Raw genomic sequence first — 115,109 nt, forward strand, 5'->3', positions numbered from 1 at the left:
TTTCAAGCAATTGGGAGCAGAGGTCTGCCGTGTTGGCTGCAGCAGTGCTTTCCAGCATGCCATCACAGGGTGAGGATGGGTGAGGTCCCGGGCTGGCACCAGTAGAGTCTCTGCTCTGCACAGGGGCTGGAATAGCAGAACTTGCTCCAACCTGGCAGCAAAGAGCTCACGGCTGCAGAGGGTAGGCAGCTTAACCATGCCAAAGGAGGGTTCAGACCATCCCATGACTGGTAGAATTTGCTTCTAGCACTTTAGCACGCAGGATTGCTGGGAAGACCTTAGGCCAATGGCAAAACAAAGCCCCGGGGGGCTGAGATAAGGAGAGGGATGGAGTCAAGGAGCGGTGTCATGGAAACAGTCTGGCAGCCGCCGCTGCTGCTGCGCTCGTAACCCGGTCGGGGCTCCTGCCTTCTTGACTGGAAAGCGAGAACGGGATGGAAGGGGGCTGGAAACGACGCAGGGAATTTGCAATAGAGCTTCTCCCGAAGCTCCTGATTAACCTCTGCCCCAGGCATAACAAAGGGGTAATCACGAGGTGGGGAGCTGCAGCAGAGAGGGGCAGGCACAACTAAGCCAGCTGCCATCAGAGAAATTGGCTGAACTACCACAAGGTGAACCAGTGGGTCAGAGAGGGGGTGGGTGGCTGGGGATTGGAGACCCTCTCTTCAGGGGATGGCTACAGGGCAGGAGCAAGGGCAGGCACAGAGAAGGGCTGGAAGCAAGTGTACTCTGCAGTTCAGAGCAGCTTCAACCAGCTTGCAGAGACACAGGAGGTCTGAAACCAAGAAAATCAGCTCAGCTTTTTTCTGCAGAAAGGGTTAACTTCTGCTTCACCAAACACAGCTGCCTCACCTGCTCAGGCTACAGGATGGTCTGTGGTAGCATAGTGACTTGGAGAACCAAGAAACTGAAACTTGCCCTCCTCTTGTGATGCCATGTACTTTACCAGGTCCTGCTGCCATACAGGAAACATCCAACTAACCCAAACCCATTTACAGCACAGCCACACAGATTGCTGTGCTAATGCACAAAGGACCACATACACCCACTCTCTTCATCTAAGCTTTGCCCACTTACCCAGGCTTAAAATAGTAACAGGTGGAACTGATCTTCTAGAAAAATCCAACTGTTGGAATAAACCCCACTGTTTCTGAAAACTTGTAAGCAGGAAATGAAAATACCATACAGAGCGCTATTGCCTTAATGCCATCTGGGGTTTGCCAGGTCTGTGCTTTATCACAGAGCAAGAAAAAACACCCCACTTCCATTTGAGGAAAACTTACTTGCCTTAAGTTGTTTTCCAGGTTCATTTGCACTCAGCATAGGGCTGTTTTGACTTGATCATTAAAAGTGGTGACACATGATCAGACATAATCATTAACTTATCTCCATTCTTATGCCCTATATGGTATGTGATTTGCAGCATGCCATGGATGAAAGTCCATAGCTTGAACTGCTCCATGCAACAGTTCCTTAACCAAAGTAGCTGTGTCTTTACACCCTGGGCCCAGCACAACGCAAGGCCTGGGTCCTTGCATTTCACCCCAGGCAGACTATGGGATGATCTGATGAAATAAGAGCCTCAGCACCCAGCTTCCTCAGCCCAAGGAAGCAGCACTCTAAGGTTTAAACCATTGTCATAGAGGTACAGGCACCTTGTTGAAGCCACCAGGAACACCTACAAAGGCAAACTTTTCCAGCAATTTTTACTTTTGCTTGTACTTTCAGTCTGCAGAAAGAATACAAGCACTCTAACATAGCTTTGTGTATATTTTTTACTCAAGCTCACTGGCAGACACGTTCAGAAGACTAGCAGCAATTTCTTTTCAAACAGCAATTAAAAAAGAAAATGTGCTGCAAAGGCAGGAAAGATCAGGAGTTTGCCAGCCGAAGAGAATAGATAAATGACAGGGCTCAGTTCAGGCCCTCATGCAAGGACAGAGCTGACTCTAGGTATTTTCACTCTCCAGTTGCTTGTGCTTACACTGTGTTAGGGTTCTACCAGTCACACATAAACCAACCAACATACTCAAACCTACCTAAGGCAGACGCTGACACCTGTAAGAAAGTGTGTGATACAACAGCAACAGGAAAAGGACACTGGGTGTAATCTCTGCTCCTAGGGATATCTGTTCTTTGTTACACTCCTTGCAAGAATATTTCCGTGATAAAAAATTTAAAAATTAGGCTAATCCATTTGCACTGGCATGGAAAAAAATAAAAGCAAGCAGCAACTCTGCTGAGGTCAGTGTCTGTGCCATTTTTATCATGGCGAGTAGTCCACACCAGGACACCAACAAGGCACTGCTTGCACTACACCTGCCTCTGACTTTCAGGATCCTCTCTTTCAACAGCATACCTCTCCCACAAGCACATACTCCCACACTCAACAGTTGTGTGTTTACCTCCATTAGAGTATGAACAACAGAATTAGAGCATCAGTGCTCTGGATGGGAATGAGGGGTGTGTATAGGCTGTATCCACTTCAGATACAAAGTTTCTGCTTGAAAACAGTTTTTCATAAGCACTTGTCCTGTTTAAGATCTCACTACCATTCACATACAGACTCTCACTTCATTGAGAAAGGTTAAAGTGTTTGCCTTTTATTCAGAAGACTTGTTCTGTTTCCAGTGATATTTTCCCATGTCCTTCAAACCAAAGAGCCCCTAGTTTCATAACAGCACTATCAGTCTACTATAAAAAAAAGCAAACAAATCAAAACCAGGTAAGTTCCATGATGTGATATAGCATAAAGAAACAAATACAGCTAATATGTCAGAGAAATGAACATTCACATGAAGTTATGTATGTTGCTATAAAACTTGTAGTATGCAGTTAAAAGATCAGTAAGCTTACCAGGTCTGCTAGGTGTTTCAACCAAGTCTACTTAGGCTGTAACTACATTGTCATGCAGGTTTCAGGCATGACTTTGCACTCAGAACCTAGCTACCTCTATTAGCCACACATGTAACATGGTGGCCTTTCACACAGCTTTCCCTACAGCCAGCAGCATCTATGCAACTGTCTCAAGCAGTACTTGCAAAGCTGTGAAGCTGCAGCCTATCACTGTTTCCTCCCTATGAATATGGGATTAGAGGATTCATCTGCATACACCTGGTTAAAAAAAAACACAAACAAAACCAGTCAGTTGTGTACTATATAACACCATAAGTAACATGGAATCTTAGATTTTAGAAAAATATTTTAATTGTCAGTTCACAAGTAAAAACTATCACTACTACAAAACAACTGGTATACAACTAGAATATCTAGCTTGGAAAGAAATTTGTTCTTATTGCTGTTGCATGTAGTTTTCAGGAGCTGTGTCTGCATGAAGGTATGAGTGGGTTTCCCACTTGTCACAGTAGCTTGTAAGGGTACTCTTAGGAAGATAAATTTTCCTATTTAATCCTCACACAGTTTTCATGTTTAGGCTGTCCTGGCTTTTTTCAGACATGCATAATTGACACCTGACACTACGCATCAAAGTGTCACCCAACTTGAATTATTTCATATATCAAATTTCACTTGCAGCCTTTATCTGAAGAACCTTCACTCCAAAAAGAATGAACTCCAGCACCGACACCATCTTAACTACTTGAAAATCCTATAACTGTGTTCTGACAGCTATCAGATATTAACTCATTCATTTCATTTTGTTTTGTTTCTTCCTTATTCTCATGGTTGGGGTGCTGTTTTTGATTTGCAGCTTTTTTAGATCTTCTGAGAAAGAATTTTGTCAGTAAGTAACATAACTCAGCCACATTTAAAAGAATACAAATGCTGGACACAGCAATCATGAAAATAGTAAACACTGTCTTTTCAGTAGGTCGGGAAACAAAGCAGTCTACTGTGTTGGGGCAAGGCCAAGCATTACACTTCATTAAGCGAGGCATTCGGAACCCATCATACATGAAATAAAACGCATACATGAAGACTGCTTCAAAGACCAGTCTGAAGAAGATGCTGCTGGTGTATGTCCACCACAAGGAGCCCTCAATATGAAACCTCTGTTTTCTGATTTCTTCCATGTCCTTGTATTCACATTTCTGGTCTCCTTTTCTGAACTGCCTCTTCTTCTCGTGCCTCCTGTAAGCTACATGCATGGCCACTAGCAATGCAGGTGTGGAAACAAAGATCAGCTGCAGGGCCCAGAGTCTGATGTGAGAGATGGGGAAAAAGTGATCATAGCAAACATTCTTACAACCAGGTTGCAGAGTGTTGCAGACAAAGTCATCTTGTTCATCTCCCCAGACTTTCTCTGCAGCCACAACGAGGATCATGATACGGAAGATGAACAGGACTGTGAGCCAGATCTTGCCGATGCTGGTGGAGTGCTTGTTCACACCTCCTAAAATGGTATGCAGAGCTCCCCAATCCATTGTCTCCTTTTAACTGTCTAACCTAGAAGGCAAACAAAACTAGGATTAATCAAGACAGCAAACATATCATCAAACACATGGTATAAAACAAAGGCAATATCCTGTAATTGCTGCCTTTCCACTGGCTCTGGCAACATTTTGTTGATGCAGAGTCATAAATAATAATCCAATCACATAACAATCAGTAATATTTAACTGATTACACACATGGTATCACATTCATTCAACTTCTAGGTGTATTTGCCAACTGAAAAGAGCTATTAGCCACAGCTAGAATTCCTATTAAGCCAAGCTGGCCTGTCCTTAGCTTTAGAATGTAAACAATCTTTTCAGGAGTACATTCTAGCAATAAAAACAGACCTCGAGGAACTGCTGCTGATGCTCTGCAGCTTCTGTGAACAGGTCTGAAAAACCTGCATTCATAGATTAAAAAGTGACTGTAGGGCTCTGTGTCATTAGTTGAAGCAAATTCCACAGTATCTTGAAGCAATGAAGGTGAAGTCTTGGTCATTATCCATCTCATCTCAAATTGGATGTTTAAAATTAGTGCTTAAAGATTCATTTCAAAACTGCATTTCTCTCCACTAACTGCAAAGAGCCTAGGATAGCTAAACAAAGACTCCTTCAGTGTCAATGTCTGTCAGGTGATTTCTCCCTCCCTTCCCCACCCCCCAATAACACAGACTGCATTACTCCTACAACAGTGGAGGTATTTCAGAAGCTGTGAGACTGAAGTCAACATCTGAAGAGCCCAGACAAGCCAGCAGTAGTTCAGAGACTTTTCAACAGAAGAATGTAGTTTCCAGTAGGTGAGTTTCAAAGTACTATTGACTGTAATGAATTAAAAGATTTCATCTTTGTCTCCCACATAGCACACCACAATTATCTGTGTTTGCTCAGTTTCCACAAACAACTACTTTCCACAGAGAGCATTTAGGGGCATTTCAGCCCATTTCCCCCTACCTCTCCACTTTAAATGGATTTACAGAAAGTTGGTTTGCAAGCCACTCTGAACTCTAGAAACCAGCATTTCTTGTGCTCATCAGTCAGGACCCTCTAAAAGCACTCAACAGCTCTCACTGCTGTGAAATTCCTCAGAAGGTTTTTATTTCTCAGCGTTCACCTTTCTTTGGCCTTTACAGCACATGGCATCACTAAACAGAATCACATTTTCACGGTGAAGGTAGAAAACTGAAAACTAGCTGAGATAGTAACCAACCTTTGCCCCTTCTTGCAGTACTCCCTTGGCCTTTCAGGCTTGTTTTCATGCTGGTGGAAAGTCATATGACTTCTGTGACACTCCAGAGTGATATAATGACTGACAGATATCAGCAAAGTCTCGCTATCTTGTCCCTGAAGGGTAGCACCATTAAGATTGTAAGGCCATACTCAGGCAGCCTAAATTCCAATCCAAATACACTGGCCCCAGTGTTTCCTACTAGCAGGCTTTAAACAGCTCTCAATGCAATTTAGAGGATCCAAGGAAGCCAATTCAGAGACTGCTCAACTGTCCACCTCTCTCCAGTAAACAGACACAGTGACCCAAGCAGAATTTAAATTAACTCAGTAGGGCCCTTCACACTGGTAAGCCATCAGTGCCTATCACTCCAGCTAAACATTGTTTGGGCTGTCTGTACTGATTTACTCCTAATTTATTCAAAGGCTAGGATGTTGACTTATGATCACAGGTTAGCTTTCTTCAAGATACTTGCTTTTAAGACCTTTTTACTAGCAAGTAAAATATTAACTGTCTTGATGACCAAAAAAAAGAAAGCAGGATAGCTACTTCCCTTTAATAGGTGGTAACCTTAATGCACCTGGACATGAAAATAAACCCTTCCAAGCCTCAGCACAGATCTGTTCTACTACCTATTTCAACAATCAAAGGATCACAGAAGTATATGGCTGTTACAGTAAGAGTTAAAACCAATCAAAGATAATCATGCTCCACTGAAAACTTATGAGGGAAATAGTTCTATGCAATCACACAAAGAGACACTTAAGTAGGTGTTTTGGATTTGGTTTTTGGAGTTTATTGGTTTAGGGTGAAGGTGTGGGGGGGTTTGTTTTGGTTTTAGATTTTTTTTTTTGCACTAGTAGGCTAGAGAGCAGCAAGAGAACTACAACTTAACTATTTCTGTAGTTCTCCAGTGTCCAGTTTTGAGCTGTGCTGCCACGACTAGACTGCCTTCTGCTTTAAAACCAGCTCCTGTAAGCCTATCTTAAACCACAATGACAGGGCAGAGCATACATACAGTGAAAATCCCTGTAATTCACAACATTGATGACAATTATCACTGAGCTCCTATGTTTACGAGTACAGCTCGTTAACAGACACTTTTGTCACTGTTAGACTGTTATACTGAGAAATCATTAGTCAATGGTTAAATCCACAGCTTCAAACCACAACTCCAATACAACAAAGATAAAACCAACAGAAGATACATTACTTTCACATACACACTGCACTACCTGCTGCTCTAAGATATTACCAAGAAAAAGTAGTCATTAGCAAACACTATAATATTTGCTTATGCTATAGGAACATCAAGGAGTTCCATTCAAGAGGTCCACAGAATGCTAACTTATGCATAAATTAAAAGTAAGATTATACCCTTCCCTCTATAGCTATGAATTGGATACCAATTTACTTATTCTACTAAACAGAAGTGTGTTTGAGGGTGTTCACCTCCACTTCCATGAGAATGTATGGTGTACCAGAAGTCACCAGTTTGGTGTGGCACTCCATTTTCAGCAGTGCCTCCAAATACTGATAACAAGACCAACTATCTGCCAAGCCTGAAGACACTTTATGGCATGTGGGAATGCGTTAACCAGAACGCACTGGTCCTAGCGTCCTTCTCCAGCCCCCCAGGCTGGGGGCAAAGATAATTCTGCTGCCTAAGAATGGCAGATCTAATGCAGAACCTTTTCCCCAGAAAAGCTTTAGAACCTCCAACCTGTATCAGACCCAGTATCATTACCAAAATTTTGTGGCCCAGCTTCACACAAGGACTACTACTGTATGGTGAGGTCCAGCATGCATTCAAAGGCCCTGCTTATACAACCTTCCCTTCAGGTCTTGATACAAGCACAAGAGCAGGCTGCCCAGAGAGGTGGTGGAGTATCCACCTCTGGAGACATTCAAAACATGCCTTGATGGGTTCCTGTGTGACCTGCCCTAGGTGAACCTACCTTGGCAGGGGGTTGGAATCAATCTCCAGAGGCCCCTTCCGACCCCTACCATTCTGTGATTCTGTGAGGTGTCTTACAGCTGCATATGCTGTTTCATACCAAGTTTGAGGAACACATAGATCTGGATTTCAGCAGTTTTGTATCAGCATACCTTCACCCAGGTAACCTGGGGTCTACTTTATGGCTTAGCAATTAAGTGTTTGCTGTTTTGCTTACACAGAGATTCCTATTGCTGAGTACAGTACTGCAAGAACAGCAGCACTGCCAGGACCAAACCAAGGAATCCTCTAATAAATACAAATTAAAGTCTTCCAAAGACAGCATCCTTTTATTTCACTAAGAAAGGCTGGTAGGCAGGCTACAGCAATTGCTAACTCTCTCAAACTTCCTACATAATTGTCAGCCTTCCCCATGCCTCAGTTTTAATATCTGAACATTAAACTGGGGATAACAAAATCCCACCATCTCACAGGGCTCTTATGAAACGCTTCACTACAATTAAAGGCCTCAGAGTCATACTTTGTTATCAGTGGCCCCAGACAGATAAGTAACAGTTCAAAGGTGGAAGTACAGAATTTGATTTCTATCATCCAGGGTGTTCCTGCTACCTGAAAAGGAACATACCTCCCCCTACATTGCTATAGTTTTAATGTAAAGTTCAAACTGAAAGAAGATGAAGCTTTGAACTCAGACTTCGGCAACCAAAAACCTTTTAACTTCACTACCATAGGGAGCTTCCAGCTATTTTAATTTTAAAGCCATATATTAAAAACATCAAGGAACATGCAACTGGAACACTCTGAAATACTAACAACTCCTTTCCTAATAAGTTGAATAAAGATCGAAAGAGTAGTCTAACAATCACAAAAACCTGTGCAATTCTCTCTAGTACCTCTTAAACTTTTTTTCTGAACACCTATCTCCTGATCAGAATGGAAACTGGAGAACAGAAGAGCCATGACAGAAGGATTACAGTATATCTGATTTGACAAGAGCAGGCAAAGACTAATCAGAAACAGGAAACCTCTGACAGTTGCAGGTCCAAACACTGCAAGCATTGTACTTTTCTTCTACTCCAGTTTATGAAAACAGAAGGCATTCTTTGCTCTAATTAAATCCAATGTTAAATCCAGATACAGCCTCTAACGCAACAGATCAGGACCCAATATGCATGCAGTTAAATGTTAAAAAAGTATGCCAGCTGAAAATACACAGCATTGAGGGTTAACTTCTACCCCACCATGACCATCCCACATTCATGCCCCTACCAGAGTTTAAAGTATTTTTTTCAGGCACGCTTGGAAATATACAATGGAGGTTTATCATCCTTCAGAACATCTCTGCACAAAATTCACTCCACTTTTGGAAAGCAGGAAATGAGAAATGCTAGTCACACTTGAAGGCGTAACAAGACAGCACAAGTCCTGGTGTCAGCCATTTCCCCCCATAAACCTTTCCTTCGAAATATGCTTAAAATTTCTTATTGAAAGTCAGTCAAATTCCCAGGGGCTCTCTCTTCACTGATGCAAATGTCTTATTTCCCATACTTTTAATTTTTTTCCCTTTTACACACCGTGTCCTGCTCCCAGTCATGATAACAGCAACTTTTTAGTTATGACATTTTTATATTTTGTGGGGTTTTTTTTAAGCCTGTTATTTAATTTACTATTCACTTTCCCCAAGCTTATGCAAAGTCTACATCCCCTCTGCAAATCTGCCCACTCCCACTTCAATATAACATTTCCTACAAAACTGGTAAGTCACTGTGCCTTTCACAGACAGAACTTGTGCCCTTTTGAAAATGGTAAGTAAATTTATAAACAACAATTTTATACTGCAGCAAAGCTTTTCCTCAAGTGTGTATTTTGTTCACATTTCTTTCATGAAATGCTAGATGAGCAACTTTGCCCTTTAAAAAAATATATCTATTACAGGAAGAAACATTTGTATGAGATAAGGAATAGAACTAGTTTTCAACTTTCTTTTATCAAGTAACTGGAGAGGTGTTTCTCTTTTTCCACATTCCTCCTGTTTTGACAGCACATTTTCTCTCCTCATATATCACCACTTCCAAGTTTTTCCTTACACAAACTGGTGTTTAGCCATGCACAGTTCTCCTATCAGATAACTTATCAGTCATCATTAAATAACAATTAAAAGCAGTGAGGAAAAGAACAAGGAAAAATGTCAAAAGAAGAAATTAAGATTTCACCCACACTCCTGTTGGGTGCGGTTTCTGATTTCATTGGAACTGTTTACATGAAAACCAGAAAGGAATAACTTGTTAAGCATCCTCTTTACTCACAGGTACCAACTGAGCTTATGCAATGACTGCTGTTAAAAACTTGTACTTATATCTGAAAATGCAATTTTTCCAGCAACTGAGATAGTCTGCTATACCTTTTTCACTATACAATTACTTTTTGATTACACTTTGCACAAATGAAATCAGATTGCCCAAGTAACTTGAATTTTACTTGAAGGGATGCAGAACAGCAACACAGTCCAAGGCTCAAGCTTCAGAAACTGTCTGTCAGGACAGAATTAAATCCTCCACAGAGATATTTTAATTCATAGCTTGTAATTACTCAATTTTTAAGCTCCTTCTACCAGTTATGAGACCATTCTGAGAACCAAAATCCTCAGAAATACTGACATGTGCAGTGTAGGTGCAACCTCATGGCTCTGCAAACACATTGAACACCTCACCTGGAAGATCGAAAGTTTTGGGTTCAAAGAGACTTTTAAGAATCATACAGTCCAAAACATCTTGCACAGAGTAGGGTCATCTTTAACTAGGCAAGGTTGCTCAGAGATCTATTCCATGTGACCCTCCAGGCAACCTGTTCCCAGTGCTTCACTACCCACCCTCACTGTAAAAAACATATTCCTTGTATCTAGCATAAATCTCCTCTCTTTTAGTTCAAAGCCCTTACCCCTTGTCCTCTCACAACAGGTCCCTGCTAAAGAGACTGTCCCCAGCTTTCCTATAAGCTCTCTAAGTAGTGGAAGTCTGCCATAGGTCTCCCCAGAGCCTTCTCTTCTCCCAGCTGCACAACCCCAATGCTCTCAGCCCTGTCCTCATAGGAGAGACATTCCAGCCCACTTCATCATTTTTGTGGCCTTCCTCTGGACCCACTTGAGCGGATCCATGTCTTTCCTGTGCAGAGAACTCCAGAGCTGGACACAGCACTTCAGGTAGGGTCTCACCAGAATCACCTCCCTTGACCTTCTGGCCACACACTGCGACGTCTACCTGACACAAGGAGGTGCTTCCTCCTTTGAGGCTGGGGCTAGGCCCATCACTGCCATGTCCTCTCAGCCAAATATGACACAACCACATGCACATCCTTCCACCTGCTACCTTTCTCATGGGGCTCTTCAATGTATCTTGCAAGCGGGGTTTCCAGGCTGAACAGTGGAGAGCAAGAGATACTAGAAAACAGAGCTTCTTTTAAAAAGTCAAGGACAAAAATACATTTTATTCTGCTCTCAATACAGTACACAAACGTACATTTTGGTAATCCCAAATAGAATTCAAGCCCAAACTCTCATAGCATTTTACAGACCACAGCCAGTAAAATCTCATTAGTGAACAAAACCTGGGTTTAAAAGAGCATTCTTAAGACAAAAGGTTACTTCCTTCTCGCAACCCCTTGCCTGTTCTTACTGTATTTCCAGGCTACACAGCGAAAAGTAATGGGGCACAAGACAAAAATTAGTTGTACTAGGGAAAACATAAAAAAGAAGAAAAAAAAAAGAAAAAGAAGAAAAAGAAAAAGGAAAAATTCTTCAACACTAGAGATTCTAAAAGTAACACCCCATCCATGAATGCCCAATGAAAGGAAAAACAGCCATGCCCAGCACACTGCTGTCAGCTAAGCAAGTGCTCCTGCCCTTACTCCAACACATCCCTCAACGTTTTGTTTATGGGCTCAAGTACTCACTCCTATGCAATCTTATTCCAGCCCTGATAGTCTGAAATACATTTACTTCTGACTCAGAGCTCTAATTTTCTATTCCCTCTGTAATTCTGTGGAATGTTTCCAGTGTCTGATCAGATGCTCACAGGACATGTCAGTTTTACTGATGCAAGCTGTTTACCTTCGTGCAGTTCTCTTAACATCTGTAGGCGTGTCGCAAATTACCTGTAATTGCGGAAGCCCTTTTTTGCTTGCTGCTTTTAGCTGGTTGGGTACTTCACATAACGTGGTTACAAGGAGCTGTTGAGAGAATACCAATTTTAAAAAGCGATGTTGCTAGGTGTTAAACGTACGATTAACAGCGGCGAGAGCATTCTCAATTTAAACTGGTCGTGGGGTTCAAGCACTCTCCCTCACGCTTAAGCTCAGGAAACGAAACCTGGAGCTCCCAGGCCGAGCTGGGGTAAATCCCGTCAGGCACAGGGAGCAGCGCACACAACCACCCCTCCACCGGCGCCGGCCCGCTTCCGAGGGTGGCCCCGACTCCGTCCCTGCGGCGAGCAGTGCCGCCAGAGCTCCCGACTGCGGGGCAGAGGGCCCCGGGCCCGCGTTAGGGCTCAACAAGTGCAGCGGCAGCAGCACGCAGGGACGGCGGGCCCGGTCAGCCCCACATCGCCCCTTCCGCCGCCACCGGGCCCTCACCTCACGGCCAAGCGCGCGGGAACGGCCTCCCCTACCGCCAACCCAGCCCGGCCCAGCTCCATCCGATCCCGTTGGAGGCTCGTCCCCTCCTATCGCACCCCTCACCTGCCTCAGTAGTGCCCACAACCTTAGCGCCACTAGGAGCTCTCGGGCACCGCGGGCGGGCAGCGAGGACTTATGTGAGCCTAGCGATGCCTGAGGAGCGACCGGTCCCAGCCTCACCACCCCAGAGCTTTAAGGTCCTTCCCCGTTCACCTGCCGCCGCTTTTAACCCGCCCCTCGCCCGCCTCCGCCCGCACTCGGCTCCTCCGGCCGGCCGCCCGCGGAGGCGGTGGGGAGCCTGGGGCGGGGTTAGGTGGCCGTCCCCGCTGCTGTGCCCCTGGGAGGAGGGTTGTATGGGGAACACGGCTTTGAACGTGCGGGGGAAACAGCCCAAATAACGGGCGGAACGACTGGACTAAGCATAGAAGAACGGGCAGGAGGGATTGTGTTCTTCCCGGGGGCGGCGGGAGGTGGCCGCGTCGCGAACGCTTCCCGCCGCCCAGGGACTGGTTTGAGGATGCAGCGGGGGAGACCAAGAGAGGAAGGAAATAAAGAGAACAGCAGATATATGATTGGCTTGGGTTGGTTTTATGGGTTTTGGAATTTTGTTCTTGTTGTTTGCTTGCTTACTTTTGCGTGTGTGTGGGTATTCAGAGGATTTTTTTTTTTTTTTGTAAGATAATAGGGTCGTATTTCCATCTTGTTAAGTCTAGGTATTCAGAAAGGCCTTGGGACAGAAAAAAACACGGCCTTTTCTCCTCGAAATCGTTGAAGAATTACTGGCCAGACACAGAAGGAAGAGCCAGTAGTTTCTGGCTTTTTGAGGTTTGTTTTCAAGTGCGATTGAAATGCTAAAGCAGTGCCCTGCAAACTTGCAGGCTTTCACGGAGCTGCAGATATTTGTCAGTGCAAAGACCTGTTTTGGAAAGTTTTCTGTTTCTAAGGAATACAGTTGCTGGGGAAACAATTTACTTCGGGTTCAAAAATCCCTGCCCAAAATGGCATTCTCCGTCTTGCACACATGCACATCAAATAAATGGTTTCTAATCCTCTGAACTAAATTTCGAAGAAATTTACAGCACAACTACGACAGTCCATTAGCCCAGGCTTTGGGTGAAAAATGCACGTGCATGTGCTTTTTTGGAGTATAAGTGTTCAAATTATAAAAAATTGCCAGCTAAATTCTTCTGCCCTTTATTTCCAGTTCTTTGGATTAAAATAATCACAGGAAAAACCTTTGGCAAAAGTCAGTGGCTTAATTGATCTCATGCTCAGGAAGAAGAGGTAGAAATTTCTAGCACAAACAACTCAGTCTTGTATTCAAAAGATTGATACTTGGTTTAAACATTAGCTTTTCTCTCTGTGGTGCACGTCTTTCTCCACCACCCCTTCTTACCATTGAATGTAGATTCATGCAACCTACATGTTAGGAACATGGGAAAATTCATGTTGGAAGGGATCTCAGGAGACCTTTAACCCAACCTGCTGATCAAAGCAGGATCAGCGCTTATCTCAGACCACTAAATAGTTACACCCCATCCATGGAGGACCTAGCACTTGTTGCAGCTGGAGTCAGTTCACTGCAGCAACTGTAGGATCAGGCCCAGGGTACATGATGCTAGCTCAGGTATACTGAGCTAGTCAAGCAGTGAATACCTGCGAGTGCTACTTCTCTGAGCTGGTAGCATCAGCATGCTCTGGTTATAAATGATGAAGCAAGGGACGCTAGATGCAAAGAATGAGGTATGTGTAAGTGCTAGAAATTTAAGGAACAGAAAAAGTGTTTTCTAGTTTCAGTCACAAGATTTTAATTATGGGTAAAAAAAATGAAATATGTTTACTGATTGACTACCTAGTAATCAGAGCTAAATTGTATTTATTCCTTTACAGATGAGGAATGTTCTGTGTATTATTTAGCTAGCATAGCAGTACTGTTTGATAAACTTGTGAAATAAACACATGTCAGTTGATTACTTTTGAATGATAGCCCCTCATCATGTAATAGCTGCAACTGTGCACTAGAATGTGCAGGAATATATTTTGTTTGTTGACATAATTTTTAAATAAAAAGGGAGAAGAAAGGATCAGATAAACATCAGATAAACATCTCTTAATGACATAGAAACAAAGAGGAAAACTAAAGTTACAGGGTTCAGAAATTTTGTCACTAGGTGCCTCACATAGTGCAGGTTCAAAAGAAACATCTTGGTAAACACTTTTTTTTTTGCAAGTAAATATAGTTGTCACAACATAATATTGAGGACTAAGAGTAGCTTTAGATATAAAGCCTAACTAGGATAAGGCCAATCTCTTCGGAGTTATGTGTTGTCATCTGTAAGGTCATAATCCCAGGCAAGATGACTTATCCTGTAAGAACACTTAAATCTTGAGCACCCTTTTAAAATACTTCTATAGATCAAGTTTTCCTTTTGACCAGTCTAATCAAACCAGAGTCTGAGATGACTAGAATTTTTGACTGAAATTTTAATCTCATTTTCATGTATTTCATTAGACTGGAGATCTGTTCAAAACAAATTCTACATCTCAATCTTCTTATTATTCAAAGGGATAAAAAAAAAAAAAAGGGCAAAAAAACCCCAAACCAACAAAGCACCAGGAAGTTTCTTTTCAATTTTTCTGTGGCAGACTGCTGCTCAAACATTGTGATGAAGAATGGAAGCAGGAAGTTTTCTTCCTGAAAATTTCTGGTTCCCTTCCAAACCTTCATATTTCTAATTAGAGTCTTGGCACCTTTCTGGCTATTAAGCAGTTCAAAGGGGGACCAAGAAAGTTAAATCCAGTCTCTGACTGTAAAGCTGTTATGCAGGTGTGTCTCAAAGAGTGCTCTCCTGTGACATGTTTGTTAGGGGACAACAGGTGTGATAACTGATATTACATATTAAGTCTCAGATCAAGCCTCGTCCTTCTTGTATGCTGCTCAGGAAGCTGCTCTTCTTCAGCTTTTATTTTCAGTTTAATTTACTACAAGGATTAATTTACTACAGGGATTAATTCCCCTACAGGGATTGCGTTGGCCCTGATTTATACACTCCTGGCAAATCTCAGGACCTCAGCTAGCCAGAAATGGCACCCAAAGAGTCACTTCCTTTTCAGTATAATTACTTTAATGATGATGTGTAGTATCAGAAAGGTTGCCCATGTAGTATCATTGTTTATTAACCATTACAACTCCTCAAGGATTTGTATTAGTGTGACAAGCAATACTTTTCCTCATCTGCGAAGGTCTTACAGGTGCTCTTGCAGAACAATTAGGATTCCACTTTCCTTGAATAATGGAACAGATGTCTGTCTCCCTTAACATTTGACCTCAATGAGACCTTCCCTTTTGTTATTTTCAGTTAATTGATATTCATTAAATATCCCAAGAGAAACATACTGAGTACTTTCCTGCTAAGGTAACTTGGAGGTGTCAATGATGCTCCCTCCTTGTGGAGATAGAAGATGGAATAGGACAGAACCAAAACCAAACATCCCCAACACCAAATGATATGGGGGACCAACAAAAGGTAGTGAAAATGGTTCCTAGCACTGCCAGTACGCGAGCAGCTTGACTCACATTCATGTAATTTACACTTTTTCCCTCAAAATAGACATGGGCAGATGTTTTAGTACATAGCCATGTACTTGTAGAACACCACTGGAAAGTGTACCACTCCTGCGTGCTAGGTCAACTAAATCATCGCCAGGCACCCATCAAAGCCTCTCAGTTAGTTTCTAAAACTGACAGCTCTGGATATCCAGCATCAGCTTGATTTGAAAGGCTGGGCTTTCTCCATCCTTAGGCAGCCCACTAATTTCTGCAACACTATTGCTAATTCGGAAACTGACAGTTTCCATCTCCACACCCCTTTAGTTTATTACAAATATTCCATCAGACCAGCTGCAGTTTGCTGTGTCCTTTGCTCTGGGCAAAGGGGGACAAGAAAGGCTGTCAGCAGCAATGCACAGTTGCTGTTGTGATGTTTCTCCTGGAGCCTGCAGCTTGCTGCAAGTCCCTCATTCTGGTGGCACCTAGCCCAGGCTCCAGAGGAACCCATGGAGGCTTCCAGCTGATTTAATTGGTTTGTTGTTCCCTGGTTTGATGTAATAAGTTTATTGTTTCTCAGTTCAACTTAATTGAGTTGTTGTTACCTGATTTAACTGACTGATTGCTGCCTGGCTGTATTTAATTAATTACTACCTGACTTGCTGAATAGGCAACCTCCTGCTGCTGACTACCAGAACGGCTCATGTCTCACAACCCATGGTGTCTGCCTTACCTCTTCCCCTATACCAACCTGCTCTTTTCCTGTAGCTCTACCCGCACCCAAGGAGCTTCTCTCTCACTCATCTGCTACTTGTCCTCTCCCTTTTCCTCTGCTTTCCCCTGTTTTTAGCCCTGGACCTGTCTCTAACTTTCTTCCCAGACTTCTCCCCACTGTGTCCCACAGTAACCCTGCTGCAATACCACTAAAGCTGCTCCTGAGCTCCCACAAATGCTTTTGCTTTTCACTTGCTTCATGTATCCCAGACCACCCTTCCTATAAGTGGGAATTTTTAATCCTATTCTGCCTGGCAATCCTACACTTGTCCAGTGCTCTCCTTTTATCTTCATTTCCACTACTATCTTGTACCCAGTTTTCTCTTCTGCAAAATCCTGGCCCCTTGTCCACATGTTACCTAGCATCATCTAGGCTCTTGGCTATTATTTCCTCCATCCCTGCCTGAGATCCATTCCCCTCCTTTGAGATTTCTGCGTCCACTCTAAGAATATCTTCTCTGGTTGTTCCTTATCTCGTACTCTAGCCTTTTGCTTTCACCTAAAATGTTCCAGTGATGGTTCAGATTTCTCACTGACCTTCCACTCTCTAGTTATCACTTCATTCCCCTATCTCCCCAGATCTCCTTGGCTTATCCCTCTGCATGTCCCTTTGTCTCCATTCAGCAGAAAAATGAAGGTGAGTTATACTTTGCTCATCTTCACTCTCTGTATTTACCCATTTTAGCTTTTTCTTGTGTTGTCAGTTGCCTTGGAAAAGAGTCCAGGAAGGATTGCTTGTCTCTCTGATGTAATCCCTATCACGCAGTAGCCAGCTGAAAGCTGGCTTCTGTATTCCTGAGAACAGACTCAGGGTGTGCTGCCCTTCCTGCCTCTAGTGCTCTCTCTCTCTTTTTTTTTTTTTTCACTAACACAAATATGTTTTCTTGAAGGGAAGATCTCATTGTCTACAAAGACACTTCTTTCTTCCCCACCAGCCTTTACTTATCCTACAATGTTTGACTGATAGTCTTCAGTTTCACTTGCAGTGAATTAAGCTATGTGTTGCTTTTCATGCATGTAAAAGTAATTGTATTCCTAGGGCATTTTTGTTCAGACCTTCCTGGTTTTCATATGCCAGATTTCATTGAATTAAAATACCTAAGAATCTTGGAATATGCTTTGGGAGAGCTGAGACTTTGAATTTTTTAAAAGCATCTACATAAGTTTTCTTAAAAAAAAAAAAAAAGAAAAGAAAAAGAAAAAAGTGTTTCCTTCAACTACAAATGCCTGGCGTGGTAGGCAGGGTGGGGTAACACAACTTCTGTGTATCCTAGTTAATGCAAGACAGTCATATTCCCACTCCTCAAACATCCGTCCTCTCCCCTATATCACAGATTTGCAGATTGGTAGGGGTTGCAAAGGTGATCTGAAGATCACCTAGTCCAATCTCCATGCTAAAGCATCTTTGCAGTTCCTCCTAATTGTTGGCTTCGGCACATTTGCTGATTTACAAAGGCCACCTGACTTCACAGATGCTTGCAATTCCTTTCACACTACCACTATATGGAGGTATGACTTTCAGCCCTGTTCTCATGAAAGTTGATGCCAAACCTCTCATTAAATGTTATGAGAACAGGACTGGGTCACAGACTCTTCATTCTATTCTCTGTGATGGTAATGAAAATAATGTTACAATTAACTCTAGGACTGGCAGGTTTCAGACTCGACATCTTCCACATTTGGTAAGACATCTTTCTGAGAGTGGTTCAATTCACTGAGCTGATATATGCAAAATAAGGATGCTTGAGGATTTTTGTAGTGTGGAGCACATGCTTTAAAAGAGAGAAATAGGGATTGCCCTTCTATGTATTTGCCTTCCCTTTGTATTTGCAAAGCCCTCCTGTGGCAGGAATAATATCTGTGTAGATGTTTAACTTAAAGTATTTATGGCCTTTTACCTTTATTTGTGTGAAGTAGTTTCTCCTTCTCTAAAATGTTAATGACAATGTAAAGTTGTTCCCTTTGTCAGTCCCACCTTGCACTTCAGAGACTTCTGCTGTTAGTGAAACCACTGCTATCAAGCACTTTGCACTTCCTTCATTGCAAATTAAGCTAAACCTGTGCAAAGTACTCCACTGCAGGGTTATCAGAGGTTTTCATTGGTATCATCACATTGATGTAATTATCGTGGCGTCAGTATGATCTAACAAAGGCAAAGATAGAGATAAAAAAACCCAGAGTTTTACAAGACAACTTATGCAAATCAGAAAGAAACTGAAAATCCCAGGTAGCCATTTTGATAGGTCACAGGCAGGGAAGAGTTGTTGCCTGCTGCATGATGACATGGTTCCTCCCTTTCATAAGGGTGGTGCATAGCTCAGAGAGGTCGCTCTGTTACCTGGAATGGCTGTGCCACCTTCCACAATGTGCAGCCACAGCCTGGAGCATGGGCTGGAGCATAGAGTGCTGCTTCCCTGCACAGTGCCTTGTGAGATACTTACCATGGTGAGGTCATGAAAAGCAGTACTGGTTACACACTGGGAGGTAGCTAGGGTTTTTTCTCCCCACATATGGAAATCTAAAGGCTTTTCTCCCTTCTTCTCTTTACAACTTGTAGTTTGCTTTCCTCTCTGTTCCATATTACAGAGCTGTGGTGAAAGACAAGATCTTTCTCTGAACTGCCCTGATGGGAGTCAGGATCACTGGGTGAGGTGTAGCTTCACCCCATGTTTCCAGAGCTGTAGGAGTTTCCCTAAAGCTAAGCAGCAGCAGCAACAGCAGGTTTTGCCATCACCTTCACTTTCCATCACAGCATCCTCCTGCCTTTCCTTGGTAATATCCATGCCAGAAGATTTTTATAAAGACAGGACACCTACTACCATGCCAACTTTTTGCTGACATTAGTAGAGCAATCTGAAAGGCCAAATCCTACACACATTACCTTAGATATACATTCTAACAAAAAGCTCCATTCCTCCCATGCATATTACCAATACCATCTGTGAATGTCACCAGTACATTCAAGAGGTGAAAATTTTCCATCCAAAGCATGCTGATAATTATCTTCTTTGACTCTGGGCAGGAGTGGTTGAACACCCCTAATTTGGAAAGTATTGTTAGATTCTTCTGAAAGTAGACTGGCTTCCATGGAGCATGAAGGGCCTCACTGGGGACATCTCTTAGGGGCAACACTTCAGGGAGTTCTCTGTAGGACACAGAAAATTAAATTAGCTTGATCTTATATTCCTTACACACATAACCCAATAGAGAATCATAGAATCAGTCAGAGTTGGAAGGGACCACAAGGATCATCTAGTTCCAACCCCCCTGCCATGGGCAGGGACACCTCACACTAGATCAGGCTGGCCAGAGCCTCATCCAGCCTGGCCTTAAACACCTCCAGGGATGGGGCCTCAACCACCTCCCTGGACAACCCATTCCAGGCTCTCACCACTCTCATGGGGAAGAACTTCTTCCTCACGTCCAGTCTGAATCTCCCCACTTCCAGCTTTATTCCATTCCCCCTAGTCCTATCACTACCTGATAGCCTAAAAAGTCCCTCCCCAGCTTTCTTGTAGACCCCCTTCAGATACTGAAAAGCCACAAGAAGGTCACCTCGGAGCCTTCTCTTCTCCAGACTGAACAGCCCCAATTCTTTCAGTCTGTCCTCATAGGAGAGGTGCTCCAGCCCTCTGATCATCCTGGTGGCCCTTCTCTGGACATGTTCCAGCATGTCCATATCCCTCTTGGAATAGGGGCTCCAGAACTGGACGCAGTACTCCAGGTGGGGTCTCACCAGGGTGGAGCAGAGGAGGAGAATCACCTCCCTTGACCTGCTGGCCACACTTCTCTTGATGCAGCCCAGGATCTGGTTGGCTTTCTGGGCTGCAAGTGCACATTGACAGCTCATGTTGAGCTTCTTGTCCACCAGCACCCCCAAGTCCCTCTCCTCAGGGCTGTTTTCCAGCCAGTCACTGCCCAGCCTGGATTTGTGCTTGGGATTGTCTCGACCCAGATGCAGGACCTTGCACTTGGTCTTGTTGAACCTCATGAGGTTGGCTTGTGCCCACCTCTCCAGCCTGTCAAGATCTCTCTGGGTAGCATCCCTTCCCTCCAGACAAGAGCAGTCTCCATCTGGAAGAGCTGAGAGAATGCTGATGGATAGATGTAAGGATGGAGTTTAGGCAAATGAGTTTAACCCTTTGCATCTGCTCCTATTTGACAACCAGTAAGATACACGGATTTGGGAAAGAATACGGAGAGTCTGTTTTCTTTACTGGCTCATTCAGGCAGAGTAAATGTGTATAACCCTCTAAGCAGCTACTTCACAGTCACAGCATCCAGGCAGACCATTTTGTCTTCCTCAGAAGATTTGCTCATTTTTTCTACTCCAATGTTATTTACGATTAAATGTTTACCATGCTTTATGCAGCTGTTCAGAGAACAATGAACTGCAGGACGGAGGCTCTATAAATTAACCCTTATATATGAGCTGATAAAGGTCTGTAGAATTTAGCCTTAGAGACACAATGTATGTGGGAGCTTATAGAGTACAAAGAAAGAGCCTCAATGAATTAGCTGCAAAGTTTGCAAATGACTTAGCTACTTCAAATGCTCTTCTCTCTTCCTCCATGGTTTTATACAGAAACTGCATAATTACCTAGTGTTTCTGCTTCCATCTATGCTTTGTACTTTTCTATATGTTTCATCCATGAACAGCCATGCTTTCTATTAGCAAAAAAAGATGGTTATGGTTAGAATGTATTTGTGGGCCTTTGACTTTGCCCCATTAGTTGGTAACTGCAGCTACATTTTCACTTTGTAAGTGGTCATATCTAAGAATTGTCATCATTTGGCTTCCTATTGTGTCACAACTAACTTCAGTCTTCAGAGCTCCAAGTGAGCATTTTCTCCGATTCCTCTGATTCCCTGAGGCTGTGAGGGATGTTTTCATATGCCCAAAAAATCATTCAGAGACCATTTGGATAAGCAGGTATTCACCTACTTATGTGTTTGCAGAATCAAGCCCTAGATCAGTAAATGGCATTGGTTTCAAGCCCATGTGATAGAAATGTGCGAAGTCACTGAATACTTTGTATGCCAAATATTTAACATCTTTGGCCAGAGTAGCAAAATGAGTCCCTGCTGGTGCAGAATGTGAACCTCAGCAGCAATTCATAATTTTCCTCATGACTTAAAGAAAACGTTCCCTGTTAATTTGTTGCCTATTCCCAGACTTCCAGGATGAAAAAGAAGCAGGCTCTCATGGAGCTTCCCAGCTCTCCCTGGACAGCTGGGCCTGGCTTCCTACACTGTCTCTATCTTAAGGACTGCTGGGCTTCCAAAACACAGTAAGGGCTTTTGCTTTACTACCTAGTAAAAAAAAAAAAAAATTATATTACATTCTTCCCTAACCTTCCTTGCACCTTACCAACGAAATGAGAGAGCAGGTAAGAGCCTTTGAAGGAAGTGTTTGGTTTAACCATGGTAAGGCCCATCTGACTGAGGCTACAGTGGGTCTCATGGCTCTTATCCCCCCCAAGTCCTCTTTTTCTCCTCTCACATGTCTTGCTGCTTCTTGCTCCTTGTGTCACTGCTTTTTACATTTTAGGCCAAGAACTTTTGCCTGTCCTCACAAGCATTTCAATTATTTAAGCAGCTCAGCAAGCAGTGGCAAAATAATAATGGATTGCCATGAGTTACTCCAAATGGATTGTGACTTTGAATTAATGATCTGCAACAGCCAAGTGCAAAATCTGGCTGTGTCTGATACTGGATTTGAACAAAAAACATTCCCAACATGTGCTTAAAGAAGCATCTCAAAAGCAAAATGCTTTAAGAAAACATTCCTTATTTAAGCTGAGTAAACTGAACTCTGCAACACAGGTATAGGCTTAGCAGAAAGCTAGCAGCATTTCAGGAGAGGTCCCAGCTGACTGGAGATTGGCAAATGTTATGCCTATCTACAAGAAGGGCTGGAAGGAGGATCCAGAGAGCTATAGACCTGTCAGCATGACGTCAGTGCCAGGAAGGTAATGGAGCAGATCATCTTGAGTGCCATTATGCAGCATGTACAGGGCAACCAGGTGATCTGGCCCAGCCAGCATAGGTTCATGAAGGACACATCCTGCACGACAAACCTGATCTCCTTGTACAGTGAGGTGACCCATTTAGTGGGTGAGGGAAAGGCTGTGGATGTTGTTTACCTGGACTTTAGTAAAGCCTTTGACACTGTCTCCCACAACATCCTGTTGGAGAAACTGGCTGCCCATAGCTTGGATGGGTGATTACTTCACAGGGTTAAAAACTGGATATGTGGCTGGGTCCAAAGAGTGGTGGTGAATGGAGATAAATCCAGTTGGCAGCCAGACACCAGTGGTGTTCCCCAGGGCTCAGTATTGAGGCCAGTTCTCTTTGATGTCTTTATCAATGATCTGAATGAGGGAACTGAGTGCACCCTCAGTTAGTTTGCAGATGACACTAAATTGGGTAGCAGTGTTGATCTGCTTGGGGGTAGGAAGGCTTTGCAAAGGGATCTAGAGAGGCTGGATTGATGGGCCGAGGTCAGTTGTATGAGGTTTAACAAGCCAAGTGCCAGGTCCTGCACTTGGGTCACAGCAACCTCATGTTACAGGCTTGGGGAAGGTTTTCTGGGAAGATGTCTAGCAGAAAAGGACCTGAGGGTGCTTGCAGTGTGTTCATGTGGCCCAAAGGGCCAACAGCATCCTGGCTTGTATCAGAAACAGTGTGGTCAGCAGGAGTAGGGAAGTGATCGTGCCCCTGTACTCAGCATTGGTGAGGCCACACCTCACTGCAAGAAGGAGATTGAGGGGCTGGAATGTGTCCAGAGAAGGGCAACAAAGCTGGTAAAGGGTCTGGAGAACAAGTCTTACGAGGAGTGTCTCAGGGAACTGGGATTGCTTTGTCTGGAGGAGAGGAGACTGAGGGGTGACCTTATTGCTCTCCACAACTACCTGAAAGGAGGTTGTAGTGAGGTGGGTGTTGGTCTCTTTTCCCTAGTATCAAGTGATAGGACAAGAGGAAACGGCCTCAAGCTGTACCTTGGGGACGTTTAAATTGGGTATTAGGAAAAAATCCTTTACTGGAAGAATGGTCAGACATCAGAACAGGCTGCCCATGGAGGTGGTGGAGTCACCATCCCTGGAGGTGTTCAAAAAATGTGTGGACATGGCAATTCAGGCCATGGTTTAATGGCCATGGTGGTGTTACGTTGACATTTAGACTCAATGATCTTAGAAGTCTTTTCCAACAGAAACAATTCTATTATTCTATGGTTTTCTAGCTCAAACACCGTTGTCCCCAGACCCAACACTTGCCCAGATTTAGAAAGACTTAAAGGACACAGATGGAGTGACTAATGAAGATCTTGACAGATCTTTCCTCTTCCTCTTAGGAGAGAATGACTAAGTTGGGCTGCCAGGCCCTGCAGGAAGAGAAAGGAGGAAGGGATTTTCCTGGTTGTCATCTCTCTGCAATGTTCCTCAGTCCCCACCAATCAAAGTCACCAAGATAATCTCTCCTCCAGTGTCAGGATCCCCAGATGCATGGGTATGGTAGTTAAGCCAGTCTTGTCAGATAGTCGCAGTTAAAATCATAGCCTGTCTTTAACTTGGTCTGGTACAACTCATACTTCATGGCCTGTATGAGTTCCTCCCTGAAGAGGTAAGAAATATACCCTTCACCCCATAGCAGGTTATTACAGAAATCCCATGTGGTGTCCACCATGCCCCAAAGCTACCATCCCAGAGAGGGTGCTGGTGACTATTAGTGTATTTCTGGCCTGTCCACTGAGCCCATTAGTAATATTTACAACTTTTTGTTCAGTCAACACTACTGATTTTCGGTGGCCTCTCATCTAATGCCTGCTCAGTAAAATGGGATGGTCTCTGCTTAGCCAGTGTCTCCCATCAGACCCTGCAGTCAGGGTTATGTCTGGGCACTGGCCACCCCATCAAAAACCATCCCAAGCCACAGCTGCTCCTAACTAACCACACACCAAGATGTCAACATGTTACCCCTGTCCCACTGCCCAGCCACACCTCTCCTCTATTCTCCATCTGTACGGCCAAGCAGACATCAGCTGAGTGGGCAGAGGTTGAGCAATGCAGGACAATCATACCCTCTTCTTTTCCTGGTTTGACATGATGATGTTATTTTCAGGAGCAGCAGGGAGACCTGTGAAGGACTTGTGGCTTGTGAAACACACAATTTCCAATTTTTTGTACTGCTTTACATATATGTCTGTGTGGTAATCTGCAGTGTGGGGATTACAGAGCTGACTCTTGTTGTGGGAAGCCTTTTTGTCTCATAACACTTGAAGGTCCCCATTGAGTCAGCACTAGATTATGTTTAGGTTACAGGGGAGCCTCTTCCTTCGTCACCCAGCAAACTTGTTTGCCTCCCAAGAAAAGATTCTTAACATTTGTTCCAATCTTCAGCTCAGTGATGAATTTATCCCACCAGTCATCTCCTTTGTAGTATGCACTGGTTAACAGCTCTGCAGTTCTGGCACTCAGCAGTTTGTATGGTTGGAGATAGCAGAACGTGGCCACATTCTCTTGTGGTTCCAAACCTTTAGCCTCCTGGGTGTCCTCCCAGCATGGGATCTTCCTGCCTTGCTGTGCAAAGAAATGAGTTCACCCTTTGGAAACCACCTCAGGGTTTTCTTTCTCTCACCATGTGCAGTAGAACTGTTTTCACAGAATCACAGAGCCACAGAATAGTAGAGGTTGGGAGGGACCTCCAGAGATCTTGTAGCCCAGTGTCTCTGCTGATGCAGGTTCACCTAGATCAGCTTGCACAGGAAAGCATCCAGGCAGGTTTTGAAAGTCCCTAAGAAGGAGACTCTACAACTTCTGTGGACAGCCTGCTCCAGTGCTCTGTCACCCTCAAAGAAAAGAAGTTGTTTCCTTAAGTTCAGGTGAAACCTCCTGTGTTCTAGTTTATACCCACTGCCCTGTTTCCTTCCACCATGTTCAGGATCTCACGTGGGTGCAGGAAAGAAAAGATTTGCTGCTCAGCCATGAAACCAGATTTGCTTTGGTTGTAGGTTTTTCTCACCCAGTAAAAACAGAGCCAGGAAATTTGTTTTGGACTATGGAGTTCAACTTCTCCATACAAGATTTTTCAGCCACTCATCTCAGCTAGAATTGGAGAGATGGGTGGGAGGAGACATTATCACCTGAATAGGGCCACCAGAATGTCCCTGACATAAGATACATGAAAAGACCATACAAAAGCCAAGTGGAAGGCAGACACAAAGACATGCTGCCCTATAGTGTTGTCATCTGTGTGGTCCTTTACCAGGGTAGAAAGAATAGAAATAAGGGAAGGGCAGATATGAAATTGGTTTGGCAGCCATCACCAGCTTAACCAAAATGGACACTTAATAATGTGTAGAAGAAGTGACTCAGGGTTTGATATTTTCTTTTAATTTAGGATCAATGCATGTATAAATCACAAGGCACATTTGCAGGAGGAGTACTCATAGAAAATCATTTATATTTGGTGTCAAGATAAAAATCGCACTACAGAACGGTCTTAAATGCAAGTTTAATAAAATAATTCAAATGCAGAAATGAGAACAGGAAGTTGATCAGTGTGTAAAGGATGACTCGCATGAGTTGCCTTAAATTTAACAAATTTAATTTAACTGTGTTGAAAACCTAAAGCACCTAGAAAATAGAGAAGATAAATCCCATGACAGTAGTTGTTTTCAACTAGGGCAGCTGAAGGCTTCAGCTCTTCAGAAACCAGTGGTCTCCTGCACAGAAAGAACATGTAAACAATCCCCACTGGGAATTCTGGAAGGCAGGATCTGTCCATGTTTACACACCTCCCTGCTTTGATGTTTCCTAGGTCTCCTTGCAGAAGACGGAGCTGCTCAAAGCAAGCTCTTCAATGGGCTGTTTCGCAGTACCACAGGACTGACGTATTACCCCGAGGTGCTCAGGACTTGAGAGGGAAGCCAGTGTGCCTAGGAAGCCTTTTAATTCTTCACAACCATAAACATTGCTGTTTCACTTCCAGCATCCTCCTTCCCTCAGGGAAAACCGCTACTTGTTTTTCTTTTACCATTGGATGTGAGATCAGGACTGTTATTGCTGGTGCTCTTTTCACATGGATGCATTTTTCTAAGTTTACTGGATTCCAGTCAAGTCTGATTTTTTTAATGGAAAACCTGAGACTTTTCTCTTAAAGTCTCCTGCATTTTATGTGAGCAGATGTCTCTCTATTCCAGCACATTTTCCATCATCAGGGCCTTGAGACTCCTTCTTTACCTGGTACTTTGTACACAACTCTTCCCTTTCTTCAACTGTAAAATAAGTGCACCAGAAAGAAAGTAAAAGTCACTGCCTACCTGTAAAACAAAATGATACAGTAAATTAGCAAAAGCAGAGAACAAGGCCAAGGTAAATAACTGCTCTTTCCCTGCCTTTGTGAGAGATGAGGCCCATCCATAAAGTGAGCATCCCAAATGGAAGCAGAAAGGAGAGCTGTGAGGCACAGATGTGCAGAGGGTTTCAGTTTGTCCAGGTGCTTCTGTGATGTTTCCCAGCATGGCCCATACCCTCCCAGGACCAGTCTTACCCAACTGCCTGAGACCCAGGCTGCTGTTACCACTTGAGGGTGTCAGGGAGTGCCTTCTCCAAGGATGCAGAACTACAGCTTACACAGGTAATTGCTGGGTCAGTGACAGGACTGAAATCTGTTCTGAAGCCTGTGCAGTCTCTGCACAATGCCACAAGCTGAGCAGGGGTAGAAAGTATTTTCTTATCATACTGATTCACAAACTGGAGTCTTGCTCTGCCAAATGGTGCCCAAGACCTACCTTTCTATTTCTGCTATTCCCTCAGGGAGCCTAATCTATTTTCCTTTTATTCCAATTTTTAAAATATTTGTCCTGAAACCAGCCTTCTGAAGTGGATTTGATCCAAATAAAGCCCAAACTCTAAGCCATCAAGATTTCACCCATCTTGGAGGGTTCTTAGGCTCTTCCTGTGCTAAGTAAGCACTGTGCTTCTGAGGCCATCTCATCAACCTATAGTACTGAAAGCTCATGCAGAAGACGGAATCAGACCAGCTCATGTTTTGCATCCCTCCATGGCTTTGTCATGACATATACTGTTGACACCATTGTTGTGTAGTCTCCCAACCCTTTTTGTGAAATTACACATCTGCTTGGCTTGCCTGCTCAGTTTCCCTGCCTAACCCCAAAGAACAAGCGTTCCTGGGGCTTCTGCACAGGGGATCCTACGGCATAAGGCAGGAGTGTTCAGATGAAAATCTTTACATAAATCTACTTAAATCTCACCTTGATTTAACCCCTTCCTCCTTTTCAAAGCCAGGGTAATGCTTTCACCTTGACATTGTCTGTCTAGAGGCTGGTGGTGCAGCTGTGTATGTACCTACTTGCTTTCAAACTGCTTCAGAGCAAAACGCTCACAGTTCTGTTTCACAGATCTTGGCCTGCAGATCCCAGTCTCTAAGGATAAAAAAACCTATTAGAGAGGACCCTGATCCCTGTGGGCCTGGTAGAAAACATGCAGTAATTGAAAGAATAATAACACATGTCAGGTGTACACAAGCTAAGGATGTTGCAAAGGAACTTAATGAAGAAACAAATCCTAACAAGTACAGGATACTAATACATATATTACTTATCGCTTAAGGGTGAAATTGGTGCTGCCTAACATACTTTCCCAAGTCTGCAATGGATGGCCTTTGCAACACAGTTAACAGACACTTTTCAGCACTTTCCGTGTCCACAGAAGATGTCTTAACTATAACCTGTGCCACATCGGGTATTCACAAGGCAATAACATGATTTCAGGAATCTCTTTTAGTGTTGTAAAGGAGATCCCTGATGAGAACCCTTCATGCTCTCCCTCTCTGAAGGGTCCAGACTGCCATTACTACTGTGTTGAGCAGGGAGGAAGAGGAGGCAATGTTCATTAAGCCCTTCATTAAATGCTGAGATGGCAGTAACAAGTCAGGGTGTGTCCAGAAGAGCCAGATGAGCACCTTTGGCTCAGCAGAAATCCTATTTGAATCCCACTGGGCTGTGGACAGTACCAGCAGCAACAACACTGAGCTTTGGTGCAACTTCCCATTTCTGGAGCTTGGAGAAGCCCATGGTGATTAACCAGCAAAATCTGCCCTCTGGGGAGCAGAAATTTCCATTTTAGAGGTAAGGAATGCTGGGAGCATGGAGAAGGCATTCTGAGTGCCCTATCATCAAGCAACTGTTCAGCACAGGACCAGGTGGCTGGATTGTGACTTTCAGACCTGCCTCCTGAGGTTATCTTCTCTACAGCACCATCCAGACTTTGTCACTCTTTCTTTTTCTTTGTTCCCTAACCAGAAAAAAAATGTGGTTATGAATTCTGTTACTGTCCTACCCTGAGCTGTGTGGTTGCAGAAGATTGCAGTTTATCCCATCTGGCTGACAGGTACAACCTAACACCTCTGGAAAATCAGGCATGGAAAAGCAACGCTGCAGGACGCAGATGGGACCATCCAGTGGGGAGATGGTCCATAAGGGAGGCAAGGCAGCCTCTAGGAGCAGCTTTTCTCACAGCAGCATGCTCACACATGCAGATATGACAATAGATGGTGAAGGTCTACTAAACATTGTTTATAGCACCTTCTCCCCTAGCTCTCACCAGGATATCAGGTGGATGGATGATGTCATCAGCCATCCACAAAAAGTTTGGTAGGTGGTCACTAAGCAGCTCTGCTCAAAGCCTTGGTCACCAGAATAGCCAAATTGTTGGTTTCTCATACAAAGATGAAAGGGTCCTGAGGAAAAAGTGTTCCTTGGCCTAATGGGCTCCTTCTGCAGGTGAATGGTCTTTGGGGCTGGTCACCTGCATACAGGTTGTGTGGTAAAGCACAACTCAACAATCTGTACCCAGATCCCAGCCATTCCCTGTGGATCATAGCCAAGACAACACCCTATAAGAGGAAACTCTGGGAAAGAATTAGTGGATGTTTTCTGAATAACGGTAAAAATGTAAAAATTTTATATGAAATTGGACATCCAACATCCCTGGTTCATCACAATCCCAGTTCCCTTTTGATGTCCTCACCAACAACCTCCTTCAGCATTAGAAGAAGCTAAACATGTGAGAGAGGAAAGAAACAACTATCTTAAAAATCAGACTACCCAAAAAACCGGAAGGCGAATAACATATTGCATGAGATAAATCTTCACAACAGAACTGTCAATGTGCAAAAGAGAAATCGATTCATTTTCTCCCAAGTATCAGTGCATATTTCAAATAGTGATGAGTTTCCATTTTTAATTGTTTTCTTTCTTTCTTCTCAATTTTCCCCCCTCTAAATTTAGTGTTGGTAAATATTTCTTCTTGTTGCTTAGATAACCATATCTGATTGCAGAGGCTTGAAGCATAACCAGTGATGCAAGACTACCTGAGGGATACTGGAGTGCGCACGCCACAGGGGTGTGGACATAAACCCGTGAAATATGCCAGCAGTATGACCAGAGTTGTTTTACCTGTAAGTTAGGTCAAGATAAGAACTTGCTTACCAGCTCCACAGGGATTAGACCAAAATGAATCCCTTGTGGTTGTTAAAAAGCCACCAGGACTGGTGGCTTGAGATGGGGCATAGCCTACAGGTTGGCAGACCAGGAGGGGGCTGAGTCCCCCACCATTGTCTTCTGGTACAAAACCTGCCAGCAGCCACCCATCCTGATGGTGTTGCCCTAGCTGAAAGGGCAGGAGGAGAGGGTCAGCTCTACCAGCAAGGATGAAGGCTTTTGCGGCTGGCACCACTGCAGCAGGTCCTCCTGCATCTAACTCATGGACACCTCTGCTTTTGCCTGTCAGGCTTCAAAGTAAGTCAATCAAAGTACAGGGTTCTTGATGGGCACTGGAATGGCATGCAGTGGCAGGCAGGGGGTACAGTGGATGCCAAGCCAGTACCAGCCTGCTGTTCAGGAGGTTTACATAAAGGCAGCTGAACACGTCTGTTCAGAGCACAGGCAGTGAGGCATGGGAAGAGTGATGACTAATGGCCCCAGACTGGCCTGGTTAGTGCCAGGGTGGCTTTGCTACATGCTAGGGCCCTGCAGCACCAATGCATGGGAGAGAAGAGCCACTTCTTGCTGGAGCAGAGGGCAGGGTGAGAAAAGCCTCCTCCCCCTCAGAGATGCCGAGTGGGAGTCTCCCTTCCCCTTCACACATGGGGAGGGTTTAAGTTTTGCATAGGAAAGAAATAACTAAAAAATACCAGTGCAGCATGAGAACTGGCACTTCTTGCTCAGCACCTTCATACAGAACCATATCAAAATTTCTTACCAATGTCAAGCAAAGGCCATGCAATGCTGTTCATGTGTTTGTGGGGGGGTTACAAGGGTTGGCTGATGATACATCCTCTCTTTGAAGAGCAAGGGCTGCTTGAGTCACCTGGAATCATGAAAACCTCTGCAAACAACACAGGCAATCAGAAGATGTCAAATCAAAACCAGCCCCCAGAGTACATTTGTCATCCTGCAGATTGTGGTTAGAATAAAAAAAAAGTAATTTTAAAGTAGGCAGCTGCACTAATGAAAAGGACTAATTAAAAAACTGCAATAAAACTAAAAACAACTAATAAAAAAATGTTATTTGCAATAGCAATACCAGAGAGGTGCCGAGGTGTGTGCACCTGCTTTCTGATCTCACAGCTCCTCCAGCGCAGCTTGGGCAGGGTCCATCCTGCCCCACACACAGCTGGAACAAGGACAGACACTGCTGGGGAGCATCCTTCAGTGGATAGCTTGTAGGTTTCAGAGGCTCAGACATTAAAGGGAGCTCCCAGTGAAATGCTCAGCCATAAACATGTTGCTTTTAACACTTAAAGCTATCTAAACGCTTGATTCCTCTCTTCACCTCTACCTTTGGCTCTGTACCTCTGGCATTGATGCAGCTGTCAGTAAAATGACATTGTGTGTGTAAGCTTTCCTTGCTATTAGTTGGGACAGGAATCCCAGCTTTCTGCACATAGGTGTGTGCTCACTCCACAAACCCCTACTATTTCACGTCTCCTCCATCAGAAGTACAACATCATGAGACGACCCTTTGTTTCTCTTCAGCCTTTTGGACCCATTTCTAATGCTGAAATTCTTCATGGTGAGGCCACTGCTTCGGCCATGTAGAAGAGTGGCAACAAGCATCTGCTGCTGGCAGTGTCACAGACAAGTGCAGGGCTCATCTGCCAGGAAAGGGAAAGGGAACTTTGCTCCAAATGGGGCAGTGTTTGTGCAACAGCAGTGGATACACGCAGTGAGGGAAGAATTTTTCCTGCAAGTGTGGGGCCAAGGCCTTGGTTGTAGCTTGTAGCTGGTGGGGAGCACACAGCTCCTGCTGGGAAGGGACTGGGAGTGGAGGGTGACTCACAGCCCAGCCCAGGCTTCCCTCCATGCTGGCCTCAAGTGCCGGTCAGCAGATTTCAGGGAGGAGGAGGACAAAGCCACTCATCACCCACTCCCTGCCCTCCACCCATTTGCTCTCTACTCATCTATACAGGGTTGAAAATAAGTGTGCAAGAGCAAGGGCAATAGGTGCAGGCAGCCTGGGTGGGAGGTCCATGTGCAACAGAGTTTGGCTAGGATCACCACTGAGTCTGGTGTAGGTTGCCCTGGTATGGCAGCAAATCAGTCTGAGAAGAACTAGAAGACAAGTGTTATCTTCACTCTTTGAACACAGAAATGAGTGTCTATTTGGTGTGATTTAATATGCACCAAGAGCTTTCAAATAATTCACTGGAGTGCTGGGTTTTTGTCTGAATATGGTGCTTGCAGGCTCAGACAAAGTGAGGAGCATTCAAGAGCACAAGAGTTAGGACAAATGTAGACTAAGGGATTCAAAAGGAAAAACTGGGGAACTTGGCTCATTTAGTCCAAGAAAAGAATATTAGGAAAAATTAAAACCTCCTTGAGGAGTTGATTGTTTATATCTGCAGAGATAAAGACATGAAAAAATCACTTTTCCCTCTGCAACAAAGGCTGTTTTGACTGGCTGCTAGGGAATATTTCCAAGATCTACAACGTGTGGAGTGTGGGAAGAGGATCAGAATCTCTGTCCAGAGAGTTTTTTCAGGAATCCTTAGACAAAACTTCCCATGACGTTTCTCTATACTGAGGGTGCTTGCTGACTGGGGTCCAGCAGGGCTCCCTCTCAGGCAGGGAGTGCCTCAGGACAGAGCAGGGACTGCCTCAGGACAGAGAACAGACCCAGCAATCCTACTGGGCCCCTTTCTGATTAAATTTTCATCACCTGAAACATGGCATTAAGTATTCTTGGCAAGAGTCATAACTTGGCTTGAACAAGCACCTGATAAGATCCATAAAGCTAAATGTGGTTCACTGCTCTATAAGAAAGTGTTGAACACCAAGTATGCCCCATTTTCTATGATCTAAAGCATGTTAATTCTCAAAGTGCAATTCATAACACATCTGGAGCCAACTATTTCCATCTACTTATAGACAATTCAAAATGAGATACTGTTATAATTTTGCTGAGTCAGACAGAGATAATTCCCCCCAGGAAACAGTTTAAGTCTGTAAAAATTAGAAGGGCAGCATAGGTTGCTAAGCAATAATGATTTGCAAAACATAAATACTTTTATAAAAGAAGTGATTAATTCAGGACATTCTTCCCTATCACCTCCATGATCTTTTCAGTTGTAGCCCATTATGTACCTTTATCTCACAGTATACTCTCTTTATTTGTCTTACAGCCAATTCTTTTCATCTGTGGGGCTTTTTCAAACTTACATCTCTAATTTTTCCCAGTCTTCTGCCTGCTGCAGCCATCTTCACACCCATGGACCCATCACACACAAAACTGGACACATTCACATTTTGACACCAAAGAAAGGTTCAGAGAATGGTTCCATGCTTGCCCCTGTACTCAACACTGGTGAGGCAGCACCTCAAATACTGTGCAGTTTTGGGCCCCTCACTACAAGAAGGACATTTAGTTGTTGGAGTGTGTACAGAGAAGGGCAACAAAGCTGGTGAAGGGTCTGGAAAAAAATTCTTATGAGGAGTGTCTTGATGATCTGGGTTTGTCTAGTCTGGAGGAGAGGAGGCTGAGGGGAGACCTCATGGCTCTCCACAACCACCTGAAAGGAGGTTGTAGTGAAGTGGGTGTTTGTCACTTCTCCCTGGTATTAACTGATAGAATAAGAGGAAATGGCTTCAAGTTGCACCAGGAGAGGTTAAGATTTGATATTAGGAAAATATTCTTTACTGAAAGATTGGTGAAGCATTGGAATAGGCTACCCAGGAAAGCAGTTGAGACCCCATCTCTGGATTCATTCAAGATCAGACTCAGTGTGGCCCTGGGCATCCTATTCTAGCTGGAGGAGTCCCTGCTCACTGCAGAGGGGTTAGACAAGATGATCCTTAAGGGTCCTTTCCAACCCAATGCAATCTGTGAATCTGTGGTGGAGTACCCGTCCCTAGAGGTGTTCAAAACACATGTAGATATGGCATTTTGGAATATGGTTTGAGGGGCATGGTGGTGCTAAGTTGACAGCTGGACTCAATGATCTTAGATGTCTTTTCCAACAGAAACAATTCTATGATCCTATGTAGCAGTGTTTGTTCAACATGGGTGGCTGAGCCACATCTCCATTTGCCTTAATCCATGGAGGAGTTAGTGGTGCAGAGTTCAGTCCTGCAAACATGGCGTCTACCTGTTTATTAACTCCTGCTGCTGCATGGCATCATTTCTGCTGTGCTTTAGATGAAGCTCTTGGAGATGAGAGGCTGTAAATCCAAGCTGCCAAAAATGGTGTTTGTGGAGTGATGGAGAGCGTTGTCACTAATTGAAATTGAATTACTCTTTATACTGTGTTACTGTGCTGACCAAGGAACAGCCTTCAGATCTTACACAGGGATACCTCTCCTAGACCCAGAATGACAAATCTGGGCTTATGAAAATGGGAAAAAACCACAGGAGCTCCACAATTCTCTCTACCATTAGTACTGGACCTCAAGCAGAGGCCTAAAGGTTTGCCAATTCTTGGAAAAACTGCAATCACACCGTATATATATATATATACATATATACACACACACACATAATGTATATGTAGTAATTTGAATGTCTATATGATTTATATGATTTATTACTTTCCCTGTAAGGTGCTGCATCCTGAAGCAGATGCTTCCTGCAAGGAATGAGTTCAACCAGCCCATGGCATCCCCAGCTCCCTGCTTGGTTGTTAAGTATGACCTGCACTACCTTGCTCACTGCTTTTTGCCTTTAAACTGATGTGAATCAGCTATTTTTATCAAGGTTTTCTATTTTTATCAAGGTTTCTATTTTTATTAAGGTTTTCTTCAGCCCTGACTCTCACCATATCCCTTAGAAAGCACTGAGGTGACCCTCCTCAAATTCAGGAAAGTGCAGTGAAATCTGCCAGTTTGTACCTCTTTGCACTCTACCTGGTTTGGGAGATCTTTTATGATGCTTCAGTGGCTTTCTCCCACCACCTGTACAGCCGTACCCTGCTCTAGAGCAGCTTCCCTCTTCTTTTCCCTCATCTGTCACAGCCTCAGTGTTGACATCGATTCCTCCAGACAAGCTCCCTGGTTATTTCAACATGCCAGTGCTTATTTTAAGATGGGCTGTACAGTTTGGTCCTTCATCCTTCCACACTCACTGCACCTTCACAGCATTTGATCGCTTATGACTGATGTCATTGGTCCACGCGCCTGTGTCTTGGCTTTATTTCCCATTTCCTTCATGGCTTCCCGTTTCTAAAAGCTGTGAGTATGCTCTGTTGGTGATTTCTTCATTACTTTGTGCAATGGTGATGTCTCAGCTGCCCTGGCTTATTCATTCTTTTCCGGGGATTATTTTATTGCATTGCTTGCATAGCTTTACCTTCTTTGCTTACACCTTTCTGCAAAGCCCACTACCATCTTATCTTGGATTGCTTCTTTGAATAGTTATCCTGTGGTTTATAGTGAACATTTTTTTCTTAAAATCACCTGAAATGCTCCCAATATATCTTTTTGGAAACCACTTTCTCCAAGCTAGCCTTTATTGCGATCAAGTGTCACCCCACCTTTTTCTTGGTGTTCCTCTTGGTCTCTTTGTTAGACACACTAATTGTTGGTTGTGTGAGCATTGGGTGTATGCTTACATTAAGCATTAGGCAATACTCTATATTTTAATTGTTTTTCATTTGCATGCTTATAGAGATGAAGGGTTTCTGACTTGTACTAAATGTACCTGCATCATGTCCAAAAGATGTGTATCTAACCTTCCCTAAAAGAACTCAGAGACCTTTGCAGCCACTCTAAAGAGCTTGTTCTGTTGCTTAACTTACACTTAGGAAGACTTTAAAAAGCAAATCTAATCTGTGGACCAAACTCTTTTGATGACTGTATTTTCACCTAGGATGAACTCTTGTGAAAACTTAAAAAATACTTTTTGATCTACTCCATAATCACTGAGCTGAAGAGTGTAGATAAGCATGGTCTCCATGCCCACAGAAAGGAACAAAGATGAGGACCAAGTGGACCGTTCAAATAATTGTCAGCCAAAACCATGGGCATGAAAAGGAGGAGAAGTACAAGCAGCAGGTGATAAATCTGCTTGGTTTACTGCTTTTTCAGGGTGACAGGGGTTTCCCCCTAGTCAGGCTTTTCTAACTTGTTATGCTCAGGGTTGAGGCCATGGTTTGAGCAAAAAAACTCTGCTGAGGCGTCACCCTCAGATCAGGCTCTTGTGCAGCCCTTGCCATCTCCAACCCACTTTTCCTGGGAGGGTAGATGATGTGGATGGCCACCAGCCTCCACAGACAGCTGTACCAAGGGGGGAAAATGGGAATGCAAAGATGTAGCTGAGCAGTTATGGGGTAGCTGATAAATTAAGAACAGTGTAAGGAACCCCTAAGGCAGGCATGGGTTAAAGAAATTGAAAAAGCTGGAGTAGTAGGGTAGGAACTGTATAAGACCATAGAGGCAAAAAAAGGCCTGCTAGGAGAAGGCACAATGTGTATGAACAAAGGGCAGAAAGAGACAATGAGAGTGGGCCTGGACCTTTACCCATCTTCCTGGGCAGTGGGGGAGGATACTGACATGGGCCTGTGGATGGCTCAGCATAGCTTCCCTCTGTCCCAGGCTGCACTTGGGATGTTATTCAGCCCCATGCTATTCACTGTGCCACCTATTAGATTATTGTCAAAGCTGAAAATGTGCTGTCATAAAATTCTCCCTAATAAATCTGCCTTAATTAAGTCAGCTTGCAATTTAGTTGTGGAGGTTATACTTTCTCCACCCAGGTACTGTTGTTTTCCTAGGTATGTGAGCTGAGGATTTTAACCAAGGACAGAGTTTGTGACTGTAGGTGGTTCCATATCCAGAGACACTGGAACAGGTTGCCCAGGGAGGTTGTAGATACCCCCTCCCCGGAGATGTTCAAGACCAGGTTTGGACTGGACCTTGATCAACCTGGTCTAGTGGGAGGTCTGCCTGTATGTGGTGGGGGGGTTGGAACTAGATGGTCTTTAAGGTCCCTTCCAACCTAAGCCATTCTGTGAATCTGTGAAAAGCAGAAGTATGTATTAAGCATTTCATAATTTCCCCTCAAAAGGAATAAGAAAGAAGACCAGGTGTCATGGATTTGCTAAAAATAGTTTTCACTGGGGGAAACTGTATGATTTACCACAAAAACCATGCAAAAATACTAGTTCAAGTAACAAAAAGAATAAGGACTCCCTGGGAAAAGCATTTTTGGAAGGAAGGTATTTGTTGAATAGTCCTGAAAAAACAGAAAAAATTTATTTCATGGCTGGTGAATATAAAGAAAGATCACAAAGTGAGAACTGGAGAGAACAGAGGCTCAGAGAAGCTGCACCAGTAAGAGTGACAAAAGCAAGGGCAGCATGCAGCATCTACCACATGTGCTGCCTGTGATACAGTCTCTGCTGCTCAGGGAGGATGTAAAGAGTTGAAAAGGCAACCAACAGGAGCTGGGATGGTGGAAAGGATACCCTGGGAGCCTAAAAAGAGGACCATGCTTGCCACTAGGGCCCTGCTTCTGCTGCCCTTCTAGATCCAAATGTGAAAACCCAGTGGTATATAAAAAAGTTTTCTGAAAATAATTTTGTTTTAAGGCTCACAGAGTAGCTGATCACCAATGATCTCGCAGGCACCGAGCTGACAGATAAATACTGAGTCAGACAAAAACCAGGGAGCAGTTTCATCTTGGAACATATAATGAGATTAAATCGGAGAAGGCAAACATCACTGTCAACAGAAGGGATTAGGAAAAGGCTGCATTTGGATCTCCACCACCAGCAGTTCTTGGCACTCTCCTGGGAGCAATGTGAGTCAGAGGAGCTGCTGCCGGTGGGCAGCTGGGCTGTGCCTGAGCAACTGCAGTGTGCTGCTAGGGAATAAACAGCACAGGCCCTTGAGAGAACCAACCTTGAGATGTCAGCAGGATCCAGAAGGCCAGAAGCTGGTGTTTGGACCCCATCTACTGAGCGGGAAAAAAAAATTGTCACCACAAACTGCATTTGCCTGTAGTGGGAAGTTGGTACAACATCTGGAAAGCAATTAATCCTCACATACAGCTCTGAAATCAAAGATGATCCTCTCAGCAGCTGAGAGACATCAATAATAAAGAAATGAGTCATCAGAAGAGATTAATGTAGAATGGTAAATGGTGAATGGTCAATTCAAAGGAAGTTTTTTTTTAAAAATGAAGAGATATAACACAGGACAATACATAATCATATGGCTACAAGAGCTTGGAAATCATGAAAAGGATCATATATTTTAAAAAGGGATGGAAAATACAAGGTCTTCCTTCCCTCAGAGAGACTTCTTGAGGAATGTAACCCCCCCAAAAAAAAAATATCTTTGAGAAGCAACCAAAGTAATACAATTCCAATACTGTCATTGAAAGCGATACTGAAAAATTAAAGACAGCTATACTCTTAATGGTAAACAAAGCAGTCTTCCCATGGTAGCGGAGCTTCAATTCCATTCTTGTCTTTTTGCTTTCCTACTATAAACAAGGTTGATCACAAATTGTCTCTCAACCCCACTTTAATTAGGCAGATTCCAAATTATCTCTGTTGTTTATGCTTTATTACCCATTAATAATGACCATGGTTATATTCAAGCCCTTCTTGTAGGCTCTAGCATGCAACGGTGATTATCTCTGCCTCTTAATACAGGTTCCTGAGCCTTTGATATGACCACCTGAAGAAAGTCCTACAACTACATATATCTTGGCAAAAAAGCTACATGGCTACATGCTGCTGAATAAATATTTGTGTTATGGCAAGTTCTCAAACTTTCCTCACACTGAGGTAATGCTATCAGATGGCTGGCAGCTGGCAGGAACCTGCATTAGGGAAAATTAGAAAAGCTGCAGCAGGGATCATGGAACAGAGTGCCTGGACCAGCGTAGCACTAAGGCAGGTGGACCTCCCTTAGCTTTTGCAGGTAAACTGTCTTGGAAGGAAGAAATTGATTTTACAGGTGAATAGTCCAAGCTTGTTAGCCTAGAAGAAAAATGAATGAGGACGAGCTGATGAGTTGTTAACATCCTTTTCTAGATATTTAACAAGCCATGGCTGTTCTGCTTATGAGCTGGGCAGAATGGTCTGTGTAAACAGAATCACAGAATCAGAGAATCTACTAGGTTGGAAAAGAACTTCGAGATCATCAAGTCCAACCTATCACCCAACACCACCTAATCAACTAAACCATGGCACTAAGTGCCTCATCTAATCTTTTTTTTTAACACTTCCAGGGACAGTGACTCCACCACCTCCCTGGACAGCCCATTCCAATGGCCAATCACTTTTCCTGTGAAAAATTTCTTCCTAGCATCCAGCCTAAACTTCCCCTGGCACAGCTTGGGGAAACAAAACTCCCTTGCTACAGAATCAGGGCAGCAAGCCAGGATGCCAGCACAGACTGTCCTGGCCTAAGAAATGGAACAAACCCCAGGATTGTAGGTAAGGCTACCCACATTGCTACTTACTGACCTGCACCAGCACGGCAAGGAGCTGGGTGTCAAAGAAAAGGTCTTCTGTGGACATTCAAGAAATTAATTAGCAGGTTACAGGAGAGACGGCAGCTGGAAATTGCACTTTCTTTTGCTCTGAATACCCATGGGGACAGGATTGCTAACGGGGTAGACATGGCAGCAATTGCCTGAGGCTACAGTCAGCAACTGCTGCCTGGACAGTTGTCATGGGAAGTTTTATGGCAGTAAGTGAGATGAGTTAATTGGGCAGCGCTCTCCCAAGGCATCACTCTGCAGTGGAGTCTGGACTGTACTTTTTATAGGAAGATCTTTGCAACCAAAAGCTGTAGTCAGAGACAGTAAACACTGTTTCTGTAGTGTAACAGGGCAATACTAATAAGTTTTATTGATGATTAAGTATGATTGCCTTAATCCCTGTCTAATGATTTTCCTTATAATAAACTATTCATGTATTAAAATCAGATTAAAACAAAAACTCAGGTTATTACTTAAGGAAGTATGTTTTTGTTTGTAGTAACATGAATAATACCTGCACTGTGTTAAAAAATACGTAATTTTTCTCTGCTGTCATATTCATTTTTGTTTTGTAAATAGCAGACTAAAGAAGTATGATGATGTCTCTTTCAGCAACTGAAACTATATTTAGACTTAAAAAATCCACCAGACTTCTGTAATTACCCTTTGCTAGTGTTCTGGTTTGAGTCAGAAAAAGTTCTATTCAGTGATTTTACTTTTCAGCACAGCCTCTTCTAAGTAACTGCACTTTCTGAAATTAGCAGCCTGTTTTTGCAAACAGTGACTGCTCCTAGTAGTGACAAGGCTGCGTATTTCTGGTTAGTATCAAGGATTGGGATGCAGACTAAGGTCACTGCTAAATCTTGTGTACTATGTTAGGGGTGTGGAAGGCTGCACCTGCAGGAAGGAGCAGACAGGACAGATGAACCCAGATTGAGCAAAGAGCTATTCCATCTTGTATACATCATGTTTGGTATAAGGCTGAGGGATCATGAGGGTCAGGCTTTCTTCTTCAATGGACAGCATCAGAGGACACTATCCATTGTGCCTTTGACACCAAACCTAGGATGTGTTCCTGAATCCAGTTCCAGAATCCAGCTCCTGAATCTGATTCTTCTCTGCAGCTGAGTGCAGTCTCTTACTTCCTCAATGCCTGTCACATCATCACTGATGTGGTTGACATCATGGAAGTTGGGTTTGGTATTAGCTTTGTATATATTTTATTATTGTTGTCATTAAAGTAGGTGGGGGGCTTTGCATTTTGCTTTGGTTTGAGTTTTTTTGCTTGTTCTGATGTGGGTTTGTAATGTTTTGAGTTTTTGCCCCAGTTTGTCAGACTCTTATGCCCTTTCTTTCCTCCTTTGGGAAGGGAGAGGGGATTATAAAAACTGTCTGTCACTCATTTAGTGGCTGGCTCAGCCCTAACCCACGACAGCTATGCATTGATACAGATTTTGATAGGAGGAGATTATGTTTACAATTAATTTTTCTCTCCCTCCCTCCCCCCCCCCAAAAAAAAAAAAACCACCCAAAAGCAAATGCAATAAATATTTCTGGTTTAATGAACTACACAATATGACTTCATGCTACTCCATAAGCCTCTGTATGATACAGATCAGGCACAGGCACTGCCTGCTGGGTTAAATTGCTTGCTTACACAATTTGCTATTCCCACTACTCCATATGTTTGAAATGGCACAGTTACATCTTTCCATTACTGCAAGAGTTTGAAATGACACTGCTGACTAATATCGGAAAATCTGTTTTTATGGTTGCAAGGTGCTGTGGAATGTGGAAAGCTGTGCACTTGTTGGTCTGCCACCTTTGTGTTATGGCAGTAATTCCCATAATTTGTTTTTAGCAGCACAGAAATACTTTCTGTACTACTGCTAAGAACTCAGCAGACTGATTGCACCCCATGAAGTCTTTTAAAGTGGAGTTTAAAAAGAAAACACAACCTCAAGAGCAGCACAGCTGGGAGTAAACTTGACCAGTAGCTTTGTTACACAAGAGCTGCTGCTGCATGCAGGAGTGATGCACACGTTATGAACACATCTGTGCTAAATGGGGGTTGGAGTGGCTGGAAAGCAGCCAGACAGAAAGGGACCTGGGGGTACTGATTGACAGCCGGCTGAATGTGAGCCAGCAGTGTGCCCAGGAGGCCAAGGCAGCCAATGGCATCCTGGCCTGCATCAAGAATAGTGTGGCCAGCAGGAGCAGCGAAGTCATTGTGCTCCTGTACTCAGCTCTGGTTAGGCTGCACCTTGAGTACTGTGTCCAGTTCTGGGCCCCTCAATTTAAGAAGGACATTGAGATACTTGCATGTGTCCAGAGAAGGGTAACGAGGCTGGGGAGAGGCCTCAAACACAAACCCTACAAGGAGAGGCTGAAGGAGCTGGGATTGTTTAGCCTGGAGAAGAGGAGGCTCAGGGGAGACCTCATTGCTGTCTACAGCTACGTGAAGGGAGGTTGTAGCCAGGAGGGGGTTGGTCTCTTCTCCCAGGCAACCAGCACCAGAACAAGAGGACACAGTCTCAAGCTGTGCCAGGGGAAGTTTAGGCTCGAGGTGAGGAGAAAGTTCTTCACAGAGAGAGTTGTTAGACGTTGGAATGTGCTGCCCAGGGAGGTGGTGGAATCACCATCCCTGGAGGTGTTCAAGAGTGGATTGGACGTGGCACTTGGTGACATGGTTTAGTAGTCATGAGGTCTTGGGTGACAGGTTGGACTTTAATGATCCTTGAGGTCTTTTCCAACCTTATTGATTCTGTGATTGATACATGGAAATTGCCAACATGTTCGCTGAGGCAGCTGCTGGAGTGAAGAACGAGGCAGTGGTAAGCCATTTCCACTAGTAGTGCCAGGCTTAATTTACATATAAATGATTGTTGGGCAAGATAAGAGGAAAAAAAAAAAATCCTCTTTTAGAAGAACCAGTTACATCAAATTCCCAGAAACTCCAGAGAGACAGTCATCACTTTCTCCCTGGGCTGCTGAAAAATACCTCCATTGTATTCAATAGGAGTATTATCTGTTAAAGCTGGCCAAGAACAGGCAACCATGACTTCACATGGAAAGTAGGTACTGTTAACATACTGGAAAAATTAGTGGAAGACCTGAAGTTAAAATTCAAATACATCAGGAATGCAAAGGAAGGGCTTCACAGTGTCTTAAATTACAGAGGCTTTTTAATGTTTTCTCTTGGAAAACATCTCCGTTGGTTGTGTCAACACAGAGGTGTTGGACCCTTATGGAGCTGTTCAACAATACATTAATGATATAAAAGCAGTCATCATCTAGGCTTCAGCTAAACAAATCAAATATCCAATTTAAGGCAATATTGCAGCTCTGTTTTATAGAATTCTTTAAGAAGGTAAGATCAGCTTCTGCACAAAGCTTTCCTATATCCCCATGCAAGTATGGACCCTTGATCTTTCCATATCAGACTACATTTTGCTCATACATAAAGGAAAACAAGTTTCTGGATGATTCTGCATCTTATACATTTCCATCTCCTGCAAATACAAGTCTGACATCTGAGTGGCTGGAAGAAGTCTTCACACTCAGGTTCAAGAAGGAATCTCATGCATGCTAAGTGCCATTTTATTCCAAGTGTCCCTCCATTTCAGTGTTTGGTGAAGGCTTGCTGTAAGGAATAAAAATCATCAGAAACAGAGAGGGGAAGATTGTGACAGGCTAGTCAAGTGGGCAAGAAGGAAGTTTAATGAGGCCCAGTGTAGGGTCTTGCAGCTGGGAACACTTAACCCGGGAGTGCAGCTCAGACTGGGAGCCACCTGGCTTGAGAGGGAGAGGGGGGTCTTGGTGTACAGAAGGCTCAACATGAGTGAACAGTGTGCTGTGGTGGCAAAGAAAGCCACCATGATGCTGAGTTGCATCAATAAGAGCATCACAAGCAGAGATAAAGACATCATTCTCCCACTCTACTCAGCACTGGTCAGGCTGCACCTTGAGTACTGTGTACAGTTTTGGTCCCTGATGTACAAGAATGATGTGGACAAGCTGGAAAGGGTCCAGAGAAGGGCCACAAGAATGATCACAGGACTGGAAGAGCTGTCTTATGAAAGGAGGCTGAGAGAACTGGATTTGTTCAGCCTTGAAAAGAGAAGGCTTAGGGGAGACCTCATAACTATGTACAAGTACATAAAGGGCAGCTATCAAGAGGAGGGAGACTCCCTTTTTACAGAGTCACATGGCAAAGACAAGATACTACTGGGGAGATTTGGACTGGATGCCAGATTTTTTTTTTCACCATTTGAACTACTAGACACTGGAATAAACTCCGAAGGGAGGTGGTGGATTCCCCTACATTAGACAGTTTCAAGGCCAAGCTTGACAGGGTGCTAGGCCATCTCATTTAAACTATATTCTTACCCTGAAAGGTTGGATTAGATGATCCTTGAGGTCCCTTCCAACCTGGTATTTTATGAATCTACGAATTTATAAATCTGTGAAAATGCTGAGGGATGTGCAACCCTGTGGAGCATTTCTTTGAATATACGTTGAGAAAATACATCACACTGTTCCGTAGCAAACTAGAAAACAAAGTGGTTTGATGTGCTTTGAAAGTCCACTGAATTTTGTGAAAACAGTGCCCTTACCAACAGCTCTCCTTGAAATTTGCTCTGCTGCCATAGGTGTGGTGCAGGCTTTTCCTTGCAAACAGGAGGACATTGGACCAATTTTTGATGAGCTATACACAAAAAACTGCTAGTCCATCCACAGCATTTGTTCATTACTTCACTTGCAGCTGGATGCAGTTGGAAACATCCTCAGAGCTTTTCACAACCATATATCAGCATGCAAAAACTGGAGCTACACAGGACATTCTGTGGGTGAAACATTCAAAGTTGCCCTCTTTTGCTTCAAAAGGCCACTCTAGCATCTTTTTCCCCCAATTTCTATGAAACTACTGATATGACAGCATCTGGATATTTAAATTGTTAGTTTCTTTTCTAACCTCTCCTTTATAAAAGAAGCGAGAGGTCTGTGTAGCCATGGCTCTGTACCTTGTAACATGACACACAGCAGCAGTGGATGTGGGCACTCATTCTTCCCACTGGATAGTTTCATATGAACACAGCAGTGAGGAATCAGCTATTTGCTACTGGTGTGCCCCCAGCACATGCTGTAAGTAACATTTAAGCCTTCATGAGTATTAAGATATTAATATACGTATGAAGCTAAATCTTTCAGTTTGAATATTGCTTTGGTATGAGTAAATATACATATTTAAATGAACATACCACACTCCTGTCCCTCTGCTACTCCTTATTACAAAAATCAGTATTTATCATTATTCATGTATGAATATTAGCTCACATTTGATGGTCAAATGACTCTTCCAGATCAAAGTTGTTCAATAAAAGAAAAAACTCAGAGGGGAGAAGGTGGTTCTACCTGAAAAATGAACCAGAAGAAATGCCAGTCAATGGATAACTCTCTCTGTGTAACCTGCTGAAGGGAGGAATTTCTTTCTGTTCCTGAAATCAGAACAGAATGGAAAGAAATCCTTGGCTTTTGGCTTGATATGAAGTCTTAACAAATTAAATGTGAATCTTCCCCTGGGGTCAATTTTTGTCTTTCCATTCACTGTGACTGGTTTGCAATAGCATGCACACATGTACATGCACACAGAGAGGAAAATTGGAAGGCATGGGGCAAGAGGAGGGCTGTCCTGCCAGCATGACTGCAGCTTGGAGGAACAGGAGCTGAAGAGCAGGCAGCTACAGCAAACCTATTAATTTACGCTTGTTTAACTAGATACAAGTTAATTTGTGAAATATTCCCTTTAGGCCTCATAGGCTGCTGAAAGCCAAAGATCATTTGTTTTTCCTCCTGACACACTTAATTACTAGGTTCACATCTGCTGGGCTCCCCATGGATGACTCCCATCCTCTGTATCTCCATCTCTGTGGGGATATCATAGTTACATGTTCTCAAAGACCTTTTTGTAACTCCATAGTATGGCAATGAAATCCTGACCTGTAACTACATAGGCACTGGCAGCATATCTCACCTTTCTTTTGAGAAACTGTGGCAGTTTAGGCTGGGTGCCCCCTGCCACTGCTACATAAATTACACCTCTGGTGTCCTGGGTGCTCACCCAATAGGGGTGGACACAGGAAACGGCGTATTTCTACCCATAAATCCTGCACCCTATAAGGCCATCGGCAGAGTCATTCTCTTCCTCTTTCTTCCCTCTCTGCTCCCCTGGGAGATGTCCTCTCTTATCGGGTAATGCCAGGGGGGGTATCTCAGGCCTCTTAGGCCTGTCTAGGCCTAATGCCAGGAGGAGAATGGAGGGGGGGGGCAGTCTCAGACCTGGCCAGCCTGAGACTTGCCTAGCAGTGGGAGGGGGAAGAAAGAGCCCTGGGGTTTGGGTAGACCCTCAGGTGGGGAGAAGGGAAGGATTGGGAAGTCTCCGGGTACTATGTAAGGGACTGTGTATGCTTTAGGATGTTCTTTGCCACTATGCTGTGTAGTTTTTCTGTAGTTTCACCAATTGCTTTTCCATTAAAACTTTCCATCACTCTCCAATCCGTTTGTGTGTGTCGTTCTTTTGTCCCTTTCGGGGCAAGAGATGTTCTGGCTGGCCTCAAACCAGCACAGAAACTGAGACTGACAATGACATCATTTTACCTCAGAATGATTTTTCTGTTTTTACAGCAAGCACCACAAGCACTATCCTGCCTCCCTAATGAAGTACAGTTCATCTTTTGCCCTCAAGATGGTATAGATAGGATAACACAATTTCTTAATACCAATTAGATAATATGGCAATCAGAAAATACATTTTACCTTCCAAACTATTATCATGACTGAGTAGAAGAGTAACTATGGAACAGGGAAAGTAATTTCAAAGCTGCTTTGCAAGCTGCTGACTACTTCTGTTACACTCAGACATTTAGAGAACAGAGATGCTTTCAGCATGCTTTTCCCAATAAAGGTGGGAGTAGATGATCCTTGAGGTCACTTACAACATGGTGTTCTATGATTCTATGATACTACACTTCCCTCAGTGAACAGGAATACCCCTGCATCTGCCCTTCCCTATCCTACACATAATAGGTGGTTCGATTTCCAATAGCATTAAATCAAAGACTTTGGTATGAACACATTGGACTCCACTTCCAATAAATAGCAGCAACTAATAGTAAATTACACATAATAGGAAAACAATAAATATCAAAATGGTGAAAGAAAAACACAGTGCAACAGATTGAGGAAATTCTATAGGTGTAATTTGATTAAAAATAATACATGATTCTACCATATGCAGTCATATAAAGAAGAAACTATGACAAATTATTCCAAAATATTTCAGTTAACCAAAAAATAGTTGCTTGAATATTCTTCTGTTGACAATCAAACAAAATGAATACTTGATCATATCTGTGGTAGTTCTGCAACTTTGTAGGATTGGTGGTGTTAATTCTGAAAGAGCCTTCATAAGATACGAGGTGCAGTCTATCACAAGAAGACTATTGCATGTGAGGAAAAAACAGTAATGGGATAAAAGGACTAAGGCAAATTTGAAGAAAATAATTAAACCAATTAATTCAACAGAATTGGGATTTGTATCTTATAAGAAGCTGAGCTCTTGACAAGTTGCTCCCTAGAAGGGATTCTTCACTGTCCAATTAACAAACCTATTAGCAGTTCTGTCCAAATTGACAGCTAAATACCCTGGAAGAAGTTAGTGATGGATGAGTATGAGATGCCAAGAACCACGAGTAAAACAGTGAAAAGGGAGGGAGAGAGAACCCTCTCCACCTGGCCACAGTGACAGAGGATGCAGAGAAGGCAGTTACTTAATGCCTTTGCTTCGGTCTTTACTGCTCAGGTCAGTCCTCAGGAATCCCTCACTTTGGAAATAATAGAAAAGGCCTTGAGGAAGGAAGACTTTGCTTTGGTTGAGGAGTTTCAAGTTGGAGATCATTTAAATAAACTGAATAGCCAGAATTCCATGCATCCTGATGGCATGCATCTGTGAGTGCTGAGGTAGCTGCCAGAAGTCATTGCTTAGTTGCTTTCCATCATCTTTGAAAAGTACTGGAGAAGCGCCTGAGGACTGGATGAAAGCCAGTGTCATTCCAGTCTTCAAAAAGGACAAGAAGGAAGACCCAGGAAATTACATGTCAGTCAGCCTCACCTCCCTCTGGAAAGACAATGGAATAGCTTGTTCTGGGCATCATTTCAAAGTATGTGGAGGAAAAGAGGGTTATCAAAAGTAGTCAAGATGGACTCACCGAGGGGAAGTCATGTCTGATAGTCTTCTGTGAGGGCATGGACAGATGAGGGGAGAGCAGTGGACATGGTCTACTTAAACTTCAGCAAGGCTTTCAACACTATCTGTCACAGCATCCTCATAGGCAATCTTAGGAAGTGTGGGTTAGATGAATGGACACTGGGGTGGATCGATAACTGGCTGAAACACATTGCTCAGATGGTTGTACTAAGCAGCATTCTAGTGGGAGGTCTGTAACAAGTGGTGTTCCCCAGAGGCCAGTACTGGGTCCAGTTCTGTTCAACAGATTCATCAATGACCTGGATGAACAGACAGAGTGTATCCTCAGCAAGTTTGCTGATGACACAAAACTGGGAGGGATGGCTGACACACCTGAAGGCTGCACTGTCATCCAGAGTGACCTGGACAGGCTGGAGAGTTGGGCAGAGAGTAACCTTATGAAGTTCCACAAGGGCAAGTGCCCTCCCGCACCTGGGGAGGAGTAACCCCATGCATCAGCACAGGGTAGGGACTGACCTGCTGGAAAGCAGCTCTGTGGAAAAAGACCTGGGAGTCCTGGTGGGCAAGCGGATGACCATGAGCCAGCAAAGTGCCCTTGTGGCCAAGCAGGCCAAGGGCACCCTGGGGTGCATCAAGAAGAGTGTGGCAAGCAGGTCAAGGGAGGCTATCCTCCCTCTCCCTCTACTCTGCCCAGGTGAGGCCTCATCCAGTTCTGGGCTCCCTAGTTCAATGACAAGAGCTGTTTGACAGGTTACAGCAAAGGGCTATGAAGATGATTAGGGGACTAGAACATCTGTCTTATGAAGAAAGGCTGAGGGACTTGAGTTTTTTTAACCTGGAGAAGAAAAGACTGAGGGGGCATCTTATCAATGCTTACAAATACTTAAAGGGTAGGTTTCAGGAGGATGGGACCAGTCTTTTTTCAGTGTTGCCCAGTGACAAGAGGTCATGGACACAAACTTGAACATAGGAAGTCTCATCTAAAAATGAGAAGGAACTTCTTTATGTTGAGGGTGGTGGAGTCTCTGCTTCTGGAGTAATTAAAAACCCACCTGGATACTGTTTCTCTGCAACCTGCTCTAGGTGAACCTGCTCTGGGGTGGTGGTGAGGGGGTGGACTAGATGATCTTCAGAGGTCCCTTGCAATCCCTACCATTCAATGATTCTGTGATCTCAGGGACCTCATCCATCATTTGTCCAATGTCTTCCTTGCACTAGGAGGCCCTACCTCAGTCTAATGGCTGATGACTAAAGGGGATTAATTGTGAACCAGGTACAGGTCCCTGGGATGAGGACAGCCCATCTCATTCCTTTAGCTACCCTCTCCTAAACGCTTTCCAGTTGTTACATTTACCACTTAATAATTTTGTGTGCTTCAATTAAGAAAATTTCAGCAAAAATACACTGTTTTGCTCCAGCATCACTGTGGTCCAGAGTGCTTTTCCCCCCACAGAAAGTCACTCCCTCATGGCAGGGCCCCGCAACAGCAGCAACCACCACACCACCACACAAACTACAGGAGTGTTCATATTATTTCCTGTCCACTTACTCCCATTGACTTCCAGAAATTAATCTACTAGAGCAGTGGTTTCTAATGACTTATTATTACATATCACACTGGAGAACAGAAATTAAAATTTTCCTCATTAAAATATTTTATTCACCATCAAATAATAAAGGTGGAGGCAAATATTTGATGACATAATCAAGTTTTAAGATACCTCAGAGTAAACAGAAGCAATGTAAGCTAAATTACTTATGACAATGTTATATGCTCATAGAAAACAGGTCTAATCCTGAAACTATTTTGAACACGCTATGGCCTTGCCTGAAATACAAAATGAGGAATATAAAATGAGGAATATAAAATGAGGAACATAACCCACACAATTAGTTTACTATTGCTTAATAAGGCATCAAGAGTGAGGACTGACCTCCTCAACTTCAGATATCTAAATGCAGGTTTAGAGCCAGTCACTGTGGCAATAAAAAGCAATAGAAGAAACTGACACTTTCAGGTCTAAATTTGGATAAAATAAATTTGAGCTTACAATTTTTCCTTCTTCTCCGCTGATTATAAAGGTGCACAGGACAACCTCTGAATCATGCCCTCTATCTCATTTTTCGTATCCAGAAATGTGTTCTTGGGACTACAGCTTGTGTCAAGCGCCATGATTTATCCTAGGTCTCTTTTACTGTGATATAAGCAGAGAGACGTGGCATTGGTATGTTCACGCAGACATTTCTGCGGTTCAGATCAAAGTGGTAACTAATTAAGTCTCAGCAACCCATTTCGGTGCTGCACCATCTGTAAAAATCAAGAGCATTAGCAAAATGACAGCTTAAAAATTCTGCATCCTTGCTGTGAAGTTACATGAGCGGTTAGCACAAACTCAGAAATGCTTTACTCGGGCAGCGTGGGTGCAAAGCACCATTTCAAGTTCTTCTGCTTAACAATAATGCCCCATGGTTCCAGCTAAGATCAAAGCCCAACCATATTACAGGGTTCACATGTTCACAGTAACACCCCACCTGCTGCGGATAGGACATGCCACAGCAGAAACTGAGGACATTACTACTTCCAGGCACATACTGCATCCTTGTATATGGAGGTGTATTTCCCGTAGGAAGGGCAGCGGCAAAGCACAAATACTGTATCTAAGACACTGCAGTCTGCCCTTTGTAGTGGAGCAAAACAGCAGATACTTGAGGTCCCTGCAGCTATTACATTCAGTACAGCTGAATCCAAAAGAAGCAATCCTTGCTTCAGACAATGTAAAAAATAGACATGGAAACAGAGAGGTAAACTGGCTTCCTAAGCTCAGTCACAGAGTGGTCTGGGAGAAGGTCCAGACCACCATACTGTCTCCCAAATTAACTATTAAATCAAACCTCTTTATTTCTCATAGACAAGTCTTAAAACAAGGGGCATACTTATGCAGCAATGCCAACAGCAAGCATCAAACACCTTACTCAAGCTTGGGGCAAAGCCATGGGGTATCAAGTGCATGGTCTTAAAGACGAAATAGGTCTCTGGTAGGTCTTACACAACCAGGAGTAGAGAGTAAGTGGGGAATTCTGCTCTATTTACTCATCATACAAGTACAGAAGTGCCAAAGGGAGGGAAAGGAGGAATAATTCTTTCCCCTACATTGTGGAACAATTACAGATAAAAGTTGAAGTGACCCTTACAGCTGCTGAGGTCTCTCCTCACTGGCCAGTGAATCTACTCTTTGCTCAACACAACCTTCTCCTGCCTCCAGTCAGTGCTTTACAAATTAACCTCGCTGCCACAGTGGTTGGTGGGTAAGGGCTTATTTTCTCCAGTGACAAACAGCTGATGTTTGCTGATTTCAGATCCCTGCATAAGCAAATATTGTTCAAGCACTGAATTCCTAAGCAAGCTGAAAAATGCATTATTTAAAACATGATTGTGTTCCAGCATTGCACAATATTCATATTATTAAAGCTGCTTGCTGCATACACATCTAATGCATGTATATAGTAATTTAATAAATTTTAACTGAACTTTTTAACAACTGTTTCCAGTTAATTCATTAATTATGTCATGACAAATTTGGACCAAATGTTTCATTAGTCTCTACTGCTGTGTATATCATTGGGTGCACATTCAGACTCCTCTTCTGCATGACTAAGTTTCCACTTTTTTGAATATCTGCTCTTCATTTGGTCTCTCTTGTTAGATGAGGTGCACCTCAGTCAGATTTCATTTGCTTTTTCAGTTTGGCAAGACCAGTGAGATATTCATCTCTCCGTTTTCTCCTGGCATCCAGGACTTTTGGAACAACTGGAATCTTTTCAGACATTGCCTGGAACAGAAAATTTAAGGTGAGTAAATCTCATGTTCTCAGTAAAAAAGTTTTTCACTAACATTGTTGTCCTGCTTTGCCTTTTGTCAGAGGAAGTAACCATCCACACAAACTAATTTATTCCATCACTAAATCTTTATATACATAACAGGAAATGAGCTAAGCTGTATGAGAAAAAAGTGCTTGGAGAAGGCTGGCCTCAATGCTGCAGTGAAGATGTCTACAGAAACATCAAAGCACCAGCCTCTATTTTTGGTTTGCCTGTGAGTCTCTTTGATAGTAATCTTCCATTAAGTAGGAAGGTGGCAACCTGGCCATTTATGTGGCTAAAAGTGTGCTCTAAACCAAATTGCTCTGTGTGTATGTGTAAAACTGTGATCTCTGTTCTGGCTCCTAATAAAGGTAATGAGAAATGCCATGATTTATTAAAAACGTTTTGTCTTCGGAGTGCCAGGCATAATCAAAATGACAGGGGGAGACACATAACAAACCCAGAATTGTGATTTTTTTGTTGTTTATTAGAACAATATATGGAGGAGAGAATGTACAGTACTGCTTGAGGACACAAAGGGCAAAGTCTGGACAATTTAGTGTGGAAAAAGGATATTTAAAACAAAACGGAAAAAAATTAATAATTGTGAATGCACAAAGTTCTCTTAGAAGTGCCAGTTAAATGTGTCACTGAAAGGAGAACGAGAGTTCTGGCCAGACAGTACATTGTAACAGATTTTCTTTTAAAGCAAAAAGGCTGTTTTGAGAGTGCAGGTAGAGATCATGAGATCACCTTTGCCAAAATGGCACCTGAATTCTTAGGTTTAAGAGGCAAGTGTTGAGAAACAAGGTAAAACCTGGACCTGCTACCAATGACAAAAAATTAGGGGGAGGGACAGAGGAGGGAGATAAGCAATGTTTAATGTTTTACGCAAGAGGATTCTTATAAGCTCATCTTTGGCATTGAGACTGAAGATAATGAAGAGACACAGAAACAGATGCTGAGGTGGAATCCAGCTTTCTGTTAAGAAACCCAAACCGCTTTATATCAATAAAAAGCTTCTAATGTGAATAAATCCACAATTATTATTGATGATGATTATTATAAAAAGTCATTGTTGTTTAAGCATAAAAGAATCTCTTTACACTTTAACACAGCTGATGTTGAAATTGCATTAACATAAATAGGAACAAAAATGTTATCATCCAGACAGGCTGTCTCCATACTTGGCATAAATATCTGACAGCTGATCAGGAACGATTCAAAACATCCATGTGTTCTTTAATGAAGCATTAAAAAGTGTCAGTTAACTCCTATGCTCATACAAAGTAGACCATATAGTGAATATGAACAAATTGTGGGCTGAGAAACTAGGTCCCAATCCAGCATGGCGCTCAAACACATCTTATCTTCAAACATGCCACTAACATTAGTGGACTGCTCTCATGCTTAACTTCAGCCAGGTATTTGCACACATTACAGACTGGAGCTCTAGTCTGTAAAGTATACAAAACCAAGAAAAAGAACACCCAGGGAAAAAAGACAACAGGAAGAAGATGTAACTGACAGGGATGCTTCCGTTCAGATGGGTGGAAGCAACAGGAATGCAGGAAGATGGAGTAGGAGGAAGACACGGGGAGAAAAGGCATGTAGGAAAGGAAGCTTGGAGCTGTGCCTGGTATGGCAGAAAACACAGAACAGAAGGAGCAAGAAACAGTGTGGAGAATTTAATCAATAACCCATAGTTGTTAGCAGATGATTCCTCTGGCCTAGTAATAGTGTTACTCTGCTGACAGATCCCTTTCCCTTGATGCAGAATGGAGGTACATGCCTTCGGTACTGATCTTCTCATTTAAAGTACACAACCACACAAGAAATACGGACTACAGGTACCTCTAACAGTAAACTGAAATGGCACAAATGTTAAAACAAAAGCTAACATTCTTTGTTCTGAATATCACTGTATTTACCAACTCCATATTTACCTGATTGATTTTCTGCTGAATTTCACCTGAAAATTCTGGAACTGGTCCAAAGGTGTTCAGAACAAGTTTCATACCTTCACGGTACCTTTCGCAATAATCTGAAATACCTAAACATCAGAGTGAAAAATTACATTTACACAAAAATTCACATTCAAGTTCACTAAGGCTGCCTGTGCTCAAGCATTGTCTTAAATCAGAGTTTAAAAAAACCCAACAAAAACGTGTGCTCTTGTGCTTAAGATATCTAATTGTCATCAAGGAAAAATACTTCAGCAGGGAGGGTAGACTAGATGACCTCCAGAGGTCTCTTCCAACCCCTATGATTCTGTGATTTTGTGAGTCTATCTACTACATTTTCATTAACTTTCATGGAAAGATGATTTAGAACGCATCTTCACTGCCAAACAAATTACTGTTACACACCGAAAGGCAGTGATGTTTGAGGGGTGTAGCACACAAACATGGATACACTCATGCTTTGTTACCTGAGACCAGAAAGCTTCCCTGAGCAGTACCCATGAGGAGACTGCTCCCACCTCTCCTCTCTTCCTGTTTGGTATATGTCACACCAGTTGAAGCATTCCTGTTGTTACTTTTATTTATTGACCCAGAGTGTATCAAGAGCAACATGGCTCACACGGAGGGTCAAAGGCATGGATACCCAGGTGACCTCCAGTGAATGAGGAAGAGATGGATCTTGCAGATCGACATTTTGTATTGCAACTGGGTTTAGCAACAAGGATTTGGCTTTTATGACCACAGGACTCTCTTTGATGGTTGAGCACTGCAAAGGGGAGACAGGCTCAATGGGTGGGCAGAGGCCAATGGGATGAGATTTAACAAGGCTAATTGCAGGGTTACACACTTTGGCCACAACAACCCCAAGCAGCACTACAGGCTGGGGACAGAGTGGCTGGAGAGCAGCCAGACAGAGAGGGACCTGGGGGTGCTGGCCGATAGCAGGCTGAACGTGAGCCAGCAGTGTGCTCAGGTGGCCAAGAGAGCCAATGACATCCTGGCCTGTATCAGGAATAGTGTGGCCAGCAGGACAAGGGAGGTTATTCTTCCCCTGTACTCAGCACTGGTCAGGCCACACTTTGAGTGTTGTGTCCAGTTCTGGGCTCCTCAATTCAAGAGAGATGTTGAGGTATTGGATTGTGTCCAGAGAAGTGCAACGAAGCTGGTGAGGGGCCTGGAACACAAACCCTATGAGGAGAGGCTGAGGGAGCTGGGATTGTTTAGCCTGGTGAAGAGGAGGCTCAGGGGTGACCTCATTGCTGTCTACAACTACCTGAGGGGAGATTGTAGGCAGGTGGGGGTTGGTCTCTTCTCCCAGGCAACCAGCAGCACAACAGGAGGACACAGTCTCAAGTTGTGCCAGGGGAGGTATAGGCTGGATGTTAGGAGGAAGTTCTTCACAGAGAGAGTGATTGCCCATTGGAATGGGCTGCCCAGGGAGGTGGTGGAGTTGCCATCGCTGGAGACGTGCAAGAGAAGACTGGATGAGGCACTTAGTGCTATGGTCTAGTTGATTGGATAGGGCTGGGTGATAGGTTGGACTGGATGATCTTGGAGGTCTCTTCCAACCTGGTTGATTCTATGATTCTATGATCCACCAAAGTGGAAAAAAGTATCCTTGCCAAAAACCTGGCCAGCACAGTGAGAAATGCTTCAGATCGGGATCGTTGGAAAAGTGACATCACAACCTGTAGCCAAGTGAGGAAGAGGAGGAAGAGGTATATAGGTATGGAAAGAAAAGAGTGCATGGTAACAAGTACAAGAGAAACCTCAAGAAAGTATGAAAAAAAGCAGGAGTCCACCTCTAGTGTACATGCACAAATGCATACAGCCTAGAAAACAGTCAGGGAAAATAAGAGTTCCATGTGTGATCATACAACTACATGACTGGAGAAACTGAGGTGTGGTGAGATGGCTCACACAACTTGAGTGCTGCAGTGGACAGACTCACACTTCAGTTTTCTGAGGAAAAAACAAGAAAGGGGTGTGCTATCTCTGTAAAGGAGCAGCTCAGATATATGAATCTGCTTTATGGGATGGGCAACCAGCTGGGTGAGAGCCTGTGTCCAGTAAAGAACAGCATCTTCCAAAGGCAAGAACAGTTCATCCTGGTGTTTAGGTGGGCAAGCAAATATATCAAGAGATTGGCTTGTATGAGCCCCAGAGCAAAAAAGGCAGCATACAGGAGGTGGAAGCATGGACAAATGAGAAATTTAAAACCACTGCTTAGGCATGTAGGGATGCAGTCAAAATCAAATGTCAGTTCCAGTTGAGACTTGCAAGGATGTCAAGGGCAGCAAGGACTTTACTGCTGCGTAATAGAAGGCTGAACAAGGAAAACTTGGGCCTGTTGATGAATGGATGGGTGACTTAGTGACAGGAGAAACAGGTAAAACAGAGTTACTAGCTGCCTTTTTCTTTTTTTGCTTCATTCTTTATTGTCAAGGTCTCCAATATAGGCCTCTGTGCTTAGAAGTAGGGTTGAACAAGGATAAGAGTTATCAGCAGTAGATGATGATCCAGTCAGTGACTGTAAGAACTCAACCCCACCTGAGACCATGTGATGACACAGACTGTATCTAAGGATATGAGAGAAATGGCCCATGTCCTTGCAAGGTTGCTTTCTACGGTATTTTTAAAATCATGCCAGTCAATGCATCAGTGTCATCATTTGAGATCCCCAGGTGACTGGAAGTAAATATTGCAAACACCTTCAGAAAATGTTAAAAAACCAGTCTGAGGTACTACAGGGCAATCAGTCTCACTTCTGTCCCTGAGAAAATCAAGGAGCAAGTCCTCATGAAATATATTTCTGTGTATAGGATTAAGAAGAAAGTGTGACAGTCAGCATGTAGTCACCAATGGATATACCATGGTGTAACTCATGTCTGATTGACCATGTTGCCTTCTGTGATAAAATCATGGGATTTCCTGAAAACAGGAAAGCAGTGGATATAATTCACCTCAACTTCATACATTGTCTCTCACTGTCTTGTATCAAGGTATCACATTAAGGTCTGCATGCTTGGACAATCAGATGGACAAAAAATGGGTTGGATACTCAGGCTCAGAGGTAGTGATTAATAGGCTGTACTCTACCTGAGGGCCAGTAAAAGTAGCATACTGCAAGAATCTATCCTGAGACTTGTACTGCTCATCAAGTTTGTGAATGATACCAAATTGGGCAGGGGTAGGAGGCAAGGTGTAATGGACCAGCTGATATATTGAAGTGCAGGGCTGCCCTTAGGCTGGAGGAAGGAGCCAATATCAAACCTTAAAAATTGCAATGAGGACAAACTCAAAATCCAGCACCTCAGAAGGAACTGTTCCTTTCAACAACACAGGCTTGTGAATGCCAAGAGCTCCTAGTCATGTGGGCAGTAAGCTTAATGTGAACCAACAGTGTGCCCTGGCAGCAAAAACGGCCAACAGCATCCTGAGTTGTGTTAACAGCACAGCCAGCAGATTGAAGGAGATTACCCCCTTTTGCTCAGCACTCATTAGACTACATCCAGAATACTGCAATCATTTGGTATCCCTCAATACAAGAAAGACATTGACAAACTGAAGCAGCTTCAGCAGAGGCCACAAAAATGGTGGGGGCTGTGGAGCACTTGACCTGTGGGAAGAGGTGGGAGTAGCTGCCTTGTTCAATCTGAAGCAGAGGTTGCTTGGGGGGGCGCCTAATAGCAGCTCCCCAGTGCCTGCTGTCATTGAACAGACAGAACTCGGTTCTTCACAGTTGTTTGAAGGCAGATGGCCAAGAGAAAATAGGCGCAATTTGAAACAAAACATTCAGACTGAATACTCAAGCACTGGCACAGGTTGTCCACAGAGGTTGTGCACCTCTGGGAGTTTGAAAGATTGGCTGAAACCCTGAGCAGCTTGGTCTGGCCTCTGAGCTGACCCTCTCATGAACATCTTAAAGAACACATGGTAATAAAGGGTAAAATGGCAGTCAAACAGACCTTGGCTGAAACAGGGAAAGGTCCAGCTTCCATCAGCTCCAGTAGGAACATCAGAAAACCAAAAATTACTGTTGAGGTACTAGAGAGAAACCAAAATGATCAATGTACCAAAAAGAGAAATTGGACATTTAGCCAGACATATACACCAAGCAGACTTCAGTGCTATTAACTACCACATAAGGAAGAAAGGATAAGGCAGCCTTTCCCACTGCACATCAATGAAGAAGTCATGAGCTGCTCCACAACAGTAAATGAGCAATGCTTGACTGGCAGTAAGCAAGCCAATGCGACTAAGAGTGGGATCATCCTGATGATCTAGGGAACATCCTAGATGTGAGAAGGGAAATTCTGGATATCCACTAAAACCTTGTGGAGCTTCCCTTTTTTGAGAAGAACCATAGAGACTGAAGAAACTGCATCCTTAACTCTTTTTTTATTAGGTAATTATCAAAGACAAAGGCAAGCAGTTGTGGTCACCAACTCCTTCACAAAGACTTGGGAGATTGTACAGACTAAGAAGCATGAACTGAACTGCTCATGGTCTTATCCAACCACACAATGCAGGAAATATAAGTGAGGTGGCCTGACTACCACACAAAAGAATGCAGCTTAGGTCAAGAGTCATTAAGCAGTCTCTTTCCTGAACAGCCTGTAGACAGTTCCCTGGAATGCAATACTGTGTGATATCAATACCATAGAAGTCACACCTGTCTAAACATAAATGCTTGAGGTTGAAAGGTAGATGAAGGAAAGGAAACCTTTGATTACTATGAATCATAAACTACAACACTTATACTACTCAACATGCCTGAAATCACTGAAGTACAGTTTTCCAGAAGGCCTCTGAGGTCAATAAAAGTACAAAGAACACCGGACCAAAGACAGAAGACCTTTTGAAGGACAGATGCTCAAGAAAGTATCACATACCCTTTAGAAACTAGCACTCTGAAGTCAGAATGATCATCAGATAAACAACTCAGATAACAGAATGGAGGAACACATACACTGCATTAGAGCAATTAGAACAGATTTAAGAGTGTTCAACTCTCTTAAAAATGGGACAAAAAACATTCTCCTATATCAGAAGGAAGAAGGCTCTGAGAAAAACAGCAGCTCCAACCTATATTCGGTGCCAAGAGTATGCCAATAACCATTTAGTCATCCCGTTTACTTGTATCTACCCATGGAGTGTATGTGTTCCTAGAACTCATTCTGGCATGTTCTGGCCTTCAACACAAAAAAGGTTGGTCATACATATTGGTCATATATCTATACTGATGCTCTAAATATATGGCAATTTTATATTTTGCTCAATTTTCTTGATTGACGTAGCCAGAAACCTCCAAATTGCCTAGTGGGCTCCAAGATATCACTGGCAGGAAATGAGGTTCAGGAAGAGACACGTTACTGCGGGATGTGGAATTGCTTGTGACATGATTCTATCTCTTCACCGAGGGAACAGGCAGAGACCATCCTCCTTCATAAACACTCTGGAAAGGACCACTGGTTATCAGGGTTTATTGACCATACCCTGCAATTAGAATAAATGCTTGCCTGTTGCATCTTACCAGCTGAGTTCACAGACTTTGGCACCTGAACCCAACCCAGATCAACCTAGAAGGGATATGCTATCCATATAAGCAATCCTGGGAACCCAAGTCCATTCTGGATGAGACATATGCACCAACCACGAGATGATTACATTTACATTTCACCTTGCTCATGTGAGCTTTTTTCTCTTAACGGTGAGGAGTCTGAGCAAAAGGTTTTCCCCCACATCATGCAACCATAGAAAGTTCCACAGTGTAGAAGTAGAAATGACTGAGGCTGAAGTGTGCAGAACTACATGGACTTGGGTACACCCAGGTAAGTCACAACTGCTGGCAGCAGCTGTTGCCACATGGACAATCACAAAATAAAAAATGGCAATTCAGCCAAATATAGCATTTCAAATGCACATGAGCAATTGACAGTAGAAAGGATGGTAAACAGCAGTGTCAGTACCAGGTACTCTGGTGCTTAACCAGCTGACACAGGCCAATGACACTTAAACCAGTGATAAATAGTTTGGGTTTGGTACTTTTCCAAAAGTCAAGACAAGCCTCTCAACCTACATGTGAGCTTGTGTAGTAATACCACAAATCTGAGTACTTTTGATTCTGGTACAGTCAGGAGAAGGCAGAAGACAAAACTGTGTGCCGGAAATGAGCCTCAATCTAAACAGATAACATTAGTATCTTGGGAAAGCTGAATGTTTGGATGTGACTGATCCATTTACTTGGTTAATGTGAACTCCTGAGCTGGAGATGACCTTTGAAACTCATTCAGCCAGCTAGTCCTGCAAATTGAGGTCCTACTGGCTGTTCATCTACAGATTGAATGAATCAGAACAATTTCTGGGTGGGTGTAGCTCACCAATGCAACAGAAGTATGTCAAATGTGGGTTGGGTAATACAATTTACTCATTGCATGCAACATATGAATGAAAAGCCTTATGCAAAGTCAGCAAAATAGGAAAAGGTAAAAAACCAAAGGTATGGGTGTAGAGAAGAGCAGCAGCATTTGTATAGCCATCTCCGTATCGTGGCTGAAACAGCAACATGCAAGCATGTATCTTGCACATCTAGCAGAAGGAGGACACTGCAAAATCTTTTGAGTCTCACGTGAATGAAATACACCAAAAGCCATAATGTACACATGGTCTCACTTAAAGTTAAAAAAAAAAAAAAAGAAAAAAAATTCAAAATAGCTAACTCAAGATAGCACCCTTGCTGTGAAATGTCAGTGGAGAATAGTGCAATCTTTAACTTGGTTTAAATAACCAACCCTAACCTGCTAGATTCAAGAACACACTTGAGCAATGGGGAATATGACTGAAAAAAAATCACTTTGCTTTTCAACTGCAAACTCAAAACTGGTAAATATTTGACTCCAGGACTTTAGACTTAGGAGCCCTCTGGTTCAAAGGTTAGGGCTATTTGAAAGGTAGATGAAAAGACCACTTGACTGGAGAATGGGGACAAGAAGATGGAAAAACATGTACGATAGCTTGGCTTTAATCCTTGTGGATACACCCACTGACCATCCTGAGCTGGAAGAATTAGCATCTGTAAACAATGTGAGACAGACGAGGCAGCTCCTGAGAGTTGCAGAAATAGGAAGAAGATGGCAAATGGGGTTGTTAAAAACAATCACTATGACTCCTTGCATGCAGTTGCTGTGCCCCTACTGTGCCCCACTATCTCCAGCTGGAAATAAAGAATGATGCAATATGCATCTGAGAGAAAGAAAGAGGGGGATCAATTTGCAGCACAGGAATGATGATAGCTTCATCTTATTTCTATGTGGGTTGGGGTGCCTAAACCTCTGTTTTCCTTGTATGCTCACCTCATCAATGTTGGAAACAAGGTGCTGTGGGAGAAAGAAGATGTTGCAGCAGGCACCTCAGAACCATGAACAGAGAACAGAAAGGCAGGAGTCCCCAAATCTTTGTTTTACTATGTGTCTGCAACTATGGTGATCAGTGGAAGAAGTGGAATGAGTAACAAAACATTTTAAGGGAATAATTTATACAGGATTATAGAGATGAATAGCAGAGTACTCTCTTCCTTGAAAGTCCCAATCCCACTCAGCATTTCTGACTTTCACAGTATAGTTACAGAAACACGTTATGACAAGCTAGATGAGAGCATTGATTCAAGGTTCCTCAGCTGCCCATACGTAGCTAGGAAATGCAATGTTCTTCACCCCACCAACAAATGAAGAATAAGACGTTGCTTATTTAGCTTGCATGCGAGTCCAAGCAGTTTCCAAAACACCTACTGACCTGTCCCACAAGAACTTGCTCATATAACTACACTTGGGCCTGAAGGATACCTGCAAGCACTTGGTGTAGTGTAAACATGCATCAGTGAAATGCTTCTAGTTGCAGTATCAAAATGAACAGGGCACTGATAAAAGAAAAGGAACTCAGGACAGACATTTAAGTTAGAAGCACGCATAAAACACTGCCCTGAGCATTACAGACATTAAGGGTTGGAAGGGACTTTGAAAGAACATCCTGCCCCTTGCCAGAGCAGGATCACCTCAAGTAGGTCACACAGGAACACATCCAGGCAGGTTTTGAGTGTCTCCAGAGGAGACTCCACAACCTCTCTAGGCAGCCTGTTTCAGTGTTCTGTCACCCTCACAGTGAAAATTTTTTCCTTATGTTTATGTGGAACCTCCTATGCTCCTGCTTGCCCTGTTGCCCCTTGCTCTATCATTGGACATCACTGCGAAGAGCCTGGCTCCATCCTCCTGACACCTTATCCTTTACATATTTATAAACCCCCTCAGTCTCCTCTTCTCCAAGCTAAAGAGACTCAGCTCCCTCAGCCTTTCCTCATATGGGTGATGGTTCCACTCCCTTAATTACAAGTGAAGTTCATAAACATAAAGGTGTAGGAGTAGTAGGAAAAAAAAAGGAAAACACGACAGTATAAAATGTAGTATGTTTGTGAATTACAGCATGTAAGCAACTTCAAGTATCACTGCTTTTTGTACACAAAGTCTCATGCCTGTCTCTTCATAAGAAAGACAACAGTCATGAAGGCTGAAGGATGCAAGCAAGCACTCTTGGTAAACCAGATTGGCAAGGGCACTTGCCACATAGGCACTGAGATATCTGTGAGAGAAAACAAGAGACAGAAGCCAGTGTTACTGGCAAGGACGGGGAACACACCAAAGAGAGAGAGTCCCTCACACTACTGAGTATTAACTTGATGACCTTGAACCTGATGAGCAGCATAATAAAGATACTGTAATGACTCAAGGGAGTACGTGAGATGGTCAAGCCACTGATGTAACAGCATCAACAATTTGAAAAGATTGGGTGGGGTCGATTTTAGCAGGTAAAAATCTAAGAGGAGGCTGCATTTGGTAAGACTGAAGAGGAGTAGAGATGAGAAAAGAAGGGGCCGTATTTCAGGAACACCGTGGAGGAATCTGTCATGGTTAGGTTATGTTCAGGGAAAAAAAAAATTATTCCCAAAGTTTTTGTTTTGCTGAAACACGGATTACATTTCTAGACATTACAGCTCCAAGGAAATCTTTCTAAATGTAATCTTATCTTCATCAATGGTGTGTCTGAACACAGATGCATGCTCTTTGGTAGGGTGTGAATTTAAAGGATGCTTGTAACTCTACATTAATTTTTAATATGGTTGCACTTAGGCTGTAGTTGCATGAATACTTTCAACTACCCTAAGAGTGGCAGCACCAAAAAAAGTTTTATTCTCACTGTCCCTGGTTACCATCTCAACAGCAATACACTAATGTTTGTGCAGGACTGCTGTGAGCTGGATTAAGGAATTAAACTGAGTTAATATGAAATGCTTTTGTTAGATCAGTTTCAAATCTGGGATGAATTCCTCAGTCTGAGCCACTTGGTGACTATGTACATTCTTTCATTAGCACAAGGGAGAACAATGCACAAAGGTGTGTTCTTCTGGACACATCTATAATGATCTGAACAATAAAACATTAAGAATTCCTGTGCAAAGTCACGTGCTCCTTTCAGAAGGTGGAGGGAACCACTTTACATGTGTGTCCACAGAAGGAAACTGGTGCATAGCAGCCAGGATGCAGAAAAATTCACCCTTTGCTTACTGCACACAAACTTTTTCATCATGAGAAAGCCTGTGGGTGTGTGTAGGCAACAAGCACTTGCATAAGGACTATTAACTGCTTTCTTCGGCCTATTAGGAAGTGAATTGAATTCACTGAGTTACTGTGGCTGGATCATCTTCAGTAAATTCATAGATAGCCAGGTACCTATACAGGAGGGACATTGTGTCTGCTAACATAATCCCACAATAAGTAAATGGGTAAAATGTCTCTAGTTAAATCTATTGATGTTCCTTGTAAAAGACTTAGCAGCCTTTGTTGTAATGCTGCCATGGGAAAGCCTAAGATGACAGACTCAAGAGATGGAGCTTACTGAAACTGAAATCAACATTATTTTGTTTAGTGAAACCAACAAACAACATTATAATGTTATACAATTTGGATGTGCCCCCCCTGCCCCAAGGTTGCCTTCCTGTCTGTTGAAATTTAGCTCTCAAATTGTTGTTGCTGCTTCTGCTCCATTTAGTGACTCGATGCTGTCATTTTATTTCATGTTCAAGGCTGTTGGCTCGCTGCCATATATTCAAAATTCCTAATATTTATGCATGAATTAACAAATTATCTAAAGTGGTCTGGATAATAGCTTTTGATAGGACTATTTATGAATATGGAGGAAAGGATGTAAGAACTAAAATGGAGGAAATCCAGTATTAGCACATGGGAAGTTCATGGGAAGATCTTGATGTATGGCATCCCACAAGCTAAAAACACCACTGATTTTGGAAAAAAATTGCTATAGTAATATTCTTTATTCAAAACCAAACAAAAAAAATATTGCATCACTCTTAAAAAAAATAAAATCAAAAATCCATCTTCCATCAATAATACTATTTTCCTCTCACATGCTTCCTGCATCCTCAACATCCTTCTTCGCCGTTTAGCAGAGAGTTTAAGATCACAGGTAATTAATATCTTATAGCTGTAAAGAAAGGCAGCTGCTGTGAAGCTGCTTGACAGGCTAACAAACAGGATAGAGGCAAGTTCTTATCTCTCCCTTCATTTCCCTCCACTGATAAAAACCAGACACTATTAGTACAATGCATGTCCTAAGCCATGAAGAGGAGGTCCATCCTATTCCGTATTATGTGAAGCAATACTGGGCAACCAGAGTGAAGTTGGCATGGGTACGGAACTACGACCATAAGCCATCATGTGTCCTGACATCAGCGACGCTGATTTAAACTGCCTCTGATGAAAACAACAGCCTGAGTCAGCCTGCCAGCACACAAACAGGAGCAGCTCTATACTCAGAGACAACACACCTGGCAAGACTAGGAGTGAAGCAATACTCTTCATGATCTGAGTTACTGAACAAGCCAATAAGGTGCTCTTGTGCAAGTGGTCCAGTCCAAAAGTGTACTAGATACCTGTTTTAGGATTATTTTTAATTAAGAGTATTATATAATGTTAAAGTAACTATAGGTTTATTTTAGGCTTGTATTTCACAAGCCCACCACAAGACTTCCAGTTTAGTATTCTCTTGGATTGTTATTTCATAATTTTTCTTCCTCTGATCTGAAATACTAAATCCCCTAAGAGGAAGTATCACTAAATGTAAAAAGCTGTAAAATCTCTGACATGAGTAAGCAACATACTGGTTTGAGATGTGAAATTTCAGACATTTTTGTAACAATGACTACCTCCCGGTAGGAGGAAGGAAGCTAAGCTGGATCATGACAGAACATCAAATGCCAGAGGGCACTGCAGAAGAGCATCAAAACCAACCCAGATGACTTATATGATTCCATTCATCTCAAGTACACATTTTAGAACTAAGGCATCTAAGAAAAAAGGATTACAAAGGAGTCACAAATATGATTTCACCTCAAAAACTATTGGGTTTCTTTTTGTATTAATAAACATTTCACTTTGGTTTTATGTTTTAGTAGTTCAGCAAGTTATTCTGACAGAATGCCCTGTGCATGAATGAGGGTGGTCTTCTGTCAGAGACCCTGTCCCTGCAGAGGACGTCATGGCAGTTTAGTGGAGTGGTTTAGAGGAGACTCCAGATAGGTTGATGTCCTTAATGCTGGTACTATGTCAATCTGTATGTCTATGTAAAGAACGTGTATGGTTTGTATTGAGCAAATCTAAACTTTTAAGAAGGTGCCTCTAAACAGAAGATGGATGTTGTTTACCTAGCAATGCACAAAAGCAAATACTTTGTGACATTTAATTTACTGATGATATACAACCAAACTGACATGCTGAAAGACTGGTGGAGGATCCACAATTCCACATTCATGTCAGAAGTGCTTAGTCTGCCTTAAGAGACTTAAGTTTCTGCCAAGTAACTAACTAATAAGTGGACATAAAATAAACACTTCTAATTATGCACTGCATTTTATGATCTTGGTTATTTTTATTTTATTATGATATTTTTAGGCATTGCAGCAGTGCCTAAAAGATCCAGTAAAGGAGCAAGGGCCTACTATGTCAGGGAATGTACAAAACCAGAAAACAAAAGACAGAAGACATAATAATAAAGAGCTAAAATCTATTTAGTTAATCTTAACTTCTTGATGGCTTAATGTTGTGCTAAATTCATTGCTCAAACCTTTGTAACTGTGATTCGTGAATTTTATTTCATTTTACGCATTTAACTTTTTATTTAGCTGGGATTCATGTATACTATTCAAAACATCTAATAATCTGTCTTAATTACGCAAGACAGACATCAAGCTGATACTTGACTGCTTTGTTAAGTCAACTTTTCACACACAGTATTTTGTGGACAGAACCAATTTTACTTCACTCAGGATCTAAGCCAGATTAAAGCAAGAGAGTTCCTATGAATTTGGGAGGGAAGAAAAAACAAAAACAAACCCAAAAAACCTTCTTCTACAGAAAGTGAGATTTTGTTGACACTGAATTATCAAATGAACTTTTTCAATGTTTTCCTGACACTCAGACAATCCTGAACTATGGGTACAGTAAGGTTTGCAAAACACTGGGACATATCTTGGAAAAAAAATGAAGTACACAGATAGTGTTTCAATGATTTGTTGTCATCTTTCATCTGATCATTTACAACACAATAATCAATGTTCACTGCTGTCCATCTGACCAAGTTTTAGATAAATTTTTATTGTAATGATAAGAAAAAAAGAAGAGAGATGAGTCATAGTTGCAGCAATCTTAACCTTGTTTATTATATAATGTTTCTGGGGTCTTGTGCAACATAAGCCTTCCCCTTCAGATTCACAGTGTTTTAAACTACTTACCTTCTGCATTAAGATGCATGGTTTCCAGAGGTCCAATAAATGCATAGCGCATTCCCAATCCATCAGACATCACAAGGTCTAGATCAGTAGGAGACATTACCCCTTCCTAAGTAATAACAATAGAACAGCAAGGAAGATTTGTGAATGTTTGGTTTTAATGCAGAATTTCCAACTTTTTGTATATAATTTTAAAAGCCAATAAAAGCTAAGGCTAGAAATAGCAGTCAGCTTGCAAGTAGAAACACAACTATTTGCCAGCAATGTCCATCAATGTACACCTTCCTATGGTTCAGTATAAGCACATTCACATCTCGAAGACTGCTGTACTTCCTAATCCAGATACACTTTGATACATTCTGGCATATTCTTAAATTCGTAAGTTAATGCACCGGTTCAGACAATATGTACTATTGTACACACTGGTTTGCCTCACACTTATTACTTACAGTAATTCATGTACTAAAACTAAACTGAGCTGTTTGCTAACCAAAATACTTTTTTCTCAGAATCTGAGAATTGGAAAACAGAGAGCAAATGTGACACTCCTTACAAGAACACAACCAAAAGACTGTTTATCAAACCCAAGTACAATACCAGCCCTTTTAAATACAGGTGTTTTGTCCCTTAATATTCTATTAGTCCTGGATTTCTGGGCAGTCACAACTGGCAGATCAGGGGTGCAGCAGTGGCTACTACTCCTGAGGCTACCTTCAAAAAAAAGGCTGAGACCAAACACACAGGCAATACAGCTGCCACTCCCTCCTAGAAAATGCACTGAACATTCAATCTACCCAGCCTTAACCTGCCCAACTTCTCAAACTCATTGCTAGCCTCACACCTCAGAGCTGGCAGGATACAGAGCATGTAAAATGAAGCATTTCTTCTGTGAAAAGTTGAGCATTGCTATTCCACCCACATGGTAGCACTTACAAGAAAGCCAACGCCTCCATCAGGTTAGGGCAAGCACAGGGAGGCTAGTAGAAAAAATGAGTTATGGTTCATTAATTTAACAGATTTACCTGAGAAGAATATTATTTATTATATGAGGATGTTTTCCACCTAATGGGAAGATACGAATTAAGTAAGACCTGTTATAACTAATTCCATCAGATAAGGCTTGGTTTCAAGAACTTGTCCTCTTTATTCCCAGAGACATAAAAGCACTTCCTTTTGGTTAAGAAGGTGGAACAGATCTTGAACTGCTTCTAATTTGTCTTCTCACCCTACCTTGAGTTGCTCGTGCCACTCAGTGCCTCTTTCTCCACAAGCCCTTCTGAGCTGCAGAGTACAAGTATGTACACTCATCTGCCTGACGAAAGATGTCTTCTATTAAATTTTCCTCTTGCAGGGCCCTGTCTGAATGCTTCTTTGTACGAGACAGCCATCAGCTAGAGTTACAGGCATGAAGGACAGCTTTCCTGACCTATTGTAGACATGGACATCTGAGCTAGACATCTAGACTCTCTTCATAATCACTAGGGAGAAAAAAGAAATCAGCATCCTAAAGCAGGCATCTAGAATAGGTATGATGGGTTGTGTCCTAAAAGGGCCTAATTCTCACTGAAAGATGAATAAGAAGCTTGGATGTCAATGTCTACATGGTAGAGATTCTACCTTAGGTGAGCTGAAGCCCACCCACAGTGCCCGTTATATTAAAAGAAAGCTTGAAGTCAAGAACCAATATAAATTCTGCAGCTGGCCACAGACAACAAGTTTCATCATCTCAAGCTCACATAGAGCCTTTTATAAGACTCAACCTCAAGTCTCAATCTGTTAGCAGGTGTTGCCCCTATCAAAAGTAAGCCTGGCTGAATCCCTGTTGCAGGTAGCTTTTGAACTCAATCTTGAAAAGGAAACAATAATGTAATTAATAAGATATACCCACCACATATGGAACATGGAGCTCTTGTAACAATTTAATTAGACATAAAATGGCGGGGATAATGAAGCATTATTTTCTTCAACTTGAAGGTACGGCATAGGCCTGGTAAAGTAATTCATCTAGAGGCAGTCAGGAAGGTCTGCACAAATACAGGACTAAAAGAAAACCCCAGACAGCATTCAGATAACAGACCAGTGTCAGTGTTACTAACACAGGCACCATACATTCTGTGAAAGTTTTTTCTCCTGACATGGCAACAACAACTTCTCTGAATCACATCAGCAAAGTCAACAAAAGCACTCTTCTGTTGGGAGTGCTTCATCCAAACAATGAGTTGTGCTGGTAAAGCTGTGCTTGATGAGTATTTTTTTTTTCTTTCCTGGTTGACATGGATTTGTGGACAAAAGATTAACTACAAGTCCCAGACAAGCATTTGAAACACAGCAGCAGTTAAAAACTGTAAACATAACGTTAAAGAGTTAACAGACTCTTGAAACACTTCAGAATCATTGCAAATTCATTTTCAAATTAAAAGCTGACTGATTTCTTTTGCTGCCTTAGTCCTCAGTTTCAATACTGACATTTGAAGGTCAGGTGCCCTCAGAACCATGAGATGAGTGCTTTGCTCTTGGCCTTTTGACTATAGCTGTAATTTTATAGGGATGGGTGCTAAAAGGCAAAAATTGCTGCTACCATAAGGAAAACATGACAGACCCCCCCAGTTGATGGATATATTATTCTGCACCAATGAGTTCAGTTTCCCCTTGTCACACAGACCTTCTCAAAGAAAAACTTTTTACTTTTTCTCTTGAGAAATTAAAAAACACAGAAATGAGAAACAAGTTTGACTGTCCTCCCATAGAGAATAACCCTACTCCCACTCCTGTTAAGGAGATCAGAAATTGGAATGATTCAGCAGAGTGGGTGCAAGGTCAGCAACATGTCTTCCACAAGGTTTGGTGCTTATGCTAAGTAGTAAACAAGAACAAGTTTCAACCCAGTTTCATTACATCTAGGTGTGAAACAATCTTCTCAAGGGTAATTTTCATCATCTTCATCCTGGGTTACCCTTCTTGTAAGCCTTGCCCTCAAGCACTTGTCAGAAGAAGTGTTAGAGCTCACTAGAAGCTTTTACAGCTACAGAATTAAAATCATAAAATAAATTCCAACAAAAGCCTCAGTGTCCAAGTGGCAAATCAAACTTAAAGATCTAGATTAGCTCAGGATCTTCCACACTACTTATGACACCACTTATATACCTCAATCTCATCTTCCCAGAGATTTTAATCTCCTGTGATGCCATAATATTGTCCTAATGCTCCGTTGGTATTTTATTACTGCTTCTCATAATGCAAGGACACTTTTCCCATTTCCAAAATCCTGTGGCAATTCTGTAGTCTCCACCTTTAGGCACTGACCCAACCTGCTCCATTTTAATCAACAGTCTTTAAATCTGTGAGTTACACCCACATCAAAACTTCTGTCACTTAGTTTCTAATCATTTGACATGTGACATGGCCACCCCACCCCCACAATCTTACTTTTTCTGATGCTAACAATTCATCATGTTCTCCCACTGACTTCAGTCTCTAGAGTTATTATGGACTCCATTTTCCCCTAGAACATGTTTTTTTTTGCCTCCAAATTTGTCATTTCATCCTCTGTTATCTCCCAAATCCAGTATTTTTTTTTCTGATTGCCACTAGGACATGCATTCTCAGCAGCACTTGTTACACCCTTCTCACCACTATCACTTTAATCACTTCGATCCACACCCTGATAAAATCTTTTTCCAGTCCTGTCATTTTGAGCATATGACTTTTCTCCTAGATTCCTCTACTAGCTTCATGTCTTTCCATTTCATCATGTTTGAGAAACTTGTCAAACTACACACTTACCACCTACTTACTTTGTTGGCCTTTATCTTCGTTATTCCGTGGCACCCTCACTCACCTCACCCTGTAACACTTAGTATCAGCACTATTTTTCTCCTTGGCCCTTTAAACTTGCTTCTATGAAATCCCCCTTTTATGGGGCACTGTAACTAGATGTTTAACTGTCTACCTTATCTTTGATCTTTTGGAAAGGTTATCTGGATAACACTATAGTACAATTATTAGTAATAAGGAATGTGGAATTTAAAAAGTCTTGCCAGTATTTAAGAACAGCCAAGCTAGTTACCTGAGAAGGGAGAGGTACATAAATTAGGGACTGAAGCCAATGCACCTGATTGCTGTGAAAATGAACTGAAATGGACACACAGCCAAACTATGACTGTTTATTTTCCAAGAGATTAACAAAAATGGCAGGGCTGTCCATTCTTCTTGTCTTCTACAGTGACTATAACCAAGAAAACAAACTTTTAAAGAAAAAGACAGTATCAGAAGCTTATACAGAGGAAAATACAGACTCTGAAGACATTTCTCATACAACCCATCATATGAAACAGCTTTAGCAGGTTCTCAAAGGCAGATGAAACTCCTGGCCTGAAAAACTGCCATGTTCTCTTCACTATCTCTGCTGCTGTATTTCATTATCTCCTCACACATTCCAGGTGCTGCTTAGAACAATATTTCACCAATATAAGCATCCACTCAGTAATCACAGTAGAAGTCCAAGATAGTCAGTGTAAGGTTTGAGACTTCTGATCTAAAGCACTGGTGAAACTGTTTGGTTGTTATTTTCTAGATTAAGTCAACCAAAACTTTACCTTCAGAACAAGACAAAGTCAAACTATTTAACTAATATTCTTCTGCAACACAATCCCAAGCTACTATAGAATATATAGTAAAAATACAAAAGTAGTAGTGGCAGGAGTGCACACAGTGCTTCACAGACAAATAAAGGAAGCATGTATCTGCCCCAAGAAGTAAAGAACAAAATCAGATATACCAGTGATCACTGTCAAAGGAGGCTTGAGAAAGCAAATGGTAACAGGGAGTAACAGAGAAAGCTTTTTAAGGTATTTTTCCTATTAGCGGCAAGAGATTATTCTAATGGTTCCAAACTTGTGTCATAAAAAGTTAGGATTGAGAAGAATAAAGATCATTAACCTCAACACCTCACAGTATAGCCTTTACTCTCATCATAATCAGATCTGCAACACTTCTACCAGAGATCTAAGAACTAAAAACGTAAATAAGAAACTTACAAGAACATCAGTCTCATACAGCTCTGTGAACCTGTATGACCATAAAGAGACAGACTACAGTGCTCCCAGTAACTACATTTTCATGGAATAGATGTGGAAGATGGGGAGACTGAGATAACTGATACAAAATCTTCCTGCCACAAATACTGGTACTTCCCAAGTATTCATGACTTGGAAGTCAAAACAACGTTCAGAAAGACATCTTGTCACATGAAAGACTAACTAGGATCCAAAATTAAATATATCATTGTAGCATTTTTGTCTCAAAGGGAAGCACTTGCTTGAATTCTTTCTTTTAGGCCCACAAATGAATCTATGGCCTTTGCTTCTAAGTTCTTGTAAAGTCAAACTTTTGCATCATTAAATCCATGTTCCTAATTGTCCACATGGACAAAGTTAGCAGCACCTAGTTCTATGTATCTAAATGAGTTTTCATTCTCCTACTTTCCTACAAATCAGGATTTCAGCCTAAAAGTCTCCTAATTTTTCATCACCCTAACTCTACTTTCTACTCCCACATGTAGCCTAGTCCTGCATTCACTGCACTCATTTTGTGCTGAGCTTCAAAATCCCAGCCACTCCATGTATGCTCCCAGAAACCTCAGCAGCCAAAGGTTTGCAAAGACTGTATTCCAGTTTCTGGGTTTCTCATTGCTACTTTCATCACCTTTCCCTGAATTGTGCTTCTCTCTTTGCTCCAGCATACATGGCTCACATGCAATCTGAGCACCATGTGCAGTTTGAGCCTGAACTCCACCTGTAGTCTGAACCTTACCTCAGACTTCTTGCTGTGTTAAAGCCTCTCCTACCCTTGGACCCATGTGGCAGAAGTTGATAAGCCCCATACACCATCCAGTAAGCAGCTGTATTTACCACATTGCTTTCTATACCGCCCCATGCAGGCTCTGTATCAGAGCCTCTCTCTCATCATACGATCCCTGTCCCATGCCTCATCCACCACACATCCCAACACAGCACTGCTGAAGTAAAGAGGCTGGCAGGTCATCAGCTGCCAAGCTATACTTGGGAACCAAAACATCCTGCAAGCTGCTCAGTTCATTTGTGATAAAGTTTCCAAGATAAATGTTTTTAGCACAGCTGTACCTGCAAGTTTGTCCTAATGCAAATGTTATTTTTTAACATTACATAAATACTTCTACCAGAGAAACTTCCTTAGTTTCTTGAATGAAATAGTGAGCTTGAGCACTGACCAAGAAAAACTCCAAACCCACCACCAAAAATCAAAACAATTCCACCTCGAGGGGGAGGAAAAAAAAAAAAAGACAAAAGAAAAAAGACTGGGTTTGTCCATGCAAAGGTATCTGAATTCATACTTCATTAAAAGCATTATGTCCACGTGTCCATGCATATGATCACTTCTCTGCCATTACTAAAAGTATTTTTGAAGGGAGGATGCAGATGAGAATTTTCAAAGCTCTTATCTCAAAGTCCTCCAAATAAAACCAAACCCAAAACAGACAGTTTTTAGAAAGTTTTTTTTATGTAAGGGGGCTGATGTAAGAACACTTCAAGTGGCTTCAAAACACTGGAGATGCTGCTGTATTTCTCTCCTGGTCTACACACAGCATTTATATCTGGAATAGTTACGCTTTTGTTGTGTGGCAACAAACTGATACACTGCAGTGCAAATAAAACAGGCCGACAACAACACAGATCTTTTTCTCAAGCACTCACCATGTTAAAATTAAAGAGAACTTAGAAATAGGACCACTGATCAGTTTATGACATGTACCTGTAGGCAGGCAAAGATATTTGTTCAGACCTTTACAAGCACTAATAAAACAAGTAAGCTGGAAATTGCTTTATGGTTCTATTATTTTTCTTCCACAATAGTCAAAAGCAATACACAATTATTAGCATTGAAATATCACAGTGGTCGTAATTAATTTTGTAAGAATGTCTGTGTTCTGCATCCAAGCTGACTTGGATTGCTTCATCCAGTACATACAGTTTACATATCCAACCACAGAAAGATTAACAGTGCGGTCACTTTGGACAAGAATGCTTTATCAACATGTCCCTCTTGTTAATATCCATAGTTTATCTTCCGCTCCTTGAGCTTCTTAGGATAATGAACATTTATGTTTACAGAAGGAATCAATGAGTAAAACTTGATTTTTAGAAGCCTCTCAAAGACTGTGAGGTAAGGAGGCTGATGTTTTCAGTATTTTAATGCTCAACAACAAGGGCTAAAGAGTGACTTAAAAAATCAGAAGCATGAAGTATTTTTCCCCACTTTGAAAGAAAATTACTAATTTAGCAGGATGACAGTAGAAACACAGAAATCTTCTCAGGTCTGCAGCTCTCACCCACCGTGATTCTCCTCTCATCAAAGGCTGTGTGCAGTCTGAAGTCACACAGCTGAAACTATATACCTTTGATATTTGTCCAGGCTTTTGAAGTGCAAATACAGCCAAAGTTGTTGCAGTTTAAATGTGTATTTGACTGAAATGCAATAAAATTATACAAAACCAGGACCATTTGGAAACTGATGATACACAACAAAAGCAACTTTCATTATGTCAGTGCTTCAGATAATATTTTGTTACCGTTCACATACCACCACCCACAGAAAAGCATCATGCTAAAAGTTCTCATCAAATCAGTACCTCTTTTCCAACAATAGCCCATGAAGTGTTCTTATACTTTTTCCCATAACTAAAGAGCAAGTACAAAGTGACACTTTCACCGCCTCACCTGCCAGCAGTCCAGTTTTGGAGAATTCAGTAGTGGCTTTTCATGGTCCTCTTCCAACAAGAATGTCTAAATATTCCCTTAAACCCATGCATACTTTTAGTGTCCTAGGTTTCTATGGCAGTGACTTCCACAATTCAGTTTATGCCTCTCAGAGATATGAAAGGATGCTTCTAGATTTTTGAGGCATTACTTCCCTGGATACCTTTGCTGACCAAGGGTATTGTGCCACTATGCCTACACATTATCAGATTTACCTGTCCACCCCTTTCCAAAGACTCTTTGAACTCTTTTGATAGAACTAAGGTGTGCTAACCTTCCATTTCTGTGGCATTATGCTCATTGGTGTGTAAAAAACAGTATTTCATCAACTTCAGTGTCATTACTCATTTAACTCTTTTCCTGCAAAAATCTTGTTCTTTGCATGACTTGTTCTACTTCTACAATAGATCCCTTCCTTTCAAGGAAAGGTTACAGTCTGGGAACATCTTTAACAGCACCGAAGTTCATCTAGCTTTTTCCCCACGAATGTGCCTTCCTAGTTCATATTTTGTGTAGTTATTTTCACATTTTTATTCTTAAAAAATCTTTTTTTTTTTAACCTGCGTTATTACAGTTTCAAAAATAATTTGTAGGTTACTTTCTTTACTACCCTGTGTCTTTCAACTTTCTGAAGAAGTTTTTCTTATACCCTTAAGATTTTTTATTAACTTTTTAAGTAACAGAAATCTTTATTTTAATTTAAAGAAACATCTCTAGCAGAAGATCAGTTTCTTCTTAACAATATTGTTGCACTTACTGTTATTCACCACCTCCTTTATATTGCTGTATTGCATTGCTAATGGAAGCTAGTTACAGGTAAGCAAAATCAGTTCAGCAACTATAGAATCACAGAATGGTACAGGCTGGAAGGGACCTCCAAAAGTCATCTAGTCCAAGCCTCAGTGCAGTAAGCAGCGGCATCCTCAACTAGACCAGGCTGCCCACAGCCCTGTTGAGCCTCATTTTGAATACCTCCAGGGATGTGGCCCCAACCACCTTCCTATGTTTACATACTGTTTTGGATAAAGAGTCACTTTGTTTACAATACTTAAATGTTACCTTACTGTTAAGATCTTCACTTATATTTGTGTGTGTGGTTGTTTTTTGTAATATCTGAACACTCTCCATGACAAAAATTAAGCCCCACTCGAGCCCAATTGAATCTCTTCTCTCAGAACAGACTCCTAATTCAGCTCCTTCCTGATGAAAGATCAGACTATGCAGTACAGAACAGGCAACTGTGGGAAAAGCTGAAGAGGCACAAACGAATGATTCTCAGCTAGATGACTGAATGGGCAGGAGGAGGAGAAATCTGTCCTTACCTACACGTATCAAATAACCATTGAAGCTATGAGTCCAACTCCTGAAAGGCCATAGACAAAACCATTTAAAATATAATTTTCATAACATCTGTACTGTAGGCCAGCAACATTCAGAAAAACAACAGGAAATTATGAGACCTTTTAGAAAAAAAGAATGTTATGCCTTTAAGACTGTTCTTTTGATTGTCCTGAAAATGACAGAATTCTGAAAAGAAAGCAGGATAAATCACAGTTGTTACGAGCATGTCACTATTTTTTGTCAGCGACATAGCTTACTCTTTTTAATTTACATGTTAATATACATTTAATGTTCACAAGGAACTGTTTAACAAAGACGGCCCAAATTTAAAGGAAGTTTACATATACAATCTCACTTGTCACATCTACGAAAGTGGCACAGAAACTGGAAAAAAAAAGTAATACATACACCCACAAGTCTCCAGGCTTCACTTATCACTGCATACTGGAGCCGATTCAGAACAAACCCCTCAATTTCCTTGTTTAGTTTGACAGGAGACTGACCAAGTTTCTTCATCAGGGCGTATGTTCTTTCTGTAGTAGAAGGATCTGTTTCTGGATGAGGGACAATTTCAACCAATGGCACAAAGTAAGGTGGATTCACCTCGAGAAGAAACACAAAAGAAGAATGTCAACAGATTCACAGAACAAGTTAATACAAAGCACATTTAAAGCTTGCTACTAGTGTCAATATTTTCCAGCCAAGACATAAGCCTGATCTTCAGACCCTGAAAGACTTCAGCAATCCAGTAAATGCTAGTATATTGACTTAAATGAAAAAAAAATTAACTTTTCGTTAAATCCATTTCTATTTAACTTCAGCAAATTTCATGAAACTGCACTAAAGATGACAGCACTCAAACAGGACTAGAAACTTTATACTGACTTCTTCTCAATATTCAGATTGTACCTATAAGACAAAGTCACCACCTGTCTTTCCAAATGAAGTAAGCTATTTCCTTTTAGATATTCAGGAACTTTGTAACAAAATTATTGCTAAACCACCATCTGTAAGATGGAATACTTAATAGATACGTTGCTACTGGCCCAAGCCTGTAAATACATGCTAAACTCAGTAACAGATATGTAAAACATACTTCAAAGAAGCTGCAGAACAGGTTACCTTCAAACACTGCACCTACTTTAAAAGGTTATCTGTCTCTGATTCTTCCCAAATGTAATCTCTCATCAAGTCAAGATCTCTGTGAAATGGGTTTTTGAAGTAATAAACAAAAATTCTAAAGAGCATCCTAAAAACAGCTGCAAGTTTTTCAGGTCATCATGTTACAGGCAGTAGCACTGCCTACACGCTCTTTCCAAAACAGCAGTCCTTCAGTCATAATCTCAACCCTCAGTCTACTTTCCAGGTAACAGAAAGAGCTAACATATCATAAATTACTACCAGAAGTAACATGGACATTCAGGGGATGTAATTAAGTATTGCTTCTTTCACCATGCTTCCTTATAGTCAACTGCTTTTAACTGTGCTCAGGTACAGGATTTAGTCACAGCAAGGTGCAAGCAGTCTTTCCTCTCTGTATGTTCTTTTCAGTACTTACATGCTTTCCTTTACTGCAGGGTCTGACCAACGCACAACCTGACGTAGGTTACATCTATCTACTGATGTAATACATTTTATCCCCTTCAAAGTGCCTTGTCTTCCAATGCAACCATTCTCCTATCAGTCTCTGGCAATGCCATCACCAACACTGAGAATACTGTGATAGACACTATTGCAAGTGTGGTGCCAGGCAATTTAGCAAGACCCAAACCACTGTAAGCACCAACACGTTCTCTAAAGGCTTTTCTAACCCTTAAGCATACAAAATCATGGAATCATTTCATCTGCAAAAGAGCTTTAAGATCATAGAGTCTAAACATTATTTAACTCTACCAAGCCTGGTGATAAACCATGTCCTTTAGCACCACATCTATGCGTCCTTTAAACACCTCCAGGGATGGTGATTCAACCACCACTCTGGGGGGCATGCTCCAGTGTTTGATAACCCTTTCAGTGAAAATGTTTCTTCTAATATCCAATCTAAACCTCTCCTGGTGCAACTTGAGGCCATTTCCTCTTGTTCTACTACTTGTTACTAAGGAGAAGAGACCAACACCTACCTCACTACAACCTCCTTTCAGGTATCTGTCAATAGCAGTAAGGTCTTCCCTCAGCCTCCTTTTCTTCAGACTAAACAACCCCAGTTCCCTCAGCTGCTCCTCATAAGAACTGTTCTCCAGAACCTTCACCAGTTTTGTTGCCCTTCTCTGGACACACTCCAGGACCTCAAAGTCTTTCTTGTAGCGAGGGCCTCAAAACTGAACAACAGAATTCAAGGTGTGGCCTCATCAGTGCTGACTACAGGGGGACTGTACTCAACCTGTCACACTGTTCCCAGTACAGGCCAGGACGCTGCTTGCCTTCTTGGCCACCTGGGCACACTGCTGGCTCATATTCAGCCAGATGTTGATCAACATCCCCAGGTCTTTCTTTGCTGGGCAGCTTTCCAGTCGCTCTGCCCCAGGCTGTAGCACTGCATGGGGTTGTTTGACATGAGTGCAGCACCTGGCATTTGGCTTTGTTGAACCTCATACCAGTGGCCTTGGTTCATCGATCCAGCATGTCCAGGTCCCTCCAGAGAGCCTTCCTACATCAAGCAGATCAGCGCTCCCACCTAGTTTAGTGTCATCTGCAAACTTACCAAGGGTGCATTCAATCCCTTTGTCCAGCTCGTTGCTAAAGATCTTAAAAAGAAACACCCCCAGTCCTAAGTCCTGGGGCACACACTTGTGAACAGTTGCCAAATGGATTTAACTCAATTCACCACCACTCCTTGGGCCTGGCCATCCAGCCATTTTTTCTCTCAGAGAAGTGATATCACAGGTTCCAACCAGGAAGAGGACAAGTTAATTCTTGAGAGAGACCAAGGCTATCATAAATTTCTTCCAAGATTAGTGTTGACAGTCGTCTTACTGAAATATTCTATTTCACAAACTTGGCATAGGAAGTATAAGGGTGTGTTCATGAACACACTGAGGAGGCTTAGGAAGACAATTCTTTAGGAATGAGACAACAGATGTTGGTAAAAACTAAAAGAGGTAGAATATGGATGAAATTGGGCATTAGGAGAAGGTTTCTGAAAACTGTAAGCCTTTCTTCAAGGGTGAGGAGTTTACCTTATTCAGCCTAACAAAATAAAAGCTAAGAAAGGACACGACAAAGTAAACAGAAAGAATTAAGCTACACAAGAGCTGCCAATGAACATCAAATTAATTTTAATGGACCCTTACTAAGATTGGAACAAAAACTAGAAGACACAACTTCCAACTGTAGTAGTGAAGTTAAAAAAAAATTCCAACTGACAAAACATTTTTAAGGTGATGTGATTATATGGTTTCCTGTGCAGCAAGAGACTTCGCTCACTGACAGAGTTTCCTCAAGCTCCATATTTCTAGCTATGTGATATAGCATGCATGTAACAATTAACTGCTCTGCAGAAGACCTCTACTGATAACACTGCCTGAAACTGATTGCAGAGAACAGTTGTACCTATAGTATTGCCTACATTTTTATCAAACAGCTGTGCTATGGAGTTTCATTTACTTTTTCTAATTATTAAATCATAGAATCATTAAGCTTGAAAAATACCTCTAAGATCATCAAGTCCAACAATCTGAGCCTATTGCTATGTTAAACAAAGGGCTGAGCTCCTCTTGTCCTTTGTGGGTTTCATTTCTCCTTCACATAGAGTCATAGTCAGAGTTGGATGGGACCTCAAAAATCACCTAGTTCCAACCCCCCTGCCATGGGCAGGGACACCTCACACTACATCAGGCTGGCCAGAGCCTCATCCAGCCTGGCCTTAAACACCTTCAGGGATGGGGCCTCAACCACATCCCTGGACAACCCATTCCAAGGTCTTACCACTCTGATGGTAAAGAACTTCTTCCTCATGTCCAGTCTGAATCTCCCCACTTCCAGCTTTGTTCCATTCCCCCTAGTCCTATCACTACCTGATAGCCTAAAAAGTCCCTCCCCAGCTTTCTTGTAGGCTCCCTTCAGATACTGGAAGGCCACAAGAAGGTCACCTCGGAGCCTTCTCTTCTCCAGACTGAACAGCCCCAACTCTTTCAGTCTGTCCTCATAGGAGAGGTGCTCCAGCCCTCTGATCATCCTGGTGACCCTTCTCTGGACATGTTCCAGCATGTCCATATCCCTCTTGGAATAGGGGCTCCAGAACTGGACACAATACTCCAGGTGAGGTCTCACCATGGTGGAGTAGAGAGGGAGAATCACCTCCCTTGACCTGCTGGACACTCTTCTCTTGATGCAGCCCAGGATCTGGTTGGCTTTCTGGGCTGCAAACGTACATTGACAGCTCATGTTGAGCTTCTTGTCCACTAGCACCCTCAAGTCCATCTCCTCAGGCCTGCTTTCTAGCCAGTCACTGCCCAGCCTGTATTTTTGCTTGGTATTGCCTCGACTCAATGCAGGACCTTGCACTTGGTCTTGTTGAACCTCATGAGGTTGGCTTGTGCCCACCTCTCCAGCCTGTCAGGTCCCTCTGGATGGCATCCCTTCCCTCCAGCATGTCAGCCACACCACACAGCTTGGTGTCGTCGGCAAACTTGCTGAGGGTGCACTCAACATGCTCACCTGTGCTTCACAGCTTTCAAATTTGATATACTAGAAAAATTAAAAGCTACTCTTCTTTTTCTTCCACAGTGCTTGATTCCTGCAGCCAGCACTCCCATGTCTTGTTATCGTATTCAAGACGTCAGTAAGGACATGGTTAAAACACCACCACCAAAAGCCGTAAAGCAAGCTGTTTCCTGATAGATGCAGCAAGGCCTCTAGAAGAGTAGATTGACTCACAGCATCTCCAGTACACTCCCCTTGGAGTGAAGCTGAGATTGCTAACAAAATAGTCCCAGCCGGACTGTAAAGCAATTTCAGAACAATTAGACATTTTAAAACACTCCAGACTATTTGCTTTGGAAAATACCAATATCCTTACAACAGCAACCTACAAAATGTTTACACAGTGACTAGCTACCTTTTCAGACCTGATAAAGCCTGGTTCAGAAGTGGGTCCTATAATGACTGCAGCTCAGACTAAACAAGTCAACTGCTACAGACCAGCTTGGGAAAACAGTAAGAAAGAGTAATGTCAACTCAAAGACTGACAGAGAATAGGTAGAAGCCTGGGAATTGGTAAAATTAAAAAAAAAAAAAAAAAAAAAAGGCATAGCTATAGTTACATAATACAGAAGACTAGAAGAGGCATTATCACTTCTCTTGCACTACAGGAAGTTACAACAGTAGAAATATGAGATAAGGAACTTCTGAATTTTTGACTAGAGAAAGGCTAAACAGATACATACTCTCAAACTTGAGGTTTGGTTTTGGGTTTTTTTGTGGTTTGTTTTGGATTTTTTTTTATTAAAAGGGGTTGAAAACTATAAAGAAAGAAACAAGTCATTTTGTCCCTTTTGCTTCCTTGTCACTCCAAGGCACAAATGTTGGCAGTGGAGTGGTGTCAGAAAGGGACTGACCAAAAGCTTTGACACAGCAGCATGAAAGCTACAGGTACCCATAGGGACATTTAAGCAACAATGTATTTTTGTGTTCACACTGCCACTGCTGAGCATGGCAAGGGAACTGACATTTACTTTACACCCCGAGGGATGTCCTGGAGAGACAACATGCAGCTACCTAACAGCAGACAGCAGAGCAGTACCCGTCAACAAATACTGCAAGCCTTCATAACAACAGTACCTGTTAATTGATCTGTCAAGCACCAGACTAATGTTAGGCTCACAAATTCATCAGCTGTTGAGTAGTGGAAAACAGAAATGGTAAGAATCCCAGTGACCAAGACAAAAATGCTCTTCCATGCTGAGGACAGATGTGATAAACTGCTCTCTAACACCCTCACATAAACCTCCATGGAGGTTCACAAGTGTCCTTCAGCATTTTGAAGTTCTGTTGCCACCTTTAGTCACACCATTTCTGGGTCACTGTCCTGTTCAGCTGGTCACAAAACCTGCAGCTTCTAATCCAAGTACAATTTGTTCTATTTCATCCATCTGCTTTTACTCTTCAGGTACACTGCTTCTGCATCACAAGTCTGATGAAACCAGAGTCAAAAGCTTTCATTTCTCGCTGATGTTACTTGACAAGCACATGTAGCTCAGTGTTTGGATGCTTACCGTTACTCAACAGTAGCTGAAAAAGGATACTAGAAAAGACTAATGATGCCACCAGAAGAAAGTAGGGAATTTTATAGTTTTCCCTTCAAAACACAGAATTCTTCCATTTTGAGAGCCAGTAGTTTGAGTAACACAAAATAGTGTGAGCACAAGGGCTTACACAGAATGTTATCTTGAGCTAAAAGTATGAAACATGCATGAATCCTCTCAATTCAGTAAACACTGCTGCTCACAGAATGGCCAAACTAAACCTTTTCTGGTAAGTCAGGCCCCTGCACTCTAATCTTTCTGTATTTCTTAGTCTGCAGAGAAAAGTTTGGGATGTGTTTTAGTTAAACACCTGTATTACCACCACCAGAAAAACAAAACATGCCATCATACTTACAGGATGTGAGACAATACACTGCTTAACATGTTTAAGGCCAGTGAACAATTTGCTGGGTAAGAGACAAGAGGTCGAGCTGCTCAAGATAACATTGTCGCCAACAATAAGATCTAACTGACCGAAAATCTTCTTTTTCAGTTCCAGGTTCTCTGGAGTGCATTCCTGGAATAAAAACAAAAATCAGTATTAGAAGTCTTCTTGTTCAACATGTATTTCAGTCTTCACTGATCCCACCTCGACACCTAGGAACTCAACACAAATCAACTAATCCAGTCAGCTTACATACACCAGTGAGCCGTCACAAAAATACCTTCCCATATACAAAGAAATGGAAAGCCCAAGAGTTTCTCCATAGCAGAAGATGGACCACCACACACAACAAGAGATTTTAACACATAACAAATAGTTCCGCTCTGTCTAAAATACAAACTTTTACTCATGCACAGAGACAGCACAGTATAGAAGAGTAAGACATGGTCTCCATTTTTTTTTTTAAGAGAATCTTGTATGACAGAAGTCAGTATTCTTTCTCAGACAAGGTGGAAACAAATAAGTGTATCTCAAAAGAAGACAGACTTGCTACCTTCAGAACTATGTCAGAGAACTCCAAGATGCAGTTCTGGAACCAGCACTGAAACAGCTCTCAGTGATCCTCAAGCTTAAAAAGTTTAAATATCTCTGCTCATTCTAATTCTGAGAAAGATTTCTGAAGTAGAATGTATGCTCTCAGAACTTCTTCCAAAGCCACTGAGCATGTTAAGCACTGAAGTATTGTGTGAAATTTCACATGTATGAGCCAAGAGGCACCATCTATGGTCACTAGAACCTCAGAGTTATCCTCAGGAGCTGCCTGAAGGAGAGCATATCAAAGTCCACCGATCTGTAAGCCATGAGGACATTGGAGAATTTACTACAGTGGATCCCACAAACAGGAAATCATTCAGTCTACTACAAGAAGAAACAGAGAAAAGCCACTTTATTCTAGTTTTTTTGAAGGGTTTTAAAAAATCCAAACAGGATTCCAAACGTGCAAAACCTCAGCTTTCTCCTTAAAACACACAAAAAATGCCTGCTATATCCCAACTCCAGCCACCTTCCTTTGTCAGTACTTCATTCTGTCCTTCCTGTTACACTGTACTGCATGGAAACGTAGGGGAAAACACTATATATTTAATATAATAAAAAATTTACATTTAATACCAGCAGCTTTGGACAGGCTCTGTGGCAAGGCCAGAGTTCTTAACCCAGCAAACGGGTCAAAAGCAAACTGAAGACTTAAAAAATAAGCACATTGCATGGAACAGTACTAAAAGTTCCACGATGCAGAAGAGATAAATGGGGTCATTTAAGAACTCCAGGTAGAGCACAAAGTAATAGAGGCCTTATCAAAACAAAATGATACTCTGCTTATAATTCTAAGATCCTTGCTTGCTGGTTAAGTTTAAATAGTTTCTTTTAGTAAAGCCAAAGATGAAGAGAACTTTGCAGATACTGTTCAAGCTAATAAAAGAGTTGCTCTGAATAGGTTTATTGTGAACTTGAAACCCTAAGCCTTCTCTCACATTAGATGATAATCAAAAAGGCAAACTCAAATCTGCTGGAAACTCGAACCCACCACAGTTACGTAAGTTTTCTGAATGGGCCATTTGCTTGAAGTTTCTTGTATAGTGTCACAATTGTACTCAGGTTGTTGGACCACTGCAATAAAGTTTCTGTCCTCATCAAGCATGCAATTATTTTCTCAGAGACACAAATTCCCTGAAGAGCAAGGGGAAAATTAAGCTCTAAACAGTTCATTAAACAGGAACCTTGCTTGCTGTCAGTTATGGAGCCTGGAAAGGTCTGAAGCTATTCTGTTTACCCTGAGAAAGAGAAGATCAAATAGTGAGCAGATAAGATACGGTTTTAAAGCTACCACAGTCTCTCTCAAATAATCAGTGCAAAAAGGTTAGCATACACCTCTATGCATTTTAAGTGACACTGTATATTTGTGCCCTTTTCGTAGAGAAGATCATGCTTCTCATTTGCAGTGAACAGTACACCTTTATTCCATGGCCTGAGCACCTGAACAAGGTTGCTACTAAATCTGACTTCCAATTTAAACCTTATGAGACATCGTTTTTATCAGTCTGATCAGAACATGACAGCTGTTAATTTTTAAAGCCCACCTTCTGGAAGAGTTGTATTGAATTAAAGGCATAAAGGTAATAAGTATTACACTATTCAAATACATGTTCAGATAATACATAGCAGCTACTTGACCAGCCTATGAACTCTTGCAGAGCTACACAAAGACAAACACGTACTAGACTCTCTCCCTAGCACATAACAGGCAACGTGATTGAGGTCTAGTTGCCCCAAGTCAAAAAGCTGCACTCATATGACACTACCCCTTGAATGCCAGTACATGGAAAGCTAGGGAGTTTTACCTGTTTAAATCCTGTGTTTTTGTGGCTTTGTACAGGCTTTTGACACCATGCTATCCACCATCTGTGTGTTACCATACACACCCACTCATCTAAGTGTACAACTTCATTTACCTATATTTAAATGCTGGCATCTGCCCAGGTTCTTCCTAGCCATTCTCAGATATGCTAAGGCAGCAACTTGCCTGTACCACCTTCTAGGAAAACACTTTCCAAAACACTATCTTGCAAAATACTTTCTCCTTACGCTAGTAAGAGGAATCGCTGCCAAGCCTGTGGATTTATTAGCACTGGGGGTGAAAGAAAAAGCATGACCTGAAGTAAAGCACTGCAACACAGTGGCATGGTCTGAAAACAAGTGGCATTGTCCTATACAGCACGGCTATATAAGATGAAAGCCAAAGATTTAAGCTAGCATGGAGAAGTCCAAGATCAGCAACCATTCAGCAACAAGCAAACCATTTTCTGCAAGAGCATCTGGAGATGCTGTCACAGGGAGCAGCACTGAGCCCTCTCAACAGCAAGTATGGAGTCTGATGGCAGTTACCATGCATAAGGCATCAATGAGAAAAGGGTTTGAAAGCCATGGCTGCACAATGATGAGTTCCCATCTCCTGACTAGATACCGGCTTCTGCATAACATTCAAAACATAATCAAGAACACATTTCTTCCCTGGAAATCTCAATATGAAGGTGCAGCATAACAAATTCCCATGAGTGAAAACAGACCAATCGTGAACTCTCCTCAACTTTTATTTATTCCAGGACTGTATTCCATGCCATGGGATTCTTCTAAGCAGATTTTGGCCTGAACAGGCCAAAGCTGTTCTCCTGAAGTCCAAGGCTGTAATCCTACTTTTTGTCTTGTTGTTTCTCTCAGGATCCTCAGCTCTACCATCTCATGGTCACAGGATCACAGGATTCTAGGGATTGGAAGTGACCTCTAGAGAATGAGTCCAACTCCCTTGCCAGAGCAGGGCCATATAATCTAGTGCATTTAGGTCATTTTAACCAAGGCTTCATCTCAACCTTCATATCTCCAACCAGTTCTTCCTTGTTTTTGAGTATGAGGTCCTGCACAGCATGCCTCCTCCTCAGCTCCTCAATCACCTGTGTCAGGAAGTTACCATGAATGCATTCCAGAATCCTCCTGAATCGTTTGTGCTATCCTGAGCTCTCCCTCCAGCAGATATGATGTGGCTGAATCCCCACCATGAAGACAAGGGCCTGCAAATATGAAGTTTCTTACAGGTGTCTAAAGAAGGCCTTTTCTTCCTGATCAGCTCGTCTGCAGCAGATGTCTACCATGTCTTCTACATTGGTGGTCCTGTTAATCCCGACCCGTATGCTCTCAACTGGCTCCTCATTCAAACCAAGGCAAAGTTCTGTGCATGCTAGCTCACAGCATGTAATAAATAGCCTAAGTAGCAGTTCCTCTCCCACCTTCATCTTGCACCACCTAACCTCTAAAAACTGTACTTTACTGCTATGCTACAGCTGCAAAAGTGCCCTGTAACATCGCCCCAACCACAACTGAGGTAGAAAATTATTTTCAAGAGTTCTATGACTTCCCTCTTCCCAATAAATTCAATAGGGCTTCAAGTTGCAGGTAAACTGTTTAGAAGCCATAACCACTTTGATGGTTTCAAGGAATTCTTCATCTTCTGCAGTTAAGTGAGGATCCCCAAACATGCCACAAACCCTAGCTCTGATCCTCTATTTCTACACATACAGCTTACAGCATTTTAAGTGGTCTCAGCCTTTCAGTGCTGCAATTTAGCTGACAATTTTGAGGTACTTCTGTAGAACACTTCTCTGAGTCAAGTGACAGCAACTCTCTCATCAAGACACAGCAGCAGCTTTCAAAGCACGAAACTATCCCACAAGCTGCATGCACCCAAACTGTCAGCACTTCTGCAACAGGAGTTCAGGTTTTTGTGGGAATATGAAGATCTTCACAGGATTAAGAGACAAAGACGTCTGAATCTCAGAAAGCAGCTTTTCTGAAAGCTTTTTCGCCTAATCCATGCATACAAATTCTTTCGTTATCTTCTACAGTAATTATCCATTAGAAAAAGAACTTCCCAGAAAAGATTTTCAGGCATAATTGTTTTATTCACTACCACGCCTCTTTAAAATGCTGTATTTCTAAACTAAAGCCTGATTAACATAAACCTAAATAAAGAAGGAACCTACAGATTTCAAATGCATTCAGGTTATCCATATAAAGACACATATTAAAAATAATTGAGAAGACTTGAAAAACTAATTAAATTTTAACAGATTTCAAAGCATTAATTTTACCACATCTTAACAACAACAATAATCATCATAATAATGAAAAGGTTACTGTAAAACCCTATTGACTTCACAAAGAAAATGTATATATGCCAAATTAATCTCTGAGGTTACTAAACTGGAAGTTCAGCTAGTGAAACAAGCAGAGAACCAAATGCTGGTTGTTTTGGGGTTTTGTTTCTTTCTTTGTTTTGTTTTTCTAATATCAGAACAGATTATTACATCGGAATATCAATTTTGCTTCAAATATTGTTAGCCATTATGATTTAGCTCAGCTATCTAAACGTTTTCATGCGTTAAATAGGTTTGGTAATCTCACAAAGTTCAAAATTATTATTATTGCAATTTCAAATGCAAGTACTTGACTGCAAGTACTTTGAACTTTCCTATCTTTCTCTTCTCCAAAATGGTGATGCAGTTTTAGATGATCATTCTGGGACTGTATGTGGATATCCCAGTATACTAATTAAGACAAGGTGCTACATAAAAATGCATCACTTCAAAAAAATATGCTGGAGAGAAAACTTACCTAATTTAGTCTCATTTTAGAAAGTGTTATTACCTCCATCTGAGGGTAAGTGTGGAGTCAGCAGCTGGGTGGGATACACTCACACTTACTCACCACTGTACATGTTTGAGATGCAGCACAGAAACATGAGATGTCCACAGGCTACTGCACACCTTTCAGTGTGGTGTCAGAATTGTGATCAGTTATAATGAGGAAGATCAAAAGAAAAAAAACAAAGCAAAACAAAACCCAAACCCAAACCCACCACCAAAAAAAACCCTTCACAACTAAAAAGCCACCAAAAAAATTCCAATAAAAACAACCAACAACATACTTGACATGATATCATAATTGACATAATTATGCAGCTCTAATAGCAGATAGGGTCACAGGGAATGCAAAGATGTGCAACTTCACTGTGCACCACAGCAAGAAGATGAGGTTAAGTGGGACTGACTCTGAAACACTTGGTGGTCATGCAGGAACCTGAACACACAAGGGAACACAAGATCATCAGATTGGGCCTTTTCCTCCTTCAGATATTTGTTCCACATACCTGGGTAAACAACTTCCTCCAAGATGGTTTCAAGCACATCATTAACAAAAACATGTTAGGTGACAAAAGACTCCTTAGATGTAAACCAGTTCTAGTTAACCCAAAACAAACCACATAACCTTGGCAATCAAGACTATTTTGAACTGAAAAAGAACTGGTATTTTGTAAGCTGAGGGTAAGAAAACAGGATAAGAACTGCAGCTCCTTTAACTCAAAAGCATATCAGCAATTTGTTAATAATGATCAAGCCACAGTATCACTACTTGACACAAGTTTAATAAAATAAAATAAATAAAAGCATGGGGGCTTCATATCCTGGGGCTTCAGTTACAGACTTCCCATGGGGTAAGGATGCACTGAAGTAAAATGCTTAACATAGAAGGAGAAGGAATTGTGTTAAATAAGGATTTTAAGAACAGGTTAACCTGTTTTTAACAGACAGCTGTCTAGGTATGACTGATCCTACCTTGGGGCAGGAGTTGGACTAAGTAACCTCTTAAGTCCCCTCCAGCCTGATTTTGGATAATTCTGTATTTAATAGGGCAGCAAAGGTAAAGGTGAACCTTGTGATAAAAGGTGGAATGTTTTCATACACTGTTCTGATGAGAAGAGGACTAAAAGAGGTGCGGGGAGAAACCCCCAGATGAACTTAACTCCGATTCATAGAATTTGAACTTGTTTAAATTTCCATTTAATCTATGATTACAAAAGAGTTTTACAGCAAGTCTGCAAGTGCCTGGCTTTTAGAACAGTGCTAAGTTCATATTCAGAAAACCTTTACTAAAATTCACAACCACAGCTATAGGACAATAGATGAGCGAGCCTATTAAGGAGCCATGGTAAAAGCAACAGTTAAAACACCAGTACATTCAGGCAAATCTAATTTTTTTTAAAAATCAATTTAGGGCTATAACTCACTTCAAATCTGAAGTGATAGCCTCTTGTTGTCTTGAATTTATGAGCGCATACTGGTGTGAAATTTGATGCTTCTTAAATCCCTACCTCTTGAGTGACATGAAAGACTGTCTACCACATGATACTGTACAAGTAAATAACACTTTGTAAAGTGAAATCCAGCATTTAGATGGAAACATTTTGTACTTTCCTACAGTTCAGAAACATACCCCAGAGCCATGAAGTATCAAGTTACTACCATTTTATACTGTTCAGAATAACTGAGTTACAACTATCTGTCTGACCTTTAGTACAAAATACAAAACAGGATTTGAGGAAATACTAATTTTCAGAACAACATTTTCTAAAAAAACGCTAAACTAATCAAACTTGCAGAATTGGGAGATTGTGTGAAGACTTTTGTGTTGCTCAAAACAACAAATGAAGGTAAGTTTTGATTCATCTAATGTCAATATCATATCATTAAGAAATCCACCTTTTTCCATGATATTCATCTGCCCTACAAAACTTACAAAAGACAGACAGACAAACTGATCAAACTGCTACAGGAGAGGTGAAGATCCTTTTTGTTCTCTTAGGGAATGGCAATAAGTCCTCAAATAAGTTGACTGACATCCTCCTCCTGACATCTGTTCTTAAAGAATTAGATTTTCTCTGTTTTTTTTCTACTGTGATCCCATCCACCATGAAAACAGTACAAGCGATCTAGGAAAGGCAATGGGGATAAAAAAAAAAAGAAGAAGTACAGCCCTAAAAAAGATACCAGGGAGCACTGAAAGAGAACCCAAAGAGCAAGATTGGGTAGGATGACAATTACGGTAAAGACTACCTCCTATAATGCACAGTATAGATACATTAGGAAGTTTGGAAGGACAAAAGTCCTGCTGCACCATAGCAGTGACACTGGAAAGCTGTTTATCCACAAGTCATCTTTCAGTCCAACTCAAAAACTGACTTGATAACGTATTTCATAGCAAGTCTCTGAGATCAGACTGTTTCAAACCCCAAAATCAGAAAAACAGTTTTCTCGAAATCTCTACAAAATTGGCAAGTCAGATCACATGCTTCAAACTAGCTCCCTCAGAAGCCAAAATGTGCCTCAGGCCAGTGTTTAAAACAAAACCTGGCCTAAGGCTGTATTCACCCAGCTCAGAGCACACAGAACCATGTTTTTCCATCCAGTGCTCAGAGCTGACCAGTGACCAGTCCAGAAGAAGCTACATTACTGTAAGGCTCGCACACTCTGTGTTCCAGGAGCTTTGTATTTACAGAGCTATGTCATTTAACACAGATTACAAACTGGGATGATCTTCAATTTAAGAGCTCAAGGCATCTGAAGACTGAATCAGATATTCCCTCATCCCCAACAGGGGTTCTTCAAAGCTGTTAGGAAAGTAAAGCAAAAGCTAGTGGTAGGAACTGGTACCAGACAATGAAAGACAAATTTTTATTACAGGAGACATCTGCTGTCAAAGCTTCCAAGTCAGTGCTGGGTTCCCACTCTGAGGCACCACCAGGGTTTTGAAAAGCTGTTAACACTTTTTTTCTAAATATGTCTAACTGGGAGTGATAAAAGAGCCTGCAAGATTTAAAAGAAATCAGGCTGAAGATCTACTAGTGTTATCACCAGCTCAAAGGAGCTTGCAGGTGTCAATGGGGGCTGCGGGGGGCAAGCAATACACTCTCTTTCTAAAGGGGGGGGCAGGGGAGGGAAGAGGGAGTGTCAGGAAAAGAGATACTGTTCTAAAGCTCTTAGGCAGAATTCCTTTAAAAGGAAAAAGGATAAATACCTCAAGAGCACAAGACATAAGTTACAAGTTTGGTTTCATCTCCTTGCCAGTCTGCTTTGTCCCATGCCACATGAGATGATCTCCCAGCCACCATCCATGCCCAGCTTCAACCAGCCTCACCAGGTCTTGCAACTCACAAGTGTACACAGCAGCTCAACTGTCAAGAGTAAGATCTTACCAAGATCTTATCCTCCTCTGAGAGCTAGCAAACTTTATTATTTTGTTATTAAATTTCTTTCCAAAGTAAAGTATTTAGAAAGATACAATTTCATTGTACGAGCATTGTGACACAAAATCATGCAAGTGCTGCACTGATTTTTATCCCCTTTATATTACTTATGAACTAGATACACATACATTCAAATCTGGTTTTAATAGTGAAAGAAATACTAGTATGTTCAGGATCAAATAATCACATAATGACAAAAGATAAAAGTCATTATATATTTATGCAGGAAAGTTAAGAGCACAATATTAAGAAACACTTACCTCCCAGTGATATTCCCATGCCAAGGCCATTACAGTACATTAATCTATACATCCAGCAATCTGAATCCATGGACTAACAGAAGTTATTTCAGAATTAAAGCTTTTAGTAATGCAAGACTCTTGCAGTGCACTTCCACCTAAATACTTTAGGTTATGTACTGACTTTAAGTAGCATAGAAAGCTCTAAGATGTGAAACTGCACCACTTCCACCATCTTCTCAGTGAATATTGTTTAAGAGGGAAAAAAAAACAACAACTGACTTCTTTCTGAGGTTGATGCAAAGCACACCAATCAGGGCAAGTTACTTCATAAAAATGCTCAGGAAAGGAAATAGATAAAATAATGTGGGTCAAGGTATACATTGTTTTTACTTAGTCCTAATTCTTTCTTGCATCTTTTTCACTTTTATATATTCACAAATGCCATTGAAGAAGTTCCACTTTTGTACTATTTCTTTCCATTCATTTTAAGTTATGTCCCATGAAAACATTACAGAAGGCAACAGTTTGTATAATTAATTCAAGGAGCGCAAACATCAAGGAAATTTTTAAAGATAGAAATAGATTTACTCTGCAAAGACCAAATTTGAAAAGAAGTTAATATTTAACCAACTGAAAGCCAGGAGAAAAAAATGCAGTCCTCATGGAAGTCTTCTGACAAGTTAATCAGTAAGTTATACCACCAAGCAAGAGAGTCCTCTATATTCAACTAACATTAATGCAACTGATGTTTTAAAGTAATTAAAAATCAGTACACTTGCATTCATAAGTTACTATTCATTGATTTTGTCCTTCCAGGTTCAAAGCTGTACTACATAATATTTCTGCAGGTTAATGTGGTTCAGCCAGAAAGTAGTCCATTCATTGGTGAAATAAAGCTGTGAGCCTGGAATTAAGATTTGTAAAAATCTATTCCACTCGCCTTCCAAAAGCAAATTAAAGACTATGTCAAACAATTTTCCCAGTTGAATATTCTGTATTTATTAACACTTTGCATCAAACTGAAAGCTGATGCTACAGTTTGAAACTTAGGAGGTGATATGAATATCACCGACAGTGTTCCACACATAGAATTTGTTTTCTATGGGCATACTGCAGCTATTTTATTTTTATTAGCTATTTTTGTTTATTTATGTGCTAGATAACTACATGCTAAGAGACGTGGAAAGGGCTACAGGAACAGAAAATAGTTCCATAAAGCCAGAGTTACCCCAGATAGACTGTCACTATTCAGAGACTATCAATGTGACACTGCTGTCTCAAACCACCTGAAGGAAACACACAGATTCTTCTCAGAGATTCATGCTGTTAGGATGAGAGGCAAGAGACCAAAGTTGCAAGAACAGAAATTCCAATTAGGCATTAGAGGTTGCACAATTAGAGTCATCATCACTGTGAAAAGTTACCCAAAGAGACCAGAAATACTCAAAACTCTACTGCACAAATCCTGAGCAAGCTGATATAAATCCGTTCTGCAACAGATTGGACCAGATGACTTCTTCAGGTCCCTTCCAACTCAAAATTACTTTGATTCTGCAACATTTATCCAATGCCTGTTTCCTAGATCAGTTGATGCGGGAGGGGGAAGGAAGGAAGATACAGCCCTTAATTTAATCAAGGTATGAAGGACCTTGTTCAAAAATCTTACTACTGAAATGCCTCTCTAAGAGGAACAATAATATACTAAAATTCAACATCTGTCAGAGCAACAAGAACCATGAACTCCATGACAGTTGTGGTCAGCTTCAAAAGAAGATAACAAAATAAAAGTGAAGATGCTAAGAAGATGCAAAGTCGGCAGTAAGAAGGAACAGATTCCTACAGGTTGCATACAGAGAAAGTAAAGACACCATATGGACGTGCCAGGTAGTACAAAATGCCTGGAAATGAAAAAATAAACAGGCAGAACTCAGAGAGCCTCCTAAAAACAAGGCAGCCTTGCAAAGTTGATGTGGTAGCCAAATGAACATGGCCATGTAGTACTGTTACTATGTCGAAATACGACAAGGGAGACACTACCACCCCAACCCCCCCACAATTTACAAAATTGTTTGTCTTTCTTCAAAATGCATGGAGAAGAACAACACATAGGACCAAGAGATGATCAGAGTACACAAGGGTTTTCTGGAAAACACACACAGAACAGTGATTTATTTATTTGCAACTGTTCAGTTTCTTCTTCTAATCCTTGCAAAAAACTGAAGCCTTAGTCTTGAGTCTGTCTCAGATTGGAAGAAGCTGAAGAAGTCATGGGATAAAGACAGAGGAACCAGAACCATATTGGTATTTTGATATGGTTGAAACACAATTGGACATATTCTGATATGGTTGAAATACCCAACTCAGTAACAATGATAGCTGCTCACTTGAAACCAAACTAAATGTACACTATTTTGAAAGCAGAAGAGTGGCAAGCATGATGCATCTTTTCAACAATGAACCTGTAAGCCTTATGTTTCTATTCAGCAAGTTCAGAGTAAAGGGTAGCAAAAAATGAGAATTACATAGATGAGGAAGATTAAAAGCAATTTTCTGAGTGAAGTCGTGACTCACAGACCTAGTAGAATTCTCCAAAGCAAGCAGAAAGCTCAGGCACTGACATCATATAGCTGGTGCTGGTCTGAATGTCCCAAAATCTTCCAACAAGAATTAATAAAAGCATTGAAGGAAGTTAACTGCTCACAGATGAGACAAAAGACCTTTCATGGATAGTAACTGATAAAGAGATAGTAAGCAGAAGGTAGGAAAAACAGACAGTTCTTACTCAGTGGAAGATGCTGACCAGTGCTCTTTCACAGATGTCTGTGCCCTTAGTTATATCCATTCATAAATGACCTGAAAGTTAGTTCATAAAATTAAGTCGGTAATCGTAATTACAGTCACAAAGATTTGCAGACAGACTTTACAGGACTGAGTGACTAGACAATGAATTTGAAGATTAAAATCACTGGAGGATACATATGTGAAAACAACAATATAAACTGACAAGATCTGCCCTCATTACTAATGAAGGAGTAAGATGTTTGGGTAACAGTATATATTTTCATGATCTGGAAAAAAAAGAAGTGAAAGAAAATATTATAAAAAAAATCAATAATAAAGTCACTCCTTGACTTCAGAGTGAGGCTTTGATCTGCCTCCCATTCTCTCTCCCTCCACCTCAAGTTTGAGAGGAAGAAAAGGTCTAGAAATCTGTTCTCATTCAGTGAAATTTGTTATTAGAGATACACTTCAACTAGGCAGACTGTGGGATTTACAGTCTGAGCCAGTATAAATTGTAAACTCTTGGGTGCAACTCATACAGGTAGAGATAACGAATGGTAACTAATGGATAATGGGTAATGGATAATTCATACTTTATCCCAGAAATGGTCCAGGATTCATCTATTGCCTGAACTATGCCCATGTCAGTGAGAAATCTAATAGTTAAGCACCCAAAGACTATCAGATTCAGTAATTCAGCTTGCTCCCCACCCCAATTTTACTTAGCAGCACAGATTCCAACCCTATATATCAAGCCTGTTTTTAATACTCTACCACTCTGAGATAACTGCTTTTGGCCATAGTGCTCTTTCAGTCAGAAGTCAGCCCTGGCCATACTCATACTCCTTTGTCTCCCACAGATACATAACATGGAAGAAACACATTTTAGGCCCAGCCCTAGAACATGTGGTGTTCCCATAGAGATAATCTCTCCCCTAAAGAATCTCCCACCCATCCTTCCCTCACATTCATCATTCTAACAGGTACAGTCTCTGTTACACATGGAGGTCTGCAATTCTCTCTTGGCTTAGCTGTCAGCCTCCTCCAAACATTATCTTGAAGAAACTTGCAAGGACTCTCAAATAGGAAATACTGCAAAAAGGCATGATCTCTCACGTTAGGATACTAGGCTAGAAAGAACTTCAATTTAAACAGGCACAGCTATCTTTATGGGTTCAGGACACTGAACTCTCCACTGCCCACCTACTGCACAGCACAACTCTTATCATTCTAAACTGTTGTCGGAGAGTTGTTAAATCTTTGCTTACCTGAATGAAAGCAGCACCCTCTGCTGCTGCCTTCAAGTCTGTACAGATGCTAATGAGAGCCAGCTGCTGCTCTGCACTCAAAGATCCTTTCAGGAATCCCGACTCCTCCAGCTCTTTCATTTGTTTGCTGGCAGAAACAACGTATACATTAAGTATTTTATCATTGTTTAGTCACCATTAATTTTTAACAAAGCTTCTTAACAAACCAGTACTACTATCCTATTTCCCATGCTACTGCATAGATCTGTGCTCAAAAATACAAAGTTTAACTTTAGTAATTTCTCTTTGCTCATCCATCTCATTTTTTTTAATTCTCTTCAAGCACAGACAGCTATAAGACCTACTCCTAGATGCAAGTCTGCTATCATCTCAAACATATTTTCACACTGGAGCAGGATCAGCAAGATTTTTTTCCTACTAAAATCTAATGGGAAGAGAGGTCTCTTTAACATACTTCATCTAGCTTTACAAAAAACAGCTCCTCTGTTATGAAGTCTCAATGTAGGAACATGGTTTAACTGTTACAGAAATAAATTATATTCTACACAGCCAGGAGTTCTTCCTTAAAAATCTGTATCACTATGCACCTTGGGGCTGCATTTCCTCCCTCTCTACCAATGACACTGTGGCAGCCACCAGTAATCCTGAACATACCTGACAGGGAGCAACTGGACCTCAGCTCCCAGTTTCTTTGCAAAGTTTTGGGAGATGTAATTTATTTTTCTCACAGCATTTCAAATTAATCGAAAGGGGATAGAGGTGTAGCTTATACTGACTCTCCTTCATACTCTTTTCAGACCATTTGTTGAGCAATATGTGATAATGCATTTGTCCTTGTCAAATCATCCTTTTATTTAGAGCTCTTTACTGTCAACAAATACTGGCTCCATAGATCAAATAAAAATATTAAGCTTCTTTCTCCAGATTTTCCTAAACAAAATGAGTGGGATTCATCTCACCTACCCTGTCAACATGTACATCTGAGATGATCTTCAGCTCTCTTTTAGAGAAGCGATAACTGTTTTAGGTGCATTTGTCTCAGCCTTTGTAGGTACCTAAGTATGCCATCCATATTGTTTTATAACAGAAGTACATATTTTCCCCCACCAAGAGAAAATAGCTCAGAATGACATTTAGACCACAGTATTCTGAAATCAAAGATGAAAGTTGGTATGGATTTATCTAAAGACAATCCAGTTCCTACTTAACTAAACAGAAGCAAGTCACTGCTCAGCACAGATTCATCAAGCCCTCAGATCTTTAGCTTGAACTAAGACTTTCAAAGAATCTAAATTTTACTTCATCATTCATATAACTGTTGTGTCCAAACAAACCACAGCAAATATAGGCTCTAGTAGATTTATCATGCCTTTATTAAGACAACATAAATATCTGATGCTTTGCAAGTTACTCTGATGTTTTTTCTTCTGCTCTTGAGTTGTTAAAAAGAGGACATTTATTTTCCAGCAAACAAAACAACTTCCTAACATATCTTTCTGATATCAACCTTATCCAAGAAGTAATCCCACTAAAAATCAAGATAAAGAGTGTTTGGTGGCCACTTACAAGGAGCCATAAATACATAGTGCGGTTCTGCTCCAGGTGTAGCACAACAGTTAAGAGAAATAAATACCTTAGTATAACCATGGACTTTCTATATTAAATTGAAGTATTTCCAATCATTGGGAGTAGTTAAGTTGTCAACAGGGGCTGTTGGAAGCTAGTAAAGGTGACAGTGCACCTTCCAAATCAGAGCACACACCCGTATTTCAGATCGGGAAGAACAATACCACCGACTACTATTCGTATGCATGCACACACAAAGTGCTAACTCCTGCAAGCATTAACTTTCTCCTCTTCAATGAACTGCTTTAGCAATTAACTCCACATAATCATTTCTGTACTGCAAATTCTAAAATTTCCTCTTGATTTTTGTCAGAAATTGTCATGGACAAAGACTTCTGGCTCTTTTAGGCAAACCATGCCTGGGTAAGCATCTAGGAATTGTAATTTGTTTACAATGAAGAAGAGCTTTGAAAAGGTTCAGTTAAGGTTCAGTTAATTCTTAGCTGGAAAATTAAGCCACGAGTCATATAACTCTTAGACACTGCTCAGGTTTGTCCTGCTGGCTTCCCAGGAATCCTTCAGACTTGGTGCTAAAATTAGTTTTTCTAATAGTTTATGCAGTTCGAAACTCATTAAAAGAGTTCTACTAATAGCTTTCTGCCTCTTTCCTCAAATACAGGTTTAGCCTTAAAAACCTAGACCTTTCCAACCCAAATCTAAGCTAGTCAGAATTTCCTTTTAGTAAGTTTTGCTTAAAAGCATTTCAAGGAAGAAAAAAAGAAAATTTAAAAAAATTTTAGTAGAACATGCTCAAACATGTCCCACCACTCTCACCCCAGAAAAGTCAGAGAAATGAGCAGGAAATGCATTGAATCTCTGGAGGAGTTCCCCATTTGGTTTCTTAACAACACAACAAACAGACAGCTGGAAAGCACAGACTTCTGCCTCTTGAGAAACAGAAAGCTTTGGCTCCATTTTCCAACCTGCCAGGGCAGCTAGACAGAAGCTCCATCCAAGAATCCTAGCACATTTTAGGTGCTAATGCTTCATCTGTAATGAAATAGGAGCCCCTAAGCTAGAGCACCCAAACTGCTGTCTCCTTTACACCATGTGATGCAAGACAACCAACCAGTAATTGATAAGGATCCAAAAGGTCTTGACCATCCATTCATCAGAAATAAGCTTCTCAGGTGCACTAAGCCAATTCCAGTATACTCTTGCTCATAGGCTGCATATTCCTTTAAAAAATGTTTGCTTTTGCTTTTTAAAGAGGCCACAGCAGAATTAATTTCTTCTTTGAAGAAGGTGATGAAGTTTTGACCATGTTTTGTGCAATACTACACTTGTCTCATCATTCCTGGTCCTTTGAAATGCCAGTACACTTGGTAACTGAGGGATTCAAAAAGGATGGAGTAGTAGACTATGAGATCTGGCTTTTATTTTTCTTCCACAAGCTCCTACAGAAGTTGGCAGCACCTGTCTTCTGTTCCAGACCTTTCCTTCACTGCTAGTGTTGACCATCATGTCACTGCTGCTTCTCTGTCACAAACCTTACACATTACACTGTGCACTGAGAACATCATTCCTTAATTAACCTGCAAAACTACTAACTCCACGTTTTAGAACTTAAGGTTGGACTACTTTTTCCCTCCTAAACAAAAAAAATCTTCCTGTTTAACAACAGTCTTCAAGTTAGTAATTTATTTAAATTAGTATGGTTACTTAAACTATGGAATAGAGAATATGTGTATTACTTAAATTTTGGCCTTTCTTCCTAGGAAATTTTGTCAATATATTTCTTGACATTTTTGTTGTTTTGTTCCACAAACTAATTTTAAGTCTTCCAAATGCTAGATCCTCTTTATGATCCCCTGGGGCATTAGAATGCCACAGAAGCGCGGGCGAAGGAAGGAAGGAAGGTCCTCTGACACTTACCATACACCAAAGCACAAACCAGAGTGCTTGTACATAGAGCAGTGCACCACTGCCCTCTACTGGAGGACTTCAGGGTGATCACCCCTGAGGATTACTAGACAGGTTATTGTGGCACACGTCCATAGCACCGCACAGGACTTCGCTCGGCAACCGTATGTGTGCACAGCTTGAAGAGTTTTGACTCAGCTCTTCAAAGAACGAAGATTCCGTGTCAATAAGAAAATACTACGTCCTTCTCGAGTCCACACTTTGTCTATCTTCAGAGTTTTACTGTTGTACTTGACTGTCCATTGAACCCTACTATGGGAACTGAGCACGTATTTACGCCATGAAAAGGCACTCCTGCCCACAAGCTTACTGGAATGCCCTTGGTTACTGACACTTAACCCATTTTGTTCACACCTCTGCCTCACCTTCATCCATAGATAGTATTGGGCAGACATAGTATAAGCAATCCTTTGTTATTTGTACTGCTCCTGTTTGAGCTAAAAGTGTGATAGCTTTATGGAATTACCACTTAGGATCCACTTCTGTGCAGAACTGGAATAAAAAGAGTATGTTGACTCTTGTCTATCGATTCGTCTTTTCACACTGGATAAAGAACACAGATCTGAGACAAGATCAACTGCAATGCCGCCTTCAAATTTAGTGAACTAAGTTCACTGGTTACATTTGTCAAAATCGTTTTGATATCTTGGTATCAGAACTGACAAGCATATGCTGGGAAATCTTCCTGATAGAAAGCATTTTCTATTTTTTTTCGTTCCAAGTTTAGGTTCAATATGGAAATTCCCATCAAAACCAAAGTAGAATCATAGAATTGTTAGGGTTGGAAGGGACCTCAAGGATCATCTAGTTCCAACCCCCCTGCCATGGACAGGGACACCTCACACTAGATCAGGTTGCCCAGAGACACACCCAGCCTGGCCTTAAAATCCTCCAGGGGTGGGGCTTCTACCACCACCCTGGGCAACCTGTTCCAGGGTCTCACCACCCTCATGGTGTAAAACTTCTTCCTAACATCCAATCTGAATCTACCCACTTCTAGTTTTGCTCCATTCCTGCTAGTCCTATCACTACCTGACATCCTAAAAGTCCTTCCCCAGCTTTTCTTGTAGGCCCCCTTCAGATACTGGAAAGCCACGATAAGGTCTCCTCAAAGCCACCTCTTCTCCAGACTGACAGCCTCAACTCTTTCAGTCTGTCTTCATAGGAGAGGTGCTCCAGCTCTCTGATCATCCTCGTGGCCCCTCTCTGGACACGTTCCAGCACCTCCGGATCTTTCCTGTCATAGGGGCTCCAGAACTGGATGCAGTACTCCAGGTGGGGTCTCACCAGAGTGGAGCAAAGGGGGAGAATCACCTCCCTTGACCTGATGGCTATGCTTCTCTTGATGCAGCCCAGGATGTGATTGGCTTTCCGTGCTGCAAGTGCACACTGGTGGCTCATGTTGAGCTTCTCATCCACCAGCACCCCCAAGTCCTTTTCTTCAGGGCTGCTCTCCAGCCAGTCACTGCCCAGCCTATATCGGTGCTTGGGATTGCCTCCACCCAGATGCAGGATCCTGCACTTGGTCTTGTTGAACCTCATGAGGTTAGCTTGTGCCCACCTTTCCAGCCTGTCAAGGTCCCTCTGGATGCCATCCCTTCCCTCCAGCGTGTCTGCTGCACCTCACAGCTTGGTGTCATCAGCAAACTTGCTGAGGGTGCACTCAATGCCACTGCCCATGTCACTGACAAAGATGTTGGACAAGACTGGGCCCAGGACTGAGCCCTGAGGGACTCCACTTGTCACTGGCCTCCACTGGGACATGGAGCCATTGACAGCCACTCCTTGGGTGCAGCCATCAAGCCAGTTCTTTATCCATCTCATGGTCCACCCATCAAACTCAGGCTTTACCAGCTTGGAGACCAGGATGTGGTGTGGGACAGTGTCGAAGGCTTTGCTCAGGTCCAGGTAAATGACATCAGTTGCTCGGCTTTCATCTATTAGTGTAGTGACCTTGTCATAGAAGGCCACCAGGTTTGTCAGGCAGGATTCGCCCTTGGTAGGCTTACCTAAAATAGAGACCCACAGTTCACATCCCTGCTCCTCACCATGAAGACTCAGTCTGACACCTGGGTCTCCCACAATCACAGATATACTGGCTGAAAGGGGCCCTGGGAAATCCCAAGTCCAGTTTTCAACTGCAGCAGAAATATTCTTAGAATGGTTTGGATTGAAAGGGACCTTAGTGATCATCTAGTTCCAAACCCCCCACCATGGGCAGGGACACCTTCCACTAGACCAGGTTGCTCAAGGCCTCATCCAGGCTGGCCTTGAACACTTCCAGGGAGAGGGTATCCACAAACTCCTTGGGCAATCCATTCCAGTATCTCACCAACCTCACTGGAAGGAATTTCTTCCTAACATGTTTCTTCCCAACATATTGCTAGCACCAGATTTGGTTAGCCTTGCTTTTGTGTAGTCAAGCCTTGAAAGCCTTCAAGGATGGAGATCTCAGATTTCTAGACAACCTGTTACCAGGCAAATGTTAACACCATAACTGTTCTCAAAACACAGCCTTTGTCTTACTTAAATTGTATCTTCTAGCAGCCCAGGACACTGGCTGCCACACAGGAACGAGGTAAAACAACAACACTTTTGCGTTGGTGGTGTTTTCAAGTACAGAATGGCTAGGCAGAACCTTTGGAAAGGCAGAATCTATCCCATTCCAAAGCCTTTAATAAGTTTTCTGGTTAGTTCTGCAAATAAAGCAATCTTTCCCCTCTAGTTTTTCAGAGAGGTGGGATGGGGAAGGTGGTGGGTGCAGAAATAGACCTAAAAGGTAGAATCAGGTCTATGATTTATCACAAACTTAATGTGCCAGTGTCAGATACTTATTATCAATGTATACTTGAAAAGAACTGTCTAGTTTTTATGCCATGTCTTTACAAGAGGTAAGGCCATCACTGTTTTTTCAGCCTCTTGCATCTGGTTTGTTGTTCATAGCAACTGTGCACCTACAGCACAGAAAAAGTTAAGGTCGGTTAGTGAAATACTGCACTTTACTAGGTGTCAAGTCTGATAAAAACTATGGTTAAATTAATACTTAATGAAGAGAGGAAGTGTGATATTCTGACCTCAGGGCTGCTTGATTACAACTCTTTGAAGGCCTAATGTCTTTGAATCATGCGGTAGAGCTACCTACAGTCAGATAAAGCTGACACACAAGTAATTCTCATAAAACAGCCTCACATCTGGGGGTACAGTGCCATACAACCTTAGCACCAAATATCAGTTTTCAGAAAGCCATTCTGGAAAAACAGAAGCCAGTAATAATTTATTTTCATTGTAATTAATTTAAATTAATAAACAGAAGATCAGAGTTCCTTCCCTTACAACCAAATATTTCCGTATCTTGGTATCTGTATTGAATGGATGGAGCCAGGCTCTTCTTGGTGATGTCCAATGACAGGACAAGGGGCAGTGGGTGGAAGTTGAGGCATAGGAAGTTTCATGTAAACATGAGGAAATGTGAGGGTGATGGAACACTGGAACAGGCTGCCCAGGGGGCTTGTGGAGTCTTCCTCTCTGGAGATATTCAAGATCCACCTGGATGCATTCCCGTGTGATCTGGTATAGGTGATCCTGCTATGGCAGAGGAATTGGACTAGATGATCTTTTGAGGTCCCTTCCAGCCTCTAACATTCTGTGATTCTTTAATTTCACATGTACCTTTAAAGCAGAGATAGTAATTTTACATGCCCATATCCCCAGGTACAACTTCTACTTTGCAAAGTCAACTTCAACCTGTCCCAGATTTTTTGACTTGGACTAAGAGAATAGAGGAAGGATCATTAGGTAGTAAAGAGTTTTAGTATAAATCTACAGTTTAATGCAGCTTAATATAGTAATGTAGTTTTAAAAATAATATTCACAGACTACTTCCTGAGATCTTCTATGATTTTTTTTCCTGAAGTTAGCTAAAAGCCATTATACATACAACTGTTTGGGTTTTATATATTAAAACCAGTTACCTGCTCCTGTGCCCTGAAGGAGATACAGTTCTGTATCTAAGTAAATACCATATTTAATATTCATCATCTATGTCTAAAAAGGAATTACAGAACACATGTGCAAACATCCAAGTTTCAGTGTCCTCTTAAGCATCAACTAAACTTTCCCCATTGCAATAGTCTTTCACTACACATGGAAAAACTGTACTGTATAAAATGAACTGGTTACACAGAGTGAAAAAATACAGTATTTCAAATGTAATTAACTAATCTTTTATCAGCAGCATAATTATGTTTAGAACATAGAATAATTATGTTTAGCACAGCAACTATTTGAAAAGTTTATATAAGAAGTGTAAAGGTTTGGGGCGGGGCATGCACTAAAGCACCTCTGCATCCTACTTTTTAGGATTACTTCAGGAATAGGGTGCCACCTATTTTTCTAATGCTCATTATTTTGAAGTTCAGTAATCTTGCATTCAAATAGGAGTAACACTGAGAAGAAAGTAACACTCAGAAGAAAGCACACTAGCTATGAAAAGTTAAATTTTCCAGGGCAGGTTACTGTAGCACATCAGTACAGCGTGTCAGACTACAGTAGGTCAAGTGCGACATGAAGCTGTTCATTAGTTTCTTCAGCCAAAGAAAAGGTTGTTCCATTAGACCAGACACTGGTTAATAATGCCACTGGTACATCCAGCTCAATCCAGTGCAAAGTTGTTTTGTGTGTCAGGGCACTGACTGCCACATGTCTGGCAACAGCTAGACAGGCAGTAAATCTATCACACCATGTTAGGCCTTAAAAAGACACATTCTCTGTACCTGCTCTAACAATATTGTGGCAACATGATACGCATTTCCTCTTGTTTCAGTGGATCAAAATTTCACACGTTAATCTTATTTTTTTACCCAGAATCAGGTTTTTTGAATATACAGAGTTACAGAGTACATTTCATATATTTCCACACACATAAATGCAGGGTCTCACGATCGTTGCAGACCCATCCCAAATTTGTTTGAGTCCTCTTGCAGGACTATACACCTCTGTTGCCCACCTACTGTTGCGTGAGTTGAATTCATTAGGTTAATGAACCCTGAGGTATCCTTTATATGAATTCAGAACAAGTTACAAGTCAATGTACTAAAGCATTTATTATCTATTTCATATGGTGGACATTTAGTATCATTTCTTTCAAAGGAGTTATTTGCTTTTAAAAGTAAAGCAAATGCGGTCTGGTACTCACATCTCAGTTTTATTATTATTTTATTACTTAAAAGAGAAACTACAAACAGTCCTCTGAACATTCCAGTTTCTCCTTAATTTGTAGAGTACCTCTATACACTAAAACCTCATTGACTCCAGACTAGAGTGGAACAAATACTCTTCAATATTAAACAACAACAAAATAATCACAAAAGTCCTAAGACTAAAAACTTCCCTACAAGTACCAGCTATTTAGAAAGAACAATGAAAGCAATTCCCAGCAAGCCCAGAGAAGCAACCACCAACCGGCTTTGTAAGATGCTCTCTCGACTGCAAGCCTTTGTTAATCCACTCAAGCTCCAGCTCCTGCACAAATATCGTATCAGTAACTCAAAGGGTTGTAGCAGGTTGTGTGCTATGAGTAAGTGCAAATAAATTCAAGTTTGACTGTATTTTAATTGCTACAATCATTAAAATACTGGTGGAAGAAATTCTACAGCTTGTATTTTTGTCATAAAAACTAAGTCGCCCTGAAACTAGGCTTTTTAACTAGGATGCTACAACAGCCAAGATACACAAGTTAATTATACATTGAGATAATGACATCTTATGTAAAAGGTGAAACTTGAACTCCCATGAGACAGCAAATGCAATCATAAGAGAACACAGGCATGCAAACAGCACTCTACCCTACTACACAAGCATTTCATGCTTCACTTTTTCAAGTTGAAAACCTTGGAAGGACGAAGTCTTCATTTTGCTATTAGGAAAGAAAAAGTTAGGGACGAGCGCTATCTTTACTAATGTAGACTGCAAACTAGCCCCTCCACAATAATCCAGAATCTTATCATGGCTACCATTATGACAGCAATTCTGCAAAAAACAAAAGTTTCTATCATCTAGGTGTAGCAACAGAGATATTCAGTCTGACTAACATCTACCTGGAAAAGAGGTTTGGGGAAATAAAAATTTAAAAAAGAAAAAAAAACACAAACAAAAAAAAACCCAAAACATTTGTAGGAGTTAGATTTTTCACCCCGTTTTGTTATCAAGCCTTTTTTTGTTGTTATATTTTAGAAAATCTCACTAGAAAAGACACACTGTTTAACTTCTGAACTCCAATTTAACTGACCTACAACAGGCCCCTGAAATCAAATCTCTTTGCCGTAAGTGCTGTTACAGAAAACAAGGATGCAACACACCACAACCCTTTCTTTAGGTGCAGCTTACTCCCCATGCTGGCTGGCATACAGCAGCTGACATACTTCACTCCAAGGCATCAGGAAGGGAAGGAGGATGCATTTAGGTTGATGCTGATCATGGAGCAATCTGAACTTTAAATTAAATGCTGATACAACAACATAAGACAAGCGCACAGAACCACTCTATAAACACGCGCTCTCTCTCTGTCTCTCTCAAAGGCATAAAAAGCTGTATCAGGTCCAGTAAGAAGAGAGTGAATAGAACCAACCGCTCACTGTCCCTTGTGACATAAGAACTCAGGGCCAAAGAAAGCAACTGAGAAGCCAGGCTGAACACAAACAAAAGGGAATAGCTCTTCACACAGTGAGCAGTAAACCTACAGAACACAAAGTCCTTTGGCAGAAGGCCAAAAAATATGTACACAGGTTCAAGAGAAGGTTAGAGAAATACTTGGAAGAAATCTAGTTAGAGTTACCAAATACACAAGGAACTTCTAGGCACTAAAGGATGGGGGAGGGGAGCAAGGAGGCAGGACATGAACTTGCACGTGTCATGTACCAAAACCACCTGGCTTTAGCTCTAGTTCCACAAGGCAACAGAGTAAAGAGCTGAAGGATTTTTGCTCTGAACAAGCATGACTGTTCTTGTGTTCACATTCTCAAATTTGCTCCTTCTACAGATGCTTCCCAGGCTCTATAGCAACTGATTAGTAGTTGCATCTTTAGTGGAACTAGCAATCAGTTCTATAACTGAAAAAAAAAAAATTAGTTCAAGAGTTAAAAAAAACTTCTAGTTATAAAATACTAGTAACTGTAGCAGGGCTCCTCAGTAATCCATGTTAACCTATTTCCATTTTGAAAGTCTTTGTTGTCTTTCTATGCAAAAACTATAATGTTCATGTATTTTAAGCTCAGCCTATAGATAAGCTAATCATGATAAACATCACTTCAAGAATTTGGATATGAACGTAAGATCTTAAGTTATTACTTCAGAATTCAAGTGCTCTTCCGAAGTGCCATTGAGAGAGATTTGGGAGCACTATTCTTCTGACCTTACAAGGACCTGTACTCATAAGTTAAATCCTATGTTTCCTTGAAGAACAAGAAATGGTTGCTCATTCATAATTATAGAAATTGCAGTTTCATTACAATCACTGTCACTTCAAGTCAGGTGACTTACCGAATGTTTTCCAGTGCAGTTGTTAGCTGTTCTTCTGCAATATCATAAAGTTTCACTTTGAAGCCTCCAGCAGCAAATACCATGGCCCAACTGCGACCAATGAGTCCACTGAAAAGAAAAATACCATTCAATTAATAACAAAGTATTTATTTTTGAGAAAGACATCTTACAAGCATTGCAAGGAGGAAAACAGAGCTTGGACTCTTCGATATTTGATTAAAGGATCAGTTACATATTGATAAGAAGCAAATCTCTTTCTAAAAAGAGAAATACACTTTGCTAGTTGTATAGCAGCTTCTCCAAGAGCAGGGAGAAAGATAATGAGGAAGAAAACAAACAGGAGAAAAAACCCAGAATTCAAATATCAGGAACCACTAGTTCGGGACACCGGACTCAAGTATCAACAATTTTGTCAGCTACAATCTTAACATGTAGTTGGTGCACTGCATTACATTAAAGATTAAAAAAAACAAAACAAAAACAAAAAAACAACAAAACAACTCATAGTCTAAAGACAGACAGCAGTCCATTGGTCCAAGAGTTCAGAATCTTATTTCAGAGATGATCAGAAAACCTAAGGAAAGAAAAAACAAACCAAACAACAACCAAACATGGGTTCGATACTACTTTTCCATCTATCCACCTTTAGCACTACCTTTATTTTCAGAAGCAGCATTCTACCATGCTGGAAGCATGCAGGAACTGTCTGTCTACATCTTTTAGTGAAGTCACAATACTGAGAAGTACACAGAGGAAACTTGCAGTAACTGACAATTTTATCATGTCTCACGCTTTGAGACAAAGCAGCACAACTCTTAAGCTTATAGAAGACATCAGTCTCCTCAAATGCAAGCACTTAGGCACAGTGCTATAAGCCTAAATAACCCAGTATCACAAAAAATATTCTAATTCCATAACAGATGAGCAGAACTCCATACCTGTAACAGTTATAGTGGGGGTTTTGATAATTACAAGCATTTCCTGTCACTTTCAAGATTTGCAATATTAAACTTAAGTGACCTCTGGCAACTGGAAAATGCAAGGCCACTGGGGCATCAATAAAGGATTAAAATGGGAGTAAAAGTTAAAGATAGAGCAAAAGGGTAGATTAGAAAAGAAGGAAGAGAAAATGGGAACATGTTCAGTTCTTGGTTTAAATAAAGGAAAAAATGAACAAAACAGGAAGTTTCAGGAAACAACAGGAATCTGGAAATAACTGAGACCAAAACCAAAAAAAAACAAACCCAAAAACCAACACCACCATGAGGGGGGGGAAAGAGTAAAACTTTGCATTTAGTTTAGTTAAGTGAGCAGCAAGTTCTCACTCAAAACTTACCTTTAAAACAGAAAACATGCACAACTTACTGTAGTAAACCCTGACCTCAGCAGCCCTCACTCTAACTACAGAACACACTCACTTATGGAAAAGGTAAGGTATGGATGAAGGTTTGTTTGGTACTGTAGCCTCCCGGCTAAGAAGCGGTTGAATATAAAAGTATTTCTACTGCTTAAACCTTGAACAAGCATATATGCACTACCAATATATTTATAAATTTGTATCATCTCTCTCAGCACTTTTAAATTAAATTTCCTTAAATCTGTATTTTGTTTTTAAAAAGCTTATTTTAGTATAGATATTTAGAATAATGAGGTTTGTTTTCTTTTGAGCTATGGAGTGTACAAAGTCAGTCAGTGGTAGGTACCAATCCTGCACTGTTTCTCCTTGTACAAGACAACAAGAAGCAACATTACAACCTGATGTTAGCATATTTGACCTCGAGACAGTGATTTCTAACACTGTAAGTGCTGTCATTTTGGGTCCAGTAATAAATCCAGATCTGATCACCCAACTTCTGCTGGTGCTACCAGAACGTTTTCCTGCCTTCACTGTAACTGCGCACTGGGGAGCAGAAGTCCAGCTCTCCCAATCCTGCACGCACCTGCGGTGAATGGAAGTTCCCCAAGTGCCACTGCTAAGCGCCAGCTTTGTCACCATCCCATGACAGCACTGAGACATGTGTCCAGTGGTCTTGCTAATAAAATGTGTTGTAGTCCACACTTTTAGCACCAAGCTGTAGTGGTGCACAGGGGCCTGTGACTGTCTGGCATGTGTTTTCTCACCTCACCAGATTACTGCTCAAATAAAGAGCTTCAGGTTTAGCTCAAGAGGAGGATGAAACCATGCATTCCCACGAGTCAGAAACACTGCTGTATTGCAGTATTGCTTATGGCAAGGAAGTATTACTGCAGGCACACCCGAGAGAAACTTCAGAACTTCTTGAGAGAGTTGACAAACAGGATCTTAATCTGACCTTGGATTTCTCCACTCCTCTTACACGAAACAGTGCAATGAGAAAGGGCAGCAGTCTTTCAGACATAAAGGATGACTTCACTTCCAGTGAAGATGCTATGAATGACTGCGGGGTTTGTTTGTTTTAAAGCAGCACACAGCTGTCAGAGATTTAAGCGAAACCACTCCTGTCGGTGAGCTCCCCAGTTCCGGCAGAAACTCGAACCCGCGACTGGCCAGATCTCCCTGTGCGCGCCGCACCCCAACACGGGCTGCATACACCGAAATCCACACACCACCCCAAGTCAGGCACCTCACTGCCACATCCGACACCTGCAAGGGCAGGGACTGCTGAAGCAGCCAACACACCTCCCTCCAGGCCAGATTTCACCGGCACAGAGCCTAAGTGCCGTCGCACGTCTCCAGGCATCCGTTCCCAGAGCGCCCAGGGGCCGAGCCGGGCTGGCAACTCTTCCCTAGGTCACTATATCTACCCGCGGAAGAGAAGACACTTTACCTGCCGATGATGGCAACATGAGAGGACTCCATGCCTGTCGGGGCCGTGTCGGTGGACGCACGACAGAGAACCGACAGCGCGCAGCCCCTGCCACCCCTGCCTTACGGAGCCCGCCCCTCACCCACAGCTCCCGCCATGTCACGGCCGCCCCTATTGGTTGCTGCTACGAGCCCTCCGATTGGTTCCGCGCTCCCCTGGCCTCCTCTCCGCTGGGGCAAGATCCCGCCCAGAGGCGGGGTAGGAAGACGTTGGTAGTGCCTTTTTTCACTGCTGTACAGGCTCCTTAGCCTATTCACTCTCACCTGGGACAAGTGCAAGCTGCCTACTTCCCCTCCTAATACTCCAGAGGTCGCGAGGGCACGGCTATGGTGTCTCTCACAGGTTCGGTGAAGTCCTCCCCACGAAGTCGGTGTGCTGCCGGCACTGCCTCTTTGGTCCCCGTAGAAAGGCAGGCCCTGCATGTTCCGTCTTCAGGCTGCACCAAGAGATAGCAGGGGAGAGCGGTCACCTGCAAGCCGTGCGTGGCCTTTGCTGGAACAAAGACTTACTTGCCATACCCACTTTGGAGTGGAGCAAGGCCAAAGTTTGAGTAAAGGCAAAGTTTTACTCTACTGTTAAAAATGATTAGATCACTATGGACACATAAAGATGTCCAGGTGAGCTCCCAATAAAACTGAAATGCTGTTTCTGTGGGAGTTTGGGTGTTGGGATTCAGAGTTGCCTTTGAATACACATAGACCCCATCACACTTTGGCCATAGAGTACTAGAATACACCAAACCCCAGTGTGCTATTGACAAGGTACAAATGCATTTCAAAGTAAAGTTCAAAGTAAAGTTCAAAACAAAGGTTTATTATTCTTGAAAATACTACCTTGTTGAATTCTGACTTTAGAATGTATGTTGCTCTCCTTGGCTTTCAGCTTGTTGGTGTGCTGCATTACTCATTTTTTCTAATTCTGTGTAGTTCTTACTCATCTGCATGTTGTTCTGTAATCATGCTGGATGTTCCCAAAAAGAAACAAAAATTAACATTTTAAATGCTGACATATGATTAAATATTATATTTCTTTAGTCTTAACTGAGAAGTACTTGCAAATTTCTTGTGTTTCTAGCTTTCTGGGGAAAAAAAAGTTGAAAATTAATACATCTGATCTCAGAATGAACGTTTCATAGTTACTGACAAAGCTTTGGGTATCATTTCATCTAGTTTCCAAGGGAAAAAAAAAACAACAACTATATAATCAATTCGTACATCTGTTTTCCCTTACTAGCACTTTGCTAATTCCAATTACATTCAACAAGGAGAGATCTCAAATGTATAAATTCCTAAAGACCGCTCAAAGGATAGGAGGTGGAAAATCAAAGTACTACCTTCTTGACTGTTTAGTCTTGGGAAGAGAAGGCTGAGAAGGTATCAGCATCTATAAACATCCGAGGGCTGGATGTCAAGATGAAGGTGACAGTCTCTTGTCACTGCTGCCCAGTGATAGGACAAGGAACAATGGGTACAAGCCACAGGGAGGTAGAACATGACTGAGGTATGAATTCCCTCTTGCAGAAAATAAAGAAATTGCATGCCTCTGAAATACAGTGTCCTAGCCTGATCTTTCAGCATGGAATGAAAACAGAGGCATAGTTCACTTTTGTTAAGTATTAGATTTAATACACTACTTGTTCAACAGAGCAACTAGAAGGTATATTTCATTTGTGATGGACTATGGTACATTGCTACTATGATCCTGATAGTTCAGAAAACTTAATGTCTTTAAATGATAGCCTTAATTTGTTAACTTTTTCCTATTCTGCAGAGCTCTAATTAATCGTTTGCATACTGTAATCGTAACTAGTGATTATATTAAGATTATGCTACAGTTAATACTATAATTATTGCTAGTAGTTTGTGCAATTAATTTAGGTGGCCTTTCACTGTGCAAATGGTGTGATGCAAACACTATCAATATTGCCAAAATGCTGATTCTCAAACAAGCTATCTGCAGGAATCAGAAAGTAAATAGCAGTAAAACAGATATTACAAAAACATGATTCAGCAAAACTAGATTGAGTTCTATCCTTTAATAGTAAAAATACCTGTTACAAATGTTTTTAAACCCTAAATACAATATATACGTTATTCATGTTATTCATAATGAGGTTTTTCCATTAATTTTGCTTCTAAACTGGATGTAAATTGATGTACTTACTTGCTTCACTAAATACAGACTATACAGTAAATTGAGTAAATTGATGTTTAGAGCAGAACTATACTGAATATTTTCCACCTATGAAACTGTTCTGAAATAGCTTTTAAAAGCTTTCAATATAACTCTATAAAATATGTTTACCTAATCAATTCCTTATTAAGAATTTAACCCTGAAAGCATTCTCATTCTTGTACTTACCATTGCATCGAGCAGTGTTAGAAACTTTATTTTCTAATTTGAATTCTCTAAATTTATATATATTTATGCACACCACCTCAGAGATCACAAATATAAAATTGATCTTTAAATCATCTACAAGGACAAACAAATATTTTAATGTCCATGATGTTCATATATACTTGATAACAGAGGAAAGTAACATGCAAGATGTATTGTCTGATGAGGGACATGAGCCCAAAGTATCAAGGCTGCAACATAGACTAGTCAGCAAAATACTTAGCAATTGAACTTTAAGTTTTCAAGTATAGGAAGAAAATTATCTGAAGCTAATTTTTTTTTCATTTTTAATTGTCTTTAAAATAAATGTACTTACGATTAAGTTCAATTACCATTCAACTCATCATTTTCAACTAAGAAAATATTTAGAAAGGTTAAGTATTAGAAAGGCTTTAATTTTAAATGCATTTTGTATTTTCTGTCCTTTCAGTAATTTTTAGAGGTATGCTGACAAGATCCATTAGTTCCCAGAGAGGTAGTTAAATGCAGCTTCACTGTTTGTGGCAGCCAAGCTAGATGGAGGGTCTTCACAATACAGCAGAAAATTGTCAATGCTAGAAAACTACTTTTTAAAGTTTATAATGGGAGAATTACTTTTTCAGTTCAGGCCATTTTCTGAGATGAACAATTAAACTGCCAGAGCAAGAGTAAGGCACACACTAACAGTGATTATAACAGGCAGATGGTAGCCAGTAACCCTGAACCCGAGTTAGGAGGTCCTGGAACAGTTTGTCTGAATCCTTATTTGCAGTGTTACTGCTGTGAAAAGACTAATACTTTGTGTGTTGAGAGGCAAAGAAATTATTACTGTTTAAGAGTATAGCTTTACAGTCTCCTTAATCTGCCTTAAGTTTTCACTGAGTTTACTGGACCTGGTACATGATGTCTTGAAAGCTGATCAGGTGTGCAGCTTGATTCATCTGCATATGTATCCAACTCAATACCAGTCAGAGGACTGATCTGGGGCAGGAACAGAAAGGTGAGAAAATAATGGGACAACTTCATTTAGTGACAGCACTGAATTAAAACGATCAGGAATTCACAGCATACCATGTTGCTTGGGCTGTATTTACTACTTTTTTTTTTTGGCAGCTTCACATTCTAGGTAATTCTAGATACCTACATCATATGGGTTTCTCCCACGTTAGAAGATGTCCTGTTATCACAACCTGAGAGTAAGGTCCTGTTTTGAGACTCTGATGATGTGAGGACATCAGAGGCAGTAGCTGGTCTGAGAGGTCTAAGGAGCTGAGCTAGGGACTGTTCCCAAGCTCCTGGTGCCTGGTTCATGCTTCAGCAGTGAAGGCAACACGTATCATTGTCAGGGGCTGAACCAGACACTGGAGTTAAGATAGCCCATTACATATATAGTATTAGCTAGTTGTCATTCTCCCAAACAATTCCCAGTATAAGCAGGGACCATACAGGCCAGGGCCCCCTTTTAATAGCTGGTTTGAATGTATGCACCCAATTTTGGAGGGCAAGGAAGTTTGATAATATGATCATGGTCAGATTCCAATGGTGCCTTGGCCCTGATCCATTTATGAGACAGATACATTGACGCCTCATCTTGGGGTCTTCTTTCCACTGCCCTAGAAACATCAGAATATGCTGGGCACCAGTATGCCCAGGTCCCCAGTATGAACGAGATGCGTAGCAGAGCTAGGGCTCTTGATACAGAATGTACCTGCATCTTGGGTTTATATAACTGTGTCTAGGGACAATGAGAAAAATCTAAAACCTGTAGGCTCAGTTGTATATAGGGAGCCACAAGCAGAAAAGGGGGGCTAGAAATGCATATATATTTCTTATGCTGAAATTCATAATTTGTGGCAAGTAACTCACCTGAAAATTTTTCCCAGCTGAAGTTTGTTATTGTGCAAAATACTTGTATTCCAGAAACTTCAGGTATAATGATTCTCATGTCCAAAGTCTGAGGTTTCTGTGTGAAAGTGGTTCATGTACAGAACGTGAACAGGTTAATGCAAGAAGCGATAATGTCTTAATACTTCTTTATGTTATCTTTGTTTCTCTTGTTGGGAGACAGAGTAGAAAGACCTTTCACTCATATCCTCTGTACCTTATCTCTTCAGAAAGGACTTTGAGGCTGAAAGAAGGTGAGCAGCAGAAAGCTCTGACATTGCATAACGCTCACAAACCCTGACCATAAAAAGGGTGTTCTGACTGCACTGTATATTGTCTTTGCAGCTTTCTTGTGTCCTTAGCATAAGGCAGTAGGGGTAGGTTACAACTGGTCTCATCAAATATTTTCTCTCTCAAATATACTGTAGGCATGTTCAGAGAGCCCTACTCTATTTGTTTCCCATATTGGCATAATGATTTGCTGCTGGCAAATCAGCTGACACTTGTCAGGTTTTCCAAAATAACAGCTAACACAAAGTAGTAAAAAATGGTAGTAGGAATCTTCTTTTTCTAAGACATTAAGCCCTTCAATTTTTCACTTAGTTTCAGAGACTATGGCAGATGGGAAGCTTTACTGTTTATTGAGCCTTTCAGTTTTGATAGCAGATTTCTCAGCTCACTGGAAGAAATTGAGGGGCTGAGCACCCCAAGAGGGATCAGTGACTGTGATGAGGTCTCTGCCTGGAGGTGCCAGCTGCTGCCTGAGAGCTGTGCTTACTCATGGAGCCTCACCACGCTCCAGAAGGCATGGGCCATCAATGGTCTGGAGCTCAAGAAACGCCCTAAAGGCATGCACTATAACAAAGTCCTCTCAGGTACGGCACGTACTCAGCTGCAAAGCTTGATACAAACACCACAGCCGCCTTCGGGCCGCCCGCCCTGCGCATGCGCCCCGATGTCCCGCGGTAACTTCCCCTCACAGCAGGAGATGCCCACACGGGGGCAGAGGCTTCGGCAGCTGCTTTGCGCATGCGCCAGCCTCCGGCGGTGCTACACTCCGTTCTCATCTGTTACCGACCGGGCGCGGTGCATTAGGGGAGTGCATCGGCCGGCGTTCCCCTTAGCAACGCGGCCCGGGCCGGAAACTGGGCTGCAGATCGCCGTGCAGCGCAGCGCAGCGCAGCGCAGCGCAGGTCGTGTGCGCCCTGTCGCTACGGGACACGCTGGCACCGTTGCGTTGGTTCCCCGAGCCTCTCGCCGATCTGTCGCACTCTGCCCGAGGGTGCGGCGCGGCGGTGCCGTACCGCCGCCCTCGAGAAAGCGGGGCCCTGCTTCGGGCTGTTATAGAGGAAACCTGCAAATAGGAGGAGTTCGGTTTCGGGCCGCGGTAGCACTGCGCACGTCTTAGAGGAGGCTCCGGCTGAGCGGGAAGCAGCGGGGGAACTCCTCCTGTGGGAGGGGAACCGGTCCTTCGGTGGGATGTGCAGCGCTTCGTCCTGGCCAAGGCTTACTTGCTAAAGTGCATGCGTTTCATGATGCAGCTGAAATCAAATGTTACCTTCTTAAGATTTTTGTGAACATAGGCAGAGAGATCTCCTTAGTTTCCTCAGTGAGGTAAAGACTACAAGGTGAATGCAGACATATAAG

The 115,109-nt window shown here is 41.8% G+C and overlaps 2 protein-coding genes across 2 annotated transcripts; both read right to left on the reverse strand.

Annotated features, from left to right (window-relative positions):
- Nucleotides 1–3,590: 3,590 nt before the first annotated feature.
- Nucleotides 3,591–4,382, reverse strand: LOC128968370 (gap junction beta-6 protein). Its single transcript, XM_054382795.1, has one exon. It carries the CDS (start codon nucleotides 4,380–4,382, stop codon nucleotides 3,591–3,593), a length of 792 nt encoding a protein of 263 aa, XP_054238770.1.
- Nucleotides 4,383–51,559: 47,177 nt separating this feature from the next.
- CRYL1 (crystallin lambda 1) lies at nucleotides 51,560–109,192 on the reverse strand. The gene is made up of 8 exons (XM_054384996.1): nucleotides 109,161–109,192; nucleotides 106,354–106,461; nucleotides 95,269–95,395; nucleotides 82,256–82,417; nucleotides 76,067–76,261; nucleotides 66,528–66,633; nucleotides 53,651–53,757; nucleotides 51,560–51,673 (listed from the first exon to the last, which is right to left on the reverse strand). Exons 1-8 carry the CDS (start codon nucleotides 109,190–109,192, stop codon nucleotides 51,560–51,562), a joined length of 951 nt encoding a protein of 316 aa, XP_054240971.1.
- Nucleotides 109,193–115,109: the final 5,917 nt, after the last annotated feature.

The sequence above is a fragment of the Indicator indicator genome, chromosome 1 (assembly GCF_027791375.1).
Source record: "Indicator indicator isolate 239-I01 chromosome 1, UM_Iind_1.1, whole genome shotgun sequence".
Taxonomy (NCBI): Eukaryota; Metazoa; Chordata; class Aves; order Piciformes; family Indicatoridae; genus Indicator; species Indicator indicator.

Bases quoted from the DNA above. Each gene is read 5' to 3' on its own strand.
- LOC128968370 (XM_054382795.1), bottom strand. From the start codon at position 4,382: ATGGATTGGGGAGCTCTGCATACCATTTTAGGAGGTGTGAACAAGCAC.
- CRYL1 (XM_054384996.1), bottom strand. From the start codon at position 109,192: ATGGAGTCCTCTCATGTTGCCATCATCGGCAG. The intron at 76,262-82,255 runs GTAAGTATGATG...TTTCTTCTCGAG, and splicing joins AGTGTATTGTCTCACATCCT to GTGAATCCACCTTACTTTGT. The intron at 51,674-53,650 runs GTAAATATGGAG...TTTCTGTTCCAG, and splicing joins TTCAGCAGAAAATCAATCAG to GCAATGTCTGAAAAGATTCC.